Below are 144,179 nucleotides of genomic sequence, written 5' to 3' on the forward strand. Positions count from 1 at the left end.
GCCCATAACAGTGTCATCAACTGATGCCCATAACAGTGTCATCCACAGATGCCCATAACAGTCATCCACAGATGCCCCATAACAGTGTGTCATCCACATATGCCCCCATAACAGTGTGTCATCCACATATACCCCCATAACAGTGTGTCACCCACATATGCCCCCATAACAGTGTGTCATCCACATATGCCCCCATAACAGTGTGTCATCCACAGATGCCCCCATAACAGTGTGTTATCCACAGATGCCACCATAACAGTGTGTCATCCACAGATGCCCCCATAACAGTGTGTCATCCACAGATGCCCCCATAACAGTGTGTCATCCACAGATGCCCCCATAACAGTGTGTCATCCACAGATGCCCCATAACAGTGTGTCATCCAGATGACCCCATAATAGTGTCATCCACAGATGGCCCCATATCAGTGTCATTCACAGATGCCCCCATAACAGTGCGTCATCCACAGATTCCCCATAACAATGCGCCTGCGCACTGAGGAGAGACAGAAAGGAGGGGAAAGAATCTGCGGAAGCAAGCAGAGGACGGCACAGCATACGAATAAATAGCTTCTTTTGTAAGTAAATTGTTTTATTATATATTATATATCCCTGCATACCGCAATACTCTCGTATTTTGTAATCTTATTTATATAGACTTATTAAATTTTTTTCAGTAGTATAATTAAGTGGTGAAAGTGGTGAAATTATTAGTGCCCCCATTTTTGACTGTGGTATCTTATGTGCCCCCCTATATATTGTTCCTAGAGTCACCACTGGGGCTATGACATCACAGGAGATGGCTACCGTATCTGCTGATTGGCTAGCTGCACAGCATTATGGGTCCTGTTGCGTTCCTGGAATTCTTACTTTCACTTTGTAACATGTGTAGCAGTCATTTTTTAAAAAATCTGATTTGTTACCACGAAGTGCGAGGCAATTCAGTTTCCAAGCAAATCAAATTTTTACTAAATTTCGGATTGAATTCCACTTCAGATGCTTCGATTCGCTCAACAATAGTAGTCACAGTAGGTGTAAAGAAAGTGGCAGTAGGGAAATTAACAGCAGAGAGTAGCTGCTTTAGTGACAGCAGCAGCAGCCACATGGTATCAAACATGATGGTAGGCAGGCAGACAGCAGCAATGACATGATGAAGCAGCGTGAGGTGAGCAGAAAAGTGCTATAGAAGAAGCTGATTAGCAAATAGAAGAGCTGCATACAAAGCAAGGAGAGGAGGGGAGTGGTAGTGAAAGCAAAAATGGGAGTAGTAAATAATGTGCCTAATAGATACAGCGAAGCAGTGATTTGCACGAGCGAGTGAGTGTCTTCCTTGGCAGGCTGGATTTCTAAAAGTAGGTCACTGAATTCTTGAAATTTCTCTTTGTCCTGAATATTTTTGGAAAATCTTAGAGCTGTTGAACAGAGTGTTTTCTATAGACTGGCATAACTCTTTTATAGTCTCCTCCAAGCAGCGATGAGGTCCGCTGCTGGATTATTAATGTGGACAAATCGGAGTCTTTTGGCACGTTCTGTAGATTGTGAGCCCAGCCATCTGACCAGCAAGTCTATCTCCTCAGTAACTGAAATGCCAAGGTCACCAGGTTTAAACAACCTACAAGTTTGCAGGACATACAGAACCAGCTGCAACATCTGTGGATAAATATGCCGTAGGATACAATATGGAACCTGTATGTCTCCATGCCCAACAGTATCTCATCTTGTAACTGGGCTAGATAGGTGGCCCAACAGGGTATTAGAGCTTTCTTTCAGTTGGACAATTTTCCCCAATAAACTTATACTTTTGCTACAATATTGTAATCACTTAGGGGAGGAATGTCCTGATCTTGAACGGGTTAAAAATATGAGGGAGAATTCTGGAGGGAAGCCAGTCTAAACAGGCTCAGTGTATTTTATCTTTACTTTTGATTATGATTCATTTATTACTTTTTGCAGATAATGGCTGACATTTAATAGCGCACCTAGACCATGGCGTAAACTGTGGCATAATGTAGTATAAATTGGTATAGAACAATTCACCTAGCCTAGCCTGACATGGGAGTGTGGCATAATAGAAAGGATGCATGTTTTTGCAGGAAAGAGGGTATGGCCAAAGATGTGTCATTTTGATGCGCTGTTAATCAAAGTGTAGAAAGGACAGCAGTTGCAGAGAAAGCAGAGCCTCTAGGTGTAACAGCAACTCCCCGATTGCTCCTAGAGGATAATTTGCATATATTAAAACATAATTTTACATATTAACACGGGACCAACAAAGATTCTTTCAGCTGCCAAGCCTACATGCAACAAGTCAGCCAATATCATAGGTAAAAAACTGCTGACAGATGCTCTATAATGATTATTTTATGATACACCTGGTTTTGGCTTAAAAAACTGCATTGGGAAACCCGATCAAAACTTCAATGTGCACGGGCAGCGTATAGGCACGGCCAAATTGATGTGTCTTCTCCTTTATTTCAGGAGCCCCTTCTGGAGAGAGGAGCAGGCCACACTGAGGGACCCACACCTATCTGATATTGATTGCATATGTAATAAGAAAAGATACTACTAAATACTTTATTACATTTTTTTTTACTCTTGGCTTCTAAAACTGCATCAGGGAAGCTGAACATGTGGCCTTACCTTTACTGGAAAGAGACTGCACACTGTCTGGCACTAAATTTCTATATCAATTTCAGATGGCCTAACTGGCTAAATGATGATATTTTTTTCACTCTCTGCTTACCTGGCTGCAAACTAAATTCTTCAGTGTCTGGCCACTTTCACACAGACAGTAAGTGGTTGGTAATTTCCATCAGTATTGTAAGCTAATACAGGAGTGAAACCAAAACAAAGTACCAATCTTTCTTTGTGTAGGTTCCACTCCTCTCCTGGTTTTGGTTTTGGCTTACAGATACTGACGTAAAATACTGTCTGTAATGTAGTGCTCAACGGATTTACTGTATTTTTCACCCTATAAGACGCACCGGCCCATAAGACGCACCTAGGTTTTTGAGGAGGAAAATAAGAAAAAAAAATTTTGAACCAAAAGGTGTGCTTTGAACTAATGGTAGCCTGTGAATAACACTATTATGGGGGATCTGTGGCTAACGCACTGTTATGGGGGATCTGTGGCTGACACTGTTATGAGCGTCTGTGGCTGACACTGTTATGGGCGTCTGTGGATGGCACTGTGTATTGTGAATGACCCCCAATACAGGGGGTGCGGGCTGGCATCTACAGTAGTTTTGTAATGGCAGCGGGGCTGTCACAGCCACTATCTCTGGCTGTGACCTTCCGCCCTTGCTCGTTCGGCGCCCCTCGCTGAAGTTTTGTTTCTGTGTTATTTGTGGTTCTGTATGGGTTAACTCCCCTGTGTTCCTATTAGGAGTTAATCTTCTCTGTCTGCTCCATGGGTGTGGCCTCTCTGCTGCACCCATGGAACCTGTATATAAGGCCTCATGCACACGACCGTTGTGTGCAATCCGTGGCTGTTGTGCCGTTTTCCGTTTTTTTTCGCGGACCCATTGACTTTCAATGGGTCCGTGGAAAAATCGGAAAATGCACCATTTTGCAGCCGAGGCCGTGATCCGTGTATCCTGTCCGTCAAAAAAATAAGACCTGTCCTATTTTTTTGACGGACAACGGTTCACGGACCCATTCAAGTCAATGGGTCCGTGAAAGAACACGGATGCACACAAGATTGGCATCCGTGATCCATGGCCGTAGGTTGCTTTCATACAGACGGATCCGAAGATCCGTCTGCATAAAAGCTTTTTCAGATCTAAGTTTTCACTTCGTGAAAACTCATATCCGACAGTATATTCTAACTCAGAGGCGTTCCCATGGTGACGGGGACGCTTCTAGTTAGAATACACTACAAACTGTGTACAAGACTGCCCCCTGCTGCCTGGCAGCACCCGATCTCTTACAGGGGGCCGTGATCAGCACAATTAACCCCTTCAGGTGCGGCACCTGAAGGGGTTAATTGTACTATCATATCCCCCTGTAAGAGATCAGGGCTGCCAGGCAGCAGGGGGCAGACCCCCCCTCCCCAGTTTGAATATCATTGGTGGCCAGTGTGCCCCCCCCTCCCTCCCTCTATTGTAATAAATCGTTGGTGGCACAGTGTGCGCCCCCCATCCCTCCCTCTATTGTAATAAATCATTGGTGGCACAGTGTGCACCCCCCATTGCCCCCCCTCCCTCCCTCTATTGTAATAAATCGTTGGTGGCACAGTGTGCGCCCCCCATCGGCCCCCCTCCCTCCCTCTATTGTAATAAATCGTTGGTGGCACAGTGTGCGCCACCCATCGCCCCCCCTCCCTCCTTCTATTGTAATAAATCGTTGGTGGCACAGTGTGCGCCCCCCATCGGCCCCCCTCCCTCTATAGCAGTAACAACATTGGTGGCCAGTGTGCGGCCTCCCATCTCCCCCCCCCCGATCATTGGTGGCAGCGGAGTTCCGATCGGAGTCCCAGTTTAATCGCTGGGGCTCCGATCGGTAACCATGGCAACCAGGACTGCAGTAGCAGTCGCCATGGTTACTTAGCAATAGTACAATAGTAGAAGATTCATAGTTACCTGCTTGCTGCTGCGATGTTCGTGTCCGGCCGGGAGCTCCACCTACTGGTAAGTGACAGGTCTGTGCGGCGCATTGCTAAATGAACTGTCACTTACCAGTAGGAGGAGCTCCCAGCCGGTCACACACATCGCAGCAGCAAGCAGGTAAGTATGAATCTTCTACTATTGTACTATTGCTAAGTAACCATGGCAACCAGGGCTGCAGTAGCTTCCTGGTTGCCATGGTTACCGATCAGAGCCCCAGCGATTAAACTGGGACTCCGATCGAAACTACGCTGCCACCAATGATCGGGGGGGGGGGGAGATGGGAGGCCGCACACTGGCCACCAATGTTGTTACTGCTATAGAGGGAGGGGGGCCGATGGGGGGTGCACACTGTGCCACCAACGATTTATTACAATAGAGGGAGGGAGGGGGGGCGATGGGGGGCGCTCACTGTGCCACCAACGATTTATTACATTAGAGGGAGGGAGGGGGAGGGCCGATGGGGGGCGCACACTGTGCCACCAACGATTTATTACAATAGAGGGAGGGAGGGGGGGCGATGGGGGGTGCACACTGTGCCACCAATGATTTATTACAATAGAGGGAGGGAGGGGGGGCCGATGGGGGGCGCACACTGTGCCACCAACGATTTATTACAATAGAGGGAGGGAGCGGAGGCCGATGGGGGGTGCGCACTGTGCCACCAACGATTTATTACAATAGAGGGAGGGAGGGGGGGGCCGCACTGGCCACCAATGATATTCAAACTGGGGAGGGGGGGTCTGCCCCCTGCTGCCTGGCAGCCCTGATCTCTTACAGGGGGATATGATAGTACAATTAACCCCTTCAGGTGCGGCACCTGAGGAGTTAATTGTGCTGATCACGGCCCCCTGTAAGAGATCGGGTGCTGCCAGGCAGCAGGGGGCAGTCATGTACACAGTTTGTAGTATATTCTAACCTGAAGCGTCCCCATCACCATGGGAACGCCTCTGTGTTAGAATATACTGTCGGATCTGAGTTTCACGATGTAGCTCATATCCGACAGTATATTCTAACATAGAGGTGTTCCCATGGTGATTGGGACGCTTCAAGTTAAAATATACCATCGGATTGGAGAAAACTCCAATCCGATGGTATAAAAGAACTCCAGACTTTACATTGGAAGTCAATGGGGACGGATCCGTTTGAAATGGCACCATATTGTGTCAACGTCAAACGGATCCGTCCCCATTGACTTGCATTGTAATTCAGGACGGATCCGTTTGGCTCCGCACGGCCAGGCGGCCACCAAAACGACTTTGTTTTCATGTCCGTGGATCCTCCAAAAATCAAGGAAGACCCACGGACGAAAAAACGGTCACGGATCACGGACCTACGGACCCCGTTTTTTTGCGGACCGTGAAAATAAACTGTCGTGTGCATGAGGCCTTAGGCTGAGGTTTCCTCAGTTCTGTGTCAGCTCTCCTGGTGTGTGTTGTCTTGTCCTGCTCCTAGTTTGTACCCACTCTCCCATGCTGCTGACCCATGGGATCTGTGTCTGTCTGTGCTCTGTGGGTTTCCCTACTTGTTCATTGATGTCCTCTTTCCTGTGTTTCTGTATCTGTTCTGCCAGTTATGTTTGTTACCTTGTGTGTATTCATGTCTCTGTTCAGCAAGCCCTTGCTGCACCTTTCTTTGCAGCAGAGTGCCATGGGCAAGGCCATGCAGTTTACTACTGGTGTGTCACGGCCACGGTTAAGGCCGTGACTCCTTGGGAGCCGCATACAGTTGCCCGCGGTTTGGGTTGTTGTTTCAACCGCAGCTTGAGGCATGATGTTGTTTGCCTCAAGTGCGGTTGCCGCGGACAACAGTGATGTGTGGTGTGCACTGTGTTTTATGTTTGGTGCGCACGGACATCTTCCTGTCACTGTGGCTGCCCGTGGCAACGTTTGGTATGATGTACATGTGGTGGCAGTGTCCCGGCCTTCGGGCTGTCTCTCAGGACGGCTGCCACCCATGTCGTTGCCTGCGGCAACAGCCACAGTGTGATCTTTGTTTGGTCACTTCCTCTTTAATGTGTGTTTCCCTTCTCTGGTGCTGGAAGGGTTAACTCCCTTCCCAGTGTGTGTGTGTCACTGGGTGTGTCCGACTGTGGGGTGTGGCTTCTTTGGCCTATAAAGCCTCACTGTTTTCCCAGGTCTGGAGGTTGCTTCAGCCATGCTTTGCTGGAGCAGCCTCCTGTATTTTCTACCTGCCAGTGAGAGCCACCCCTGTGGTCATAACCATTATGTCACATTTAAGTTTATGTCCAGTTATGTGTGATGTCTATTTGATGTTTCCTTGTGATTTTATGCAGCTATGGATCAGGGTCCCTGTGTGTGGATGCGTTGTGATCTTCCCCTTGCCAGCACAGGGACCCAGTCAGCAAGGCTGTGGCAGGTAGGTGGAACTCCTTGTTTACCTGTCATATCCATAGAGCTGTTTATGTTCCCCCTTTTCCAGCAGCTTGGCCATTGAGACTCGCTAGGGACCGGATGGAGGGTAAGTCAGGGCTCCTAGGTTCCTGCGCATGGGTCCTCCTACCTTTAAGGTCGGCCCATGCATATAGGAGTTAGGGTCAGGTTAGGGACGCTGTAGGAGGTGACCTGCTCCCTATCCTGTTGTCCTGGCTGAGCAGCCATAACATCATCTGGCATCACACGGCTGAGGGTTTCCCCCATCCTCAGCCGTGACATGGTGGAGCAAGTCCTTCTCTGCTCATTGTCACTCCTGTTTCCTTGCTATGAACTCCTGCTTGTGTTATTAGTTGCCCTGTTTGTATTTGCCTGTCTATGTTATGTATACCTATGTACCGTCGGTACCTTCTGGTACCTGTTGTCCATTCGTTCCTGCTGTCACTGTCTAGTTCACGCTCCAGAGTGGACCCTGGCAATTTCCTGCTGCAAAGCCTAACCCTACCATCCGGGGCCCCAGTGAATACCAGGAGTTGCTTAGTCACGCCCCTCTGGAGTATTACTAGACAGTGGGGGTTTGTTCCCACTGTGCTGACGGTACATAGAGCTCATGTTTTGTCTGTGCTGCCTTCCCTGGTTTTTGTTTGTGCAATAAACTCTTGTGTGTCTGTACCTGATTTCCGTTTGTTTATTGCTTGACAACGCGGTGGTCTCTCCTGGGACCTCCAACTCGTGACAGGGGCCCAGTGCAGTCATTGTATTCTATTGCATCGGGCCCCGCTCACTGTACTAATCGTATCTAACTGCAGGCAATGTTTACCGGTAACTATAGAAAATCTTCAATCCAGCAGCCTGTACTTACGACCATAGCAGGCAGGAGGCTGGGCGGGCAGGCGGTCACTGCCAGCGTAACTCACTACGTCACGTGCCCGCGCCGCCTGCTTCATTCATAAAGTGGGCAGAGCAGGCACGTGACGTAGTGCGTTACGCTGCCAGTGCCCACCTGCCCGCCCAGCCTCCTGATTGCTATGGACGTAAGTACAGGCTGCTGGATGGAAGATATTCTATAGTTAAACATTGCATGCAGTTAGATATGATTAATACAGTGAGCGGGGCCTGGTGCAATAGAATACAGTGACTGCACCGGGCCCCTGCTGCCATTACAAAACAAGATGCTGGCCCCCAGCCCCTCCTCCCTCCTCGCTGATACACCTCCGACCGCGCTGTGCAGCATGCGGTAGGCGGTGTATCAGTGTAAATGGCAGCATTCGCCCCATTTCCCCCCACTTTTGGGGGGGTGCGTCTTATAGGGTGAAAAATAGGGTACTGCTTTCACTATGGTTTGTCTAGCTGGCTAACTATTGATTCATTGCTTACTATCTACCTCTATAGACTGGCTGGCTTACTATAATACATTCCACTAAATGCCTCTCTCAACCCTCAAACTGCTCTATCTGTTTCCCCACTATTTACTGCTATGACTCTTCAGGGGTTGTCTCTACACATTAAGTAATACAGCAATATGACAATGGTGCTCTCGGTTAGGAGAACATTTTGGCATGGTAGAGATGCAAGCAGGGGAAGTTAAAGGGGTGCGTAGGCTCTTAATTCACCTTCATGACCACAGATACAGGCACTAATCACTCGAAATCAGATACTGTACTGAGGCACATTTATCAAGCTCCCCTGTTTCTAGCCCAAAAATTTGACTAGCAGATTTCATTTGGCTGTCTTTCTTTTGCTAAGTATTTATTAAAAGTTGCACAGTCGTTGATTAATTAGACTAGGTACATTGCCATTAGTCTGACCTTTGGTGGTTGTTTTTCAGTTACACAGGGCCATATTCAGTTGCATCTTTGCGGTAAAAAGTCGAAATGCCTCCCAGAAAGTGTGAATTTTAACACAAAAATAGTCGCACTTCGCCACTGAAAATAGACAAAGAAAAAGGACACCAGCCCTGGAGTGGAGTAGAAATTAGACCGTTCTTGACAAATTAAAATGCAAAAAAGGCACACCTACATAAATAGGTGGGAAAAAACCCCACAAAATTTAGAAAACTTCAAATTAATCTAAAAAAAAAATCAAAACCATTCAAAGTAGGCAGCATTTCAGTAATAAATGCAACAAAAAAAATAAGACTGTCTAAAACAGCATTTTTAGATTAAAAATAGGTGCAATACTTTTGTAAATGTGCCCCATTATGTATCATCTTGACCACTGGGATAGGTCATTAATATACATAAATAAAGCAGCCAACCCCTTTAAAACAAGTCCAGGATAATAGCATTGGTTCTCACAGTAATATGCCCAGGATTGTGCCCCCCCCCCCCCCCCCCTCACAGAAATATTCCCAGGATTGTACCTCCTTCACAGAAAGAAAAAAATAAAAATAATAATAAACTTTACATACTCACCTCACGATCGGCCGAAAAATAAAAAAAATATGGCGTTCAGAAATTTGGAGATACAAAAAAAAATGCTTTATTATGTAAAACTGAATCAAACAAACAAAAAAGTTGACATATTTGATATTGTCGCATCTGTAACAACCTGTTCTATAAAATGGCACATGATGTAAACTGTCAGATGAACATTGTAAAAAACAAAAAATAAAAACTGTGCCAGAACAGCCATTTTTTGGTTACCTTGCCTCGCAAAAAACAATATAGAGCGATCAAAAATCAAATGTACCCCAAAATAATACCAACAAAACTCACCTATCCCATAGTTTCCAAAATGGGTTACTTTTTTGAGAGGGTGCATCAAATTTCTGTCAAATTGGACATGGTGTCTAAAAACCAGTCCATCAAAATCTGTCTCCCAAAAACCATACAGCGCTCCTTTTCTTCTGCTCCCTGCCATGTGCCCTAACATCAGTTTACCACCACATATGGGGTGTTAGAATTTCAGAATCAGGGTAATAGATATTGAGTTTTGTTTGGCTGTTAACCATTGATGTGTTGCAGAAAAAAATTGATTCAAATAGAAAATCTACCAAAAAAGTGAAATTTTGAAATTTGATCTCCATTTTGCTTTAATTCTTGTTGAATACCTAAAGGGTTAACAAAGTCTGTAAAATCAGTTTTGAATAACTTCAGGGGTGTAGGTTCTAAAATAGGGTCATTTATGAGTGGTTTCTACTATGTAAGCCCAATAAAGTGACTTCATAACTGAACTGGTCCTTAAAAAGTGTGGAGGTGTGGACATACTGTACCAGCAACACATAGACAAATTAAAACCAAAAGAGGCTGTCAGATCACTCACATGCAGCCAGTCGTTCAGATCTTCTACCCCCCGTTCTACGTGTGGCCTCTGGTCACCCATGACCCACTTTATCTGGATGAGCTCTGGGAAAAGCTTTCACCAGACACTTATAATTTCGGCCTCTGGGACCCAAATCCTCTCCTCTGGTCCGTAACCCTTCCAGTGCACCAGATACTGGAGGGATCTACGGAGAACTCGGGAGTCAATTATCCTGGCTATTTGAAATTCCAAATTACCGTACACCATAACAGGTGCAAGGTGGATGGTTCAACGTTAAAAAGCTCTTCAACAATGACTTATGTAACACATTATGAATTTTCAACGCTCACGACGAAAGGCTGCCAGGTTAACAATGGTCAGGTGGTTGTTTTTCAGTTACACAGGGCCATATTCACTTGCATTCAGTTGCATCTTTGCGGTGAAAAGTCGAAATGCCTCCCCGCACTGACACAAACAAAATGGCGGTTTTGGGCGGTTGAAAATGTCACGGCGTGGTGTGGCAGGGGAACTCCACAGCAAACACAAGAGGGAGGGAGAAGGTACCAGGCCTGCAAACTAGGGAAAGGGGAAAGGTCACCACCTAATAAAATCCCAACCCGAGCCCTGACTGCTAACAGAATGAACAGACCCCGATGGTAGGACTGTTCATCTGCAGGAACCTAAAGCCTGGCTCACCCTAGAAGGCCCTGAAGATAGTGACTGGACGACAGATGACCTGTTCCTTCCCAGCTGAAGGAACAGAAGTCTGCCTCAGGTCTGGTGACAAGAGACAGGGAAATAAACACAATGGAAAAAGGAAAAACACTTACTGTAACTCCGGGTAAATGGAAAGCAGGAACTCAGCCGAGATCCAGACACCAAACGATCCACAACCAGAATGAGCTATCAACCGCAAGGAGTGATGGGTAAAGCCAGACTAAGTAGGGAGTAGTAATGGTCACATGATCTACACCTGAAAAGGAGGTGTGGACATACCAGCAACACATAGAAAAAGTGAAACCAAAAGAGGCTTTCAGATCACTCATATGCAGCCAGTCTTTCAGATTTTCTACCACCTGTCACGGGTGTGACACTACAGTGCAGGAGAAGGACCTTTGAAACAGCGCTGTGCAGCACTCCCTGCAGAAACACAGCTGATTCTGCGATCAGCTGTGTTTCTGCCCAGCAGAACTGGGGCTGCAAACCATTTCCAAACATAACAACAAAGCTAAACCACACAGTCACAAGGTCAGTCTGTCTGGTTTTGGTGGTAAACAACGTTTGGCTTTTTCCCTCCAAAACATGCTCTTCTTTAAAGCCTATGGCAGTTGTGGAAAATTACCAGCTTCTTATTTAAAGTCCAAAAAGTCTCTCAGTATTTATTAACCCTTTCCACAGAGCTCGCAAATACTGTGCAAATGAACAGGATATATATCACAACATGCATATAAAATGGAGTTACACAGAATTAAACAGTGCAAGTTAACCCTTTCAAGTGAAATAAAGTAAAGAGTTGATGAATTTTCTTAGGGAAAATAGGCAAATGTCCACAAATATCCAAGCGTCAAAGTAGTGCTCCAGGGCACTACATCAGTCACTTATAGTTGTACACGGGGAAGGTGTTATCAGTGATTGATAGCATTCTCTGTGAAAGTGTGTACAGAGAGATAGCTGTCAGTCACTGATAGTTGTACACAGGTAGGTGTTATCAGTAATTAATAGCATTCTGTGTGTAACTGTGTATAGCTTGATAGCTGTCAGTCACTGATAGTTGTACACAGGGGAGGTGTAATCATTAATTGATAGCATTCTCTGTGTAAGTGTGTAATAATAGATAGCTGTCAGTCACTGATAGTTGTACACAGGGGAGGTATAGTCAGTGATTGATAGCATTCTCTGTGTAAGTGTGTACAGAGAGATAGCTGACAGTCACTGATAGCTGTACACAGGGAGGTGTTATCGTGATTGATAGCATTCTGTGTGTAAGTGTGTATAGATAGATAGATGTCAGTCATAGATAGTTGTACACGGGGGATGTGTAATCAGTAATTGATAGCATTCTCTGTGTAAGTGTGTATACAGAGATAGCTGTCAGTCACTTATAGTTGTATACGGGGAGGCATCCGTGTGACGTCCGTGTTGCATCCGTTTCTTTTGCACATCTATTGCAACAATGACTATACTTGTCTGCAAAACAGACAAGAATAGGACATAGGTTCTGTCTTTTATGGGGCTACAGAATGGACATACAGATGTGGACAGCACACAGTGTGGTGTCTGCATTTTTTGCATACCCATTGAGATGAATAGGTCTGAATCCTATCCACAAAGAATGCGGATCGGATGCGGACTAAAAGTATGGTCATGTGAATGAGCCTAATAGTGATCAAAAAGTTGTATGTACCCCAAAAATGGTACAAAAAAACTACTGTTTGTCCCGCAAAAAAATAAGCCTTTATACATCTCTCTCATTTTTTCAAAGTTTATTTTTTTAAGTAATAAAACTAAATATAAAATATACAAATTTGGTATCGCTGTAATCGAATTGACCCACAGAATAAGGACGTCATGTAATTTTCTGTGCACAGTGAATGTCGTAATATCAAAAAATCTTGGTGGAATTTTACTAAAATTTTTTATTTTACCCCACAAAGATTTTTTATTCCGTTTTCCAACACAAGACATGGTATATTAAATGGTGCCATTTTGTCCCTCAAAAATAAGCCCTCAAATGGTGTGAACGGGAAATTTAAAAACTTATGGCTATTGGAATGTGGGGAGAAAAATAAAAAATGCAAAAAAGAAAAAAGGCCCAGTTCTTAAGGGGCTAAATTGGATTAAAGGTCTCTGTTATAAGTAGAAGCTTAAAAGATTAGGCTTGTTCAGCTTGAAAATAAGATACCTTAGAGATAAACGTATTTACATGTATAAATGCTTGTGTGGCCAGTATAAAGGACTGGGACATGATTTATTTATTCCAACTTTCATTACACCTGGGGGAAAGGCAATTCAGACATCGATTTACAGTTAGAATAGTCAAACTAAGAAATATGCTACCCCATGAGAGAGTAATCATTTCAGGAAAGGATCAAACTGTGGAAGGCCCTACTCCAAGAAATAGCAGATTTTTGTTTAGCATTTGAAAAAATGGCTAGATGCAAATGGAATTGAGGGTTATAATTAATCCAATAATGAATGTCATATAATTGATCTGAGAGAGGTTGAAGGGGTTTTCTAGTTTGCATCAGCATCCTTTAAAATAACCATTATTATAGATAGCTGTAATTTTGTAAAGTATTTATTTTACCTTTATTGCTTATGTCACTGCAATTTAGGACAAGTCCCAAATGTCATGGATCAGCGGGTGTAAACCCACTGTGCCTCTGACTGGCTATACTCTGGAGGGGCGTGTCTAAGCAACTACCTGGTTTTCACTACAGCCTCAGATGGTGAGGATAGACTTGAGCCATTAGGGAAATTGCCAGGAGCTACTCCAGAGCAATCCCCGAGTCAGTGACAGCTGACCCAGGTGGACCAGGACATACCTGGGTAGGTACCAGAAGTACATGCGTAGGCAGGCAGGCAGGCGGGGTCATTACCAGGAGCAACAGTGCAGTACCGAAGGATGAGGCAGAGGCGTAGTCAGACAGGCAAAAGGTCAGGGCAGGCAACACAGGAACAGGTCAGGCAATCCGAGTCGGCAACAGGAGAGACAAAGCAAGCAGGCAGAGATCAGACAATAAGCAGATCCAAAAACAAAGTATAGATCAGGAGCACACGAGAGTATTAGGAACTAGCAAACTCAAGGACCTTGACACTGAGGCATCTGGGAAGAGGTCTGAGACACTTAAATACCTGCAGGAGAGCCAGGGTTAGTCAGCAAGGTCACCTGACCTAACCCCCACAGCCCAGGGAGTGATGCGCTCCGCCTTTATAGCAGTGTAACCCGAAACCAGCTGAACTAAAGCTGTGTCCAGGGCTGAGTGGAAGCTGTGAAGCAGAATCCTCAAAAGCAATATACCTACAGAAACAGAGTCCAGGACCACAGCGGTGAAATGGGAAGCACCGACCACAGGTCACCGCTGAGTGCGGGGCCCGGGACCGTGGCGATAAGCGGGGGAACAGCGGCGTACAGCAGGCCACTGTTACTCCCCCTTTTCTTGAGTTCATGACGGGACAAGAACCCTTTTATCAGGTCCGGAGCATGGATATTCTTCTCTGGCTCCCAAGACCTCTCTTCTGGACCGAAGCCCTTCCAATCCACCAGGTAGTAGGTTTTCTTGCCAAGTTTCCTGAAGTCAAAGATGTCCTTGACCTCGAATATCTCTCTGAGTCTTCAGAAACCGGAGTCGCTGTAGACGGAGCTGTAGAGAAGCGGTTAAGGACTACCTGTTTGAGCAAAGATACATGGAAGGCATTGGGAGCACGAAGAGAGAGAGGTAGCCGTAACTTATAGGTCACTTCATTGATCTTCTTCACGACTACGAAGGGTCCCAGGAACCTAGGGGCAAACTTGAAACTAGGAATCCTTAAACGGATGTTTCTGGAGGAGAGCCATACGTTATCTCCCGGCGAGAACTGAGGCGGTTTTCTTCTTTTCTTGTTCACATTAGTCTTCATGCTGGTCACTATTTTATCGATGCAAATTTTGGTATCCTGCCAGATCTTCAAAAAATCCCTAAGAGAGGAATCCGCCGCTGGTACCCCAGAAGATATAGGAACAGGGAGAGGAGTATGAGGATGCTGTCCAAAAATGACAAAGAAAGGAGATGACCCCGTAGACTCACTAGTATGGTTATTGTATAAGAACTCTGCCCAAGGTAATAATTGTACACAGTTGTCGTGTTGAGCTGAAACAAAATGCCAAAGGTAATTCTCCAATATCTGATTGACTCGTTCTACTTGCCCGTTGGTTTGGGGGTGATAACCGGAGGAGAAGTCCAGGTCAACTTCTAGCAGTCGGCAAAGAGCTCTCCAGAGCTTGGAGGTAAACTGAACTCCCCGATCAGAAACAATGTGCCCCGGTAAACCATGTGGACAAAATATATGTTTCACGAATAGTATAGCAAGTTCTGCAGCCGAGGGCAATCCTGTCAAAGGAACGAAGTGCGCCATCTTGGAGAAGCGGTCCACGACCACCCAAATCACGGTACATCTGGCTGAAGAGGGCAGATCTGTAATAAAGTCCATGGCAATGTGTTGCCATGGAGCATCAGTAACAACAGACCAGGCGGTTTGCTCCTGGAGATTTTATTTTGATGGTGCAGGCAGAGACATAATCACGCACATACTTGGATAATGTGGGTCACTAGTAGTGGTGAGACACCAGTTCTGTGGTCTTGCGAATACCTGGGTGACCGGCCAGTTTGGAGTTGTGGCCCCACATTAGGATACGTTTCCTTTTGGCAGATGGCACACATGTTCTTCTGGGAGGAATGTCTCTTGACAGGAGCCACTGTGATTAAGCGAGCAGGATCTACAATGAATTTGGGCTCCTCCTGCTGGTCTGTGAGGTCAAATGACCTAGACAGAGCATCTGCCTTGATGTTTTTCTCAGCCAGGCGAGAAAATTAAGTGCAACTCAAAATTAAAACGAGAGAAGAAGATAGCCCATCTGGCTTGGCGAGGGTTCAGACGCTGGGCTGTCTGCAGATATGTGAGGTTCTTGTGATCCGTATATATTATTACCAGATGCTGGGCCCCCTCCAACAGATAACGTCACTCTGCCAAGGCAAGTTTCATGGCTAGAAGTTCTCTGTCTCCTATACAGTAATTCCTCTCAGCCGGTGAGAACAGTTTGGAGGAGAACCCACAGGTAAACATCTTGCCCTTGGAACCTCTCTGTAGAAGAACAGCACCGGCTCCTATGGAGGAGACATCCACTTATTGAAATAATTGGCGGGAGACATCACCCCTTTCCTAGTAAGAGCGGGATTCGGAGATGTAAGGGATGAAAATTCTTAAATGAGTCGCTAATAGAAATTAGCGAATCTCAGGAAGCGCTGTATAGCCCGAATACCCTGTGGGCGGGGCCAGTCCATTACTGCCTTTATTTTTTCAGGATCCATATGCAACCTGGCATCCGAGATGATGTATCCGAGAAACAGTACAGTAGATTTTTTGATAAGGCATTTCTCGAGTTTGGCGTAAAGACAATTTTCTCTCAACCTGCTGTAATACTAAACGTACATGCTTCTGGTGAGTGGTTAAATCCAGGGAATAGATCAGTATATCGTCCAGATACACTATTACGCAAACATAAAACAGATCCTGGACAGCTGTCATTCACCAACTCCTGGAGTACCGGGATCATTGCACAGACATGCATGACGAGATACTCGTAGTGTCCGTCACAAGTGTTAAAAGCAGTCTTCCACTCATCGCCCTTTCGAATGCGGATAAAATTATATGCGCCATGCAGGTCGAATTTAGTGAAGACCTTAGCTCCCCGGATCCTGTTGAAGAGTTCCGAGATTAGCGGTAGAGGGTATTGGTCCTTGATTGTGACCGTATTCAGACCACTATAGTCTATACAGGGTCGTAAGGATCCATCTTTTTTTTTTGCACAAAGAAGAACCCGGCACCGGCTGGTGAAGTATATTTCCAGATAAACTCCCTCTCGAGATTTTCCTTAATGTACCCAGACATCGCTTGGGTCTCGGGAAGTGAGAGGGGGTAGACTCGACCACAAGGAGGAGTAGCACCAGGCAGAAGGTCAATCGGACAATCATACAACATCTGCAAAACTGGCGTACTGCTGCGGGAGTCCAGGCAGGTCTACAGGTACAGGAGGCGAGGAAGCAGGTCGGACCTCCGATAGACAGGTGGAATGACAGGATGATCCCCAACCTAGAATCTGACCCGAGTTCCAGTCCAGAACTGGAGAGTGCTGACGCAGCCAGGGAAGACTGAGGATAACCGGATTCATGGATGCTGGCAGCAGGTAGAAGAAAATCATCTCAGAATGCAGAACCCCAATTTGCAGCTTGAGGGGCATAGTCATGGAGATCACTGGTTCAGGGAGTGGCAGTCCATTAACGGAGACCACTGACAGAGGCCTTTTTAAGACGGATGGTAGGAAGCTGGAACTGATGGACCAGAGCTTGCTGAATGAAATTACCAGCTGACCTATAGTCCAGGAATGCAGGCACAGACAGCGTGACTCCCTTGTGCGAGAGAGTCACCGGAACAGAAAGTTTCAGAGAAGAGTTCTCTTTGTCTAGGACCACCTCTCCAACGGAATCTAGACATTGGCATTTCCTGGCTTCTGGGGACAATTATGGACAAAGTGGGCCTTGCCACCACAATACAAACACAAGTTTTCTGCTTTGCAGCGTAAACATTCCTAGTCAGACAATCGAAGGCGCTCTATTTGCATGGGCTCTTCAGCGGCCTCTGGAGGGATGGAGCCAACCGAGGTGGCCCTTTGGTGCACGCAACCTCATTAGCACATTCCTTGAAGCACATATCTATCCTTGTAGCCAAGGTGATCAGGTCATTCAGAGTAGCAGGACGGTCGTGACCAGCTAATTCATCCTTAACCACTTCCCATCTGGGCCATTTGCCCCCTTCCTGACCAGGCCTAATTTTGCAAAACTGACATATCTCACTTTATGTGGTAATAACTTTGGAACGCCTTTATTTATCCAAGTCATTCAGAGATTGTTTTCTCGTGACACATTGTACTTCATGATAGTCATAAATTTGAGTCAAAATATTTCACCTTTATTTATGAAAAAATCCCAAATTTACCCCAAAATTTGAAAAATTCGCAATTTTCTAAATTTCAATTTCTCTGCTTTTAAAACAGAAAGTGATACCTCATAAAATATTTATTACTTAACATTCCCCATATGTCTACTTTATGTTGGCATCATTTTGGAATTGTCATTTTATTTTTTTAGAACGTTAGAAGGCTTAGAAGTTTAGAAGAAATTCTTCAAATTTTTAAGAAAATTGCCAAAACCCACTTTATAAGGACCAGTTCAGGTCTGAAGTCACTTTGTGGGGCCTACATAGTGGATACCCCCATAAATGACCCCATTGTAGAAACTACACCCCTCAAGGTATTCAAAACCGATTTTACAAACTTTGTTAACCCTTTAGGCGTTCCACAAGAATTAAAGGAAAATGGAGATTACATTTTTAAATTTCACTTTTTTGGCAGATTTTCCATTTTAATCCAATTTTTTCTTTAACACATCGATGGTTAACAGCCAAATAAAACTCAATATTTATTACCCAGATTCTGCAGCTTACAGAAACACCCCACATGTGGTCATAAACTGCTGTATGGGCACACGGCAGGGCGCAGAAGAAAAGGAACTCCACATCGTTTTTAGATGCCATGTCCCATTTGAAGCCCCCTGATGCACCCTTACAGTAGAAACTCCCAAGAAGTGACCCCATTTTGGAAACTAGAGGATAAGGTGCCAGTTTTATTAGTACTATTTTTGGGTACATATGATTTTTTGATCATTCATTATAACACTTTATGGGGCAAGGTGACCCAAAAATTGGTTGTTTTAGCACAGTTTCTATTTATTTATTTTTACAGCGTTCACCTGAGGGGTTCAGTTAAGTGACATTTTTATAGAGCAGATTGTTACGGACGTGGCGATACCTAATATGTATACTTTTTCTCATTTATTAAAGTTTTACACAATAATAGCATTTTTGAAACAAAAAAATTATGTTTTAATGTGTCCATGTTCTGAGAGCTATAGTTTTTTTATTTTTTGAGACATTTTCTTATGTAGGGGCTCATTTTTTGCGGGATGAGGTGACGGTTTTATTGGTACCATTTTGTGGGACATACGCGTTTTTGATCACTTGGTGTTGCACCTTTTGTGATGCAAGGTGACAAAAATTGCTTGTTTTGACACAGTTTTTTTTTTTTATGGTGTTCATCTGAGGGGTTAGCTCATGTGATATTTTTATAGAGCTGGTTTTTACGGACGCGGCAATACCTAATATGTATACTTTTTTTATTTGTTTCACTTTAACACAATAATAGCATTTTTGAAACCAAAAAATGATGTTTTAGTGTCTCCATGTTCTAAGAGCTATAGTTTTTTTTATTTTTTGAGAGATTTTCTTATGATGGGGCTCATTTTTTGCGGGATGAGGTGACGGTTTTATTGGTACCATTTTGTGGGACATACGCATTTTTGATCACTTGGTGTTGCACCTTTTGTGATGCAAGGTGACAAAAATTGCTTGTTTTGACACATTTTTTTTTTAAGGTGTTCACCCGAGGGGTTAGGTCATGTGATATTTTTATAGAGCTGGTTTTTACGGACGCAGCAATACCAAATATGTCTATTTTATTTTATTTTTTTCTATTTTTACATTTTTTTTTTTAATTCCTTACTTGGGGACCTTTTTTTTTTTACATGTGAAACTTTATTTTATTTTATTTTTTCAACCCTTTATTTTTATTTTTATTTTTTTACACTTTTCGTCCCCCATAAGGTCATACAAGACCTCTGGGGGACATTTGCTTCACGTTTTCATTTTTTTTTCACTGTTGATTTCTCCTATAACTGGGGCTGACATAGTAGCCCCAGTTACAGAAGAAATGCACCCCCCAGAGAGGCTGTACAGCGTGATTCTGCGCTGTACAGCCTCAGAGCAGGGCTGATCGAGGTCTCTGAAAGACCTCACACAGCTCCTGCACGCTCCGGTCCCGGCGGTCACATGACCGCCGGGCCGGAACAGGAAGCGCATAGCGCTTTCTGCTCTGCAGACACAGCGCTTGGTGAGCGCTGTGTCTGCAGCGATCCGGAAGGCAGGGACACCTGGGAACTGTCCCTGCCTTATCTCTGGGTTGCCCTGCTGTCACTGACAGCGGGCAACCCGATCAGCAGCTGCACGATTAGCGTGCAACTGCTGTTTCTGAAAGGACGTTTTTAAACATGCTTTCAGAAATAGAGGTCCACCCATAGGACGTTTATATCCTATGGGCGGACGTAAAGTGGTTAAACTGAGCCTCATTGTTCCATGCCAGTTCGGCAGCCAGGGTATGAAACTGGATGGCATACTGACCCACAGACGAGGAAACCCTGTTGTAGACGCAGCAGAGCTGATGCAGCAGAGGACGTGCGGCCAGGATCCTCAACGACCAGCCGGAAGGTAGCCAGGAAAGACTGCAGATTAGTGGTCTCTGGACCTCCATGTTCCCAAATACGATTTGCCCATGCAAGTGCCTCATCAGACAGCAGGGACACATTGAAGGCAACCTTGGACCGCTCAGTGGGAAACTTCTGCCCATACAACTCAAAGTGGATCAGGCACTGGTTCAGTAATCCACGACAGGTTTTTGGATCTCCACCATAGCGTGATGGCAGCGGGAGTTGCACATCGGCGGCACACAAATCTGGATTCACAAATGTAGGAATGGCAGAAGTAGCAGTGACTGACGACCATGCAGTAGATGAAGAGATGGCATCCAGACGAGCAGCAACATTTTGCATGAACTGCATCATGACATCCTAACGTTTGCTCTGGCGCCTCACTTCATGTAATAATTCCTGAACGACTGTAAGGCGCCGAACTGTTTTGTGAGGATCTCAACTGCGGAAACGTGTTGCATTAACTAGTGCACAAGACCAAGAAGGAAGGTGAGGTTAGATCAGGTTCAGTAACGGATTCCCAGGCGGCTCTCTCAAACTACTGAGAGTTAGGGACCCTAACATCATACACCTGCTCCCTGCTCTGATTATATTATTAACGGCTATCTCTATACGCCCTGCACGTGGATGCAGTTATACATATGGTGCAGGCAACAGTTATAGTCCATGAGTCATATTTTGGACTACACACGCCCCCCTTGCAAGCATTACACAGAGAACAGAGTGCCTTGAATATTATCGCCACTGATGTAAGGTATTGGTAGTCCAGATTAAAGTCAGCCACTAAATAGCTCTACTTGCAGTTTGGTAGAATCCTTAAGTAGCGTCCCGGATTGCCATGGGAGGTTAGCGGAGTCTTGGAGAAGGTTCCCAGGTGTTCTGAAGTCCGGATCCAATGTCAGTGGGGAGAGCTTCAGTAGCAGTGTGCACAGGCGCACACTCCAAATTAGTGGAACACTGTGCATAGCTGCCACGGGGCTTATATGGGGTAGCTCCGCCCAGTGGGAGGAGTCGCTGTGCTGCAGATGGAACCACCCTGCCGATCGTTACAGTACCCCCCTCCCAAGGGAACCCCTCCGGGGTACCCTAGAAGGGGAGGGCCGGTCGGGGAACCTGCGGTGAAACTCCCTTTGCAATTTTGGAGCGTGGACATCATCGGCCTCCTCCCAAGAATCATCTTGGGGACCATAACCCTTCCATCGTATGAGGTACTGGAGTCTCCCCCTCCTCCTTCTGGAATCCAAGAGCTCCTCAACCTCGAACTCTTCATCACCTTGGACAATGACCGGAGGTGACGGGGCAGGGTTCCTGCCCGGGAAAGGGTTAGGACGAAAAGGCTTCAGCAAAGATACGTGAAAGGTGGGGTGTACCTGAAAACGAGGAGGTAGAATAAGTTTCATCGTGTTGGGGTTGACGACCTTCTCGATACGGAATGGTCCCAGGAACTGTTTCCCCAATTTTTTAGAGGGAGTACCCAAGCGGAGGTTTTTGGTGGAGAGCCAGACGGAGTCCCCTGCTTGATAAGGGGGACTCGGCCTTCTGCGTCGATCATAATACATTTTTTGTCGATCTCTAGCTCGGATAAGGTTTTCTTTAAGCTCCTTGAGGGTCTTCTGTAATGTGGAGATGTAATCTTCAGTAGCTGGTACGTTAGTAGGGATACTCATCGGAGTGATAGGAGAAGGGTGAAAACCGTAGTTCGAGAAGAATGGAGAGTGAAGAGTGGAGGCACTTTTGGAATTGTTATAGGAGAATTCCGCAAGAGGGAGCAGGCGCTCCCAGTCGTCCTGGAGATATGAGCAGTGACAGCGAAGGTACTGCTCGAGGCATTGGTTTACTCTCTCAGTTTGTCCGTTTGTCTGCGGGTGGTATGCACTGGACATCCGATGGTCTATCTGGAGTCTCGCACAAAGAGCCTTCCAGAACTTGGAGATAAATTGTGAGCCTCTGTCCGATATGAGTTTAGTAGGCACTCCATGTAGACGGACGATGTTAGTCACAAAAACCTCAGCAGTCTCCTTCGAAGATGGTAATTTTTTCAGGGCCACAAAATGTGCCATTTTTGTTAGTAGATCAACAACAACAAGTACGGTATTATGACCATGTGAAGAAGGAAGGTCAACTATAAAATCCAGTGAAACCCACTCCCAGGGTCTGGAGGGTATCGGGAGATTCATTAGTAGGCCGTAAGGTTGCTTACGATCATGTTTGCAGGTGGCACAAATCTCACATGAGGCGACGTAGTCCTCAATTTCCTGTAACATGTTGGGCCACCAGTAATATCTGCGGACTAACTCCATGGTTTTGGAGATGCCCGGATGACCCGACAGGGGAGTATCATGGCATAGTTGAATTACTTGTGTTGTAACGTTTGGTGGTATGTATAGATGATTTCCCTTATAACAGAACCCTTCATCATCCCTACGGAGTCCTGGAGGTAGATCGTTTTCATTTAAGGTTAAACAGTCCTTGAGCCTTTGTCGTAGAGCAACAGTGGCGATAATTTTTTTGGGTGGAATTACCCACGAAGGGAATTCTGCCCCTGGATGGGGATCATTCAAACGAGATAGCGCGTCTGCCTTTCCGTTTTTTGAGCCGGGTCTGTATGTGATTTGGAAATCGAAGCGGTCGAAGAAGAAACTCCATCTCACTTGGCGAGAGGATAATGTTTTACCGGTCTTTAGGTATTGGAGGTTGCGGTGGTCTGAGTATATGGTGATTGGGTGTGTCGAGCCTTCTAATATATGTCTCCAATTTTCCAAGGCGTTTTTTATTGCCAGAAGTTCCTTTTCCCCTATGGGGTAGTTAACCTCGGCCGGATTAAGGGTCCGGGAGAAAAACCCTACCGGATGTAGGGGCGTCATTAATGATGAACGTTGAGATAAGACGGCTCCTACAGCATTTTGGGAAGCATCCACTTCGAGGACGTACAAGTTGTTAGGGTCAGGTATGGTGAGGATGGGAGCGGATGTAAACCTGTCCTTCAGTAGTTGGAATGCTTCCTGAGCATCTCCATTCCATATGAACCTCGTGTTGATGCTTGTAAGTCTGGTGAGCGGTTTTGTAGTCGCAGAGTAATTCTTGATGAATTTCCTGTAGAAATTAGCGAACCCCAAAAACCTTTGGAGTGCCTTCCTGGATTTTGGAGTGGGCCAATTTTGTATACATTCAATCTTTGTCTGGTCCATCTGAATCCCCTCGGGGGAGATGATGTAACCCAGGAACGGTAGTGTAGTCGTATCAAATACGCATTTCTCGAATTTTACGTACAGGCAATGGGCTCTCAAACGTGCTAATACCCAACGCACATGTCTTCTATGGTCTTGGATGTTGTCTGAATAGACCAATATGTCATCGAGGTAGACAATGACACAAACATCCAGTAGGTCTCGAAAAATATCATTTATAAAATTTTGGAATGTTGCAGGTGCATTGCACAGTCCGAACGGCATCACTTGGTACTCGAAGAGTCCGTAACGAGTTCGGAAAGCGGTTTTCCACTCGTCTCCTTTTCTGATCCTTATCAAGTTATAAGCTCCTCTAAGGTCTAGTTTGGTGTAGACAGTAGCAGTGCTGAGGCGTTCAATCAGTTCATTAATGAGAGGTAGTGGGTACCTGTTCTTTACCGTCACTTTATTTAGGGCTCTATAGTCGATGATAGGACGAAGGCTGGAATCCTTGTTCCGAACAAAGAACATTCCCAATCCTGCGGGTGAAGTAGAGGGCCTAATGAATCCCTTCTTCAGATTTTCCTCTAGATACTGTTTGAGGTGGTCTAGCTCAGGTTTCGCCAATGGATAGATTCTCCCCGTAGGTATTTCACTTCCTGGAAGTAGATCTATGGGACAGTCGTATGTCCTGTGAGGCGGAAGCATCTCCGCATTCTTTGAACTGAACACGTCGGCGAAGTCCAGGTAGTGGTCTGGTATCTGGGTGCCGCCAACCAGTAATATGGAATTTGTAGGATAACAGGTTTCCTGGCAATACCCCGAATCTAAGGCTACCCTCCCTTGATCCCATAGTAGTGTTGGTCTATGTAGTTTTAACCAAGGTAGTCCTAGTATGATAGGGAATAAAGGGGAGGGTATAATGTCGAAGGACATAAATTCGGTGTGGTTGTTTTCACACGTCACCAGTATAGGTAGGGTTTGATTTTGAACTGGGCCTGAGGCCGAAGTAGTGCCGTCAATAAAACTCACGGACAACGGGGAATTCTTTTTGATCAATGGAATTTTATTTCGCTTAATCAACAGCGTATCGATAAAATTTCCGCAGGATCCTGTATCCACCATTGCGTCAACGGTAAGTCGATTTTGGTCCCACTGTAGAGTAAGAGAGGTGTATAAGTAACCCGGGGTTCTAATCTGGGGATCAACGATTTTACATAGGGAGTATCGCTTACCTTCGGACTTCTTCCGTATTGCCGGGCAATCTTCTACCCCATGGCCTTCGGAAGAGCAATATAGGCAGAGATTCAAGTTGCGTCTTCTCGTTTTCTCTCTTTCAGTGAGAGGGCCCCTGAGGGCAGCAATCTCCATCTTTTCTTCAGGGGGGTGCATATCGGTTTGTCCACTGGGAGGTACATATCCATAGGACCGCTCTGCTCTGCGTTCACGGAGACGCCGGTCGAGGGTGGTGACACGTTGCATAAGATCTTCAAGGGTGAGGGGCATGTCACCTCTTGCCAACTCATCCTTCAGTGCTTCGGAAAGACCCAGACGGAACTGGTTCCTAAGACTGAGATCGTTCCACTCAGTCTCCCGAGCCCACCGCGTATATTGTGCAATAAAATCCTCAACAGGCCGTCTGCCTTGTTTAATGCTCCTGATGGCGGATTCCGCCGTCAGCTGCTTGCTATGGTCTTCATACAAGAGGGCCATGATTGTAAGAAATTGGTGGTAGTTGTCTAGGACGGGGTCCTCCCTCTCCAAATAGGTATTTGCCCAGGCTCTGGGCTCCCCCCTAAGAAAGGAGATCATAGTGAGAACTTTTATCCGGTCAGTAGGGTAGGTCCTAGGACGAAGCTCAAACATTAATTTGGAAGCATTAATGAAATCTCGGAACTGTTTACGATCGCCTGAGAATAGTTCCGGAGGACTGACCAATGGCTCAGGTCCCTCCCGTGGGAGGTTTGTGTTCTGTGCGACAAGATCTCGCAATGTCTGATTCTCGAGTTGCAGGTTCTGAACATCCTCAGATAGATTCTCAACCTTCTGTGAGAGGATGACGATGTGTCCTGCTAATTCCGCTGGATCCATTTGGGTTCCACTAATATGTAAGGCGCCGAACTGTTTTGTGAGGATCTCAACTGCGGAAACGTGTTGCATTAACTAGTGCACAAGACCAAGAAGGAAGGTGAGGTTAGATCAGGTTCAGTAACGGATTCCCAGGCGGCTCTCTCAAACTACTGAGAGTTAGGGACCCTAACATCATACACCTGCTCCCTGCTCTGATTATATTATTAACGGCTATCTCTATACGCCCTGCACGTGGATGCAGTTATACATATGGTGCAGGCAACAGTTATAGTCCATGAGTCATATTTTGGACTACACACGCCCCCCTTGCAAGCATTACACAGAGAACAGAGTGCCTTGAATATTATCGCCACTGATGTAAGGTATTGGTAGTCCAGATTAAAGTCAGCCACTAAATAGCTCTACTTGCAGTTTGGTAGAATCCTTAAGTAGCGTCCCGGATTGCCATGGGAGGTTAGCGGAGTCTTGGAGAAGGTTCCCAGGTGTTCTGAAGTCCGGATCCAATGTCAGTGGGGAGAGCTTCAGTAGCAGTGTGCACAGGCGCACACTCCAAATTAGTGGAACACTGTGCATAGCTGCCACGGGGCTTATATGGGGTAGCTCCGCCCAGTGGGAGGAGTCGCTGTGCTGCAGATGGAACCACCCTGCCGATCGTTACAACGACAGGCTTGGAGTGACCAGCCGGGTCTATGGCCTCAGTGTACTGTCACGGATCAGCAGGTGTAAACCCACTGTGCCACTGACTGGCTATACTCTAGAGGGGCATGTCTAAGCAACTACCTGGTTTTCACTAGAGCAGGGGTGCACAACCTTTTTTGGTCTGGGGGCCACATTGTCACATTGCTCTATTTCAAGGGGCCTCAAAAAGAAAAAAAAAAGTTAATCAGCTCTTGTTTCTATCAGCCTATTACACAGGCTGATGCAAAGTGAATGGGAAGGAATGATCGCTATCACAGTCATTGCTCCCTAAGTTCTGTTAGTTATTGGCAGCACATTCCTCATTACATGAGGAGATGTGCTGACAATAATTGTACATCTTTCATCCTGATAAAATATGCAAATCAGCCGACAAACGAGTGATAGCTTGTTTATCAGCTGATCAGCGGCACGATTATACCGGCCAGATATCAGGAATGAGCGTTACTATGAAGACTTGTTCCCAGTAATTGTCCCGAATATCGTGCAGTGTAATGATTTTTAACACATTCCTGCAGCATGGCCTTGAAACAGAAGATTCACACTTTCCTGCTCCCTGCCGCTCCCGCTGTCTCCATTTTCCGGTCCCTGCTCTGTTTACATCCGGCTGGCTATGGATATAGTCACATGCTCCACTCCTTCAGTGGTGATGTGGCCACAAGCAGCGTTTCACCGCTGAAGTCAGTCATTTGATAGAGAGATGCTCCGGGAGATGGAGACAGTGAGACAATAACCAGTAAGCACTTTCTTTCACTGCAGAGGACAGCACTCACTGGTTATTACCTTCTCCTGCCCCCAGTTATAGTGGTCCTACAATAACCAGTAAACACTTTCCTTCACTGCAGAGGACAGCGCTCACTGGTTATTACCTCCTCCTGGCCCAGTTATAGTGGTCCTACAATAACCAGTAAACACTTTCCTTCACCGCAGAGGACGGCGCTCACTGGCTATTACCTCCTCCTGCCCCCAGATATAGGGGTCCTACAATAACCAGTAAACACATTCCTTCACCACCAGGGCCGTCTTTGCCGCAGGGCAAAAGGGGCAGCTGCCCTGGGCCCAGTTGCTCCTGGGGGCCCATGGGAGCTCCGTTTCCCGACTCCCATTCACTAGTGACTAGGTTGGGGCGTCGCTAGGTTAAAACATTCGGGGCCTAGGCCCCGGATGTTTTGTCCCAGGCCCCAAATGTCCTGCCTGCCTGCTAGATACAACTGTATTGCCGTACACAGAACGGCAATACAATTGAATCTAATACACTGGGAAGAGGTGAAGGACCTGTGGTGACATCACAGGTCATGTGATCAGCAAAACAGGCTGTGATAGGATGACCTGGATGATGTCACCATCATGTGACCAGTGCAGGATTGGACCAGAGTGAAGAGGTGGAGCCTAATGCAGGACTGGAGAGGTAAGTGAAGGGAGAGGCAGAGCAATGCTGGGAGTTGTAGTTATTTAACTGGGATGTATGTTAGAGCTGAAGGGAGGGATGTTATTGACATGGGACTGTATGTTGAAAGTGGATGGTGGGGGGGAATAATGTTTATGTACATGGGTTTAGGCTACGTTCACACTTGCATTTGGGGATCCGCTTGTGAGATCCGTTTCAGGTCTCTCACAAGCAGCCCCAAATGCATTCGTTCGGCTCCGTACAGCCCCACTGTTCCGTTTTGGAGACAGACCCCAAAATGCTGCAAGCAGCGTTTTTGTGTCCGCATGTCCTTGCGGAGCTAAACGGATCCGTCCTGACTTACAATGTAAGTAAATTGGTACGGATCCCTTTGCATTGACACAAAATGGTGCAATTGTAAACGGATCCGTCCCCCCATTGACTTTCAATGTAAGTCAGGACGGATCCGTATTGGGACTTAGAAATTCAAATCTAATACAAACGGATCGGTCCTGAACGGATGCATTCATTTGTATTATCGGTGAGGATCCGTCCTGTACAAGTACAGGACAGATCCGCATGAACGCAAGTGTGAAAGTAGCCTTAGGGGGTGATGTTTACATGGGATTGTGTGTTGGAGGTGGCTGGGGAGGAGATGATGTTATTTACATGGGACTGTATGGTGGAGGGAGGAGTATGACTGCAGGGGGCACTGCAGATCCAGGGGACATTATAGGCGGTCTTATTAATACTGGGGGCTCTATAGGAGGGTCTTATAGATCCGCCTTATTTCTACTAAGCGCACTATGGGGGCCTTATTACTACTGAGGGGTCTGTAGGAAGCCTTATTCCCACTGGGGGAACAATAGGGGGCCTTATTTCTACTAGGGACTCTGTGAGGGTATTATTAATATGGGAGGGCTCTTCTAATAATGGGGGGCATTGTTGAGGAGCATTATCACGGTTGGGGCAGTGTTACTAATGAGGGCATTCTAGAAGGAAATTACTATTGGTGGGACTATGAGGAGCACTATTACTATGGGGGGCAGTAATGTTTCTTCAGGATAGTATTTGGGGGTATTGGGGGGGGGGGGCAGGGGCGTAACTAAAGGCTCATGGGCTCTGGTGCAAGAGTTCATCTTGGGACCCCCTTCCCTCAGTGCTTTGTGTGTCTTCTTATGCGGCACAAGTGTCTTTGGGCCCCTTCATGCTCCTGGGCCCGGTAGCGACTGCTAACTCTGCACCCCCTATAGCTACACCCCTGGGGGGGGGGGGGGGGGCACAGCAAGCAGCAGGATAAGACTGTGAGGACTCCAGTTGGGGGATAATGATAGAATGTGAGGAAGCTAAGATGTCTGTGTGTCACACTCTGCAGAGACAAGGCGGCTGAGAGAAGTTGTCCAGACCGAGTGGAGAAGATGATGAGAGAGAACATCTACAGAGAAGATGATGACAGAGAGGAGACGTCACCTGGAGGCCCTGGATGTGACAGGTAAGTGCTGCTGTATAGCAAGTACAGCAAAGTGCAGGGGGGGGGGATCGTTATCCAGGGGGCCCAAGTAAATTCTTGCCCAGGGTCCAATCAATATTAAAGACGGCCCTGTTCACCGCAGAGGACGGCACTCACTGTTTTTTTTTTTTGCGGCTCGGATGTGGACCCGTTCACTACAATGGCCCTCAAAAGATGCACTCTGTGTGCTGTCCGCATCCATTGCTCCGTTCCACAGTTCTGTACAACACACAAGGCTGGTATCAGTGTTTTGCAGAGCAGAAAACACAGTGGCCCAGATTCAGGTAGATTTGCCCATTACTTACACCTGAGCCGCTCAGCTGAATTTCTCTGCGCTGGAGCAATTTTGCCAAATTGCCACCTGATTCAGGAATCGTTTGTTCATTTAATTTGCTCCTGTTTAAGGCAAAGCTGAGGGCGCAAGGCCGTGCAAGTCAAAGTGGGTGTGCCCCTATGTAAATGAGGAATTTTCGGCTCAGCAGAGGTTTGCTAGCATAATTTCAGGGCAAATCCTGCTCAGCTGCTTGCACTGAGCAAATAAATAGGAGCAGACTTGTGCAGGTTCTTTGCTGAATTTCATCCTGCTTTTTCCTACCCCCCCCCTGAGCAAGGAAATTCAGCCCTTTTGCAAGACATGGCACCTCCCAAAGGGACCAAAATAAGGAAGGCCAACTTTGTGGCTGCAGAGATGGACATCCTGATTGCTGCACTCCAGCAGCATAAGGAAGTCCTATATGGTGCCCAGCGGGCAAACACCACCATTGCCCAAAGGAGGGCTATATATGAAGCCATTGCCCTGGACATCAATGCCCTGGGTAATGAAGTGCGTACCTGGGATGACATCCAGAAGAAATTAAATGATATGAGGCGCAGGGTCCGTGAAAAACTGGCTCTTATCAGGAAGCATACCGGTGGCACGGGAGGTGGTCCGCGATGTATGATCCGGCTCAATCAGGAGGAGCAGCTTATTGCACAAACGTTCGTGCAGGAGCAGGTGGAGGGACTTGAAGGGTACGACTCCACTGTTGGGAACTTGGGGACTGGTAAGTTATTTTTCTTTCATATCTGCTGTGCATCATGGGAGGGGGTACAAGTGAACATATGAGAAGTGTGTTGCACCAGCAAAATATGTCGTTTTGGTGTCATCCACAGGTGGTGATGAGGAAGAAGAAGCTGGGCCGTCTTCGGCTGCGGCTCGACCCAGCCCATCCAGACCAGAGCCAGGGGTCCAGTCAGGCCCCATGGACATTCTGGCTATGCTGGTCCAGGAGGAGATCATACCGGGGCCAAGTATGGAGGAGCAAGTGGTATTGGAGGAGGATTCCTTTTTCCTCATCCAGGAGGACTCTGGCTCCCTCCAGGAGGATACCACCATCCCTGTGCAACCCACCACCCCCCCGCCCAGCACGTCATCCCCCTCCAGGGCAAGCCCCTCCAGGGCAAGCCCCTCCCTTGTGGACCCCTCCCCTTCTCCCTCTGTCCGTGGCCGAGCCTCTCCTCCCAGGAAGGCTCTGTCCAAAACGAGGCGGTCTGCTGGAGGAGCAGGCCCTGCAGACCCGCCATATAGGGGCCATGGTGGGAGAGGTGCGTCGTCTGGCGGACAGCATGGCATCCACCTCCACCTCTATGCAGCATGCCCTCACCCTGCATGAGGACCGGGACAAACATGTGGCACAGAGCCTGGGGGAAATTAGTGGCAACTCTAAGGCCATAGTCACCTGCTTGGTGGCTCTGGAGACCACACCAGCTTTGTTAAGCAGGATGACAGCTGCGGTGGAGGCCAATACCGCTGCTGTGCAGGCCAACACCGCTGCAGTGCAGGAGGAGGCGAGAGTTACCCGCCGGCATCAGCGGGATACCACCACCCGCCAAATGCGGATGTTGGCCCAGACCAACACCATCCTTGCCCGCCTGGCCAACGCCATGGAGGGCATGCAGCCACCACCTGCAAGGAGTGTGGAAGTAGGGGTTGATGCTCCTCCCCCCCCTCCTCCCCCCACCCCATGCCTCCTCCGCACCACGGAGATTGAGGAGCCAGAGCCGGGGCACCCTTGGCCCAAAGAAAAAAACAAAAAAATAATTTTATGTCTACATTTTTTTGCTCAACACAATATGATTTTTTTATTATTTTTCGATATGCTCAGGGTATGAGATTATTTTTTTTTTATATGCTCAGGATATGAGTTTTTAGATTTATTTGTAGTCCCTACACACGGTGAGGAGTGTATACTACAGTGTGACTGGTGTGTGAATGGGGGGGGGGGGGGGGGGGTGGCACTCCTGCTGGAAAAGGGGTGTCACCCTCTGCCATGTGAAAGGTGTATGAATGGACAGCAACATAATTGGAGCCTTGACGCGGCGTTGCTGCTCCCTAATACCATGGGGTATTGTTGGGTCTAATCCAATTGGGGGTGCATGTGTCGGGTGTGTGCTAGGGACTACAGTGGTGTACATACATGCATTATACTTGTGACAAGATCAGGGTGTGTTTAATGTGCAAAGAGACGTTCCACAAGACCATTCCGGATTGCTCTTCCCTCAGAAGATCCGGTAGTGTTTCTTGGGGGGGGGGGGGGGGTTGCGTGGTTCGGGGGTAAGGTCATTGCGTAGCTCAATGTGCATGCCCCTTCTTTGAGCTAAATTGTGGAGAATACTACATGCCCCTACGATTTGGCATACAAAGTTGGGTGAATACAATAGGGTCCCCCCTGATTTATCCAGACATCTGAATCGAGATTTAAGGATGCCAAATGTGCGCTCCACCACCGCACGGGTACGTGCATGGGCTTCGTTATATCTTTCCTCTCCTGGTGTTTGAGGGTTACGAAATGGGGTCATCATGTGAGGTCCCAGGGCATAGGCAGAGTCACCTGGAAGGGAAAAGACAGGAGGATGTTAGTCGTGCATGTGCCCCTTGTGATGTGTGCATCATGGGGGGGGGGGGGGGGCAGTCATACCTGACACCCATGTCACTCACCAATCAGCCAGCTGTCTCCATACATGTTCTGGTCAAACTCGGTTGGGATGGGGCTGTGTCGGTAAATAAAACTGTCATGGCTTGACCCTGGGTGTTTGGCACGGACATGCCATATGAGGCCATGTGCATCCACAATCATCTGCACATTTATCGAATGCCAATGTTTCCTGTTGCAGTAGATATGCTCGAGGTGCCTGGGGGGGGGGGGGGGCGTAGTTCCACATGGGTACAATCTATTGCACCCACAGTGTGTGGAAATCTGGCTAATAAATAAAAATCACTGATTGCCTTCTGCCGCACGTCAGCCGTGGTTGGTTTGATAAATTGTGTGCCCATTCGTCTGAGTATTGCAGGGATCACTTGGTGCACACACCTGCTCATGCTGGATTGGGACATCCCCGCCACCACTCCACCTGTGCGCTGAAATGAGCCAGTTGCCAAAAAATGAAGGGTTGCCACTACCTTCACCAGTGGCTGCACTGCCTGTCCCCGATGGGTCGGGCTGCTGATGTCATCCTGCAGGATTGTTACCAACTCAAGGATGACTTCAGGGCTAAAGCGAAACATGCGATACACCTCAGTATCAGTCATCTGAAAAAGGTTGTAGCGCCCTCTGTAAATCCTCTCCCGTGCCCTCCTACGAGTCGGCTCAGTCAATAGAATATCAAGAACCATAGCTGCCCCTGGCATGTTGGTGCACAGATGTGAGGTCCCGAAAATGTGGGTGCTCTGCTTGTTCAGATCGTCTGTCTAGGTGCTGCTGAAGTTGCGCGCTCCTTCAGATGACATTTGGCCATCTTTTGCTAACTTGCCCCTGCTTTTAACAGGAGCAAGTTTGCCCAGGGAAAAAAGCTTGCACGCTTCCAGCGCAAGATGCGCATCACACGCGCATGTTTCTGAATCATCGGCAGTACCTAATTTGCATATTCGCTGAGGGAATTCCATGAAGGCGCAACTTACACCCCGCGCAAAATTGCACGAAAATTGCGCAGGAACAGCTAGGCTGCGTGCGCGGGAAAATGGCCGCATTTCAGGCTTAACTGGTTTACAGAATCAGCCGCAAATTTGCATAGGAGCAAATCAGTACTTGCGCGGCGCAAATCACACTTGTTCCCGCGCAAGTGCTTCTTGAATCTGGGCCAGTATGTTCATGTGCATGAGGCCTTACTAGTAGGGAAAGCACTTATTGCTTAAACCTTTAATGACAAGGCCTTAAAAAGGCCTTAATGACCAGTCACTTTTTTGTGATTTAGCGCACAGGGTTCAAACACTTATTTTTTGGACTACCAAAATAACTTGCAGCTTTTTATTATATGACACAGGGCTTTTTAATATATTTTAGTTTTATATTAGTTCATTTTATATTTTTTGTACAGGAAATTGTACAAAATTATTTTTCAAAGTCATTTTTATTCAAACTATAGCTCATTCTTTAAATAAGCAAATGGTTATAATTAGTTCCCTATTTTGTTTTGGATCGTTTTATTATATAATATGTATAGTTTCATGTGAATGGGGTGATAATAGTGTGATGGTTTTAGTTGATGTGGCCATTTATTTATTTTTTATATTGATAATTTTTTCTTTTTTTAACTTATTTTTAAATAGATTTCTGTTACAAAAAGACCTTCAGGGGACACAGACTTTTTTATTTTGCACATTTTCCATTTTTTCCCTTTTATTTGTATTTTTTTTAATAATCTTTACTACTTATTTTTCAAATATAATTTTGTCACATATATTCCTTTCCCTTTTTATTGTATTTTTTTTACATTATTTGGTAAAAATCTTTTTTTTTTTTATATATTTTTGTAACAATGTATGTATTTTTGTAACAAAGTATGTATGTTAAAAAAAAACTCTGGCACACTCATTTTTATTTTCCTTTTATTTTTTTTATTTTATTGTGTTTTAAATATATATTTTTTTGAACATATATATAGCTAAGGCTGACTTGTCAGCCTGTATTTGTGGGAGGGGCGAAGGGCCTTTAAGTTTTAAAAAATAAAATAAAAAAACACTTAAAAAAATAAAATCCATATTTTAGGCCAGGGGCTTTTGGTTCCTATCTTTTCCTATGGCCCTTGAATCACACAATCAATTCTTAACGGTAGTCCATTCCATTTCTAGTAGTATCTTTTCAAAATTATGGTTCAAATATTGACATCTATTAAACCTGTTATTATTTGTTGCTGGTGATGTTTCACGTTATTGACGTAGTCAATTCTGTTGCCTATTAAGTCGTATTCTACACTTTAAATTCATTCATGTTGCCTGTCACGTTTGTTCAAGTGTGCACTCATAATCCATAATTTCTGTTGCCTCATACGATTATCACGCTCACGTTTCATTTCATTTATGTTGCCTGTCACATACGGGCTTACATTTTTAATTCATAATTTCTGTTGCATGTTACGTTATTCATGCTTACGTTTCATTTAATTTATGTTGCCTGTCACGTATGGGCTTACGTTTTTAATCCATAAGGTCCATGCCTGACACGTTGTCCAGGCTTACGTTTTAAGCCATAAGGTCCATGCCTGACACGTTATCCAGGCTTACGTTTTTGAGTCATAAGGTCTGGCATAGACCTTATGACTTAAAAACGTAAGCCTGGATAACGTGTCAGGCATGGACCTTATGGCTTAAAACTAGAGATGACACGTTATCCAGGCTTACGTTTTTAACTCATAAGGTCCATACCTGACACGTTATCCAAGCTTACGTTTTTAATTCATAAGGTCCATGCCTGACACGTTATCCAGGCTTACGTTTATAAATTCATCATTTCTGTTGCCTGCTATGTTATTTATGCTCACGTTGTCATTAGTCTCCGTTGCCTGTCACCTCAGTCAGGCTCATGTTCTCAAATTATGTTCATAAATCATGTAACGTTTGCTGCTCGTTATGTTTTTCAGGTTTATGTTATTGTTATTCTATACCGGTCATGTCATCCGGTCTTACGCTTCTAGTTCATTTCCGTTGTCTGGTACGTTACTCAGTCCATGTTCATTCGGGCTGCCAGCCTGTCATTCCAGGCTCATGCGAATTAACCTTTATTTCCCTGTACGTTTTCTAGGTCTGATCCCAGGTGTTTCTCATCTTCATTTTTTCCTAGTCTGTTCTTCAGGTACCATCAACAGACACCTTCACATGGGTGTATACGTTTTGATCATAGTTCCCCCCTTCCATTCAGTTCACTTTTATCCCCTTTGTTGTTTTTCCCCAGGTTCCTCACAGGTAAGCTTCACGCGATAGTTCCAATAGTCACCAACACCATCTCTAGTCTCATTTTCTTCTCCCTTCACGGTCTCGGGTCTCTCTCCTACACTCCAGGGCCTTTAGTCCAGCCGTTAATTCTCATCATTATTATCCCACAGCCGAGGTATGTCGCATATATCAAATATTGAAGAAACCTCATCGGTTGCTGAATCTTCTGCTTCCGGGCATGCCAGCATCATGTCTCTAAGAAGTTGGACAGTACCCAAGCTGATCACGGAACTTAACAAAAGAGGGATCCATTATCCAGCTTCCGCCCGGAAGGCAGAGTTATATAGACTTTTGATGTCTGAGCCAACAGCCCCTCCGGTGGAGCAAGTCCCCATGTCCACTATCCAACTGTCGTTAGCACAACTGCATTTCATGATCAATAACATTTCCACCTCAGTTTCAGATATGCAGGCTAGGCTGATTGCGGTAGAATCCAGGGAACTGGCATCCACTTCCTCTGCTCCCCTCGTCCCAATTGCCTCTACTTCACGTTTCCCCAGGTAGGGTCCCAAGCACGCCTGAGGTAGCCCCGTCCCATTTTGTTCCTGACAACATCAAAAAAGATATCCTGGGGGGTAAAGACGCTAATCTAGCTTCCATCCTCATAGCCACACACGACACAATAGACAACAAGACCATCGCTTGTGGCAACGTTTCTATCGTCCTCAAAGCCAGGGACGCCTGTCTCAACAAAAAGCTGTCCATACCAGAATTCGTGTTGGCCTTTAGCTTATACCAGGAAATAATCTGTTCAGCCCAACCTGAGAGGCGGGAGGAATTGGACACATATCTGTACAGGGTCACAGATCTGGGACTCAAGTACGGTGGGCATGCTTTTTATGACTATCACCGCTCGTTCTCTGCTAAGGCTGCCGCCACCCTTGCTCAGTTCCAGTATGTCACCAACTGGGCTTCCATGGATATAGAGCTGTTTTGTCGGCATTTTGCAGGCCTCAAGGCCCCAGCATGTGCCTCATGCCAGTCCATCCTCTACTCCTCAGATTGCTGCCCTAATTCAGTTCCTTCTGTCTCAGGGCAGATTTCTCCCTAGCGTTCCCAGTTTTCAGCAAAGACCTACTTCATCCACAGACAAACTGGGCCGCGCTATAGACTTTCTGGGTAATAGCCAAGTGTGCAACAACTACAACCTATCAGTCTGCAATTACAACAAATGTAGAGCCCTTCATGTATGTTCCATTTGTTTCAGAGTTCACCCCTTAACAGCTTGCCCCCAAAGATCATCCAGAACCACATGACTAGTCGGGGTTAACGTGGACCTGTTAGCAACATTTCTCTGACACCACCATGATCCACAGTTCATCCAGTTCCTGATATCTGGGTTCACTGAAGGGTTCCACACGGGTTTAGTCACCCTTCCCTAGTCCACTTGGGAGGGACCCAATCTCCTCTCAGCTGCCGGGGATCCCGACTCAGTAGGGGCCATAATTCAGTCAGAGTTAGATAAGGGGTTTCTCATAGGGCCATTTTCCTCTGTCCCCTTTGATTATTGGAGGGTCAACCCCATTGGTGTCATTACGAACAAAAAAAAAAATTCCAATAAAAAAAAGTTTGATTTACGACCTCTCCGCACCTCATGGTTCCAGCATTCCTAAGACTTGTAGGGTAAACCAGCTCACCTGCCACATATATTGCAGTCCTTGGGTGCACAGGAAACCATGGTGAGACCTCTTGAGACAAGGAAAAAGGAGAAAAGTAATCCAGCACTCCCAAATTTTTTTGAGCCGTCGGTTCCTTTATTGCGATGATAAAAATTTGTACAGTGATACAGCCTCAATTAGTGCAATTTGCAGTCTACGTGTTTTGAACTAAACAGTTCTTAAGTCTCTCAAGACTCCATGTGGAATTTAAATCCATGTAAAATATATATAGACTCTTGAGGAAAAAGGGTTCCTCCTCTAAAAGGAAGCAGGCCAATCAGGTGTCTTAATTATCAAGCTGGATCAGAAGTCCACATGGTGACTGAAAACCTTTTCACATGTGATTAATTAAAACAGTGGTTCCCAACAGTGAAAATACAAAAAACACAGAAAAAAGTGAAGGAAATTTCATATAGATATTCACAATAAAATACAATTACATCGGAGAGCTGAATCTAAGCCATATGCTTGTCCAGTAGTCCAAAAATCTGTCATGTACACTGAATTTGATGTAAGGCAATTTAAAATTTCATGACATAGAGCTGTAAACAGGAAAGAAACAACTAAAGATAATGTCATCGATTTAATTCTATAGTACCAGAGAACAAAAAAAAAGAAAAGAAAAAGGGGGGTGGGGAGAGGATTCAATAGAAGTGCATCAATTCCTTCTTGTAATTCAGGCCCTTGGGATACCTGGTTTCTAGTCTAAATATCCAATATGCTTCTCTCTGTAGAAGTATTCTTTTAATGCTAAAACCTCTTAAAGGAGACAACACTTTTTCTATTCCAAAGGCACTGAAGGTATGAGCATTTCTATTGTGTCTCTCTACAAAATGTTTGGCAGCTCCTGAAATGTTCACATAAGATGCGTTACTTATATAATTAAGATGCTCCAGTATTCTGTTCTTCAATTTGCGCGTGCTGCTTCCCACATCTAACAGATCACACTGGGTACATCTAATAACATAAATAACATTTGAACTGTTGCAGATGATGTAAGATTTTATCGCAAAATCTGAACTGTGTTCTCAGTCACTAAAGGTTTTGTGGGTGCGGTGTACCTACATGTATTGCATGAATGTCCTCTACGGCGTGCAAAACCTATGAATCTCAACCAAGTGTGAACATTGGTCTTGGAGTTGGAGGAAAAGAAAGAAGTTGACAAAATAGAAGTTACCGTGGAGGAGCGTCTTGGGACCACTCTGCAGTCCCCTGCAAGGAGACCGTACAGGGCATCATCCTCTTAAAGGATAGAAATACTGCCCTGAACAATGCTCTTGATGGCTTCAAATTGCCTGCATTATGTTAAAGGGGTTGGCCACTCTTTAAATACTCTCCACTACAGTGTGGCAGGCAGGGAAAAAATGAAGTCCCTAATATACTTGATTAAACACACCTGCCTGCTTCTCTGTCAGTTATAAGCCACGCCCCCTTAGTCCTGCTCTACCTTGCAGCTGAGTTCACCCATGGCTGCACGCGACATGGAGGAGCTTGAGAGGAAGCTCGTCCATGCGCATGTGCAGTCTGCTCCTGTCAGTGGTCGGCTCCCTGCTGCCCGCTCCAACTCCGACAGGAATCAGCTGCTTGTTCCCTCTCTACACACAGCTGATTCCTGTCAGAAGCTGGCTGTGATAAAGACCTTCAGAGTCCCTACTGCAGAAGCTACTTCTACAATCCCCATCCCCCCCTGCACTATCACCACACAGCCAACCTGCTAAGCCACACCCACCGGTTCCATTAGGCCACGCCCCCTGCAACCAACAGGGAAAACAGGACATCTAGCCAAGAACTGTGATTTTGTGTGTGTGTGTATATATACATACACCTTTACCTTGGAGTGCTGCCTGCTTTTTGGATTTTATATATATATATATATATATATATATATATAGACCAAAGAAGTAGGACTGCACTCCGGAGTAGTGATGAAAACAAAGGATTTTAATCACCCATAATGTGGCAAATCTTGCGACGTTTCGGCTCTCAAGAGCCTTCCTCAAGCAAAGAGACAGTGAAAATGGAGACATATATAGGCATATCAAAAGTGTCCAACCAATCAGAGTGTGATTACAATCAAATTAAATGACATACATCTGATACAAATAAATAGACAAAGTGCATGTGCATAAAGTGACAGGTGCCGTATAATCTCCAACTTCAGGATGATATCCCTTTGTGTAGAATAAAATATATACAAAACTCTGTTTCATCATATGAGTCACAGTGCAGAGGTTGAACGCATGCGTTCTGTCGAGCCAAACTAAAACCGCCATTTTACTTAAGGGCAACTTGCCCTATAGTTCCATTCATATTCATTGCGTAAATGTTGGCTGAACAGAATGTTTACTGACCGATGTATAGGACCTCCTACATACGTCAGCATCTGGACCGGGGTCCCAACCCACCGGGAGGGACACCAGACCATAGGGCCGCAAGTGTCAGAGGGGGACACCTCCATGAACCCCGCCGACAACCACAGCCCGATTGCTGGCAATAACGCAGTCGTAGAGGGATTATCCCTCAACGTTACAGAAACAGCATCACACTAAGGGGTAATAACATGTCTGGAGTGGCGCATAAAAGAGAGAATGCTGATGTCGACACCGGGCCGTATCGCTCCCAAATGATCAAAGTTCAAGGATCCGCATCCAATGATGTGTAGATTAAAATTTCTAAAAGGCAAAGAGAAATACATGCTTTAGTTTCTAAATATATATTATATTGTAATTACACATTGTTCTTTCACAGTTCTCCTGCACTATTATACAAGTATGAGAGAGGTAAACCGCACACATACAGAGGAAAATGGAGTAAACCACAGATCCAGTGGCTCTCACCTAAACTCCACATTAAGGCCTCTAGGGTGCAAGCTATCAAGATCAGATATCCAGCGTAATTCTCTTTTCTCCAAGATTGTTAGGCGATCACCGCCTCTTCTAGGAAGTGCAACTTGGTCAATGATCCAGCATCGTAGATCCCGTTCAGAATGCTCAAGGGATCTAAAATGTCTGGAAACTGGTAAGATAAAAAACAGAAAAAAAATGGAAGTTAATTCAGACCCGTAGGGATCACAATGTATCCCAAAGGAATGAAAGATTAGGGCGCCAACAGGGGTGGTATTGAAATGGCAGAAAGGGGAGGTGAGGCAGCTCAAAAAGTGTTTGTGACTCCGGCCCCTAACAGGATAGTGAATAGGTGTATAGGGTGATAATCTACAGTGTTGAGAAGTCAATCACTTGTAGTTTAGACCCCCAAAAAATGATAAAGGAAAGAGAGCGCCAAACCTCGTATCAGGTAGGAGTAAAGAATACCACTAGACAGTGATAAATACTATATTACACAGAGACGTGTTATGGAGCAATAGTGTGAAATCAAGATGGTGGGTGCTCCGGGTGGAAGACCCTAAGTATACCCTGCTCCGCAAAAAAGACCGTCTACAACCCAATAGTCATATGGTGATGTGGTTGATAAAGATGGAAACTGATAAAAATTGATGGAAATTAATAGAAATTAATAAAAAAAATTAATAAAAAGATAAATTATGAATTATATATTATAAATTAAAAGGTAAGTAGTAAAGGTGAGAGATGCCCAAGACAGGACAATATCACACTATTAAATAACACTCACTTCACTGGGGGGTAGTCACCAGGATAAGCATAAAACACCTGTGACTTGAACCCCCCTGGCCAGGATCGCATGTAGAATCGTAGTGATGAAGGCAGCAGGAGGTCCAGTGCTTCTAATCAGTCACCTTTATTGTATATCTGTGGCTCGACGCGTTTCGGGGACAGTAGATCCCCTTCTTCAGGAGCATTACATAGTCAAATGGCAGTAAAACAAACAATTTATACCTTAATAGCCCTCAAAAAGGCGCGTTTTTCAGAGAACCGGAAGTGGTAAGGCCGTACTTCCGGTGTTTGGAACGCATATGCGTTCCACAATGTGATTATAAACAAATAGATAAAAAATATATATATATGTATAAATATAAATAAATATATCATCTTAAATAGTCACAACGAGTGATGCAGGCTAGATATATGCATATATGTATAATTGTGCAGCAGGGGAGTCGGATCGGATATATCAGACCGGATATGGTCTCACTTCCGCTCCGTGGAACGCACGATAATGCGTCTTACCACGGGCGGGAGTGAGGGTGGTCTGCTGGGTGGTGATGACTTACAAAAAGCTAAGACAATTGTCCGGCTGGGCTCCTTGAGGTGCCGCTGGTAATTCCACCATCCTGCGACGTCCCGGACCGGAAGTGGGGTCGACGTCCGCCCAGTGGAGCGCATCTCATGCGTTCCAACTGAGACAGGAGCTGGGGTTTCCGGTTTCACGGCATCGAGGCCCTGGTGGAACGCACAGTGCGGGTCAGTAGGAGCCTGTGGTGGTCTGCAAATTAGAAAACCAGTGTTGCGGGCACAAAACTGGTTATTAAAAAATGTAATATGCTAAGAATGAACATAGAAAAAATATATATATATATATATATATATATATATATAAGAAAAAAAGGCAGCAAAAATATATATACATGTGTGCTCACAGAAATTGATGCACACATATATACATATATACGAATAAAATGCATATATAAAAAACAGAAGCAGTAGGAATACTACTAACAATAATTAAATACAATATAATTCATATTTCTATAAAAAATTATTAATAGTGGATAAATAATAAATAGTAAATGATAAATGGATGCATAAATACATTAGATTGGGTAATGAAGAGGAAAATATAAAAAATATAAATAATAATATAAAAATACGGGGACTGCATATAGAAATTGTCAAAAGGGTTGTAGACGGTCTTTTTTGCGGAGCAGGGTATACTTAGGGTCTTCCACCCGGAACAGCCACCATCTTGACTTCACACTATCGCTCCATAACACTTCTCTGTGTAATATAGTATTTATCACTGTCTAGTGGTATTCTTTACTCCTACCTGATACGAGGTTTGGCGCTCTCTTTCCTTTATAATTTTTTGGAAACTGGTAAATCAGTACGCTTTTTCCTTATTGAGTTTCTATGATTATTCAACCTCAGTTTCAATTCTGTGGACGTTTCACCAATATATATTAGATTGCAAGGGCATACAAGCAAATAAATTACATATGATGAAGAGCAGCTCAGATGAAATTTAATGGGATATTCTTTGTTTGTGGATGGATGTATAAAGGACCTAGATTTACAGATGTAGCGACAATTGACGCAGTTGAGGCACGGGTAACATCCAAGTCCCGAGTGCGTCAATGTTCGCTGTACACTGATTTTTTGGGGGCCTACATCCGCTCTAACTAGATGGTCTTTAATGTTTTTATTTTTACGGTATGATAGAAGGGGAGGAAGTTTGATCTCCGGTACATCTTTAATGGATCTACTTAAGATACTCCAATTATCTTTTAGGATACGTCCTATCTCCATACTACAATCAGAGTATGTAGACATGAATGGTATCGTTTGGATTTTTTGAGGAGTAGTTGGTACTATTTCTGTATTAGTATGTATAATTTTACTCTTTTGTTCATCTAACAATCTACGAGGATAACCCCGTTCCCTAAATTTACCTGCCATCATTTTTAATGTAGTCACTAGCTCAGTCTGATCCGATACAATGCGCTTCGTTCGTAGGAATTGTGAATGAGGGAGATGTTTAACTAAGCTACGAGGTTACTTTCAAACCGTAAAATCATGTTCCTGTCTGTGGACTTAACATACAGACCTGTACTAATTGAACCATCAACCAGTTTAACATTAGTATACAAGAATGACAGTTGTGTTTTAGAATGGGATACTGTATATTGAAGATCAGAATCGATACCATTAGGGTATGTATGAAACTCACTCAATTGTGATTCCGTACCTGACCACAGGAGGAAGACGTCATCTATGTATCGCCACCACCTAATCACATATTGAAGGTGGTGGGATACATAGATAAAGTCCTCCTCCATGTGACGCTTATATATATTTGCGTACGTTGGGGCTACATTGGACCCCATCGCAACACCACGTTTTTGATTTAAAAAAGTGTCTTGAAACAGAAAGTAATTATTCTCAAGGATCAATCTCAGCAGGGTATTTAGAAAAAACTTTGCATTCTGCGTTATAGGCGAATCATCCAAATATTTATTAACTGCAGCGATGCCCTTCTCATGCCCTATTGACGTGTATAAAGATACAACATCAAAGGACACGAGAGTGACAGTCTGCAAGTTGCTGACATCAACTGCTCTCAATTGTTGCAGAAAGTCCCCTGTGTCTTTAATATATGACTTTCCAGCTGTCGAAAAACCTCTTAGTATCCTGTCAAGGAAAATAGCTATTCTGCTGAAAACAGAGTCAGTGCCAGATACGATGGGGCGGCCGGGGGGGTCCACAAGACTTTTGTGGACCTTAGGTAGAATATATATATAACTGGAGTGATGGGAGATACTACCATCAGATACTCCCTTATCTATAATACCCCCGGCCACCGCATCGGACAGACTCTTTTTAATGATGTTCATAATGTAACATTTTGTATCACTATGTAACGCACCATACACATTTGTATCACTCAATTGGCGTTCAATTTCTCTCACAAGTGTATTAAGTACAACCACCTGTCACGGAATGTGTACAGGTAACAAGGCAAAGCAACATGTATAAACGACTCGCTGGATCCAAAAACTAAGGAACCAAGGGAGACCCCTGCAGAAGACCTGGCACTTTCCCTGGCTGCTCAGCCTATGCAAAGATCCGAATGGTGGAGGTTTGCATATCCACGAACCTTGACTATAAAGCCCTGAGCACCCTACAATAGTGAGGGGACACGACCACCGGCTCCCTACACAAGATACGGAGGGAGTCAGGGTCACCTGGGATCCAGCAAACAGATATTAACAGATAAAGGTACACTTAGCTTTGAAGCAAACAGGAGGACAGATCAGCGTGCATACACACTCCAGGAAGTAATATAAGCCGCCCAGAAAAGCATTCTGGGGAGGCATTTAAAGGGAAGCAATTAACACATGACAGCTGAGAGAGGCTGACGAGAGGAGGAGCTGAATACCACAACACAGAAATTCAAGGAGGAGGTTCTGAAAGGCCTCTGTCAGAGCTTCTCAGCTGTCTGGTTGTGACAGTACCCCTCCCTCTACGAGTGGACTCCGGACACTCAGAACCCACCTTCTCAGGATGGGACCTATGGAAAGCCCTGATGAGACGAGAGGCCTTAATGTCCGTCACTGGGACCCACATCCTCTCCTCAGGACCATACCCCTCCCACTGAACAAGGTACTGAAGAGAACCGCGGACAAGACGAGAATCCACAATCCTAGATACCTGAAATTCAAGATTCCCATCAACCATAATCGGAGGAGGAGGCAAAGGCGAGGGTACAATGGGTTGAACATAAGGTTTCAATAAGGACTTATGAAAAACATTATGGATCTTCCAAGTCTGAGGAAGATCAAGACGGTATGCAACAGGATTGATGACAGACAGGATTTTGTAAGGCCCAATAAACCTAGGACCCAACTTCCAGGAGGGAACCTTCAATTTGATATTCTTGGTAGACAACCACACCAGATCACCAACATTCAGGTCCGGACCAAGCACACGTCTCTTATCAGCCACACGCTTATATCTCTCACTCATGCTCTTTAAATTATCTTGAATCTTTTGCCAAATAGATGACAAAGACGAGGAGAATCTGTCCTCATCAGGTAAACCAGAAGACCCCTCTCCCGAGAAAGTCCCAAACTGTGGATGAAACCCATATGCACCAAAAAATGGTGACTTATCAGAGGACTCCTGACGACGGTTATTTAAAGCAAACTCAGCAAGAGACAAAAAAGAACACCAATCCTCTTGATTCTCCGCCACAAAACAACGCAGATATGTCTCCAGATTCTGATTGACGCGCTCTGTCTGGCCATTCGACTGCGGGTGGAAAGCAGAAGAGAATGACAACCGAACCCCCAAGCGAGAACAGAAAGCCTTCCAGAATCTGGAAACAAACTGCGTGCCCCTATCAGAGACTATGTCTGAAGGAATACCGTGCAATTTGACAATGTGATCAACAAATGCCTGCGCCAGCGTCTTAGCATTGGGCAAACCAGGAAAAGGGATGAAATGCACCATTTTGCTAAAACGGTCCACCACCACCAGAATCACAGTCTTCCCCGAGGAACGAGGCAGGTCCGTGATAAAGTCCATGGACAGATGTGTCCAAGGACGGGAAGGAATGGGTAAGGGAAGGAGAGGACCTGATGGCCGTGAATGAGGGACTTTGGCACGAGCGCAAGTCTCGCAGGCTGCCACAAAACCCTCAACCGACTTACGAAGCGCAGGCCACCAGAATCTCCGAGCGATGAGATCCAGTGTGGCTCTTACCCCCGGGTGCCCAGCAAGGACCGTATCGTGGTGTTCTTTAAAAATCTTGTGTCTTAAAGCGAGAGGCACAAACAACCTCCCAGGAGGACAAAGATCAGGAGCCTCTGACTGGGCTGCCTGCACCTCTGCCTCCAATTCAGGAAAAAGAGCAGAGACCACCACACCTTCAGCCAAAATGGGACCCGGGTCTTCAAAATTCCCGCCTCCCGGAAAACAACGTGACAGGGCATCTGCCTTCACATTCTTAACTCCAGGGCGGAACGTGACAACAAAATTAAACCTAGAAAAGAACAACGACCATCTGGCCTGTCTCGGGTTCAGACGCTTGGCTGACTCCAAGTAGGCCAGATTTTTATGGTCAGTAAATACGGTAATAGGGTGTCTGGCTCCCTCTAGCCAATGGCGCCATTCCTCAAAAGCCAACTTGATGGCCAACAATTCCCTATCTCCCACATCGTAATTTCTCTCTGCGGAGGAGAGTTTTCTTGAGAAAAAGGCACACGGTCGCCAATTGGCAGGAGAGGAACCCTGAGACAAGACCGCCCCCACACCCACCTCAGAAGCATCAACCTCAACTATGAAGGGTAACGAAACATCAGGTTGCACCAAGATGGGAGCGGAAGCAAAACTCTCCTTGATATCAGAAAAAGCCTTACGCGCCTCTACTGACCAAGAAGAAAAATCTACCCCCTTTCTGGTCATATCAGTGAGTGGTTTAACAATAGAAGAATAATTCAAAATGAACTTCCTGTAATAATTGGCAAAGCCCAAAAAACGCATCAGCGCCTTTTGATTCTCAGGAAGCTCCCACTCAAGCACAGCGCGGACCTTCTCGGGGTCCATGCGAAAACCAGAAGCGGAGAGAAGAAACCCCAGAAATTGAATTTCTGGAACCGCAAACACACATTTTTCCAGTTTCGCATATAATTTATTCTCCCGCAGGATGAGCAAGACCTGACGTAAATGTTCCTTATGAGTTTTGAAATCGGGAGAAAAAATCAAAATGTCATCCAAATACACCAATACAAATTTTCCCATCAAATGATAAAAAATGCTGTTCACGAAATGCTGAAAAACGGCTGGGGCATTCATCAAACCAAAAGGCATAACCAAATTCTCAAAATGGCCCTCAGGGGTATTGAAGGCCGTCTTCCATTCGTCCCCTTCTCTGACCCTGACCAGGTTGTATGCCCCTCTTAAATCTAATTTGGAAAAGACTTTAGCCCCAACAACCTGGTTAAATAGGTCCGGGATCAGAGGAAGCGGATAAGGGTCACGAATTGTGATATTGTTCAGCTCCCTGAAATCCAGACAAGGTCTTAAAGAACCATCTTTTTTCTTAACAAAGAAAAAACCAGCGGCAACAGGTGACTTTGAGGGTCGTATGTGTCCCTTTCTCAGACTCTCAGAGATATAAGCACGCATAGCGATCCTCTCAGGTTGGGAAAGATTGTATAAACGAGATTTAGGCAGCTTGGCGTCTGGGATGAGATTAATAGGGCAATCGTACTCCCTGTGCGGGGGCAAATCCTGAACTCCACTCTCAGAGAAGACATCCGAAAATTCAGAGAGAAAAGATGGTACAGTCTTAGTAGCAACCTCAGAAACAGATGTCGTGAGGCAATTCTCTCTGCAAAAGTCACTCCAACCATTTATTTGCCTTGCTTGCCAATCAATGGTGGGGTTATGTTTAGTGAGCCAGGGTAGCCCCAACACTAGAGGAGTCGGCAAACCGCTAAGGACGAAACATGACACATCCTCAACATGAGCATCACTCACAATTAAACGGATATTGTGAACTATGCCCTTTAATGACTTCTGAGAAAGTGGAGCGGAATCGATAGCAAACACAGGAATATCCTTTCTCAAAGCGCACACCTGGAAACCATGAGTTATCGCAAAGTGATTATCAATGAGATTGACCGCTGCTCCACTATCCACAAAAATCTCACAAAAAATGTTCTTGCTCTCTAGCGCCACCCTAGCCGGCAGGACAAAACGGGAACTACAAGCAAACGGAAAATCTTCAATCTCCGCCTCAATCCTGCCAATAGTAACAGACGGAACATTTTTAAAAGATTTTTTCCTCTTTGTTTCTTTATTATACCCAGAGAACTGCCTGAATCTCCTAGAGGGACAAATATTTGCCAAATGATTAATACCTCCACAACAAAAACAAACCCTCCCATGCGGGCTGAATCTTCTATTGTCAGAAGCAATCAACCCCAGCTGCATGGGCTCCTGCTCAGAAGGGGCTGACAGCGACTGAGACCCCTGCGCACAGAATGGGACCGCTGCACTGTCCTGGGACCGAGTATGACATGAAGGAGACATCTCTCCTCTCTCTCTAAGACGCCTGTCAATACGAACGGCCTGAGACATAGCAGAGTCCAAAGAAATAGGCCTTTCATGAAAGGCAAATGCATCTTTCAATCCCTCTGAAAGACCATGGCAAAATTGACTTCGGAGTGCAGCATCATTCCAACCAGTATCAGCTGCCCAACTCCGAAATTCTGAGCAGTATATTTCTGCGGATTGTTTACCCTGGCATAGGAGACGTAGTCTAGACTCCGCCAGAGCAATACGATCCGGATCATCATATATCTGACCCAGGGCTAAAAAGAATTCATCCACTGAACGGAGGGGCCGTGCCCCCTCCGGCAGCGAAAAGGCCCAGGACTGAGCGTTACCCCTGAGCAGCGATATAATGATCCCCACCCTCCGTTCCTCATCACCAGAAGAATGGGGAAGAAGGCGAAAATGGAGTTTGCAAGCCTCTCTAAAACGCACAAAATTCTCACTACCCCCGGAGAACGTATCCGGGAGGGAGATCTTAGGCTCAGAACAAGCTCCATGAACGCAAGCTGAACCGGTCACTTGAAGCTGAGAAAAAGTCTTACGGAGGTCAGCTACCTCCAATGAAAGACCCTGAAAGCGTTCAGCCAAAAGTGAAACCGGATCCATGCTTAAGACGGTTTTGGCGGCTTATAATGTCACGGAATGTGTACAGGTAACAAGGCAAAGCAACATGTATAAACGACTCGCTGGATCCAAAAACTAAGGAACCAAGGGAGACCCCTGCAGAAGACCTGGCACTTTCCCTGGCTGCTCAGCCTATGCAAAGATCCGAATGGTGGAGGTTTGCATATCCACGAACCTTGACTATAAAGCCCTGAGCACCCTACAATAGTGAGGGGACACGACCACCGGCTCCCTACACAAGATACGGAGGGAGTCAGGGTCACCTGGGATCCAGCAAACAGATATTAACAGATAAAGGTACACTTAGCTTTGAAGCAAACAGGAGGACAGATCAGCGTGCATACACACTCCAGGAAGTAATATAAGCCGCCCAGAAAAGCATTCTGGGGAGGCATTTAAAGGGAAGCAATTAACACATGACAGCTGAGAGAGGCTGACGAGAGGAGGAGCTGAATACCACAACACAGAAATTCAAGGAGGAGGTTCTGAAAGGCCTCTGTCAGAGCTTCTCAGCTGTCTGGTTGTGACACCACCCCTCCGCCCTTATCGGCAGGCTTAATCGTTAAATGGGGGTTATTCTTGAGTTGAGATAGCGCCTCGATTTCTGCAGTTGTCAAATTGGGATTACTTAATCTAACTATATCCCCAGAAAGGGATTTTAATTCTCTGACATCTCTTTTAACTGCAGAAATGTAGGCCTCTATCGCAGGCTCATCCACAATAGGAAAGAAAGCACTTTTATTAGTCAAGCCAAATTTTTTACATTAAAGACCATCTAGTTAGAGCGGATGTAGGCCCCCAAAAAAATCAGTGTACAGCGAACATTGACGCACTCGGGACTTGGATGTTACCCGTGCCTCAACTGCGTCAATTGTCGCTACATCTGTAAATCTAGGTCCTTTATACATCCATCCACAAACAAAGAATATCCCATTAAATTTCATCTGAGCTGCTCTTCATCATATGTAATTTATGTGCTTGTATGCCCTTGCAATCTAATATATATTGGTGAAACGTCCACAGAATTGAAACTGAGGTTGAATAATCATAGAAACTCAATAAGGAAAAAGTGTACTGATTTACCAGTTTCCACACATTTTAGATCCCTTGAGCATTCTGAACGGGATCTACGATGCTGGATCATTGACCAGGTTGCACTTCCTAGAAGAGGCGGTGATCGCCTAACAATCTTGAAGAAAAGAGAATTACGCTGGATATCTGATCTTGATAGCTTGCACCCTAGAGGCCTTAATGTGGAGTTTAGGTGAGAGCCACTGGATCTGTGGTTTACTCTGATTTCCTCTGTATGTGTGCGGTTTACCTCTCTCATACTTGTATAATAGTGCAGGAGAACTGTGAAAGAACAACGTGTAATTACAATATAATATATATTTAGAAACTAAAGCATGTATTTCTCTTTGCCTTTTAGAAATTTTAATCTACACATCATTGGATGCGGATCCTTGAACTTTGATCATTTGGGAGCGATACGGCCCGGTGTCGACATCAGCGTTCTCTCTTTTATGCGCCACTCCAGACATGTTATTACCCCTTAGTGTGATGCTGTTTCTGTAACGTTGAGGGATAATCACTCTACGACTGCGTTATTGCCAGCAATCGGGCTGTGGTTGTCGGCGGGGTTCATGGAGGTGTCCCCCTCTGACACTTGCGGCCCTATGGTCTGGTGTCCCTCCCGGTAGGTTGGGACCCCGGTCCAGATGCTGACGTATGTAGAAGATCCCTACCGCGGTCCTATACATCGGTCAGTAAACATTCTGTTCAGCCAACATTTACGCAATGAATATGAATGGAACTATAGGGCAAGTTGCCCTTAAGTAAAATGGCGGTTTTAGTTTGGCTCGACAGAACGCATGCGTTCAACCTCTGCACTGTGTTTCATATGATGATGCTAGTCTGGACATGCGCAACGAAGAGATTGAGACGCTCAATGAACGTGATGGTATATGCGGGCCCCATGGCTACCTAAGGTCGAATTTCTATGATCCCCATTCATCACATTATCACAGTTTTTATTGTGATTCTAATTGAAACAGAGTTTTGTATATATTTTATTCTACACAAAGGGATATCATCCTGAAGTTGTAGATTATACGGCACCTGTCACTTTATGCACATGCACTTTGTCTATTTATTTGTATCAGATGTATGTAATTTAATTTGATTGTAATCACACTCTGATTGGTTGGACACTTTTGATATGCCTTTATATGTCTCCATTTTCACTGTCTCTTTGCTTGAGGAAGGCTCTTGAGAGCCGAAACGTCACAAGATTTGCCACATTATGGGTGATTAAAATCCTTTGTTTTCATCACTACTCCGGAGTGCAGTCCTACTTATTTGGTCTATATTATTGGGGATTGCCGTTACCCCACGTTGCACTCTGCACCCACATCCTGGTTGGTGCTTCCGCTGGACTTTCTTTTCTCTCTCTCTCTCTCTCTCTATATATATATATATATATACACAAACATCGCGTCCACATGGGTGAATAATTCTTTTTCTATTTTCATCTAATGAGAGTGCTGTTGTTTTGCTTATATATATATATACACTCACCTAAAGAATTATTAGGAACACCATACTAATACGGTGTTGGACCCCCTTTTGCCTTCAGAACTGCCTTAATTCTACGTGGCATTGATTCAACAAGGTGCTGATAGCATTCTTTAGAAAGTTGGCCCATATTGATAGGATAGCATCTTGCAGTTGATGGAGATTTGAGGGATGCACATCCAGGGCACGAAGCTCCCGTTCCACCACATCCCAAAGATGCTCTATTGGGTTGAGATCTGGTGACTGTGGGGCCATTTTAGGACAGTGAACTCATTGTCGTGTTCAAGAAACCAATTGGAAATGATTCGAGCTTTGTGACATGGTGCATTATCCTGCTGGAGGTAGCCATCAGAAGATGGGTACATGGTGGTCATGAAGGGATGGACATGGTCAGAAACAATGCTCAGGTAGCCCGTGGCATTTAAACGATGGCCAATTGGCACTAAGGGGCCTAAAGTGTGCCCAGAAAACATCTCCCACACCATTACACCACCACCACCAGCCTGCACAGTGGTAACAAGGCATGATGGATACATGTTCTCATTCTGTTTACGCCAAATTCGGACTCTACCATTTGAATGTCTCAACAGAAATTGAGACTCATCAGACCAGGCAACATTTTTCCAGTCTTCAACAGTCCAATTTTGCTGAGCTCGTGCAAATTGTAGCCTCTTTTCCCTATTTGTAGTGGAGATAAGTGGTACCCGGTGGGGTCTTCTGCTGTTGCAGCCCATCCGCCTCAAGGTTGTGCATGCTGTGGCTTTACAAATGCTTTGCTGCATACCTCGGTTGTAACGAGTGGTTATTTCAGTCAAATGTTGCTCTTCTATCAGCTTGAATCAGTGGGCCCATTCCCCTCTGACCTCTAGCATCAACAAGGCATTTTCGCCCACAGGACTGCTGAATACTGGATGTTTTTCCCTTTTCACACCATTCTTTGTAAACCCTAGAAATAGTTGTGCGTGAAAATCCCAGTAACTGAGCAGATTGTGAAATACTCAGACCGGCCTGTCTGGCACCAACAACCATGCCACGCTCAAAATTGCTTAAATCCCCTTTCTTTCCCATTCTGACATTCAGTTTGGAGTTCAGGAGATTGTCTTGACCAGGACCACAACCCTACATGCATTGAAGCAACTGCCATGTGATTGGTTGACTAGATAATCGCATTAATGAGAAATAGAACAGGTGTTCCTAATAATTCTTTAGGTGAGTGTAAATATATATACAGTACAGACCAAAAGTTTGGACACACCTTCTCATTCAAAGAGTTTTCTTTATTTTCATGACTATGAAAATTGTAGATTCACACTGAAGGCATCAAAACTATGAATTAACACATGTGGAATTATATACATAACAAAAATGTGTGAAACAACTGAAAATATGTCATATTCTAGTTTCTTCCAAGTAGCCACCTTTTGCTTTGATTACTGCTCTGCACATGGCATTCTCTTGATGAGCTTCAAGAGGTAGTCACCTGAAATCATCTTCCAACAGTCTTGAAAGAGTTCCCAGAGATGCTTAGCACTTGTTGGCCCTTTTGCCTTCACTCTGCGGTCCAGCTCACCCCAAACCATCTTGATTGGGTTCAGGTCCGGTGACTGTGGAGGCCAGGTCATCTGGCGCAGCACCCCATCACTCTCCTTCATGGTCAAATAGCCCTTACACAGCCTGGAGGTGTGTTTGGGGTCATTGTCCTGTTGAAAAATAAATGATGGTCCAACTAAACACAAACCGGATGGAATAGCATGCCGCTGCAAGATGCAGTGGTAGCCATGCTGGTTCAGTATGCCTTCAATTTTGAATAAATTCCCAACAGTGTCACCAGCAAAGCACCCCCACACCATCACACCTCCTCCTCCATGCTTCACGGTGGGAACCAGGCATGTAGAGTCCATCCGTTCACCTTTTCTGCGTCGCACAAAGACACGGTGGTTGGAACCAAAGATCTCAAATTTGGACTCATCAGACCAAAGCACAGATTTCCACTGGTCTAATGTCCATTCCTTGTGTTCTTTAGCCCAAACAAGTCTCTTCTGCTTGTTGCCTGTCCTTAGCAGTGGTTTTCTAGCAGATATTCTACCATGAAGGCCTGATTCACACAGTCTCCTCTTAACAGTTGTTGTAGAGATGTGTCTGCTGCTAGAACTTTGTGTGGCATTGACCTGTTCTCTAATCTGAGCTGCTGTTAACCTGCGATTTCTGAGGCTGGTGACTCGGATGAACTTATCCTCCGCAGCAGAGGTGACTCTTGGTCTTCCTTTCCTGGGGCGGTCCGCATGTGAGCCAGTTTCTTTGTAGTGCTTGATGGTTTTTGTGACTGCACTTGGGGACACTTTCAAAGTTTTCCCAATTTTTCGGACTGACTGACTGACCTTCATTTCTTAAAGTAATGATGGCCACTCGTTTTTCTTTACTTAGCTGCTTTTTTCTTGCCATAATACAAATTCTAACAGTCTATTCAGTAGGACTATCAGCTGTGTATCCACCTGACTTCTCCTCAACGCAACTGATGGTCCCAACCCCATTTATAAGGCAAGAAATCCCACTAATTAAACCTGACAGGGCACACCTGTGAAGTGAAAACCATTTCAGGTGACTACCTCTTGAAGCTCATCAAGAGAATGGCAAGAGTGTGCAAACAGTAATCAAAGCAAAAGGTGGCTACTTTGTAGAACCTAGAATATGACATATTTTCAGTTGTTTCACACTTTTTTGTTATGTATATAATTCCTACATGTGTTAATTCATAGTTTTGATGCCTTCAGTGTGAATCTACAATTTTAATAGTCATGAAAATAAAGAAAACTCTTTGAATGAGAAGGTGTGTCCAAACTTTTGGTCTGTACTGTATATATATATATCATATCATTTTGTCCCCAAAAGGTCCATGAAAGACCTTGGGGGACATAGACACTTTTTTGTACTATTTCCAATGTAACTGGAGCATCCAAAAGAGCCCCAGTTACAGGTGAAACCAGGCTGCTGGGTGGGGAAGGGGGGCTTTGTACAGGGCAGAGCTGATCATGGTACTGACCCTGCAGCTCTACGCTCCTTTGCCCCCAAGACACCCGGCGATCATGTGATCGCTGGATTTAAACTGCAGAGCGCTCCTTGAGGAGAAGACAGAAGTGCTGATAAACTGCACCATCCTTCTCCTTGGCTCCCCCACTCTCACTAATAGCTGGGGACCCATCCTGCTCCAATCTCCTGCTACAGTGCAGGGGCTGTCATTCTTCACTGTGGGGCGCTCCAGGAAGAAACACAGCTGATCGCACAATCAGCTGTGTTTCTGTCCAGCAGGATGGGGTCCCCAAACCATGGCTCTGGGGGCTGCAGGTTGTGCACCCCTGCACTACAGCCTCAGATGGTGAGGATAGACTTGAGCCATTAGGGTAGTTGCCAGGGGCTACTCCAGAGCAATCACTGAGTCAGTGGCAGCTGGTCCAGGTGGACCAGGAGATACCTGGGTAGGTACCAGAAGTACACACGTAATCAGGCAGGCGGGGTCGTTACCAGTGTAGTACCGAAGGATGAGGCAGAGGCGTAGTCAGACAGGCAAAAGGTCAGGGCAGGTGGCACAGGAACAGGTCAGGCAATCTGAGTCGGCAGCAAGAGAGATAAAGCAAGTAGGCAGGGATCAGACGATAAGCAGAGTGAGTCCAAGAACGAAGTATAGATCAGGAGCAAACGATAACTAGTAAACTCAAGGACCTTGACACTGAGGCATCTGGGAAGAGGTCTAAGACACTTAAATACCTGCATGAAAGCCAGTGTTGGTCAGCGAGGTCACTTGACCTAACCCCCACAGCCCAGGGAGTGATGCACTCCGCCCTAAGAGCAGTGTAACCCGAAACCAGCCAAACTAATGCTGTGTTCAGGGTTGAGTGGAAGCTGTGGAGTGGACTCCTCAAAAGCAATACACCTCCAGAAACAGAGCCTAGGACTCCAGCGGTGAAATGGGAAGCACTAACTACAGACCGCGGCGATAAGCGGGGGAACAGCGGCATACAGCAGCTGCTGTTACACCAACCTAGGGGACTACACCTCGCTTGTCTGTGGGATTCAAATAGGTTAATAAGTTCTCCCCATGTGCCCAGGGATGCAGTCGACCTAAGAATCAAAGACTCATACACTTTGCTGGTTAAAAGATTCTCTGCCCGTAGATTCAATTTTGGCCGAAAATAGCCGAGCGTTTGCTCGGCTATTGCCCGACAGAAATTAATGGGAGCGTGGGTCGTGCATGCGCGGTGCACTCCCATTTACTTCCATGGGAGCAGTGCTTGGTGGTGGATGGACCCCGGGAAATCCGAGGGCTTCCAGCCACAGCGCTCCCCCCTTCGTTCTTGTTGTAGGTGCAGGTCCCACCGCTGGGACCCGCACCTATCAGACAATGGGGGCATATCCTAGCGATATGCCCCCATTGTCTGAGATGGGAATACCCCTTTAAGCATAAAACTTAAAAAATTAAGAATACAGTACTTGATAATTAGGTACAAATAGCACAATTCATATTCATTAACCACTTAATTTTTTATATTTTTTCACTATCTTCTGTTCTGGGCTGTCTATGTCTATGCAGCAGCAGGGGCAATGATATGGAGTGCTGGAGCTGTGGCAGAGAAAGGAAAAATGCATCATGGGTTTGGCTGGATACAGCAACAGGAGGTGCTACATACAGGACGGAAATAAACCAAGGCAAATTTTTTATATGGTGAAAACAGGTCAGGACAGTCCAAAAAGGAAAGCAAAACATAGGGAAGATGTACAGTACATGAGGTAAGCAACTACATGGGCATGTCAGTTAAAAACCATAATCGTAATCCCAGAAGACCCCTTTAATGGACTTGTGTCTTTTTTTAAGTGTATGACTTCAAAATGTATTACAGTTCAAAAAAACAATATTTGTCTGAAAGCACTTCCCATTTACAGAAATAAATCCCATAAGTGGGCATGTTCCAGCAGATGGGATGTGGTCCCAGAACATCATAATTTAGCATTTAGTGTCTATAGAAGGCATCTCTTCAGTTGCAATTGGATAAAATTACTCATTGGGGAAATTGACAAATGCCTATTGCTCTTCTTGTGCCCAGAATAATTGGCTGTGTATCACTAATAATGAGAACATTTACTGTCCTGGTGAATTGCCATTTACTAAGCTATATAAGAAAAGTTGCATTTGATACTGTTTTAGAATAACACAATTTCATGCTTCATGCATCACTGCCCATCATTACTAAAATGAGAGAAATTTAGATGGGTCACCCCAACATTAAATATATTTATTATATTTGTGATATATTTGTGAAACTACTGTACAAAAAAACAGCTTTTGATAAATGACTTCCAATATGTTGGAGTTATGACATTCACTTGCATAGTATTTGGGGGGGTACTATCACTCCTTACAGAGAGTGCCTTAGCCTTAGTAAGGCGGCGTATAGGTAGTGTTGATCGAAGTTTAAAAAAAATTTGATTCAGCTGCTTTGCTGAATTTTACAAAGAGGTTGCTGTGGCCATCTTGATTGAAATCTTGTGCACTGCATGATAACGGCATCACGCTGGGCAGCGTGGTAACGCCATATGTCACAGCGCACGACATTTTGCCTGGGATCTTCAATCAGGATAGCCGCGGTAACTTCTTCTCGCTCAAATGGATGAGGTGAGTATGTTTTTTTTTTTTTACCGCCATTTCAGGGAAAATGTATTAATGAACACAAAGCACAAGGAAATTCAGCATTGCAGAGAATTGAATTTTTCCTGAAATTTGGACCGAAGTCCACTTCGGATACTTTAATTTGCTCAACACTACTTATAGGCCATGCATGTACCTTGAATTCTGGGAAGAAAGTATGCAAATGAACTCTTAGCAAGCTCTGTCTCTGATGCCACCCTATAAATAAAGGTTTTCCCTAAATAAAGTATATTAGACAAATGTTCCCTATCACTGTCCCTACCCATTAGCAAAAAATTTAAATAAAAAATATGGCAGTTACACTTTAAATATATAGAACCAATTTTTGCCCCAACTGCAGGAATCTATGTTTATTAACTAGTCACTATCATAAGTATCATGTGATAAGGTCAAGTGATCGCCTCTGCGAGCACGTGATGATGATGTTGGTATAGGATAGCGCTAGAAAGTATCAGAAGTTACATTGCGCATGTCAAGCCTGATAGCTTTCAAAATCCACCGCATAATGTGAGGACTACTCTTTGAGGAATTTCTGCCGCTTTAATGTGAATTTGAATATTTGAGAATAAATAGACTTACACAGGCTGTAATAAAAATATTTGGTAAGTGAGAATAAATATATAAAACAGACAAATCACATACAGAAAGGTAACTATTAATCACCTGGCCTTGCAACACAATGGGGGAGCTCCTGTTGTCATGCTACCCATGTAGCACGTGGCTGACACCCCATGGTAATACAAGAGAGATAGTGACCTACAACATCCTACCTGGATGATCTTTTCACTGGAGTGGAATTCTTTATCTTTGTGCACAATAGTGTATACCTCTCAGCCCCTCTTTCTAAGGATGTCCAGTGTGAAGTATGCATGTCCTATGAGTTAACCACTCTGGATTGTGGCCTGGTGATCATCTGACACAGAACAATGGCTTTTTATATGTTAACTAGCTATCCCTATCTCACTACATTACAAAGAATATAGACGGCAATATAATAATTAAAGGGGGAAAAACAGTACTGGATGTGAAACGCCAATTACTTCTTGTAAAATATCCTTAAAGGGAATCTGTCACTAGCAATTTACCAATTTTTTTTTTTTCATGAATCCATGTTTCACAAAGTACCTTTTTTCCACCTGTCTTGTTCTTTTGATTGTGAGTCTTGTCATTTCTTAAAAAAATGGAATCTTATGATATGTAAATGACGCCGTAAGGAACCCAGAGGGGCGTTATTCTTTCTCCACGGTGCCCAGGAACGCCCCTCTGAAGTGCCGTGCCCGGCTAAATTTGAAAAGTAATAACGCCTCCAAGTTCATCTAAATCGCCTCCTAGAGGCGCGGCTAAGTGCTCAACACCACACACGCCCTCCGGCAAACACCCCGATCCTCCTCTCGCCGGCATCCCAAATCCCGCGCAGGCGCAGTGTCGTCAGTCATCTTATCATAGCGCAGGCAATCGCCGGCACTGCGCATGCGCGGGATTTGGGATGCCGGCGAGAGGAGGATCGGCGTGTTTGCCGCAGAGCGCGGCGCTGAGGAGGGGGGGTGTTGAGCACTTAGCCGCGCCTCTGGGAGGCGATTTAGATGAACTTGGAGGCGTTATTACTCTTCAAATTTAGCCGGGCACGGCACTTCAGGGGGGCGTTCCTGGGCACTGTGGAGAAAGAATAACACCCCTCTGGGCTCCTTACAGCGTCATTTACATATCATAAGATTCGATTTTTTGAAGAAATGACAAGACTCACAATCAAAAGAACAAGACAGGTGGAAAAAAGGTACTCTGTGAAACATGGATTCATGGGGAAAAAAAATTGGTAAATTGCTAGTGACAGATTCCCTTTAAAATACATCTGGCCATATAGTGTGTTTTAGCAACTAGCATTGGTAAAAAAAATGGGATGCAAAAGTGCCATTAAAAATGCCCACATTACACATACACATTACATATTTTTATTTATTTTTTAAATAAACCATTGGAGGTCTATGGGAGAAGTCAACAAGGAAGAGAACTTCAGACCTATGACATGCTGCAATTTGAAAAAAATATGGCATTGAGCAAAAAATACACCTCAAGGTTAATATAAAATTTCACTACAAAAAAAAGTAATGCTTGCTAGTCCTGCCTTTCTGCATTTAATATTTCCCATAGACTTGCATGTAACATCTGGAGCTATTGGCGAGTCACGGTGCTGGAAACTATGCAGTGTATGAAGCTGGAAGGCCACACCTCTCTACACTGTCTCATGGTCGTGCCTGGGTTCTGTAACTTAGATCTGAATGGGATCTGACCTGCAGTAGGCCGCCGCGGAATCTACATATATGGAGCTTTCGGCTTCCATCCGTACACTACATCGTTTCTGGGCTGCCTGAAACAGCTTATCTGTGGGGGTGCTAGGGGTTGGACCTCCACTGATTTGATATTGATGGCCTATTCTGAACATAGGTCATCCATATCTGTAGTCTTGACAACTGAAATCTGTATATGACAACGAGCATCCCAGTGAGGGAAGAGTGGGTACTATGAAACATAGATGGCAAAAAGGATAAAGATTTTAGTAAACAACCTAAAGTCAAAAAGGCATAAATAAAAAATTTAGAGAAAATGTGTGCAAGGGAAAATTTTAAGGAAAACACAATTAAGTTAAACTATTGTTCAATTTAATAGGGTTTTCCACAAAACCCCATGCAAATGCTGTTCATGTCTAGATGAAGAATGTTGTGTATTATTAGTTTCAGCTTTATAGTAAATGTTTAGTGCTTAAATGTTAATATCCAGTAGCAAAAGCCCACTAAGGTTTGAAATATTAGCTGTTATTGCTTTCTTCCTTCAGGGCTTGAGAGTCTAAGGGATTCTAATACCCATAATTCACTGTATCCCACACACTCACAGGGAATTAACAACACGAGCAAAGAGTTTCAATTAGATTCTGAAAATGAGTTCTGTTCACAGCTTTTAAAAATGTTTTCATTTTATTTTCTTAAAGAAAACCCGTCAAGTACAAAAATTGTGCCTTCGTTTGGAGAATACAAACAGTACAACATGGCACAAAGGTTCTTATTTTGACAAATCCAAAAGTCTGTGATTTGTCCCGCACAAATAGTTGAAAATGGCAGCCTGCATTTTACGGATCAGAAGACAAAGAGAAAGGTATATGTCCCCAAAAAGAAATTATTTTTGGAATGTTTTGAAAAAAATAAAATAAAAAGTCAGATGGTGCAGTGTGTTATTAAACATGCTATTTGTTACCACTTTTGCCATCTGTTTATCCACAGACATATATGTCACTGTCACATGGACATTACTAATGCTGTCTTGGCATTAAAGGGACTCTGTCACCAGGTTTGGGGCTTGCACGGCTTAATCGCCGCTAGCATGTCCGCAATATATGTGTCCTATAGGGCTTCAATTTCTTTAAAAAAGGATTTTATAGATATGTAAATGAGTGTTGAATGTGTCCAAGGGGCTATACGAACCTTACTTGTGCCCAGCCACGTCCGCCTGTGAAGGAGCCCAGCACCGCCTATGTCTCCTCCTTTCATCAACGATAGATTGCCGTAATCTTGCGATGCGCGAGCTCGCAGATGCGCAGTGCCGGTATAGTGTTCCTTCCCTGTGCTGGCATCAGCCTCAGGGAAAGAACTGCGCATGCGCGAGCTCGCGCATCGTGAGATTACGGCTATCTATCGTTGATGAAAGGAGGAGACATAGGCGTGCTGAGCTCCTTCACAGGCGGGCGTGGCTGGGCACGGCTGGGCACAAGTAAGGTTCGTATAGCCCCTTGGACACATTCAACACTCATTTACATATCTATAAAATCCTTTTTTAAAGAAATTAAAACCACACAGCCCTATAGGGCAGATATATTGCAGACATGCTAGCGCCGATCAAGCCGTGCATGTCCGCAGCTCTATAGCCCCAAACCTGGTGACAGAATCCCTTTAAAGAGCTTGATAGGGGTTGGATACAGTCTTAGGAAACCGCTGAGTGTCATACACTACTTTTTTAGGCAATTTTGTTTCAGGTTATTTGGATGAAATTGAATCTGACGACTGAATTGGACCCAAAACTAATTTAGAGAAATTCCCTAGTTTCTAGTAGTATTACAATATAGACATTTTTTTGACTGGGTCTACCAGAGCAAAAGCTATTATCTACTCTGGAGAATGGTGGAGAATTTTTCAAGTGCAGGATAACAGGCCGAACTGGATGGACAAATGTCCTTTTTCGGCCTTATATACTATGTTACTATGGAAGTGTGGGACCCCTTCTATGACATCTGCAGCTTGCAGAGCAGTGGTACACTGCAAATGGATTAAAATGTACTTTTGTGTGGTACATACATTTACTGTATTAATTGTATGTAAGCTGTTAAAAGGCCATATTTACATCCACCCCTAGATGTGGCTGGTGTTACCATCTCTATATAGAGAGCAGAGGTTACAGGAGAGCAGTCTAGTGTCCAGTCCTGTGTCAGTTAGTGGGTAAGTCTAAGAGAAGAGAGTAGTAAGCATATACTAAGTGCAGTACCTGAAACAAAAGCCAGCCCTGGATTAGGTACCGACTAGAGAAAGACCAGAAAATAACTTTATATGCTGGGAAAGCATCCCAGATGTACAAAAGGGGGTGTAGAGAGAATATTTTTGGACAATTATTGTCTGAAAAGGAAAATTGAGTCTCCATAGCCATGTGTCTAAGAGTTTAAAGTCTTAATGTACCTAGACATATCCTTGGAGAAGATTGGCTATCTGCATAAGATAATAGCCACATTCCGCAGAGGACATTGTGGAAGAGTATGGTACTGTACATTGTAAATATGGCAACCTGTAAAAAAGGTGCAGAGCATAGTCTGACATTGGGGTCTGTGGTTACATTGCAGAAAGAAAAGCGTTATACCCCATTCTTGGATGATTCAGCTACAGAAGTGCAGTGTGAGGAAAATTGCTTTAAAAAGACATCTTGGTCTAGTAACTACCTTTGCAGCCATGTAACCTGTAAGATCTATGGAAAGTGCATTTGTGTAACATCTGCCAGTCCATGCATGTTGAGAACTGTGACTGATGTACCATATATTTCGCTGTATAAGACACACCTGCACATCTAGGTTTTAGAGGAGGAAAATAAGAAAAAAATATTTTTCATCAGAGCTCAACTCAAACTATTAATCAGACCCCCAATGTTAATCAGACCTCAACTCAGAGTCCAAATCAGACCCCCAATGTTAGACCTCAGAACAGACCCCCAATGTAAAAAAACAAAAAAAAAAAAACAGACCTCAGATCAGTCTCCCAATGTTAATTAGACCCCCAATCATACCTCAGATTAGACCTCCCAACGTTAAAAATGCTCCTATTCAGACCTCCATGTGAATAAGCCTTCATATTAATTAGACCTCGTGACCTATAGGGCAAAAAATGCGGTACTTGAACTTGAATCTTCAGTAAAGAATTGTCTACTGCAAATCTGCCTTATCACTGCCTCCTCCAATGTTGCAGGGGACGTGCCTTGCACCTCAGAATTGGTTGCCACCAAGGGCACCCCGAACTGGCATCAGGCAGGAGAACCACGAGACCAGGGTGTACCCCAAAGGGAAGAAAGGTGCACCCTTCCCATCACTGCATGGCCGAGGGGAGCGTCAGAGTGAGTTACAACTACATTTATTCTTGCTACTATCACTCCAATCCTCTTCTCTGCTCTCCTCCCCTGCAGCTTGCTGCAAATCCATATGCCATAACAAGACATATGGCAAGGATGTATCTTAGTGAGACAACCCTCTAACCTGTTAAAGCAAAAAGAAGTGCATTTACGTCAGGGGATGTGGCGCCTTCGTGGATCCCAGTGTACATGGATGCAATTCTGTTAAACTGTTACTGCGCTAAATTGCTCAATGACATAAACTGTTTATCTCATAATGGAGATGTCCTACTAGCTGACTATAATGTGAGTCCTTCAGGGTAACAACTGTTAAGAAAAATAAATTAACCCTCTCCTTACCACACATTTCTTTCCCCAGTGTCACCAACAGAGCTGTCATTGTATTGTCATATCATCAGCAGCAATGTGCCTGTGACAGGGTTGTAAGGTGGTCACTGAACCAGTGACACATACTGTACAGCTCCACCTTGTTTTTTGTAGATTTCTTTTTTTATTCTATTTAAATAAATAAACATATAACTAACCCTCTGCACCAGCACAGCATATGTGCATTTATGACAGTTAAATAAAAGCTTAAAGGGGTTCTGCAATTTCATTTAACTGATGATCTAGCCTCTGGATAGATCATCAGCTTCTGATCGGCGGGGGTCCGACACCCGGGCCCCCGCCGATCAGCTGTTTGAGAAGGCAGCGGCGCTCCAGCAGCTCCGTGGCCTTCTCACTGTTTACCGCCGGGCCACCCGCCCACTGACGTCACGACTTGTATCAACTAGAGTGGGCGAGGCTAAGCTCTGTTCACTTGAATGGAGCTTAGCCGCGCCTACTCTAGTTGATACAAGTCGTGACGTCAGTGGGCGGGCGGCCCGGCGGTAAACAGTGAGAAGGCCGCGGCGCTGCTGGAGCGCCGCTGCCTTCTCAAACAGCTGATCGACGGGGGCCCGGGTGTCGGACCCCCGCCGATCAGAAGCTGATGATCTATCCAGAGGCTAGATCATCAGTTAAATGAAATTGCAGAACCCCTTTAAGCTTTTATTTAACTGTCATAAATGCACATATGCTGTGCTGGTGCAGAGGGTTAGTTATATGTTTATTTATTTAAATAGAATAAAAAAAGAAATCTACAAAAAACAAGGTGGAGCTGTACAGTATGTGTCACTGGTTCAGTGACCACCTTACAACCCTGTCACAGGCACATTGCTGCTGATGATATGACAATACAATGACAGCTCTGTTGGTGACACTGGGGAAAGAAATGTGTGGTAAGGAGAGGGTTAATTTATTTTTTCTTAACAGTTGTTACCCTGAAGGACTCACATTATAGTCAGCTAGTAGGACATCTCCATTATGAGATAAACAGTTTATGTCATTGAGCAATTTAGCGCAGTAACAGTTTAACAGAATTGCATCCATGTACACACAGGACCCCCGCCGATCAGAAGCTGATGATCTATCCAGAGGATAGATCATCAGTTAAATGAAAGTGCAGAACCCCTTTAAGATACTGAAATTATATTCTGGGTTTAAAAAAAAATCACCAATTTTTGGCAAGACCCTAAATCTGTGGCCTTTGCAGCATTTGTCATTGTTAAATACAAGCTTGAAATACTGCACTAATTTTCTGGGTTTGAAAGAGCACCCATTTTTGGCAATACCCTACATCTGTGGCCTTTGCAGCATTTGTCTGTGTGCAATTTAAGCTTGAAATACTGCAATAATTTTCTGGGTTTTAAAAAACACAAATTTTTGTCAATACCCTCCATCTGGGGCCTATGCCACATTTTTCAGTGTGCAATTTAAGCTTGAAATACAGCAATCATTTTCTGGGTTTTAAAAAACACCCTTTTTGGGCAAAATACTAAATTTTACAGCCATTGCTGCATCTGTCAGTGTGAAATACAAGCATTATATATTGCTGTCATATTCTGTTATTAAAAAAAAACACCCATTAAGGGCAAAATCCTAATTTTGCAGCGTTTGCTGCATCTGTCATTGTTAAATACAAGCTTGAAATACAGCAATAATTTTCTGGGTTTAAAAAAAGCACCCATTTTTGGCAATACCCTCCATCTGGGGCCTATGCAGGTTTTGTCAGTGTGCAATTTAAGCTTGAAATACTGCAATAATTATCTGGGTTTTAAAAAACACCAATTTTTGGCAATACCTTCTTTCCTGGGCCTATGCCGCATTTGTCAGTGTGCAATTTAACCCTTTCATGACCAAAGGTATTGATGCCCCAGTGTCCAGGTCAAAATTTACAAATCTGACATGCGTCACTTTAAGTGGTAATAGCTTTGGAACACTTTTACTTATCCACGCCATTCTGAGATTGCTTTCTCGTGACACATTGTACTTCATGAAAGTCATAAATTTGAGTCAATATATATCACCTTTATTTATGAAAAAATCCCAAATTTACCAAAAAATTGTAAAAATTTGCAATTTTCTAAATTTCAATTTCTCTGCTTCTAAAACAGAAAGTGATACCTCATAAAATATTTATTACATAACATTCCCCATATGTCTACTTTATGTTGGCATCATTTCGGAAATGTTATTATTATTTTTTTTTAGGACATTACAAGGCTTAGAAGTTTAGAAGCAATTCTTAAAAGTTTTAAGAAAATTTCCAAAACCCACTTTTTAAGGACTAGTTCAGGTCTGAAGTCACTTTGTGGGGCTTACATAGTGGAAACCCCCCATAAATGACCCCATTGTAGAAACTACACCCCTCAAGTTACCTAAAACCAATTTTACAAACGTTATTAACCCTTTAGGTGTTCCACAAGAATTAAAGGAAAATGGAGATGAAATTTCTAAATTTCACTTTTTTAGCAGATTTTCTATTTTATTAAAAAATTTTTTTAACACATTAAGAGTTAACAGCCAAACAAAACTCAATATTTATTACTCTGATTATGCGGTTTACAGAAACACCCCACATGTGGTCGTAAATTGATGTAAGGGCGCACGGCAGGGCGCAGAAGGAAAGGAACACCGTATGGTTTTTGGAAGGCAGATTTTGCTGGATTGGTTTTCTGAACGCCATATGTTTTTTATTTTTCTACCGATCGTCTTGTGCAGGGGCTCATTTTTTGCAGAAAGAGTTGAGGTTTTTATTGGTACCATTTTTGGGTACATAGGATTTTTTGATCATTCATTATTACACTTTATGGGAGAGGTGGCCCAAAAATTGGCTGTTTTGGAACAGTTTTTTTTTTTTTTTCAGCGTTCATTTGAGGGGTTAGGTCATGGGACAGTTTTATAGAGCAGATCGTTACGGACGTCGCAATACCCAATATGTATACTTTTTCTTATTTATTTAAGTTTTACACAATAATAGCCTTTCTGAAACCAAAAAAATTATGTTTTAGTGTCTCCATAGTCTGAGAGCCATAGCTTTTTTAATTTTTGGGCGATTGTCTTAAATATGGGCTTATATTTTGCAGGATGAGGTAACGGTTTGATTGGTAATATTTTGGGGTATATTCGCCTTTTTTGATCGCTTGGTGTTGCACTTTTTGTGATGTAAGGTGACAAAAATGGCTTAATTTTTTACACCGTTTTTATTTTTTATTTTTTATGGTGTTTATTGGACGGGGTTGATGATGTGATATATTTATATAGATGGTCGTTACGGACGCGGTGACACCTAATATGTGTGGTTTTTGTTTGTTTTTTTTGATTTTTTTTATAGGAAAAGGAAATTTATTTTTTACATTTTTATTTATTTATTTTTACTTTTATTATTTTCACATTTTTGAAGATCCAGTGGGGCTGATGGTTGTACTATACTTTGCAATGCTCTTGCATTGCAAAGTATAATACAATCAGATGCCTGTAGGTGGCAGCACTGGACGCCTATACCATGGCAACCGGATGCCTTTACAAAGCGTCCGGTTGCCATGGCAACCATCGGGCGCTGTGATCGCAGCAGCCCTGATGGTTGAGAGAGAGGGAGCCCCCTCCCTCTATTAACCCCATGGATGCCACTACTGTGGCATCTATGGGGTTACAGCAGTGTCAGCATAGAGCTGACACACGCTGCTTATGGCGGCGGCTCAGGAATGGAGGGCACAGGGGACAGGAGGCAGCGGACTGGGGGCAGCATTTTACTTACAGATCGGGGCAGGAGGGGGCGGACCGCATCGGGGGGGGGGCAGGATAAGAATATGGACAAGAAGGGGGCACAGATCGGGGAAGGAGGGGGCGGACCGCATCGCTGTCACGACAAGAACAAGGAGGGGGCACAGATCGGGGGCTTCAGGACACATTACCGATTTCAGGCTCTGATCCGCAGAGCGCAGATCAGAGCCTGAAACCGGCATTTTAACACTGCCGCGATCCGATTGGTTAGTCTGCACAGACTAACCAATCGGATCGATTGCCGGCAAGGGGCCACTCTTATTGGTCCATTGCCGGCATTACTGTCCGTGACAGCATACAGAGCAGGGGCAGAAGCTTTAATCCAAGCGCTTTTGGGCAAAATACTAAATTTGTAGTGTTTGCTGCATCTGTCATTGTTACGTACAAGCTTGAAATACTGCAATAATTTCCTGGGTTTTAAAAAACACCCTTTTTGGGCAAAAGACTACATTTTACAGCCCTTGCTGCATCTGTCAGTGTGAAATACAAGCGTTAGATACTACTGTCATATTCTGTTATTAAAAAAAACACCCATTTTGGGCAAAATACTAAATTTGTGGTGTTTGCTGCATCTGTCATTGTTGCATACAAGCTTGAAATACGGCAATAATTTTCTGTGTTTAAAAAAGCACAGATACACGCGTTAGATACTGCTGTTATCTTCTGTTATTAAAAAAACACAAATTTTTAGCAAAATACTAAATTTGCAGCCTTTGCTGCATCTGTCAGTGTGAAATACACGTGCTAGATACTGCTGTTATCTTCTGTTATTAAAAAAACACCAATTTTGAGCAAAATACTAAATTGAAACCTTTGCTGCTTCTGTCAGTGTGAATTACACGCGTTAGATACTGCTGTTATCTTCTGTTATAAAAAAAACACCCATTTTGGGCCAAATACTAAATTTGCAGCCTTTGCTGCATCTGTCAGTGTGAATTACACGCGTTAGATACTGCTGTTATCTTCTGTTATAAAAAAACACCCAATTTAGGGCCAAATAATAAATTTGCGGCCTTTGCTGCTTCTGTCAGTGTGAAATACATGCGTTAGATACTGCAGCCCATGAATTCCAAGGTCAAGGCGGGGAACACTGTCATGAAGAGTCAAGCTTTTCTTCAGCTTGGTGGGCTTCTACATGAGGTTCATAAACAACTTTTCCAAAGTAACAGCACCACTATATGCTTTACTAATTGAATGCAGGCCAGAGGGGACCAAGAGTAATATTTTGAAAAGGGGCATTCCTGGAGCACAAAAGGTTGCTGACCTGTGCTCCAATCTTGGCTTATGTAGACTTCACCAAGCCATTTATACTGCAAATGGATAAGAACTTAAAGTGATTGAGGCCAGACTGGGCTCAGGGTCAGAATAGAAGAGAGAGTAGGACACTTAGGGATGTCAGTAGGACACTTACCCTAAGTTCACACCTGGGCATTTTACAGAGCGTTCCTACGTGCTGTAAAACGCTCAACAAGGAGAAACCAATGCTTCCCTATGGGAATGGTTCTCACCTTGGCGTTTAACAGCGCGTACGATCGCAATGTAAAACGCCCGACGCTCAAACAAGTTCTTGAGCTTTTTTGGGGCGTTTTGTCGCGCGTTCCCGTACATAGATATTCGGGAACGTGCGACAATGTGTGTTCGCCTGTCTCTGTATGCGCGATTGTAAACGCCGGCCTAGGGTTAGGGAAGGTGAGAAGAATCCCAGAAAGTGCAGCTTGTTAAAGCTAGAGCTACTGCTAGTTCTGCGGGTGGTCACTGAAAGTTCTGTACAGTTCCTCATGGGAATAGATTTCAAGCTGTGAGAACTGATAACAATCCCCTTGCCTATTTGGATACTTCGCATACCTAGATCAGGGATGCTCAACCTGCGGCCCTCCAGCTCTGGTGAAACTACAACTCCCACAATGCCCTTCTGTAGGATGATAGCTGTAGGCTGTCAGGGAATGATGGGAGTTGTAGTTTTGCAACACTGGAGTGAAATTGTGCATTTTGTTGCGACTTTTTTGAGACTTTTTAAATGGTCCCAATAGTAAATCTGTCTAGAGATTCATTTAAATAAGAAAACACGCCCACTTTCAGAAAACTGGTGAGCATAGTGCAGAGCAGAAAAAAGTCGCAAATTTTTGCTCAGTTTTAGTGACTGCGCAAAAATTTGCGACTTTTTCAATCCATTATTCTTACTTGAGCTAATGATAAATCTGGCCCCATATACAGGTCCTTCTCAGAAAATTAGCATATTGTGAATAAAGTTCATTATTTTCTGTAATGTACTGATAAACATTAGACTTTCATATATTTTAGATTCATTACACACAACTGAAGTAGTTCAAGCCTTTTATTGTTTTAATATTGATGATTTTGGCATACAGCTCATGAAAACCCCAAATTCCTATCTCAAACAATTAGCATATCATGAAAAGGTTCTCTAAACGAGCTATTAACCTAATCATCTGAATCAACTAATTAACTCTAAACACCTGCAAAAGATTGTAGGCGTCTGTGTCATTACTCAAAACCGCAATCATGGGTAAGACTGCCGACCTGACTGCTGTCCAGAAGGCCATCATTGACACCCTCAAGCAAGAGGGTAATACACAGAAAGAAATTTCTGAACGAATAGGTTCTTCCCAGAGTGCTGTATCAAGGCACCTCAGTGGGAAGTCTGTGGGAAGGAAAAAGTGTGGCAGAAAACGCTGCACAACGAGAAGAGGTGACCGGACCCTGAGGAAGATTGTGGAGAAGGACCGATTCCAGACCTTGGGGGACCTGCGGAAGCAGTGGACTGAGTCTGGAGTAGAAACATCCAGAGCCACCGTGTACAGGCGTGTGCAGGAAATGGGCTACAGGTGCCGCATTCCCCAGGTCAAGCCACTTTTGAACCAGAAACAGCGGCAGAAGCGCCTGACCTGGGCTACAGAGAAGCAGCACTGGACTGTTGCTCAGTGGTCCAAAGTACTTTTTTCAGATGAAAGCAAATTTTGCATGCCATTCGGAAATCAAGGTGCCAGAGTCTGGAGGAAGACTGGGGAGAGGGAAAAGCCAAAATGCCTGAAGTCCAGTGTCAAGTACCCACAGTCAGTGATGGTCTGGGGTGCCATGTCAGCTGCTGGTGTTGGTCCACTGTGTTTTACCAAGGGCAGGGTCAATGCAGCTAGCTATCAGGAGATTTTGGAGCACTTCATGCTTCCATCTGCTGAAAAGCTTTATGGAGATGAAGATTTCATTTTTCAGCACGACCTGGCACCTGCTCACAGTGCCAAAACCACTGGTAAATGGTTTACTGACCATGGTATTTTTGTGCTCAATTGGCCTGCCAACTCTTCTGACCTGAACCCCATAGAGAATCTGTGGGATATTGGGAAGAGAAAGTTGAGAGACGCAAGACCCAACACTCTGGATGAGCTTAAGGCTGCTATCGAAGCATCCTGGGCCTCCATAACACCTCAGCAGTGCCACAGGCTGATTGCCTCCATGCCACGCCGCATTGAAGCAGTCATTTCTGCAAAAGGATTCCCGACCAAGTATTGAGTGCATAACTGAACATAATTATTTGAAGGTTGACTTTTTTGTATTAAAAACACTTTTCTTTTATTGGTCGGATGAAATATGCTCATTTTTTTTTAGATAGGAATTTTGGGTTTTCATGAGCTGTATACCAAAATCATCAATATTAAAACAATAAAAGGCTTGAACTACTTCAGTTGTGTGTAATGAATCTAAAATATATGAAAGTCTAATGTTTATCAGAACATTACAGAAAATAATGAACTTTATCACAATATGCTAATCTTTTGAGAAGGACCTGTATCTAAGTGCTTGGTGAGCTTAAGAGATGGAAGAGCAATTCCAACTGATCCTGCCCATTGCCAGCATCCAGTAGCAGACAGTGGTGAAGGAGGCCAGAATATTGGACAAAAAGGAAAGGGCTTTTTTTCCGCCATACATAACAGAACAAAATGGAACTGTGATTTGTGCCCATAGAAATGTATTAGGATGGAGCAAAACTGAATGCCTCTAAAGGGTTCAGTTTTGCATTCCGTCCTTAAATTCCATTATATTTTATTATAACCCTGTTATAAGGGAACAGTATAATGGAATTGCGGACGCATATGTGAACCCACCCTTAAAGAGTCTTAGTGGAGCTGAACTACAGACAGATGTGTGAGTTCCTGTTAAGTAGGCCCAAAAAGAAGCCAGGAAACACCATTACCAGGGACTGAAAAGCTGCCAGAGAACAACTTAAAGGGGTTTTCTGAGAATAATTTAAAATGGCCACATGCAAGCTGTCCTAGAATATGAGCAGGACTTGTTGCCTTCACTTGTAGAACTGCCTTGGGATGCAAAGGGAGAAAGCTTTACTATACACTACACTCTGGGACTTTCATATATTACACATTGGTGTGCTTTCCTGTCAGGCTACTCAGGCATGATGGCATATTGTAGGCAGGGTCACATCGTTATCAACTATTGTAGCGCAGTGTAGTGTGTAGTGAGGCTCCAACTCCTCAACCCCTAGCCATCTCTAGAAGTGGTAGCAACCAGTCCTGCTCACATTCTAGAATAGGCTGTTTGAGGCCATTTTTATATCATTCCCCTTTAATTGAGAGACTACCCCTGAGGAAAAGAGAGCAAACATGTATAAAAGGTTGAAAACCATTAAGACCATGCATTGGATTCCGACAGTAAGGTACATCTAATTTATGGAATAAAGACTTTACTGCTTGTGGAAGAAGTTAATTGTCTTTGGCAACCACCAAACTTTGAAAATCTAAGATTTGCACTCTTTAAAGTGGGAATTGCAACCAAACAGGCCTTGTCATTGACTCTATTAACATTTCACTGATTCTGCACATGCCCTCCTGCTTTGCACTCTGCCAACTGATCACCATCAAAGAGTGTCCCCCAAGGGAAGAAAGGGTGCACCTTCCAATCACTGCAAGAGAATGTTGGAGTAAGAACAGCCACTCTGAACCACAACCACTCCCATCAGTGCCACAACTACCCCTCCTCCAGGCTCTCCTCCCTGCAGGCTTTCTGCTTAGAGGAAAGAATTTGGCTCCCAAAGACAGCAACATTGTAGGCGTCTGTGTCAAACATAAAGTTATAGAATAGTAAAAATTCAATAACCATAATAAATTGTTAAGATCTTGGCTGTAGTAGGAATATTTATTTAAATTTGATGAACCAGCTTGTAAGACAGTTGACATGAAGTGCACCCCCACACACAAGAAAATAATAATAGTTTAGTTCTGTTTTGTTGCTATGGTTACTGTTGACCCTGTTATGGTGACAACCCATTTTGAACTGTTTAAATATATAACTGAATTTACATACTGCAGGGCAAGCTTGTATGTACCTGAAATGCGATAATCGCTGTGACCTTTCCTTGACAAATGAAAGAAGATGCATGCAACGTGCCAGTTCACAGGGGTAGAACACGTGAGGTGCACGGTGGGCCAGACTGTACATACAGTTCATTGGTTACTCACGGTTTAGCAGACGCCTCCCTGGGCCAGCAGTGTAGTGAAGGGGAGAACATCACTGGATTCTCCGGGGCACACTCGGTTGCAGGGGACACCAGCCAGGTGGTGATTGAGGTGCCCTTGATGAAGGATGGTTGCTGAGTGCTTGTGTGGCTGGGCCCCTGGTTTAGAGAATGTCGTGACGCCAGCACCTTTATGGTCCAAGAGGTTGAGGGTAATAGTAGAGTGGAGTTGGAAGAATAAGGCAGGTTTAAATCCAACGGTAAACTTTACTTTAACCAGGTTCTTGGTAACAGTTTACATCCAGCAATAAAACAGTCTCTGATACACATGCAATTAGGATGTGATAAATCCTAGTAACAGGCTGTGCCGATGTTACTGTGTCAGGCTAGCGTGGTAAGTTAGGTACTCACTGGGAAAACAGCTCTTGACCTTGCTTCAGTCTTAGTTGAGGTAGTCCCAAGCTTGCTCTTCTACACAAGTGATATGACAGAATCCTTATCTGTCTTAAGAATAACTGTGAGGCTGCCTGAAGCTATTAAGTCCTTCACCAAATTACAAAGGCGCCTAGAGCCTATAACAATGGCTTTGTCCTTCCTTTGTCTTGAACCACTAAATATAAAAAATTCACTTGTTCCTTTTGTAGAATAAAGGTAGACTTCCCTCCGCCTGTGTTCCTGGCTTAGATCCTTGAGGCGTATGATGGCTTCTCTGGGCCGTGAAGCTCCAGAGAGCTGGGAGGAGAGGGAACCTCTCCTTCCCCCTGTAGCTTTTGCAGGTCCCACATAAGCTAGTGGGATGCTGCATGCCCATTGGGGTGTGTTGTGTCAGGATAAGGTTTGCATTAGGCGCTGTATCATCCTTTATTCACCACGTTTGTGTCTAATTGCCGTTCTGAGTATGTTATGCTTGAATATACAGTTATACTTTATAACTCTATATGGAACCATTAACAATTATTTCATATATACTGATCATTGTTAATACTTATTGGCATTGCCTACATTTTATCCCTATGCTGTGTTGGGTGTTTGTTTGGCCACTGCTTTTGAATAATTTTAATTAAAGATTCGCAAAGTTTTGAAAAATTTGATTTGGCAACTTCGCCGAAGTTTGTCAAGAAATTTGATTTGGTCTGAATGAATTAATCACGAATTACTATAAATCAGGTATACCCAGGCCTCTCTGCCTTAGGGTACGGCCACATGGAGCATCTGTACTGTGTACGGGTTGCGGCCATGTTGTGACTGAAGAACCACACAGCCAATTAGCCTTCAGCTGCCTTTCATTTAAAGTAGAACTCCCGACAAAATGTTTATTCTCTGACCTGCTAGAAAGCAATGTCATGTCTGATCTCCAACAGACACAGAACAGGAAGTCAGTTACTTCTCTATTCATTCCTATGAGTCTGAGAATTAGGCTCCCATAGGAATAAATAGAGAAACTGACTTCCTGTCCACACATAAGATTCTACAGTTGGAGAGTCTGATTGCTGGTCACATGACACAGGTGAGAAGCATAAGGGAGATATAACTCACAAATACAGCCACTGATAAGAAAATTACATTCACTACAGATTACATCAAGTACCACTCTAACAGGTCAGAGAATACATTTTTTGGCAGGAGTTCTTCTTTAATAATGAAGACTGCACTGTATAGTCGATCTTTATTGTTAATGGCCACGCGGCACCTTTAAACAGGGGCTGTTGCTGGTATGCGGTTTGGCTAGTTAGCTGGTTGTACAATATATATATTACTATTGTTCTTGACTGCAATATCCTTCAGGTTGACAGTAAACACAGAATATTAATCAGCTCTATCATACCCACTTCTCCAACCCCAGTGCTCTCCTTCTCTACAGGTAGGAGCCCTTCTTCTGCCATCTGCTTTTCCACAGAATCTAATATCGATGAGAATATGTCATCAGGAACATCCAGCTCCTCCTCTCTCTCTGCATCTTGATGACTTTTCTAAGACATGGAGACTTTGAAGGATGATTTGGAAGAAGTAAAGCCAGCAAAAGATGAGGATGATCATCATTAAGATATGGCCCCCCTAAGGAGTGCATTCTGGATGATATAAGTTGGCACGCTGGCAGTGAACCGCACGGGATGAGGGTTTCACAAAGCTGTGACATCACAGGGGATGGCTATCTGCGGGTTAAGTGGCTGCACGGCATTATGGGTGGTCTTGCGTTCCTGGGCTCCTTACTTTCACTTTGTAACATGTGCAGCCGCCATTTTAGGGAAAACTGATTTGTGACTACGAAGCATGAGGAAATTCGGATTTGTTTCCCTAAACTTCAGACCGAATTCTGCTTTGAATGCTTCACTCAACACCAATATGTGTATTACAGTACCGTGTACTGTAGTGTTAATAGTTTATTTTTATAAATTAGAAAAATGAATGAACAAAAGAGAGATGTAAATCAAATCAATATTTGGTGTTACCACCCTTTGCTTTCAAAACAACATTCAGTGGCGTTGCTAGGGCTGGTGTCACCTGGTGCGGTAGAAAATGGTGTCAGCCCCCCCCCCCCAAGCACCCCCCTCGAAGCAATAATTTTTTTGCCATATATGGGGGCTATGGAGGTGCATCCGTTAGGTCAGCAGACCCCCCCCCCCCCGATCGCCAACGGGGGGTGCTAGCAGTCAGATTGCTTACCGGGCAGTGGCGGATCCAGAGTCAGGTCTCGGGAGGGGCACTTCCAGATTATTTTCTGTCCGCCACCACAAAACAATGGTGCATATAGAACAGACTACACAGTGTAGAGGTATACTGTATATTGTGTGGCACAGTGTATGCTATATGTGTATACCAAAAACATTTTTCACATGAAAACTTACAATTACTTAGCTTGACCCTTAGGGATCTCGGACGCCACTTCCACACTTTGGCCGGGGGCTCGGTGGAGCTGATATAGTGTTTTATCCTAATGAGAAAGATTTCATAATAAGGATTTGGAGAAGGGGCAGAGGAATAGCAGAGCAGGGAGAGGCTGGTGCTGCTACTAGTGAGCTCATGCCATGGGGGAGTAATAAAGCCCACCATAATTCCCCCCAGTAGTAATAATTCTCCTTATAATGTGACAGTGCAAAAAATACCCCCTTGTAATGCCCCCAGTTGAGCTAATGTCCCCATAGTGTCCCCATAATGTGACAGTATAAAATACCCCTATATAGTGCCCCCCAGTAAATGCCCCCATAGTGCTCCTCTACCCCCTTCCTCCTAGTGCCCCCCATAATGTACCAGTATAAAATGCCCCATATATAGTGCCCCAGTAGATGCCCTCAGTGTCCCCCATAATTTGCAAGTATAAAATACCCCTTCTTAGTGCCCCCCGTAGATGACCCCATAGTACTTCTCTCCCCCCTTTCCCATAGTACCCACCATAATGTGTCCCAGTATAAAATGCTACTGTACAGAGCCCCCCATATAAAATACCCCTTCTTTGTGGCCTCAGTAGATGCTTCAATAGTGCCCACCAATAATGTGCCAGTAATAAGTGCCACCAATAATGTGCCAGTAAAAAGTGCCCCCATAGTTGCCCCCCAATAATATGCCAGTAAAATGTGCTCCTATAGATGCCCCCCAATCATGTGCCAGCAACAAAAGCATCCCCCCATTATGTGCCAGTAATAAGAGCACCCCCATCATGTGCCAGTAACAAGAGCCCCCCAATCATGTGCCAGTAACAAGAGCACACCCCATCATGTGTCAGTAACAAGAGCCCCGCAATCATGTGCCAGTAACAAGAGCACACCCCATCATGTGCCACTAACAAGAGCCCCCCTTCATGTGCCAGTAATAAGAACCCCCCCATCATGTGCCAGTAACAAGAGCCCCCCCTTCATGTGCCAGTAATAAGGGCCCCCCCATCATGTGCCAGTAACAAGAGCCCCCCCATCATGTGCCAGTAACAAGAGCCCCCCCATCATGTGCCAGTAACAAGAGCCCCCCTCATGTGCCAGTAAAAGTATTGTACATATATATGAAAAAAAAAAATTATACTTACCTCCATGTCAGCAATGCGATGTCCCACGCTGTACGGCTCAGGCGGCGCGATGACGTCATTGCGCCGCCTGCACCGGCCTCTGATAGGTTGCCGGCTTAATACCGGCAGCCTATCAGAGGAACAGCGAAGGGACACGCCTCTCCCTCCCCTGCTCCGCCGCAGCATCCATCTGTATCGCTGTCCTGAGGATGGTGATACAGATGACTAAGGAGATGAGCGCTTCCACAATGGAAGCGCTCATCATCCTGTGCCCTTCCAATGCCATCAGAGTCACTGGTGTCACCCATCAGTGGTGTCACCCGGTGCAGCCCGCACCCGCCACACATCCCTCGCAACGCCACTGACAGCATTCATTCTTCTAGGTACACTTGCACAGTTTTTTTAAGAATCTGGCAGGGAGGTTGTTCCAGGCATCTTGGAGGATTAAGAACAAATCTTCTGTGGATGTTGGTTTGCTCAAATCCTCCTGTCTATTCAGGTAATACCAGACAGACTTGACGATCTTGAGATCAGAGCCATACTTTCATGAATTCCAGGACTACTTGTTCTTCTTTACGCTGAAGATAGTTCTTAAAGAGCCTCTGTCACCTGGTTATTCTATACATGTGCGACTGTTGGCTAAGGCTAACAGTCTTTGTCCCTTCTTTTCTATGTGCCTCCGTTTTTGTGAAAAATTAACTTTTATATTATGCAAATGAGCCTCTAGGAGCAATGGGGGTGTTGCCCCTACTCCTAGAGGCCCTGTTCTCCCTCCTCTGGCCATGCCCTCATCATGTTCATTGACAGGGTCAGGCAGGATTATGTGAACACTCAATATATAGTTGTAAACAAAATGACTCCGTATAAAAACAATTAATAACACATTTAATGATAAACAACATTACTGAATAAAACCAAACATTGGTATGAAACAAAGAAATCTAATATATTTCCACAACATATGCAGTCATGGTCCCTTTAAGATGCCAAACTGCGGAGCTCACATATATACCGGCTAGTAGTAAACATTAGTCATTATGTGAGTGGTCAGTCTGTGTGGTCTGCTGTGCGCTGCAGTTCGCCAGTGCTCTATCTCACACTGTTAGCCTTCGCGCAAGCGCACTTTGCTTGCCTTGATGCTGTGCTCCTTTTTCCCTCACTGCTAAAGTGCAATATAATATTGAGCCAGCTGCTGCAGTACAGTGGCTATTAATGGGATCGCTCGATCTGCTCTCTTCAAATCTACCCAATAACTGGAGCTTCATTACCTAGAGTTTTCCAAGGTCTGGTGATCCTAGGAGGTAATTGTGCTGCAGGGTCATCACAAATGTGTTCCTCACTCAGTCGCTAAGTACTTTTCTACCAAGTTGACAAGTGGGTGCCTTGGCTCTGTCTTTGACCGAGCTGCTCACAAGATCTCTGCACACAAATGCATTGACTGGAACTGCATCAACTGCCCATTTCCTGTATAAGCAGAATCTCCTTCCCTGACCATCCAGACTACGGAATGGGCACAAGCACTGATCTGGTGAATTGAGCAGTCTCTCTGAGTATTACGTCTATAGCACAAATCAAAAGATTCACGTATTCAAGTAAGAATAAAAAGAAGCTGAATTATGATCTGCTGCAACTTACAGACATAACAAACCCCATACGTCACAATTCTTCTGAGAATAGATAGCATTTTTCAATCTGTGACATCTACAAGTGGAATCTGACCCTAATGAGACTATCATAATGAAACTCCCAACTAGACATAAGTGAATCGATTCATACAATCTTGCGCTTGAGCCGCCGATTCAAGTAGCAGCTCAAGTACAGAGGCTACTCAGAGCAGTGGTGCAGGCATGAGATTCACAGTGCCGAATGAGATGCCTGGTTCTGCCAATCCAGCAAGAGGGCGAGAGCCTCTTGAGCAGCAGGAACAGGCCTTTGCTGCTCAAGAACTCTGTTTGATTCATTATTGGCTTCATATGAATCAATTTGCTTATCTCTACTTCCAACCATTCTCCTTCAAATCCATAATTTTATCCAGTGCATGTCTAGCTTGATATTGGACAAGTTCCAGCAGTCTGGGACCAATCTGATGATCAACATTTTAGCTGAGTACAGTACTTCTAATATGAAACAGTGAGTGAGTGATATATACATTAAATTTAAATAAAAACTAGTTTCTTGATAAGACCTCCCACCATTTTTGAAGCCTGTCTTTAAACCCATTCCATTATCGTATGTCTTTTTTGTAGGTGATGTCTCCAGAACTTGACACCGTACTCTAGATTTGGTCTCACCGGATATCTATACAACAAGGTCTTTCACTGGTTATACTGTACATCTGTCTATACAACCTAGCATCCTTCTTGCTTTCCCTACTGCCTGCTCACGTTGTTGACCCATTTTGAAGCCATCAGAAACCCTAAATCCTTTTCTGAAGTCCTGTATAACACAGTACGTCCGGAACAGATTTGAATTATACAGATTTTGCATAATTTTACATTTTGAAACATTGAACTGCAGTTTCTATTTGACCATTTATCCTATAAAGTTTAAATATTTTCCATGTTACAGATACCTCCAAGAATGTCCACTCTGGTGCAGACTTTTGCATCGTCAGCAAATTGGTAAATCTTACCTACCAAACCTTTTTCTTTGTCACATACAAATATCTTAATAAGGAAATGGACCCAGACCAGACCCTTGTAGTACACGCTATTCATTAATCTGTCATCAGAACTTACACCATTGCCAGCAATACTCTGATATCTATCCTTTAAACCAACCGCAAATCCATTGAACTATGCAGGGATGAGTCCAATTTCGAATTACTTATCTATCAAGTTTTTATGTGGCACTGTATCAAAGGCTTTTGATACAGTGCCACATAAAAACTTGATAGATTGCCATGTAGGCAATATCAAATGAACCACCTTCATCCAACACTTTGGTGACACAGTCAAAAATGTCAATCAGATTGAATTGATATAATCTGCTCTCAGTAAAGCCATGCCATTTTGGTCCAACAAATTATTGGTTTTTAGATGGTAGTCTAGCTGACCTGTAGTTACCAGCTTCTTCTCTAGTAACCTTCCTGTGAATATAACATTGGTCTTCTCCAATCATATGGAACAGCAATAAGAATGGATTGGATAAACAAATCAGTAAGAGGTGCAGTAATCACAGATTGGTGGTCTTTAAAAGCTATGTACACCTTTGTGGACAATTTTATTTATTGTTACTGTTACATTGAAACAATGAAGAAAGATAACTCAATAGGTATCCAAACTTAGTATAATTCACTGCCTAAAAAGGATACTAAAGCAAAATAATAACTTTTTTATAAATGTATTAATAAATCATATTAAAACCATCAGGTTAAACATCATACAGGCACAACCTCAAGGAATTAAACCCTAGGTCTAGGGGTGAGGTGGGGTAAAGAGCAGAAATCACCCCTAGTCTATCACACATTCAGGGAGTGAATCAAACTACTAGTGATCTGTGTTATTAGCAAGTATAGAACTAGAGTTGAGCGGACACCTGGATGTTCGGGTTCGACGGGTTCGGCCGAACTTCACAAAAAAGTTTGAGTTCGGGACCCGAACTTTTGAGCACTGAAATGGCTCTAAAAATCTCATGGAAAGGGCTAGAGGGCTGCAAATGCCAGCAAAATGTGGTTAAGAGCATGACAAGTGCTCTGCAAACAAATGTGGATAGGGAAATGACTTCAAATAACATTAAATACGTAAAAAAAAAATTATCTAGGAGGACGAGGTCCATATGGAGTAGGAGGTTGAGGAGGCAGTAGATGTGGCGCTGTAGGTAGAAGCGGCGGCGGTGGAGGAGGAGGTAGCCTACACTGTTTTTTAGTTTTCATTTTTTAATTTTAAATTGGGTATACCCTAAAACATTGGGAAATATAACCTGTGATAACCCCCTCCAGCCGTGCTAAACAAACGTTCAGACAATACACTGGCTGCAGGGCAGGCCAGCAGCTATAAGGAGTAAAGGGCAAGCTCAGGCCATGTGCCCAATTTGGAGACCCAGAAGTTAAAGGGGGCAGACCCCTCATTCAGTACGTGTAGGCGTGTGCACACATACTGCTCCACCATGTCGCACGTCCCCGTGATGTCCACGATCCAATTGGATATCTGCTCTATCAACTTTTGATGTTCTTTTCTGCGCCTACCATGTTGGTCATGGTTAGCGGCGAATCAGGGTTCCATGCCAGAGAGGGAGTGTGAGAAAGAGAGACCACATCCAAGGGAGGTTAATTGTTTGAAATTAAATATGATCGAGCGGAGAAGTGGGACAAATTATTGAAGCACAAATGTGGGACAGGTTGTTAAAGTTTAAGCATTGAATGAAAGGAGGGGGCTCACATCAATTAAATAATTTTAGAAATTTCATTCCCTGTCACCTATGCAGAGCAGGGGTTTGCATACGACAAAATTGGTCAAATGTCACCCAACAATGTAACAGACAAACTTGTGAAATGTTTTTTACCTGTCTACTAGATACAGCAGGGGTATATCACACCCAAAAATTGGTTAATTTCATTCGAATATGTAACAGACAAATAAATGATTTTTTTTTACTTGTCTACTAGGTATAGCAGTGGTATATCACACCCAAAAGTTGATAAATTTCAGACGAATATGTAACAGAAAAATTAATGATTTTCTTTTATTACCTGTCTACTAGGTATAGCAGTGGTATATCACACCCAAAAATTGGTTAATTTAACTAGAAAATGTAACAGAAAAATTTGTGAAATGTTTTTACCTGTCTAGTAGGTATAGCAGTGGAATATCACACCCAAAAATTGGTGAATTTCACCCGAAAATGTAACAGACAAATTTGTGAAATGACATAAAATAAAATATGTACAAATAAAAAATAAATAAACTTGATTTATGAGGTGGAGGTCCATATGGAGTAGGAGTTTGAGGAGGCGGTGGACGTAGCAGTATAGGTGGAAGCGGCGGTGGAGGAGGAGGAGGTAGCCAACACTGGTTTTTGTTTTTAATATTTTTTTATTAGGGTACACTCCAAAATAGTGGGAAATATCCAAAATACAATGAGCAATTGCGCTGTAGTATAACAATGGCTGGTTAAGGCCGGTATACATGTCTATTCTGCACAAGGTACGGACAAGTCCTGTGGGATCCATGAGCTTGTCCACATTGGCTGTGGACAGGCGGCTGCGCTTGTCTGTGATAACGCTCCCTGTCATGCTAAACACACGTTCAGACAATGCACTGGCTGCAGGGCAGGCAAGCAGCTCCAAGGCGTAAAGGGCAAACTCAGTCCATGTGCCCAATTTGGAGACCCAGAAGTTGAGAGGGGCAGACCCATCATTCAGTACGTGTAGGCGTGTGCACACATACTGCTCCACCATGTTGCTGAAATGCTGCCTCCTGGTAAGACGTTCCTTATAAGCTGGTGATGCTGGTTGTTGTGACATGCTGACAAAGGTTTTCCACATATCGGCCATACTAACCCTGCCTTCTGAGGTGCTGGTGGTGCCCCAGCTGCGTTGGCAACCTTTTCCTCCTTCCTTCGCATTGTGCTTCCACTGTGCACCCACTGTCAGGTGGGAAGGCCACCAACAGCGCGTCTACCAGCGCGCGCTTGTACTCGCGCATCTTACGATCACGCTCCAGTGACGGAATTAAGGACGGTACGTTGTCCTTGTAACGGGGATCCAGCAGCGTGGGCAACTTGGTGGTCGTTGCGGAGACACTGCAGCATGTAATCGCTCATGTGTGCCAGGCTGCCAAGAGGCAACGAAAAGCTGTCCTCTGTGCGAGGTGTATCATCTGTGTCCTCTGTATTTCCCCAGCCACGCACCAGTTATGGCCAGGAGCTGGTTTTGGTGCCACTCTGCTGTGAACACGGTTCCTCCTCCTCCATCTCCTCCTCCTCATCCTCCACCTCGTCATCCTCCAGAACTGTGAGGAAACCCGGAAACCCTATGAAACGATCCCTCTTCCTCCTCCTGTGCCACATCCTCTTCCATCATCACCAGCAGCGTTTTTTCAAGGAGGCATAGAAGTGGGATAGTAACGCTGAGAACAGTGTTATCGGCACTGACCATGTTGGTGGAGTATTCAAACAGCGCAACAAGGAACACAGGTCTGTTATGGAGGCCCAGTCATTGGTTGTGAAAGGGTGCTGTTCTGCAGAGTGACTCACCCATGCTTGCTGCAGCTAAAACTCCACTATCGCCTGCTGCTGCTCGCAGTCTGGCCAGCATGTGCAAGGTGGAGTTCCACCTTGTGGGCACGTCACATATGAGGCGGTGAGCGGGAAGGCCGAAGTGACGCTGCAGCGCTGACAGGCGAGCAGCAGCAGGGTGAGAACGCCGAAAGCGTGCACAGATGGCCCGCACTTTATGCAGCAGCTCTGACATATCGGGGTAATTTTTAAGGAACCTCTGCACCACCAAATTCAGCACATGCGCCAGGCAAGGGATGTGCGTCAAACCGGCTAGTCCCAGAGCTGCTATGAGATTTCGCCCATTATCGCACACCACCAGGCCGGGCTTGAGGCTCACTGGCACCAACCACTTATCGGTCTGTTGTTCAAGGGCCGTCCACAGCTCCTGCGCGGTGTGGGGTTTGTCCCCCAAACAGATACGTTTTAAAACTGCCTGCTGTCGTTTACCCCTGGCTGTGCTAAAGTTGGTGGTGAAGGTGTTACGCTGACCGGATGAAGAGCCGGTAGAGGATGAGGAAGCGGAGAAGGAGGAGGAAGCAACAGGAGGAAAACTGAAGCGTCCTGCAATCCTCGTGGTGGAAGAACATGTGCCAAACTGCTATCTGCCTCAGGCCCAGCCGACCACTGCATTTACCCAGTGTGCTGTTATGGAGATATAATGTCCCTGACCGTGCTTACTGGTCCACGTATCCATAGTTAGGTGGACCTTGCCACAGATGGCGTTGCGCAGTGCACACCTGATTTTGTCCCCCACTTGGTTGTGCAGGGAAGGGATGGCACGCCTGGAAAAGTAGTGGTGGCTGGGCACAACGAGCTGTGGGACAGCCACCTCCATAAGGCTTTTAAAACTCTCTGTCTCCACCTGACCGAATGACAGCATTTCAAAGGACAGTCATTTTGAAATGCTGGCATTCAGGGCCAGGGATCGCGGGTGGGTAGGGGGTACTTCCTCTTCCGCTCCAGTGTTTTGGAGATGGAGAGCTGAACGCTTCCGTGGGACATTGTGGAGATGCTTGGTGACCCAGGTGGTGGTGTTGCTGGCAGATCCTCTGTTTGCAGGGTGGCAGGTGCCACTGTCACTTCAGAGGTGGATGAAGAGGCCAAGACTGCAGCAGGAGGAGCCAGAGACCTTTCTTTGTTTTTGAGGTGTCTACTCCACTGCAGCTCATGCTTTGCAGAAAACCACAGAAATAAGATAATAATGCACTTATTAAAGCAGATGCAAGCACTATATATGGACTAAGTCCTCACTCTGATATGATAATGTCTGAGACACTTAGTCAATATATTTTGATCAAAACACATCTAAGCCCGCCTACCGAACGCCAAGGTGGTCTCAGGTCAGGCGGGTCCTACGCTAAACCTCCCTAAGCCGTTGGGCTTCTATGTTCAGGAGCGCAGACGCCGCACATATGGTGTGCTGCTCCTAGTAACCTCCATGTGCATCAAGCAACCAATGGGAGGAGGAGCAAGCACAGCCATATGTACCACCTAATTAAGGCGCTCATTGGATGGGGGAGGGGGGGCAAAAGTGCAGAGGAATGCTACTCCCAAGATACTAGGTGCGCATTCACACTTGAAGGTGCCACTCCCTCAAGCAAACACTACATAAACAAAAAAATCACAGAAAAAACTAAGATAAAAACATCCTGCACGATATGATACAAATTTGCGGATGTCCCTGGCCATATTATTGAAGAAAACCACAGAAATAAGATAATAATGCACTTATTAAAGCAGATGCAAGCACTATATATGGACTAAGTCCTCACTCTGATATGATAATGTCTGAGACACTTAGTCAATATATTTTGATCAAAACACATCTAAGCCCGCCTACCGAACGCCAAGGTGGTCTCAGGTCAGGCGGGTCCTACGCTAAACCTCCCTAAGCCGTTGGGCTTCTATGTTCAGGAGCGCAGACGCCGCACATATGGTGTGCTGCTCCTAGTAACCTCCATGTGCATCAAGCAACCAATGGGAGGAGGAGCAAGCACAGCCATATGTACCACCTAATTAAGGCGCTCATTGGATGGGGGAGGGGGGCAAAAGTGCAGAGGAATGCTACTCCCAAGATACTAGGTGCGCATTCACACTTGAAGGTGCCACTCCCTCAAGCAAACACTACATAAACAAAAAAATCACAGAAAAAACTAAGATAAAAACATCCTGCACAATATGATACAAATTTGCGGATGTCCCTGGCCATATTATTGAAGAAAACCACAGAAATAAGATAATAATGCACTTATTAAAGCAGATGCAAGCACTATATATGGACTAAGTCCTCACTCTGATATGATAATGTCTGAGACACTTAGTCAATATATTTTGATCAAAACACATCTAAGCCCGCCTACCGGTGGTCTCAGGTCAGGCGGGTCCTACGCTAAACCTCCCTAAGCCGTTGGGCTTCTATGTTCAGGAGCGCAGACGCCGCACATATGGTGTGCTGCTCCTAGTAACCTCCATGTGCATCAAGCAACCAATGGGAGGAGGAGCAAGCACAGCCATATGTACCACCTAATTAAGGCGCTCATTTTTCTGTGATTTTTTTGTTTATGTAGTGTTTGCTTGAGGGAGTGGCACCTTCAAGTGTGAATGCGCACCTAGTATCTTGGGAGTAGCATTCCTCTGCACTTTTGCCCCCCTCCCCCATCCAATGAGCGCCTTAATTAGGTGGTACATATGGCTGTGCTTGCTCCTCCTCCCATTGGTTGCTTGATGCACATGGAGGTTACTAGGAGCAGCACACCATATGTGCGGCGTCTGCGCTCCTGAACATAGAAGCCCAACGGCTTAGGGAGGTTTAGCGTAGGACCCGCCTGACCTGAGACCACCTTGGCGTTCGGTAGGCGGGCTTAGATGTGTTTTGATCAAAATATATTGACTAAGTGTCTCAGACATTATCATATCAGAGTAAGGGCTTAGTCCATATATAGTGCTTGCATCTGCTTTAATAAGTGCATTATTATCTTATTTCTGTGGTTTTCTTCAATAATATGGCCAGGGACATCCGCAAATTTGTATCATATCGTGCAGGATGTTTTTATCTTAGTTTTTTCTGTGATTTTTTTGTTTATGTAGTGTTTGCTTGAGGGAGTGGCACCTTCAAGTGTGAATGCGCACCTAGTATCTTGGGAGTAGCATTCCTCTGCACTTTTGCCCCCCTCCCCCATCCAATGAGCGCCTTAATTAGGTGGTACATATGGCTGTGCTTGCTCCTCCTCCCATTGGTTGCTTGATGCACATGGAGGTTACTAGGAGCAGCACACCATATGTGCGGCGTCTGCGCTCCTGAACATAGAAGCCCAACGGCTTAGGGAGGTTTAGCGTAGGACCCGCCTGACCTGAGACCACCTTGGCGTTCGGTAGGCGGGCTTAGATGTGTTTTGATCAAAATATATTGACTAAGTGTCTCAGACATTATCATATCAGAGTGAGGACTTAGTCCATATATAGTGCTTGCATCTGCTTTAATAAGTGCATTATTATCTTATTTCTGTGGTTTTCTTCAATAATATGGCCAGGGACATCCGCAAATTTGTATCATATCGTGCAGGATGTTTTTATCTTAGTTTTTTCTGTGATTTTTTTGTTTATGTAGTGTTTGCTTGAGGGAGTGGCACCTTCAAGTGTGAATGCGCACCTAGTATCTTGGGAGTAGCATTCCTCTGCACTTTTGCCCCCCTCCCCCATCCAATGAGCGCCTTAATTAGGTGGTACATATGGCTGTGCTTGCTCCTCCTCTCATTGGTTGCTTGATGCACATGGAGGTTACTAGGAGCAGCACACCATATGTGCGGCGTCTGCACTCCTGAACATAGAAGCCCAACGGCTTAGGGAGGTTTAGCGTAGGACCCGCCTGACCTGAGACCACCTTGGCGTTCGGTAGGCGGGCTTAGATGTGTTTTGATCAAAATATATTGACTAAGTGTCTCAGACATTATCATATCAGAGTCAGGACTTAGTCCATATATAGTGCTTGCATCTGCTTTAATAAGTGCATTATTATCTTATTTCTGTGGTTTTCTTCAATAATATGGCCAGGGACATCCGCAAATTTGTATCATATCGTGCAGGATGTTTTTATCTTAGTTTTTTCTGTGATTTTTTTGTTTATGTAGTGTTTTCTTGAGGGAGTGGCACCTTCAAGTGTGAATGCGCACCTAGTATCTTGGGAGTAGCATTCCTCTGCACTTTTGCCCCCCTCCCCCATCCAATGAGCGCCTTAATTAGGTGGTACATATGGCTGTGCTTGCTCCTCCTCCCATTGGTTGCTTGATGCACATGGAGGTTACTAGGAGCAGCACACCATATGTGCGGCGTCTGCGCTCCTGAACATAGAAGCCCAACGGCTTAGGGAGGTTTAGCGTAGGACCCGCCTGACCTGCGCTCATGCTTTGCACTTAGATGCCTGGTCATGCAGGTTGTGCTCAGGTAGAGAACATTTATGCCTCGCTTCAGGCTCTGATTGCACAGCGTGCAAACCACTCTTGTCTTGTCGTCAGCAAATTGTCTGAAGAACTGCCACGCCAGGGAACTCCTTGGAGCTGACTTTGGTGTGCTCGGTCCCTTGCTGCAGTAGGCAGTAGCAGGTGTACTGTCTAGGGGACGGCCACTCAGCTTTTGCACCCTGCTCTCTCTTCTGCTGTGCTGGTGGCTCTGTGCGACCACTGCCTCTTCCTCCGAACTACACAGGTCACTCGCATGACCTTGATTCCATGTGGGGTCTAGGACCTCATCGTCCTCCACATCATCTTCCACCCAGTCTTCACTCCTGCCCTCCTTGTCGGTCTGCACACTTTCGAAAGCCACAGCAGTTGGCACCTGTGTTTCGTCATTATCCGAGATGTGCTGCGGTGGTCCTCCCATGTACTCATCTTGAAACATAAGTGGTTGGGCATCGGTGCACTCAATCTCTTCCACTTTTGGGGAAGGGCTAGGTGGATGGCCCTGGGAAAGCCTGCTAGCAGAGTCATCAAAAAGCAGAAGAGACTGCTGCATGACTTGGGGCTCAGACTGCTTGGCTGATTTGCAAGGGGGTGAGGTGAAAGACTGATGGACATCGACTGCAGGTGCCAACTCTGATCTTTCAGCAGGAGGCTGGGTGGGAGACAATGTAAAGAAACTGGAGGCACTGTCAGCAACCCAATCTACTATCGCCTGTACTTGTTCTGGCCTCACCATTCGTAGAGCAGCATTAGGCCCGACCAAATACCGCTGAAGTTTCTGTCACCTACTCGCACCTGAGGAAGGTGTTTCACTTGTGCGTGTAGCTGGCACAGATCGACCACGTCCTCTCCCTGCAACAGGAGCTCCACCAGCAGCACGACAACTGGGGCCACGTCCCTTATTTGACACTCTCCTCCTTTTTAATAACAGAATAGAACAACAGTATCTAACGCGTGTATCTCACAATGACAGATGCAGCAAAGGCTGCAAAATTACGTTTTCTTACCCAAAATAGGTGTTTTTTTAATAACAAAATAGAACAGCAGTATCTAATGCATGTATCTCACACTTACAGATGCAGCAAAGGCTGCAAAATTCAGTATTTTGCCCAAAATACGTGTTTCTTTAATAACAAAATAGAACAGCAGTATCTAACGCATGTATCTCACACTGACAGATGCAGCAAAGGCTGCAAATTTAGTTTTTTTCCCAAGATGTTTTTTTTTTTATAACAGAATAGAACACCAGTATCTAACGCGTGCATCTCACAATGACAGATGCAGCAAAGGCTGCAAAATTCAGTATTTTGCCCAAAATGAGTGTTTTTTTAATTAAAGAATATGACAGCAGTATTTAACGCTTGTGTTTCACACTGACAGATGCAACCAGGGCTGTAAAATTTAGTATTTTGCCCAAAAAAAAAACATTGCTGTATTTCTAGCTTAAATTGCACACTGACTAATGCGGCATAGGGCCCAGATGGAGGGTATTTCCAAAAATGGATGTTTTTTAAAACCCAAAATATTAATAAAGTATTTCAGGCTTGTTTTTAACAATGACAGATGCAGCAAACGCCGCAAAATTAGGATTTTGCCTTAAATTGGTGTTTTTTTGATAACAGTAGTATATACCGACAGTAGTATATACCGCTTGAATTTCACACTGACAGATGCAGCAAGGGCTGTAAAATTTTGTATTTTGCCCCAAAAGGGTGTTTTTTAAAACCCAGAAAATGATTTCTGTATTTCAAGCTTAAATTGCACACTGACTAATGCGGCATAGGCCCCAGATGGAGGGTATTCCAAAAATTTGTGTTTTTTTAATAACATAATATGACAACAGTATAGAACGCTTGAATTTCACACTGACAGATGCAGCAAGGGCTGTAAAATTTAATATTTTGCCTCAAAAGGGTGTTTTTTAAAACCCAGAAAATTATTGCTGTATTTCTAGCATAAATTGCACACTGACTAATGTGGCATAGGCCTCAGATGGGAGCTATTGACAAAAATGGGTGTTTTTTAAAGCCCAGAAAATTATTGCAGTATTTCAAGCTTAAATTGCACACAGACAAATGCCGCAAAGGCCACAGATATAGGGTCTTGCCAAAAATTGGTGATTTTTTTAAACCCAGAATATAATTGCAGTATTTCAAGCTTCTATTTGACTGTCAAAAATACAGATTGCTGTGCTGGTGCACAGAACTTGCATAAAATGGGCGCCGCCCACTTAACTAACAGATTTAGGCAGCTTGGCGCCTGGGATGAGATTAATAGGGCAATCATACTCCCTGTGAGGGGACAGCTCCGGAACACCACTCTCAGAAAACACATCTGAAAATTCAGAGAGAAAAGATGGTACAGTCTTAGTAGAAACCTCTGAAACAGATGTCGAGAGGCAATTCTCTCTGCAAAAGTCACTCCAACCATTTATTTGCCTCGCTTGCCAATCAATGGTGGGGTTATGTTTAGTGAGCCAGGGTAGCCCCAATACTAGAGGAGTAGGTAACCCGCTTAGGACGAAACATGACACATCCTCAACATGAGTATCACTCACAATCAAACGGATATTGTTAACTATGCCCTTTAACGATTTCTGAGAAAGTGGAGCGGAAGCAATAGCAAAAACAGGTATATCCTTTCCCAAAGTGCATACCTGGAAACCATGTGTTATAGCAAATTGATTATCAATGAGATTGACAGCTGCTCCACTATCTACAAAAATCTCACAAAGAATGTTCTTGCTCTCTAGCGCCACCCTGGCAGGTAGGACAAAACGGGAACTACAAGCCAACGGAAAACCTTCAATTTTCGCATCAACCTTGCCAATGGTAACAGATGGAACATTTTTAGAGGATTTTTTTTCTTTTTGTTTCTTTATTACTCTAAAAAAACTGCCTGAATCTCCTAGAGGGACAAACATTTGCCAAATGATTTATACCTCCACAACAGAAACAAACCCCCCTCTGAGAGCTGAATCCTCTATTGTCACAGGCAAGCAAACCCAGCTGCATGGGCTCCTGCTCAGAGGGGATTGAGAAAGACTGAGACTCCTGCACACTGAATGAGACAGCCGCACTGTCCTTGGACTGAGTATGACAGGAAGGAGTGATCTCTCCTCTCTCTCTAAGACGCCTGTCAATACGAACGGCCCAAGACATGGCAGAGTCCAAGGAGGTAGGTCTCTCATGAAAGGCAAATGCATCTTTCAATCCCTCTGAAAGACCATGGCAAAATTGACTTCGGAGTGCAGCATCATTCCAAACAGTATCAGCTGCCCATCTCCGAAATTCTGAACAGTATATCTCTGGACTGTTTACTCTGGCATAAAAGACGTAGTCTAGACTCAGCCAAAGCAATACGATCCGGATCATCATATATCTGACCCAGGGCAAAAAAAAAATCATCCACTGAACAGAGGGGCCGTGCCCCCACCGGCAGCGAAAAGGCCCAAGACTGAGCGTTATCCCTGAGCAGCGAGATGATGATCCCCACCTTCCGCTCCTCATCACCAGAGGAATAGGGAAGTAGGCGAAAATGGAGTTTGCAAGCCTCTCTAAAACGAACAAAATTCTCACTACCCCCGGAGAACGTATCCGGAAGCGAGATCTTAGGCTCAGAACAAACTCCATGAACGCAAGCTGAACCGATCACCTGAAACTGAGATACAGTTTTACGGAGATCTGCTACCTCCAATGAAAGACCCTGCATGTGTTCAGTCAAAAGTGAAACCGGAACCATGCTTGAGACGGTATTGGCGGTTTATAATGTCACGGATGGTGTAACAGAAAACAAGAAGTTGCAAATAAGGATCCGACTGGCTTGATCCGAAACTAAGGAACAAAAGGGTGACCCCTATTTAAGCCCTGAAACTCTCCCTGTCTTCTCAGCCCATGCAAAGATCTCTATGATAGAAAATTGCATGCCCTCGTGCCTCGACTGTATGACATCTGAACACCCTGTAATAGTGAGGGGACACGACCACCGGCTCCCTACACTTAATATGGAGGGAGTTAGGGTCACCTAGGATCAAGCAAACAGGAAAACACAAATCAATGATTATCTGTAAAAGCCTCAGTTGTAGCATCCAGCATGTACACACTCCAGGAAGTTGTATAAACCAGAAAGTGATGCAGTATGGGAGGGGATTTAAAGGGATGCAATCAGTGCAACTAGATGACAGCTGAGAGAGGGAAACGAGATGACAAAACAAAAGCAAAACAAAAGAACCTCAAGCAGGAGGTTCTGAAGAATGTCTGTCAGAGCTTCTCAGATGTCTAGCGGTGACAGCAGGAGGTACTGAAGAACGTCTATCAGAACTTCTCAAAGATCTGGTGGTGACAGGCACAGTAAATTTGGATTGAACTGAACTTTATCGAAAAATTCAGCGAACCAGCCGAATGGAATTTTTTAGAAATTCGCTCATCTCTAAGGCTGGTTTCACACGGGCATTGCGGGAAAAGGTGCGGGTGCATTGCAGGAACATGCACGATTTTTCTGCACGAGTGCAAAACATTGTAATGTGTTTTGCACGCGCTTGAGAAAAATCGGCATGTTTGGTACCCAAACCCAAACTTCTTCACAGAAGTTCAGGTTTGGGATCGGGGTTCTGTAGATTGTATTATATTCTGAATACAGAATGCATAGTACAATAGCGCTGGAGGGGTTAAAAAAAATGAAAAAATTTAAATCACCTTAATCCACTTGCTCGCGTAGCCGGCATCTCTTCTGTCTCTTTCTTTGCTGATTGCAGTCAAAGGACCTGTGGTGACGTCACTCCGGTCATCACATGGTCCGTCACATGATCTTTTACCATGGTGATAGATCATGTGATGGATCATGTGATGACTGCAATCAGCAAAGGATTAAGGTGAGTTAAATTATTATTATTTTTTTTTAACCCCTCCATTCTGTATTCAGAATGCTATTATTTTCCCTTTTAACCATGTTATAAGGGAAAATAATAAAATGATCGGGTCTCCATCCTGATCGTCTCCTAGCAACCGTGCGTGAAAATCGCACCGCCTCCGCACTTGCTTGCGGATGCTTGGGATTTTCACGCAGCCCCATTCACTTCTATGTAGCCTGCGTTGCGTGAAAATCACCGCTCATGTACAAAGCACCATAGAAATAAATTGGTCAAGATTCAGTGCGGGTGCAATGCGTTCACGTCACGCATTGCACCCGCGCGGAAATCACGCTCGTGTAAAAGGGACCTAATTATCATGATGGAAGTTTGTTTGTGATCCATGATGGATCCAGCAAAAACAATGGAAGTAGCCTAAAAAGGAAAATCTGCTATTTTGCATTGACATAAGTATTCTGACCCTTTGCCATTAAACTTGAAATTTAGCACTGGAGGCTTCCCATTTCTCTCGATCATCTTTGAGATGTTTCTACACCTTCACTGGAGTCCAGATGTGGTAAATTTAGTTGATTGGATATAATTTGAAAAGACAAAACCCTATCTACTGTATAAGGTCTCACAGCTGATAATGCATATCAGAGCAAAACCAAGCAATAAGGAAGAAAGAACTGCCTGTACAGATCTGAGACAGAATTGTGTGGAGTAGAGTTTTTGGATTTTGTTTCAATACCAAGAAAAAGTATTGCGATACTCAATACCATTCGATAACACGCACAAAAAAATCATAAAAAGTACCCACACATTAACCTCATGTTGCCAGCGCAATACAAATACGTTGATACCAAAGTTGTATAGTTTTCATTTTGTTTTATTACTTTTAATAAAGTAAAAACCTTTGAAAAAAAAGCCATAACTTTTTTATTTTGATTTACAGAGCTATATGAGGGCTTGTTTTTTTTGTGGGACTAATTAAATTTTTTATTGGTATCACTTTTGGGGTACATACAACTTTTTCATTACTGTTATAATTTTTTTTTTGGGGGGGGAGGGGGACAAGGTGACAAAAAATGCCAAATTGCATGTTTTAATATTTTTGTGTTTTTTTAACTTAATTTTTTTTTTAAAATAACTTTTAGTCCCCTTAGGGGATTAGAACCTGGGATCTTTAGATCTCTTGTCCCATTTACTCTAATAGAGATCTATCATAGTGAAAAGTATTCTGATCGACTCCTTGCTGGGCTATGCCTCATGCACGGTTTAGCAGGCAGCTTACCATGGCTGTCATGGTAACCGGTTAATTGACTGGTTTTGGCATGATCGCCATTCCCCGCCATTGTGGCCGGTGGCCTGCTGTATTACACAGCCGGCACTGGCCGCGTATGAAGCGGGCTAAGCGGAGCAGTCTGCTTCATACAATTTCCATTATGCGTTAAAGAGTTAATAGGAGGCACATGGTGCTATTAATTTTAAACCTCCATGTGCCTCATATTAACCCTTTCTACCCTGGAGTTTTTTCCTTTTTGCATTTTCGTTTTGCGCTCCCTGCATTCCCAGAGCCATAATATGTGTTTTTGATCCCAGCTTGCCTTATGACCACTATCTGTCACATGTTTTGGTACTGCACAGCTTGTCTGGTTTTGACTCATTTCTGTTGACTGCTTTTGTGTGTGTTCTGTTCGTGTGTTTGTCTCTGCACCTATTTAGCGTAGGGACTGTCTGTCACGGAAGGTGTACAGGAAACAAGACAACACAAAATGAATATATGACTCACTGGATCCAAAACTAAGGAACAAAAAGGGAGACCCCTGCATCAGACCTGGCACTCTCCCTGACTGCTCAGCCTATGCGAAAATCCCAATGGTAGATGATCGCATATCCTCGTACCTCGACTGTATAACACCTGAACACCCTATAATAGTGAGGGGACACGACCACCGGCTCCCTACACTAGACACGGAATGAATGTACAACACTTACTTGTAGAAGACTGGGAAATAGGATCAGCATGCACACACACACCAGGAAGTTGTATAAACCGCACACTAATGCATTATGGGGAGGAATTTAAAGGGATGCAATCAGTCCAACTACATGACAGCTGAGAGAGGCTAACGAGATGAGGAACTGAAAACCAAAACAAAGGAAGCTCAAGGAGGAGGTTCTGAAAGGCATCTGTCAGAGCTTCTCAGATGTCTGGTGGTGACACTGTCGTCCAGTTGCAGGTCAGCCATTTAGGATAGGTAGGAAGGGACGGTGGGGTGTTCTCAGTTCAGCTCCTGAATGTCCTTGTCCATACCTCCGCTATATACGTGACATGTCCGGTGTGTCTACAAAAAATTGGTGGGAAAGTTGTAGAAAATATTAAAAGACATTGTAATTATCTGTTAAACGGTACATCGCTGAGGCCAGTGATTGGCTGCTGTGTCATGTGTTGCCAAAGTGATGCCACCATTCAGTCTACTAAACAGACAGCAGCAGGGAGCACCAAAGTGGCAGTGCTGAAGCTATACAGCATTTAACAGGTAAATACTGCTTCTCCTAATATTTTATACAATTTCTTCCCCTTAGCCAATCTTTTTGGAAAGTGGAAAACACTTTTAATATAGTCTTATCCTTACCTTATCGTAAATATTAATGTTCTCATCATTTGCAGAACATCATCCTTTGCTGTATTATCTTTTCATTTACGATGACTTCTCACAAAGAAAGAGCGTTTAGAAAATACAACAAAATGAATGCTAGGAGATGAGCAGGTTATTATAGAGTAATATGAAGAAATAACTCGCCTCTGCATTCAATTTATGACTATTGCACAGGAGCAGAAAGCCAGATAGATGCATTAAAGCTGCTACATTGTAGAGTGTTTGACAGAGTTCAAAAGCAAATACAAGAGTGAATTGCATATGAATAGAAGGCACCTAAACCTTTGCAGAATGTGAAAAGAATTCTAATATAAATATGGTACTTTTTTAAATATGAAGCATCAAAGTATAAATGTTTGTTTTTAGATGCATTCAAAAATTTCCACTTTTTAGATATTGATGAGTGTGGCAATGTGAACATTGAAGTGTTGTTTCCCCAGGTTCCAGTCCGGGACTTACCCTGGGTTCAGACCTGAGCGCTCTGTATGCGCGATTGTACTGGCGTTTACAATCGCGCATACAGAGACAAGCGAACACACATTGTCGCACGTTCCCGAATATCTATGTACGGGAACGCGCGACAAAACGCCCCAAAAAAGCTCAAGAACTTGTTTGAGCGTCGGGTGTTTTACAGCGCGATCGTACGCGCTGTAAAACGCCCAGGTGAGAACCATTCCCATAGGGAAGCATTGGTTTCTCCTTGTTGAGCGTTTTACAGCGCGTAGGATTGCGCTGTAAAACGCTCAGGTGTGAACTTAGGGTTAGGGCATGCACATGTCCAGAGATCCTATTTAATGCTGCTACTGGATCTTGGGTGTGTCTCACTCTGGGGAGTGTGCAGAGAGAGGCCTGGTGAGGCTCTGTCGGTGTGGTCTCAGCTAGGCAAGGCTGAGGGACCACGAGGCTAGGCAATAGCCTGGACTTTGGGGGACTTGCACACAGAAGGCTGGAGTGGCTCTGTGTGGTCTGAGCCGGGAGGGCTGAGAGACCACTATCCCACAAGAGACCCTGGTGTGGGAGCAGCCTGGAGGCTGCTGGAGGTTGGGCTGGGAAAGCCGCATCTCATCACGGGTGTGAACTGTGGTACACTTTAGGTGAGTCAGGGAAACCTATGTGTTTAGATAGGGCCCAGACGGGCAAGGTATTTTATTTTGGCTTTGTGTGTTTTTCTTTATGCCGTGTGCCACAATAAAGCACAGTTTGGCCCCTAAATCCTGGTGTCTGTGAAGAAGTGTGTGATTGCAACCACCGGAAAAGAGCTAATCCCCCACATGAGCTATCTACTTGAATGGGAGCTGAGCTGCAAGTTTAACATTATTTTGTGGAATTTATTTAAGGCATTCACTGTGTGGTAAAAATAACATGATTTTATTATGTGGGTCACTACAATGATGATAATTCTAAATCTATATATTTGTGTACTATTTTTCCTTTCTTCCTACAGTCTGTCAGCCGTGCAACTGCTCTCTCTCCTCCTCCAGACCGAAGGGGATGGGGGGGGGGGGGGGCTGCTTTAGCTGCTCATATCTCTGGTTTGGTAGCATCTAGAGAGAGGAGCTTTGTTTGAAAGCTGGAATTCCAATGTTTCAAACTATACTAGAATGACAGTATTATCTTCACTACATGGGAAAATATAACTGTTAGAAATTGGGATGCAGTAAATGTAGCTGAAAGTTATAGTAAAAGCAGGTTTTATTGCCATTATTTTCGACTCGATTTCTAACAGTAATATCTCCTGCTCATCTTGGGCTAATGCTGTCGTGAATGCCAGCTTTCAAACCAGGCTAAAGACCAGGCCCATACGGCTATCAATGAGGAGATATCAGCAGCTAAAGAAGCCCCCTCTTACACTTCTGCCTCAGCTAGACTGGAGAAAAACTGTTTAAGGGATTATCCCACAATTAATGTAAAGAATGAAAATCAGACATCATATAGTACATGGCAACCTCTTCCCAACAAAGCTAGAACCATCCCTGTTCCTCATATGGATCCAGAGATCTCCCCATTTATTGCTCTGCTAGATTTATATCAAACTGGCAGCTCCAGGGGAGTGTCTGTTCTGCTACAGCTCAGGGGGCATGTCTTTTCTGCTGGAGCTCTCTTCCTATCACAGCTCAGGAGGCAGTTGAAGGATGAAACTGAGCATGTGCAGCCTTCTTAGTGAGCAGGACAAAGAACTAAGAAAAAGAACAAAGAGCAAGTGGCGCTATACAGATACATTTTATTGAATAACTCACTGGCTATACAAAATTTTAATTACATGCAATTACAAAAGTATTCAGATCCAGGTGCTGGTTTGAAAACTATAGAATTTTTTTTGTAGGCCAATGCCTTTAAAGGGGTTTTCCTATTACATACAATGGCGGCATATCACTAGGATATGCCCCCATTGTCCAATAGGTGCATGTCCCAAATCTAAGACACGCACCTACAAGGAGAACGGAGCGGGGAGAGCTGTGGCTGGAGGACAACGGGTTTCCCGGGGTCCATCCACCACCAAGCACTGCTCCTCATGCGCAACCCCTGCTTCTATTAATTTCTATGGGGCAGATGGAAATAGCCGAGCCAGCACTCGGCTATTTTCAGCGCCCCCATTGAAATGAATGGAGGGAGGCTGCGCATGCGCAGTTCGCCCTCCATTCATTTCCCCGCTTCGTTCTAGTTGTAGGTGCGGGTCCCAGAGGTGGGACCCACACCCTTTCAGAAAATGGGGGCATATCCTAGGGATATGCCCCCATTGTATGTGATGGGAAAATCCCTTTAAGTACTGTACTTTTCCCACAGCCCAAGCTACAGCAAAACAGTTAGGTGGTTAAAGCTCATTAACCTGTTACGGACACAGTGCGTACAGGTACGCCCTGATGTCCTGGTACTTAAGGACACAGGCATGTGTATTTTCGATCACCGCCGCACAGCGGCACCCGGGGCCAATGCGCCGGAGGGTCCTGTGACCCCCCTGTGTAGGCGATCGCAGCAAACCCCAGGTCAATTCAGACCTGCGGTTTGCTGCGTTTCTGGGTTATTCGGGTCTCTGAGGACCCGATAACCCAGAACAGGATGGTAATCGGTGGTGTGATATTACACCACCAATCACCATCCTGTAATCCTGAGAGGTGATGTGACATCACCTCTCAGGATCGGCTCTGATTGGTAGGTGGGCAGGCGGCGGGAGGTTCAAATCATAGCAGCGCTCCTCTCCTCCTCCATTTGAGGTCCGGGGAGCAGAGGAGAGAGGAGCGCTGCACGTCGTGGGATCTCAGCACCCCCATCTGTCCAGGCATCACCCCATCTGTGCCCATCACCCCATCACTGCCCCAGCACCCCCATCTGTTCAATCAGGTACTTAGGGAACAGCTAGGGAAAGGTTGGGTTAGGCAGGGATATAAGAAAGGAAAGTTAGTGGAAGTAACTGTGTGACCCTAGACCCCGCAGGGGTGCTGCAGCTTGCCCCTCTCCCCCTACAACTTTTTTGGGGCACAGGCAGTTTTTCTTTGGTGTGTACACTGACTGTGGCCGGCACTCTTAGCGTCCGGCCACTGTTGGCGCATTGCACACCCCACTACTGATCAACTTCGGACGGTTGATCAGCGGTTTTTAATTTTACATTTTTTTTTTCTTCAAATTTTTTACCCTTTTCTTAGTTAGTAATTTTTTTTTTGTCTGTTAGGTTTAGGGTGAGTTCGCGAACACCCATGCCCCCACACACACACACACACTGAATAAAGATTTACACGCACGCACACTTACACACGCAGACACACACTCCCCTATGGCCCACCGGATGTTCTCGGCCGAGGAGGCATACGCCGAGCTTGCCTCCGAGTCTGAGAGCCCCAGTGAGGACGAGGATGACCCCACTTTCCTTTTGTCATCCGCGTCCTCCTCATCATCTAGCGATGATGATGAGCCCCCAAGGCGGTGGAGACGCCACCAGGCGGAGCAAGGGGACCGCCATGCTAGGGACCCTGTGGCCCACCCTAGTACGAGCAGCTCTGGGGCTCTTACTAGTTTTCCGGCCCACCAGATAAGTCCACCGGAGTCTCCTGCTGGTGAACATGTCTGGTGTACCCCAGAGCGCTTTGAGACCGTGATTCCTGATTTTGTAGGCCAACCAGGAATCCAGATTTCCACAGTGGGCTTGACTGAATACGACTACTTTAGCCTTTTTTCAGTGACCACTTTGTAAATCTAATGGTGGAGCAAACAAACCTGTACGCCCAACAGTTTGCTGCTCAACACCTGGGCTCCTTTTTGGCTAGGCCCAGTGGCTGGACCCCGGTCAGTGCAGCCGAGATGAGAACATTTTGGGGCATTATGCTGCACATGGGCCTAGTCAAGAAACCTAGTGTCAGGCATTACTGGAGTGGGGACGTCCTCTACCAGACCCCACTTTACAGTACGGCCATGACACGCTCCCGGTTTGAGGCCACCCCCCCCCCAAGGTGATCCTGCCTGCCTTTGACCGCCTGTACAAAATCAGGTCGGTCATCGATCACTTTGGGGCCAAATTTGTACAGGTGATCAGGGGGAGAAACAGAACTGGATCGCACATCCACAATGCTATGCTTTGATCTAACTCGCTTCTCAGCGCTATAATAAAGTGTACAGCCCCCCATACTGCATGCTGTACAAGAGTCATTAGTGTACATTTTGATCAAAAGGCATAAGCCCACTCTCCACGTCAAGGTCGCCTCTTTGAGTGGGACCTACTCTGAAAAAAAGGCGCAGCAACCATGCGGTGACGATGCGGCACTGCCCTAGTAGGCGGTGGGACCCAGGGGTCAAACAGCACCTCTGCTGTCTGATTATGCCACCCATGGCACTGGGTCCCACCAACCCACCAGCACAGCGCCACAAAAACAAAGGCCACCACGCAGTACCGCACCATGTGAACAGTTGTCTAACACAACATGTCCATTACACGGATAGTGACACCAGTAAAATAGAAAAAAGTGCTTGGTTGTGACATAAAGGCACATTTAAATGTGGCCACAGCATTTGTACGTGTTGCAATTACATTAAAACAGGTTCAGCAGTTGTTTCAACAGCAACTCACAATTCCTTTAATAACAAACAATATGTAAATTGCAACACGAACTATGTGGTGTATTGCATTACCTGCTCTATATGCAGTCTGCAATATATTGGATGCACAACCAATAGTTTAAAAGTCAGAATCTGTAAACATCTTTCAGACATCCCATATACCAGAGTAAGAAATGTTTCAGCAGCCAGTCTACACTTCGCGGTCTCTCATCAGGGAGATACCGCAGGTTTTCAAGTGCAGGCCTTAGAAAGGGTTAATCCTCCTGCAAGAGGTGGTGACTACAAGTAAAAACTCCTTAAGGCCTATTGCACACGGCCGTTTTTTTTTTCCCGTTTACTGGCCGTTTTTTGCGTTCCGTATACGGTCCGTATACGGAACCATTCATTTCAATGGTTCCGCAAAAAAAAACGGAATGTACTCCGTATGCATTCCGTTTCCGTATTTCCGTTTTTCCGTTCCGTTTTAACATAGAACATGTCCTATTATTGCCCGCAAATCACAGTCCGTGGCTCCATTCAAGTCAATGCAAAAAAAACGGAACACATACGGAAATGCATCCGTATGTCTTCCGTTTCCATTCCGTTTTTTCCTGAACCATCTATTGAAAATGTTATGGCCAACCCAATTTTATCTATGTAATTACTGTATACTGTATATGCCATACGGAAAAACGGAACGGAAAAACGGAACAGAAACGGAAACACAACGGAAACAAAAAACGAAACAGCGGATCCATGAAAAACGGACCGCAAAACACTGAAAAAGCCATACGGTCGTGTGCAATAGGCCTAACAAGGAGTCCTATTGGATTTTTCGCATGGGTTCCCGAATCCCAGCAGGGTTAAATCGCAAACATGATTTAATCCTGCATTACTGATCTTTGCTCATATACACTTTTAAAACAGTTTGTGTTTTTGGACATATCCAACTTTTTATTTCTATATATATCCTTGCCCTCATACTCACATGGCATTTGGATAGTAGGCGGAACCCAATTTGTGTGGCCTCTCCTGCTAATCCAAACCACCTGCGAGTACTAGGAAGTTCAGCTATTTAAGTATGTAGCCATTCAGCAACCAATGTGTCATGAATAAGGATCAGTTTTAGAGCATCAGAAACATGTAGACCTGCTTGCCGTGTTGGATTGTTTTTATCCTGTGCCATTTTGGACTAAAGAACAACGTCTTTTTTGGAAGCTGGACATCCCGTCTTGTTTTTATATGGTTTACAACATGTCCATTACTATCAGGAGGTACAGGTCAATGACCACTTATATGCAGACCTATGTGATTAAAACCACCTATGCCGAATGGGAGGAGTGCTGATACCAGTAATAAATTTGTACAGGCCTATGTACCTGGAAGGGAGGTCGCGGTTGATGAGTCTCTCTTTGCTTTCAAGGGGAGACTCATTTTCCGCCATTATGTTCCCTCAAAGCGGGCGAGGTATGGCGTGAAGCTGTAGAAACTTTGTGAGGGTACCTCAGGGTACACGTACAAGTTTCGTGTGTACGAGGGACGAGATTCCCGTATTCATCCCCCAGAATGTCCCCGCACTCCGGGTGTTAGCGGGAAAATTGTGTGGGACCTTATGCACCCACTGCTAGATAAAAGTTACCACCTGTACGTGGATAACTTTTATACCAGTATCCCCTTGTTTGAGTCCCTCGCCGCCAGATCCACGTCCGCTTGTGGGACTGTGCGGAAAAATCAACGCGACCTCCCTGCCCATCCCCTCCAGGTACCTATCTCCAGGGGTGAGACCCTTGCCCTTACCAGTGAAAACCTGTTGCTGGTCAGATATAAGGACAAGAGGGCTGTCCTTGTACTGTCCACAATTCATGGTAACGGCATCACCCCTGTCAATCCACATCATCCACTACAATCGGGAGGAGTTGATCTCTCTGATATGGGAGGAATTGATCTCTCTGATCAAGTCCTCAAGCCATATAATGCCATGCGCAAAACCCGGGCATGGTACAAAAAAGTTGCGGTCTACTTGGAGCAGGTTGCTTTGTACAACTCTTTTGTACTGTCCCGGAACGCTGGCAACACAGGGACATTCCTTCAGTTCTATGAGGCAGTCCTCAAGGACCTGATCTTTTCTGACCGGGAAAGAGCAGGCCGGAGTGCTTCGTGAACTGGAGGCGCCCGGATCATCCCTTGCCAACACTTTCCAGGTGTGGTCTCCCATAAAGTGCAGAGTGTGTCGCAGGAGGGGGATACGGAAGGACACCACTACTCAGTGTGACAGGTGCCCCAATCATCCGGGCCTCTGCATTGACGGTTGCTTCAGGGAGTACCACACTTCCATGGAGTACTAAATTTATATCCCAATTTAGCCACTGACAATCAGATAAAAAACTGGTTCTCAGACTTGAGACACTAAAACAACAAAAAAATGTTTTCAAAAATATAATTTAGTAAAACGAAAATAAAAATAAAAAGTAGACATATTAGGTATTGCCGTGTCCGTAATAATCTTCTCTATAAACAATACCTCCCCTAACCCCTCAGATGAACACGGTCAAATTTTTAAAATAAAAACAATGCAAAAAATAGTTTTTTTTTGTCACCTTACATCACAAAAATTGGAATAGCAAGCGATCAAAAAGTCATATGCCCCCCAAAATAGTGCCAATAAAACCGTCCTCTCATCCCACAAAAAATGAGCCCCTACCTAAGATAATCGGCTAAAAACTAAAAAAAAAATGACTCTTAGGCCTAGTTCACACGAACGTATGGCTTTTATAGTTTTTTGCGGTCCGTTTTTCACGGATCCGTTGTTCCGTTTTTGAGTTCCGTTGTGTTTCCGTTTCCGTTCCGTTGTTCCGTTCCGTTTTTCCGTATGCCATGTACAGTTTACAGTAATTACATAGGAAAAATTGGGCTGGCCATAACATTTTCAATAGATGGTTCAGAAAAAACGGAACGGAAACGGAAGACATACGGATGCATTTCCGTATGTGTTCCGTTTTTTTTGCGGATCCATTGACTTGAATGGAGCCACGACCCGTGATTTACAGCCAAATATAGGACAAGCTCTATCTTTCAACGGAACGGAAAAACGGAAAAACGGAAACGGAAGGCATACGGAACACATTCCGTTTTTTTTGCGGAACCATTGAAATGAATGGTTCCGTATACGGACCGTATACGGAACACAAAAAAACGGCCCGTACACCCGCAAAAAAAACGTTCGTGTGAACTAGGCCTTAGACTATGGAGATACTAAAATGCTTTTTTTTGTTTATAAAAAGATAACATAGTGTAAAACATAAATAAATAAAAAGTAGGCATATTAGGTATCGCCGCCACTGTAAGAATCTGCTCTATAAAAATACCCCCCTAACCCCTCAGATGAACACGGTGAAAAAAAAAAAAACTGTGCCAAAAAAGCAATTTTGGGGCAAATTTTCCATTTTAATTCGTTTTTTTCCGATAGCAAAGTAAGCGTTAACAGCCAAACAAAAATTTATATTTATTTCCCTCATACCGCAGTTTACAGAAACACCTCATATGTGGTCGTAAACTGCTGTATGACCAAACGGCAGGGCGCAGAAGGAAAGGAACGCCGTATGGTTTCTGGAAGGCAGATTTTGATGGCCTTTTTTTTTTGGCACCATAAATTTAGATGAAATTTCAGAATTTCTATTTCTGGTAACCTTGCCTCACAAAAATGTAATATAGATAAAACAAAAATCATATATACCCTAAAAATAATCCCAAAAAAACTGCCACCTTAGCCCCTAGTTTCCAAAACGGGGTCACTTTTATGGAGTTTCTACTCTAGGGGTGCATCAGGGCGGCTTCAAATGGGACATGGTGTAAATAAACTAGTTCAGCAAAATCTGCCTTCCAAAAACCACACGGCACACCTTTCCCTCTACGCCCTACCGTGTGCCCTTACAGTAGTTTACGGCCACATATGGGGTGTTCCTGCTAACTACAGAATCGGGGCAATAAATATAGCATTTTGTTTGGCTGTTAACCCTTGCTTTGTTACTGGAAAAAATTGATTAAAATGAAATTTGAGAATTAAAATTTTTTGCCAAATTTTCCATCTCCATTTGCCAATAACTCTTGTGCAACACCTAAAGGGTTAACAAAGTTTGTAAAATCAGTTTTGAATACTTTGAGGGGTGTAGTTTCTTAGATGGGGTCACTTTTATGGAGTTTCTACTCTAGGGGTGCATCAGGGGGGCTTTAAATGGGACATGGTGTAAATAAACCAGTCCAGCAAAATCTGCCTTCCAAAAACCATACGGCGCATCTTTCCCTCTACGCCCTACTGTGTGCCCGTACAGTAGTTTACGGACACATATGGGGTGTTTCTGCAAACTAAAGAATCAGGGCAATAAATATAGCATTTTGTTTGGCTGTTAACCCTTGCTTTTCATTCCTATTTGCCAATAACTCTTGTGCAGCACCTAAAGGGTTAACAACATTTGTGAAATCAGTTTAGAATACCTTGAGGGGTGTGGTTTCTAGAATGGGGTCATTTTTGGGTGGTTTCTATTATGTAAGCCTCGCAAAGTGACTTATGACCTGAACTGGTCCCTAAAAATTGGGTTTTTGAAAATTTCTGAAAAATTTCAAGATTTGCTTCTAAACTTCTAAGCCTTGTAACATCCCCAAAAACTAAAATATCATTCCCAAAATTATCCAAACATGAAGTAGACATATGGGGAATGTAAAGTAATAACTATTTTTGTAGGTCTTACTATGTATTATAGAAGTAGAGAAATTGAAACTTGGAAATTTGCAATTTTGTTTTCAGAATTTTGGGTAAATTTGGTATTATTTTATAAATAAAAATGATTTGTTTTTACTTCATTTTACCACTGTCATGAAGTACAATATGTGACGAAAAAAATAATCTCAGAATGGCCTGGATAGGTAAAAGCGTTTTAAAGTTATCACCACTTAAAGTGACACTGGTCAGATTTGCAATAAATGGCCTGGTCCTTAAGGTGAAATAAGGCTGTGTCCTTAAGGGGTTAAACCCCTTCAGGACCGTGCAATTTTCAGTTTTTATATCCCTGCCTTCCCTGAGCCATAACTTTTCCATTCACATAGTCATATAAGGGGTGGGGGAGGGGGTTGTTGTACTTCTTAATGGCACCATTATACCATTATACTGTTTCATACAATGTAGTGAAAAGCTGGGAAAATGTCAAAATGTGGTAGAATTGGAAAAATGCTATTCTGCCACAGTTCATGGGTATTGTTTTTAAGGCATTCTCTATGCATTAAAACTGACCTGTGCCTTTCATTCTCTGGGTCAGTATGATTACTGCAATACCAATTTTTTTCCTTACCAGCAGTACAAATAATGGGGTATTTCTGACCCTGTGTACTAGTAGGAAAGATGAAAATTTTTATTTAATCAAATGAATCACTAATTAATTCGAGTTTCCTGAGCCTATATGAGAATACCAAGCCCCTCTTACGTGTTTTTTCTGTCTAGTTAACTTGGACAGATGGTTTGCTTTGCATGTGAATTTCTTGTCATGTTTTTGTTTTTATTCTTTATGCTGTTTCTGGCAGGTGTATAAGGGGTTGCATTAAAGTGGTATTCCCATCACATACAATGGGGGCATATCACTAGGATATGCCCCCATTGTCTGATAGGTGCGGGTCCCACCTCTGGGAACCGCACCTACAAGGAGAATTGAGAGGGGAGAGCTGTGGCTGGAGGACCTTGGATTTCCCGGGGTCCGTCCACCACCAAGTGCTGTGCCCTGGTGCTCCCATAGAAGTGAATGGGAGAGCACCGCGCACAGGCGGCCCCTGCTCCCATTCATTTCTATGGGGCCACCACGCATGTGCAGTGTGCCCTCCGTTCATTTCCTCGCTCCATTATCATTGTAGGTGCAAGTCCCAGAGGTGGGACCTGCACCTATCAGACAATGGGGGCATATCCTAGCGATATGCCCCCATTGTCTGAGATGGCAAAACCCCTTTAACCTTGTATTGTTTCTTGAACCTTGAAGCTGCTGCAGTTCCTGCTATCGAGTGTTTAGGCTGGGTTCACACTTGAGCGTTGCGCAAACGCGCGTTTTACGCGCGTTTTTGACGCGCATTTTTATGCGCGTTTTTGTAATAGTAAACGCGCGTTTGACGCGCGTTTGTGTGATTCACTACAGTGTCCTATGGCCACAAACGCCCCAAAAGTCGCTCATGTACTTTTTGGAGCGTCGGGCGTTTTACAGCGCGATCGTACGCGCTGTAAAACGCCCAAGTGTGAACCCAGCCTAAGTTTGCACTGATGGACCTACTTTTCCTCCCTTCTAGGCAGCCTGACTTAGCTATCCTTGGGACTTTTCACATGTTGGGGAGAAAGCACCCTTAATTTTCAGCATTTCTCAGATAAGTATTTCTGAATTTCTGAGAAGATCAAAGGCTGTATTGTTTAAAATGCCCGTGAACTCTGTTCTTCAATCTGAGAACTCTGTTTATAGTGAGTGTATTACAGGTAAAGCTTCACTATTCTGGCTCCATTCACAATATCTAATCTGAACATAGGGCTGCACTGCTTTTTTGAGAGCAGTTTATACTTATTTGCATACTTTTATATGTATTTTTTTCTTTTCTTGGTATACATTTTTAATTAGCGTATTGTCGTCAGCAGCTCCTGACAACAGAGGTTTAGAATAGTGTTGATCACGAATATTCGAATTGCAAATTTTTATTGCGAATATAGGTTATTTGAAAATTCGTGAATATTCAGAATATAGTGATATACATTCATAATTTCGAATATTTGAGATTTTTTTTATTGCGAGTTTTCGTAATGCGAATTTTTATTGCAAATTTTTCAATTTCCAAGTAAAAACACGATTCCTCCTTGCTTCTTGCTTGTGGGCCAATGACTCATTGGCCCACAAGCTAGAAGCGGGGAGGAATCTTGACTTTAAATGGGAAAAATGATGAATATTCTAAAAAACTAATATATAGCACTATATCGAGTATATAAGTTTTTTCGAATATTCGCAATATTCTAAAACAAGAATATATAGCAATATAGCGAATATTCGAAAAAAATAAATATTGAGCAATTTAGCTAATAGTGCTATAAACTTCTTTGTCTAATAGTTGTAATTTTTTTTCAAGTTCAGATTAGAAAAAAACTATTTAAAAAAAAGATTATAGCACTATATTAGCTAAATTGCTCTATATATTTTTTTTTTTTATATTCGCTGTATTGCTATATAGTCTTGTTTTAGAATATTACGAATATTTGAAAAAACTAATATATTCGATATAGTGCTATGACTCATTGGACCACAAGCAAGAAGCAGGGAGGAATCAGGTTTTTACTCGGCAGTTGAAAAATTTGCGATAAAAATTCAAATTTACGTGATCATTATGTGCCGATTTTTCAAATAAAAAAATCGTTAAATATAACGAATATTCGTCTTTGCAAATATTTGACGAATATTCTACAAAATATTCGCAAAATATCGCAAATTGAAATATGACCCCTGCCACTCATCACTAGTTTAGAGGGAAGGAAAGCAACTTCCAAATGAAAACACCTTGTAATGATTATGATTAGAGTTGAGCGAACCTGCCAAAAGGGTTCGGGGTTTAAGTGAATTATGTAATAAAGGCATTCCGTTTTGCATGCTGTCATAATACAATGTATGGGTAGCAGAACAGAGCCCTTGGAGGTGGCCACACAGTTGTATTATGCGGCATGCCAGCACTGAATTACGTGATGGATTCTGTGAGAACAGAATTTATTACGTAATTAACTTAAACCCTGAACCCATACCTTCCAAAAGGCAGGTTCGCTCAACTCTAATTATGATATAGGTCCTTGTCTGATAGCTATGAATTACTAGGGTGCCAGAATATTGCCTTTGTGACCTTGCTGTGAATCATCTATGCATTTTTGACTAATTTGAAGTTAATACCGAGAAATGAGGATATAAAACGTTGACAGTCAATCAGGATGGTTGCTGTCACGGCTGAGGATGGGGGAAAATCCTCAGCCATGCGATGCCAGATGATGTTATGGCTGCTCGGCCAGGACAACAGGATAGGGAGCAGGTCACCTCCTACAACGTCCCTAAAAATGGGGTAGACAGCCATTGGTTATAGCTAGGATTGAGCGAACCCGAACTGTAAAGTTCGGGTTCGTACCAAACTTTAGGATTTTTGGACCCTGGACCCGAACCAGAACATTTCCATAAAAGTTCGGGTTCGGCGCTTTCTTGGCGCTTTTTGAAAGGCTGCACAGCAGCCAATCAACAAACGTCATACTACTTGCCCCAAGAGACCATCACAGCCATGCCTACTAATGGCATGGCTGTGATTGGCCAGAGCAGCATGTGACCCAGGCTCTATATAAGCTGGAGTCACGTAGCGCTGCACGTCACTCTGCTGTTACAAGTGTAGGGAGAGGATGCTGCGGGACTTGTGATTTCAGGGAGAGAATAAGAGAGAATCTAACTCAGCAATCTACCTAGAAATAGTTGTGTGGGTGCAGGACACAATCATTTTACCATGCCCTGAGACCATTGACCAAAAAAATAATTTTAAATTCTGTTAGTTAGGTGGGTGGCGGCGGCGGCCATTTTATTTAAGCTCAGTGCACCAGCACTGCATCTGAGCTTTTGGGACATTGCAAATCACCATTTTTTTGGGGCAAACTACAACATCTGGATTAGTCAGTGTGCAATTTAAGGTAGAAATACACCCATAATTTTCTGGGGTTTTTAAAAAACACTTTAACCCCTTCAAGACACAGCCTTATTTCACCTTAAAGGGGTTGTCCGGGATCAAGATTTTTTTTAAAAACCAGTTAAATCACTATTAATAGCGGTTTGAAGGTCCCCCCAGATGTTTTTAGGTATTTTTACACTTTAGCAGGGCTCCTACAGTCCCCCACTGATTGTTTACCTTTCTGTTTATGTGCAGCAACTTCCTGCCTCAATGCTTTCTGGGTCCCAGCGCAGCTAAACGCCTCCTTCCTTACTAAGAATGCGCCTTGCTCGGCGAGAAGCGTGGCTTAGCGCTGCGATGGGCGTGGCTTCGCGGCATGAGGGGGCGTGGCTTAGCGCTTCTGTTGCCGCATAGTTACTGCCCCTCCATGCGCTTGGAATAATTAGAGGCTGACGGTGACGTCACCGGGCTCCTTGTGAAGCGGAAGGAGAGGCTTCACTATGCAGAAAGGGACCCGGTACGTCACTGACTGTGATAGAAACTGCACTTCCGGCTGAAAATTTGTCAAGTGAAAAAGGGCCATCAGAAATGTCTGGTAAGGGAAGGACAGGCATGAATGTAATATTTAGGGGACCATTGTACATGTAGACCCATGTCCCCAATCCCGGACAACCCCTTTAAGGACCAGGTCATTTTTTGCAAATCTGACCAGTGTCACTTTAAGTGCTGATAACTTTAAAACGCTTTGACTTATCCAGGCCGTTCTGAGATTGTTTTTTCGTCACATATTGTACCTTATGACACTGGAAAAATTAAGTCCCAAAATTATTATTTTTTGCATAAAAAATACCAAATTTACCCACAATTGGGAAAAATTAACAAATTTCAAAGTTTCAGTTTCTCTACTTCTGTAATACATAGTAATACCCCCAAAAATTGTGATGACTTTACATTCCCCATATGTGTACTTCATGTTTGAATTATTTTGGGAATGATATTTTATTTTTTAGGGATGTTACAAGGCTTAGAAGTTTAGAAGCAAATCTTGAAATTTTTCAGAAATCCAATTTTTAGGGACCACTACAGGTCTGAAGTCACTTTGCGAGGCTTACATAATAGAAACCACCCAAAAATGACCCTATTCTATAAACTACACCCCTCAAGGTATTCAAAACTGATTTTACAAACTTTGTTAACCCTTTAGGTGTTGCACAAGAGTTATTGGCAAATGGGGATGAAATTTGAGAATTTCATTTTTTTGCCTAATTTTCCATTTTAACCAATTTTTTCCACTAACAAAGCAAGGGTTAACAGCCAAACAAGACTGTATCTTTATTGCCCTGACTCTGCCGTTTACAGAAACACCCCATATGTGGCCGTAAACTACTGTACGGCCACACAGCGGGGCGTAGAGTGAAAGGTGCGCCGTATGGTTTTTGGAAGGCAGGTTTTGCTGGACTGGTTTATTTACACCATGTGCCATTTGAAGCCCCCTGATGCACCCCTAGAGTAGAAACTCCCTAAAAGTGACCCCATCTAAGAAAGTACACCCCTCAAGGTATTCAATACTGATTTTACAAACTTCGTTAACCCTTTAGGTGTTGCACAAGAGTTATTGACATATGGGGATGAAATTTGAGAATTTCATTTTTTTGCCTAATTTTCCATTTTAACCAATTTTTTCCACTAACAAAGCAAGGGTTAACAGCCAAACAAGACTGTATCTTTATTGCCCTGACTCTGCCGTTTACAGAAACACCCTATATGTGGCCGTAAACTACTGTACGGCCACACAGCGGGGCGTAGAGTGAAAGGTGCGCCGTATGGTTTTTGGAAGGCAGATTTTGCTGGACTGGTTTTTTGACACCATGTCCCATTTGAAGCCCCCCTGATGCACCCCTAGAGTAGAAACTCCAAAAAAGTGACCCCATTTTAGAAACTACGGGATAGGGTGGCAGTTTTATTGGTACTAGTTTAGGGTACATATGATTTTTGGTTGCTCTATATTACACTTTTTGTGCGGCAAGGTAACAAGAAATAGCTTTTTTGGCATCGTTTTTTTTAAATTGTTATTTACAACATTCATGTGACAGGTTAGATCATGTGGTAATTTTATAGAGCAGGTTGTCACGGACGCGGCGATACCTAATATGTATACAATTTTTTTTATTTATGTAAGTTTTACTCAATGATTTCATTTTTAAAACAAAAAAAATGTTTTAGTTTCTCCATAGTCTAAGAGCCATCGTTTTTACAGTTTTGGGGCGATTATCTTAGGTAGGGTCTCTTTTTTTGCGAGATGAGATGACGGTTTGATTGGCACTATGTTGGGGTGCATATGACTTTTTGATCGCTTGCTATTACACTTTTTGTGACGTAAGATGACAAAAAATTGCTTTTTCTACACCGTTTTTATTTTTATTTTTTTACGGTGGTCACCTGAGGGGTTAGGTCATGTGATATTTTTATAGAGCCGGTCGATACGGACGCGGCAATACCTAATATGTATACTTTTTTTTTATTTATATAAGTTTTACACAATGATTTCATTTTTAAAACAAAAAAAATGATGTTTTAGTGTTTCCATAGTCTAAGAGCCATAGTTTTTTCAGTTTTTGGGCGATTATCTTAAGTAGGGTCTCATTTTTTGCGGGATGAGATGACGGTTTGATTGTTACAATTTTGGCGTACATGCGACTTTTTTGATCACTTTTATTACCTTTTTGGGGAAGTAAGGTGGGCAAAATTTCAATTTCATCATAGTTTTTTATTTTTTATTTTTATGGCGTTCACCGTTCGGGAAAAGTAACATGACTGTTTTATAGATCAGGTCGTTACGGACGCGGCGATACCAAACATGTGTAGGGAATTTTATTTTTAATCAGTGATAAATTTGTTTTTTGATTTTTACTTTTTTTTTAACTTTTTTTACTTTTTTTTGGACCCAGACCCACTTGGTCCTTGAAGATCCAGTGGGTCTGATGTCTGTATAATACAGTACAGTACAATATATATTGCACTGTACTATATTTTACTTACACTGAACAGATCTATGCTTTCAGCACAGATCTGTTCAGCACCATGGACAGCAGGACGCCTGAGAAGGCGTCCTGTTGCCATGGGAACCTTCCCCGTCTGCTCAGTTATGGTCAGAACTGCGCAGACGGGGAAGGGTAAGGACGGGGCTCTCGGGGGGCTGTCTTGGGGCTCTCTCCCTCTCCATCGGGGGGCTGCAAAGGTACAGCAGCCCTCCGATGGGAGAGGGAGGGAGCTCCCTGAGCTGTTAACCTTTTCCATACTGCGGTCCGTACGGACCACGGTATGGAAAGGGTTAAACGGCTGACATCGCATCACCGATGTCAGACGTTTATGCCAGGGTGTCAGCAATGTGCTGGCACCCTGGTATACCCACTGTACACCAACGATTATTATAATGGGAGGCGGGCGGGGGATCGCGATCCCGCAACTGCCGCACCGCCCCGCACCGCTCACAAACTGCCCCCCTGCACCCCGCCACATAAATGAATTCAGGGGTGCAGGGGGGGTTAAAAAAGAATTCGATCTTTGGCAATTTTTAGGTTTCTGATCCCTGCGGTCAGGGACCACAGGGATCAGAAACTACATAAAGCGCTGCAAACCGCAGGTCTGAATTGACCTGTGATTTTCAGCGATCGCCGATACGGGGGGGTCACAGGACCCCCCTCGGCATTGACCCAAGGTGCCTGGCTGTGTGTAACAGCCGGCACTCAGCGCTGTCGCCATGTCTGCAGACATGGTGACAGTTAAATGCGATGACGAGTATACTAGTCATGGAGCGCTAAGTAGCAGTGCTCCATGACTAGTATACTCGTCATAGGTCGGGAAGGTACATCAGCTTTTCACACTCTCTCCTTCTCTGATCGCTTCCCTGACAGGAATTGGGACGATCAGAGAAGGAGAAGCACACAGTCCCTCCCTAACCCCCCCTTACCTGCCTCGATGCGCTGCTATTGGTCCCTCTGCAGTATTGGACCAATCACAGCGATCGTGGGCGGGTCAGGGGTCCAATACAGCTCCTTCCGGCTTCTCTGGTTGCCTAGCAACCCCAGCACGCCGGCTTCACTGAACCTTCAGCGCTTCGGTCCCTGCGCTGACAGTGAAAGCCGATCACGCACATGCACGTGGGGATGCGGTGAGGCACCACATTCCCCCACGTACATGTACGTGATGTTGCGTGAAGGGGTTAAAAAAAAAACAAAAAACTGTATTTTCCAGATCTGCAAGTGTTAAATTCAAGTTTAATATATACATCTTTCATATTTCTGTTACCAAAAAAACACAATTTTGCCAATCTACAACATCTTGATTAGTCAGTGTGCAATTTAAGCTAGAAATACACCCATCATTTTTCTGGGGTTTGAAAAACACACTTTTTTCACAAAAAACACTATTTTCAGGCGTTGCAGCATCAGCATGTGTGAAATTACAGGCTTATATACTGCTGTCAAATTCAGTTGTTAAACAAACACTCGTTTGGGCACAAAAAATTTAGTTGGCAGCCTTTGATGCAGATGTCATTGTGAGATACACCCTTAATACATTTGGGTTACATTTAGAGATTTTAAATACTGCCATTTGGTACACCAATATTGAATTCCGGCCTATACTGGTTCAGGCCCTGTGAAATACACCCTCTACATATAGGGGTTTGAATCAGGGATTTGAAATACAGCCATTTTGTGCAAAGAAATATTTACTTCAGGCCTACACTGGTTCAGACCGTGTGAGATCCCACCTCTACATACAGGAGTTTGATTCAGGGATTTTAAATACAGCCATTTTAAATACAGCCAATTTGTGCAAAGATATATGTACTTCAGGCCTACACTGTTTCAGGCCCTGTGAAATACTCCCTCTACATACAGGGGTTTGATTCAGGGATTTGAAATACAGCAATTTGAAATACAGCTATTTTGGGCAAAGAAATATTTAATTTAGGCCTACACTGGTTCAGACCGTGTGAAATACACCCTTTACATACTATTCTACTATTAATTTAACACCCATTTAGGGCAAGATCCTAAATTTGAAAAATATGAGGAGAGCGTCAAATAAGGGACGTGGTCCAGGTCGTGGTGCTGCTGGTGGAGCTCCTGTTGCAGGGAGAGGACGTGGTCGATCTGTGCCAGCTACACGCACAAGTGAAACACCTTCCTCAGGTGCGAGTAGGTGACAGAAACTTCAGCGGTATTTGGTCGGGCCTAATGCAGCTCTACGAATGGTGAGGCCAGAACAAGTACAGGCGATAGTAGATTGGGTTGCTGACAGTGCCTCCAGTTTCTTTACATTGTCTCCCACCCAGCCTCCTGCTGAAAGATCAGAGTTGGCACCTGCAGCCGATGTCCATCAGTCTTTCACCTCACCCCCTTGCAAATCAGCCAAGCAGTCTGAGCCCCAAGTCATGCAGCAGTCTCTTCTGCTTTTTGATGACTCTGCTAGCAGGCTTTCCCAGGGCCATCCACCTAGCCCTTCCCCAAAAGTGGAAGAGATTGAGTGCACCGATGCCCAACCACTTATGTTTCAAGATGAGTACATGGGAGGACCATCGCAGCACGTCTCGGATGATGAAGAAACACAGGTGCCAACTGCTGGGGCTTTTGAAAGTGTGCAGACCGACAAGGAAGTCAGGGGTGAAGACTGGGTGGAAGATGATGTGGAGGACGATGAGGTCTTCGACCCCACATGGAATCAAGGTCATGCGAGTGACCGATGTAGTTTGGAGGAAGAGGAGGTGGTCGCACAGAGCCACCAGCGCAGCAGAAGAGGGAGCAGGGTGCAAAAGCGGAGCGGCCGTCCTCTAGACAGTATGCCTCCTACTGCCCACAGCAGCAAGGGACCAAGCACACCAAAGCCAGCACACCAAAGGAGTTCCCTGGCGTGGCAGTTCTTCAGACAATGTGCTGACGACAAGACACGAGTGGTTTGCACGCTGTGCAATCAGAGCCTGAAGCCAGGCATAAACTTTCTCAACCTGAGCACAACCTGCATGACCAGGCATTTAAGTGCAAAGCACGAGCTGCAGTGGAGTAGACACCTCAAAAACCAAGAAAGGTCTCTGGCTCCTCCTGCTTCCTCTTCTGCTGCAGTCGTGGCCTCTTCGTCCACCTCTGGAGTGACAGTGCCACCTGGTACCCCACAAACAGAGGATCTGCCAGCAACACCAACACCTGGGTGACCAAGCATCTCCACAATGCCCCACGGAAGCGTTCAGCTCTCCATATCCCATATCCCACCCGCGATCCCTAGCCCTGAATGACAGCATTTCTAAATTACAGGCCTTTGAAATGCTGTCATTCCGTCTGGTGGAGACGGATAGTTTTAAAGGCCTTATGGCGGTGACTGTCCCACAGTACGTCGTGCCCAGCCGCCACTACTTTTCAAGGCGAGCCATCCCTTCCAAGTAGGGGACAAAATCAGGTGTTCACTGCGCAACGCCATCTGTGGCAAGGTGCACCTGACTACGGATATGTGGACCAGTAAGCACGGTCAGGGCTATTATATCTCCATAACAGCACACTGGGTAAATGCAGTGGCGGCTGGGTGTCATGACCATGGTCACGGTCGTGACTCAGGATCCGCATGCAGTTGCCTGCGTTTTTTTTTTTTGTCAACCACATGGTGAGGGCTGCTGGTATGTTGCCTCACGTGTGGTTGCCGCTGGTAACATGATTGTACTTGGCAGTATAGCAGCCTGAGCTGTTGCTAGGTAGCTTGCTGTCAAGTGCATGCGGTTACACCTGGTTGGGTGTGTGTGTATGTATGCACTTTGTATGTCTGGTGTGCACAAGGTTTATGTAGGTGTGCACTGTGACACTTCCCTTCACTGTGGCTGCCCGTGGTAATGTTTGGTTTTGTGTACATGTGGTGGCAGTGTCTCGGCCTTCTGGCTGACTCCCAGGACATGGTTGCCACGCATGTCGTTGCCTGCGGTAACAGCTGCAGTGTGTTGTTCATTTGGACACTTCCCATTTAAGTGGCTTCCATCCCTTGCCTGGTGTAGGAAGGGTTAACTCCCTCTTTGTGTGAACACTGGGTGTGTCTGCGTGGGTGTGGCGACATGGGCTATTTAACCTCAGTTTAGACCTGAGTTCTGAGGGGGTACTCCAGCCTTGTAGTAAGCTGGAGGAACTCTCCTGGTCCCATATACCATCTGCCAGTGAGGGTCACCCTTGTGGTCATAAATTGTGATACAATATGTTTATGTGATGTTAAGTTTATGTCTATGTGGTGTCTGTTATTATTGCAGCTATGGTTCTGGGTCCCTGTGTGTTTATGTGTGCTGTGTCCTTTTATGTTTGTGTGTGGACAGCCAGCACTTGTGTCCAGGGATCCAGTCAGTGTGTCTGTGGCAGGTAGAGGTGAAAGTCTTTCACTCTCCTGCCATATCCATAGTCTGTTTATGGTTACATCCCATTGCAGCTCGGCCAGTTTTAGACTCCTGTTTCTCCGCATCCAGGAGGAACAGGTGGTCTACCCAGCTCCTAGTTCAGGGATCGGCGGAGAGTGAGTAGGGATACAAGGTTCCTGAGCATGGGCCCTCCTACCTTCAAGGTTGACTCATGCAGCTAGGAGTTAGGGCCGGATTAGGGATGCGTTAGGAGGTGACCTGCTCCCTTATTCTGTTGTCCTGGCCGAGCAGCGACTAACATCTCATGGCATCACACGGCTGAGGGTTTTCCCCATCCTCAGCCGTGACACTGGGCCTGAGGCAGATAGCAGTTTGGCGCATGTCCTTCCACCACCGAGGATTGCAGGGCACTTCAGTTTGCCTCCTGTTGCTTCCTCCTCCTACTCTGCTTCCTCATCCTCTACCAGCTCCTCATCCGGTCAGCATAACACCTTCACAACCAACTTCTGCACAGCCAGGGGTAAATCACAGTAGGCAGTTTTAAAACGTATCTCTTTGGGGGAAAAACCCCACACTGCGCAGGAGCTGTGGACGGGCCTTGAACAACAGACCGATGAGTGGTTTGTGCCAGTCAGCCTCAAGCCCGGCCTGGTGGTGTGCGATAATGGGCGAAATCTCATAGCAGCTCTGGGACTAGCCGGTTTGACCCACATCCCTTGCCTGGCGCATGTGCTGAATTTGGTGGTGCATTCCTTAAAAATTACCCCGACATGTCAGAGCTGCTGCATAAAGTGCAGGCCATCTGTGCGCGCTTTCGGCGTTCTCACCCTGCTGCTGCTCGCCTGTCAGTGCTGCAGCGTCACTTCCAGCTCACCGCCTCATATACGACGTGCCCACAAGGTGGAACTCCACCTTGCACATGCTGGCCAGACTGTGCGAGCAGCAGCAGCCGATAGTGGAGTTTGAGCTGCAGCATGCACGGTTGAGTCGCTCGGCGGAACGGCACCACTTCACCACCAATGACTGGGCCTCCATGCAAGACCTGTGTTCCTTGTTGCGCTGTTTCGAGTACTCCACCAACATGGCCAGTGCCGATAATGCCGTTCTCAGCGTTACTATCCCACTTCTATGCCTCCTTGAAAAAACGCTCCTGGGGATGATGGAAGAGGATGTGGCACAGGAGGAGGAGGAGGAAGAGGGATCATTTCGTAGAGTTTCCGGCCAGTCATTCCCAACTGGCTCCAAAGGTGGGTTCCTGCACCCACAAACCCAAGGTACACAATTGTCCAGCCAGGCCACAGTTCTGGAGGATGACGAGGTGGAGGATGAGGAGGAGGAGATGGAGGAGGAGGAACCATGTTCACAGCAGGGTGGCACCCAGACCAGCTCATGGCCATCATTGGTGCGTGGATGGGTGGGATACAGAGGACACAGACGATACTCCTCCCACAGAGGACAGCTTTTCGTTGCCTCTGGGCAGCCTGGCACACATGAGCGATTACATGCTGCAGTGTCTCCGCAACGACCGCTGAGTTGCCCACATTCTAACTTGTGCTGATTACTGGGTGGCCACGCTGCTGGATCCTCGTTACAAGGACAACGTACCGTCCTTAATTCCCTCACTGGAGCGTGATCGTAAGATGCGCGAGTACAAGTGCACGCTGGTAGACGCGCTGCTGGTGGCATTCCCACCTGACAGCGGGGGCACAGTGGAAGCACAAGGCGAAGGCAGAGGAAGAGGTTGCCAATGCAGCTGGGCCACCACCAGCACCTCAGAAGGCAGGGTTAGCATGGCCGACATGTGGAAAAGCTTTGTCAGCACGCCACAACAACCAGCACCACCAGCTGATATGGAACGTCTTAGCAGGAGGCAGCATTTCACCAACATTGTGGAGCAGTATGTGTGCACACGCCTACACATACTGAATGACGGGTCTGCCCCCTTCAACTTCTGGGTCTCCAAATTGGGCACATGGCCTGAGCTTGCCATTTACGCCTTGGAGGTGCGTCATCACAGACAAGCGCAGCCGCCTGTCCACAGCCAATGTGGACAAGCTTACGTTCATTAAAATGAACCAGGCATGGATCCCTCAGGACTTGTCTGTACCTTGTGCAGAATAGACATGTATACCGGCACTAAGTAGTCATTGTTATACTGCAGCGCAATTGCTCATGTTTGTATTTTGGATATTTCACTCTCTTTTGGAGTGTACCTTAATTTTACAAAATTAAATTAAAACCAAAAACCTCCACCTGCCGCTTCCACCTACTCCGCTACGTCCACCGCCTCCTCAAACTCCTACTCCATATGGAACTCCTAAATCACAGAAGAAATGCACCAAACGGATATGCCACTGACTATACTGGCTAGTCATAAATGCAGATATTAAAAGCTGAGACTTTTGCCAATATATTCCTGTCAGGAAGATATCGGAGCCCAATCATGCACCACATCTCAGCTTTTAATATCTGCATTTATGACTAGCCAGTATAGTCAGTGGCATATCCGTTTGGTGCATTTCTTCTGTGATTTATGATTATATTTTCATCCGCACAATGCTCCGTTTTGTGTAGGATGCCTTTGTGGTGCATGTGGACCGCGCCGACATCCTCCACCGTATGCAATTTTTTTTGCTGGGGATAGTCGTTTGCTGCGGTCCACATGCGGTGGGGCTGCTCCCCCAATGAAAAACACTCCACAGTGTTAGGGGTTGAGCAGCTCCCCCAGATTTGCCACTATATTTCTGTGTTTTTGTCTTGTTTTATATGTAGTGTATGTGCCTTTACCTGGCATTCAAACACTCTCCTTTGCACCTGGTAACCTCCATCACATGGTCTGATATGGGTGTGGCTTACAGTCTGGCTTTGTTCACATTGCACTAGTTGTCCTGCTGGGCGGTTGTGTGGAAGCTTGGCTGTGAGCTGGATTACATTACCTTCAGACCGTGTTCACACCATAGGTAGCTTAGTGGTAGGACCCCTTGCCATGCTGAGAACCGTGACGTGGTGCATGATTGGGCTCCGATATCTTCCTGACAGGAATATATTGGCAAAAGTCTCAGCTTTTAATATCTGCATTTATGACTAGCCAGTATAGTCAGTGGCATATCCATTTGGTGCATTTCTTCTGTGATTTATGATTATATTTTCATCCGCACAATGCTCCGTTTTGTGTAGGATGCCTTTGTGGTGCATGTGGACCGCGCCGACATCCTCCACCGTATGCAATTTTTTTTGCTGGGGATAGTCGTTTGCTGCGGTCCACATGCGGTGGGGCTGCTCCCCCAATGAAAAACACGCCACAGTGTTAGGGGTTGAGCAGCTCCCACAGATTTGCCACTATATTTCTGTGGTTTTGTCCATATGGAACTCCACCTCATAAATCCATTTTTTTTTGTACGTGTTTTATTTTATATCATTTCACTACTTTGTCATTTACATTTTCGGGTGAAATTCACAAATTTTTGGGTGTATAGTACCACTGCTATACCTAGTAGGCCGCGTAAAAAATAAATAAATTGTCATTTACATTTTAGGGTGAAATTCACCAATTTTGGTGTGTATAGTACCACTGCTATACCTAGTGGAACGGTAAAAAAATAAATAAAAATTGTCAGTTAAATTTTCTGGCGAAATAAACACATTTTTGGGTGTATAGTACCACTGCTATACCTAGTAGACAGGATAAAAAAAAATTGTCAGTTATATATTCTGGTGAAATTCACCAATTTTTGGGTGTGATGTACCACTCCTATACCTAGTAGACCGGAAAAAAATAAAAATGATTGTCAGTTACATTTTTTGGTGAAATTCACCAATTTTTGGGTGTAATATACCCCTCCTCTACCTAGTTGACAGCTTAATAAATTTCAATAATTTTTCTGTTACATTCTTGGGTTGACATCATACAATTTTAGATGTGAATAAACACCTGCTATGCATAGGTGACAGGGAATAAAATGTTATAAATTATTCAGTAATTAATGCGCACCACATCCTTTCATTCAATGCTTAAACTTTGAAAAGTTGTCACACTTTTATGCTTTAATAATTTCTCCCATATTTCAACTCTAATTTGAAATTAGAAAAAATGAATCCTCCCTTGGATGTGGTCTCTCTTTCTCATGCTCCCTCTCTGGCCTGGAACCCTGATTCCCCACCACCCGTGATCACCATGGTAGGCGCATAAAAGAACATCGAAAGTTGATAGAGCAGATTTCAAATTGGATCGCGAACATCACGGGGACGTGCGACATGGTGGGGCAGTAAGTGTGCACACGCCTACACGAACTGACTGACAGGGGTCAGCCCCTGCAACTTCTGGGTCTCCAAATTGGGCACATGGCCTAAGCTTGCCCTTTACCCCTTGGAGGTGCTGGCCTGCCCTGCAGCCAGTGTATTGTCTGAACGTGTGTTTAGCATGACTGGAGGGGGTTATCACAGGTTATATTTCCCAATGTTTTGGGGTGTACCCTAATTTTAAAAATAAAATTTAAAACCAAAAACCAGTGTAGGCTTCCTCCTCCTCCACCGCCGATTCTACCGATATCGCCACATCCACCGTCTCCTCAACCTCCTACTCCATATGGACCTGGTCCTCCTAGATCAAGATTATTATTTTTTATTTTTACGTATTTTATGTTATTTAAAGTCATTTCTCTATCCACATTTGTTTGCAGAGCAATTGCCATGCTCCTAACCACATTTTGACACCATTTGCAGCCCTCTAGCCCTTTCCACAACATTTTTACAGCCATTTTAGTGCTCAAAAGTTCAATGACTTCAATGGGGTTCGAGTTCGGGGTCAAGTTTGGGTCCCGAACTCGAACTTTTTTCCGAAGTTCGGCCTAACCTGTCGAACCCGAACATCCAGGTGTCCGCTCAACTCTAGTCTTGACCAATATAGGAGAGGCGAATAGATGTGTGGCAAGAAAACAGTAATTGGTGTATTGATGAATGTTGGCACATGTTGAAGTGGTCTGAGTGGAGATATTGGAGAGCAGCGCGGTTTCAATATTGTGAAAAATATAGTTGTGTAAAAGTTGTGTAGCTATATGACCATAGTATACCTACATAGGTCGCAGTATGTAGTATTTGCAGGTATTTGCCCCCAGAAGTTCTTTCAGCTTTTTACTATGTAACTGCAGCCTCTCTGCCATATTGTGCTTCTGCGGTTCTGTGCTATGTGGGCACATCCCATGTGCTGCTGTACGGTGCATTGGTAGTTCATAGTATTACAGAGCTAAATCATTATCATTAATAAATCATACCAGATTTTATTTTACTATTAAATTTCACGTCCATGTATATGAAATCCGAGGCACCTTGAGGTACAGGAGGGCTCCCTAGATTTGGATACCATATTACAGCAGTGGGTTGTTTTAGGTTATAAACTCTTCTAGTATAAAATGAGATACAAAACAATGGAGCTGCACTGTTAAGAAATCTTACATGAGGCAATGATTTCTGACATTTCATCCATCCAAGGTCTACAGAAGAATTACAAAACAATAGCAAAGACAGGTGCACTCTGCAGTCTCACTAAACCCTCAAACTGATTTTAAAATTGAGAGATTAGTCAACATGTCCTAGAACATGTCTAAGCCCGGGCACCACGCCAAGGTTTCTCAAGTAGCCCGGGACCTAACACTCTCCTATCTGAGCCGTATGGGCAATACCAGGAGCCAGTGGGCAAATTACAGGAGCATGAGGCCGACTCGCAAACAGCTTACCAGTTACCTCCAGCATGTAGCCATGCTTGCAATGGGAGGAGGGAGGAGTCTGCGAGTCCCACTCAAGACTGACTGATATGGCCCAGGCCTCGCAGGTGCACCTAAATGTGGCCTGTAGATGGAAAACAGCCATATTTAAATTGGAGTTTATACACCTCCAGGAATCTATATATACAAACTAAAAAGACAGGGTGGCATTAGCAGGAGGTGCTCAAACCCACATGCAGTCGTGCATATATACAGGGGAGCAAATCCTGCACTTGTGGCCCATTGCTAATGGCGATCCTCAGCAAAATGCCCGCGGCGAACTAGAAGTACCACAATAGACATCTCACACAAGGTAGCAAGTGCGGATGTCATAATCAATATAACAATATAACAAAACAATAGCAAAGACAGGTGCACTCTGCAGTCTCACTAAACCCTTATGACATCCGCACTTGCTACCTTGTGTGAGATGTCTATTGTGGCACTTGTGGTTCGCCGCGGGCATCCTCCACCGTATGCATTTTGCTGGGGATCGCCATTAGCAACGGGCCACAAGTGCAGGATTTGCTCCCCTGTATATATGCACGACTGCATGTGGGTTTGAGCACCTCCTGCTAATTACCTAAGAATTACCAGTCCAGTTCAAAGTGCTCAGAATCATTGTTGTAAATGCATACATTTTCATGGGTGGGAATTCTTCTGATACTGCAAATTCAATACGGTCGTGCTGTACTTTTGATTTGCTGCCACGCTGTTCAATATTGCAGCTTTTCTGTTACTTTTAAACGTTTTAATGCTGTAAGCCATTAAGAAAAAAAGACATTATTCAAATCCCATTAGAAATCTAGAAACACAAGAGACCAGATAAAGAGAATCAAAAAGAGAAACTGGCAAATGCCAATGTGGGCTAAAAATGAATATTTTATTAATGTCAGAAATTGGTAAATTTTTAATGACTTCTCTACAGGGACCAGTCTTTACAGTGGCAAGAAGGCTTACTAATATCCAGTATGTGCAGTCCGTCTGTCTATCTATCTATTGTAATAAAGAAAACTGCAGCACTCCATCTCTTCCTTTGGTTTATTCACAAAGGCAAATGCAACGTTTTGACTACAGTCTTTTTCAAGCGAAAAATAAGTGAAAAGGACTGTCTGTAGTTGAAATGTTGCATTTGAGTAAATAAACCATCACTAATGGAAGACACGGAGTGCTGCTCTTTTCTTTATTACATTATCTGCCAGGGCCTCCAGACTAATGCCCAACACTGCTTGCACCATCACCTTTTGGACCTCATAATAAATCTAATCAGCCAGTAGTGCTGCTGGTACCTTTATTTTCTAGATATGTATGGATCTATTTATGTCTCTATCTATGGTGTTGTCTATCACCTTTATTTTTGGTACTGTTAACAACACTTTAAATTGTGATTTGATTCTGAGTACCAGAATACCCTCTTCCATTCCAGGTTTGCTATTTTAGCTGCAAGTTCGAGCATATGTCAATCTGCAGTACCCCAGAATAGGGTACTTGCAAATCCTAGCTCAGTGAGTAGTGTCATGTGTTAGGGGAGGAAGTGAGTAGAAGCTACATGTGTTCCCTCCTTAGAGAACTAGGCCTTCATCTCAGAGAATCACTACCTCTGAGAAATTTACTGACAGAAAACCATCTCTACTACACAATGTCCCAGAAAGAACGCAAAAGAAAAATATAAAAAATGGAAGTTCTGGAATCTGAATGGCCAAGCACTGGAGTCAGTCAGTAAGGCTGAAACTTTACTGCAGTGAGAGGGACACTGCTAAAACACCTTTCACTCTTGGACATGGTCTGGCCTACCTTATCTTGATCCTGTAGTTCTCAGCTTGGAATTACAGAATAATATTGCCAACCCTAGATTCTGCAGAGAGAGAGATAGAGGAAATAGTATTACAATCCCCATCCTGGCCTATATCTATACATTTTTATCTGGGAGGATTTACACTGAGATTTGTTTGGGACTGTATTGTGATACCATTGGATATACTACACCTTCCATTCTGCACTTTAACAAGTCAGGATATGCACAACACAAAGGACACCCCAAACACCATCAGGCAGGCGCCCCAACATTAGGGTGTGACACAAGGGAAAAAATTGTGTCCTCCTATTATTGCCCTGACTCTAGGGAGCATTTGTGCTAGGATTGCCACTGTGAATGATTATTGCAGCCAGATTCACTAGCACTTCCATCTGGGGGCTTTTGGCAAATCTTATCAGACAATTTCTCAGCAATAATGTTGGAGTACAGATCTTAGGATAAGAGTGGTCTTCGTGTTGGTGGTAGTAGTTGTTGTGGTACTCACGGTGGCTGGGTCCTCCTCCTGCACTCCCAGAGCTGGCACAGTGATTGGGAGGGGTCTGCAGAATAATTGGAGTAGGTGGCTTCTCCTGGGGCACACTCTGATTGGAGTCTACTGGCAGATGGAAGGTGGGTTGCCTTTGATGGTGAGGTATGGAATGACAGACAGGAGACTGGAGTGGAGCTAAACAAGGTTAACTTACAGTCTTTACTTGAAGAATAGATCCAAAACACTTCCACACAAGTTGGAGGTACAAAGTTTAGTGCAACAGTTCCAACACATTCTGGTTGAACCATGGGTTAGCTCCAAAGTCCCTCTGAGATACAAATTCTAACATAGATTTTCCTTATATATGGTGCCAGTTGAGGGGTGCACATAAATCCCAAATTTCTCTGCAGTTCCTGACAGCAGTGTGCAGATCCACAAAGCAGCACTGCAAGCTGTAAAGTTATATGAATCAGAGCCGGGAGCTTTTAAATCCAGTCAAATTCTATGAGGTCTATTAGCCTCAGATGTACATTACCCTTACAGACAAAACCTTGTACTCTTTTTTTCAGCTCTTGAACAATCTCAGAGGTTCTTCAACTGTGCACAGTCTTAGCTGTCACGGTGCGGGTCACTGTGACAGTTTTGCCATGAAGGCTGGCTGCAGGCTGACACCTGTGTATGCTGGTTGCTTAGGACTGCATGCTGGCTGTGGTGTAGTGTGTGAACTGTGGCCTGTGTTTGTGGATTCCGTGTCTGCATCTCTGTGGTTCCTGTCACCGGTGCCGTGCAGGCTGGTTCTGCAATGCGTGCTGGCCGCGGCCTCAGGGCCGCCTTTAACGCGGGGCAAAAGGGGCAACTGCCCCGGCCCAGTTGCTCCTGGGGGGCACAAGGCAGCTGCCTCTTGAGCCCCGCTGGCCCCTGGTGACGTGAGGGGCAGCAGCAGGGCACAGGGAGATGAGCGCTTCCATTGTGGAAGCGCTCATCTCTATAGTCATCTGTATCACCGTCCTCAGGACAGCGATACAGATAGAAGTACTGCGGCGGGGCAGGGGAGGGAGAGGCATCTCCCTTCCCCATTCCTCTGATAAGCTGCAGGCACTAGGCTTGCAGCCTATCAGAGGCCAGTGCAGGCGGCGCGATGGCGTCAGCGCGCTGCCTGAGCCGTACAGCGTGGGACACAGGCCGGAAGAAGCCTGCATTGCATAGCTGCCGTATAAGTTTTTTTTTTTTTATATGGTACTACTACTGGCACATTATTGGGGGCATCTATAGGGGCACCTGTTACTGGCACATGATTGGGGGGGCATCTATGGGGGCACCTGTTACTGGCCCATTATTGGGGGGCATCTGTGGGGGCACTTGTTACTGGCACATAATTGGGGGGCATCTATAGGGGTACTTATTACTGGCACATTTTTGGGGGCATCTATGGGGGTATTTGCTACTGGCACATGATTGGGGGCCTCTATGGGGGCACATCTTACTGGCACATTATTGCGGGGCGCTGTGGGGGCATCTATGAAGGCACTTCTTACTGGCACATTATTGGTGGCACTTTTTACTGGCACATTATTGCGTGGCACTATCAGGGCATCTATGGAGGTACTTCTTACTGGCACATTATTTGGGGCACTATGGGCGCATCTACTGAGGCCACAAAGAAGGGGTATTTTATATGGGGGAAGGGGGAGACAAACACTATGGGGGCTTATACTGAGGCCACAAAGAAGGGGTATTTTATATTGGGTGCTCTGAAGAGGGGTATTTTATACTGGGGCACATTGTGAATACTATGGGGAAGGGGAGAGAACAGTACTATGGGCTCATCTATGGAGGGCACTAAGAAGGGTTACTATATACTTGCAAATTATGGGGGACACTGAGGGCATCTACTGGGGCACTATATATGGGGCATTATATACTGGGGGGCACTAGGAAGAAGGGGGGAGAGGAGCACTATAGGGCATTTACTGGGGGTACTATATAGGGGTATTTTATATTGGCACATTATTGGGGCACTATGGGGACATTAGCTTAACTGGGGGCATTTAAAGGGGGTATTTTTTGCAACAGCACGTTATAAGGAGAATTATTACAACTGGATCAGACAACAAGACTAACAGGAACCAGCACAGAAGCAGATGCCTGCACACAGACAAGAGATCCATCCCTCTGGAGAACCTAAGGACCCTCTCAAGAAAGCAGGACATACTCAGGAACAGAAGCAGTAAGGCACTGCAGGACAGACAAGGAACAGACTGGATCAGAAGCAGTAGGCACTGCCAGGCTGGACAAGGAACAGGCAGGATCAGAAGCAATGGAGCACTACCAGGCTATACATAGAACATACAGGATCAGTAGCAGTTTAGCACTGCCAGGTAATCAGACGCAGTTAGAGCACTGCTAGGCTAAACATGGACCAAAGTGGATCCAGACAGAGAACAGGTACAGAAGATCAGACAAGGCTATAACAACAACACAATGCTTTACCAGGCAACACCACATACAAGGGCAGTTGGCAAAACCCCCTGTGTGAGCAGCAAGGAGCTACACCCAGCAAGACAGAAGATAGACTGAACCCCTGGCCCCACAGCTCACAGGTAAATATAGCTGCATAATGAGGGCACCTGATAACCAGCTTGCAACGTGCATGCAATCACAATATGTGCCAAAAACCATATAAAACCATAAAATATGTCCACTTTACAAGCGATCAATGATCGAATATCGACTAGCTATTAGTGTTCCACTTGGTCAAAGTCCTTTTGCTGTATCAACAGACTCAGTGTTCATACAGTCGCAATGTGCCATAAAACCGCACCAAATGGTGACTCAGTATATGCGATCAATGTGGTCAATAATAAGATAGATAAATAACAGTGTGAATGTTGGTACTTTACCACTCTTGATACATGTTCGGTATTATTGTCTCAGAGGTATTTCCTGGCAGATCACAAGAAAGGAAATACCTCTGAGACAATAATACCGAACATGTATCAAGAGTGGTAAAGTACCAACATTCACACTGTTATTTATCTATCTTATTATTGACCACATTGATCTCATATACTGAGTCACCATTTGGTGCGGTTTTATGGCACATTGCGACTGGATGAACACTGAGTCAGTTGATACAGCAAAAGGGCTTTGACCAAGTGGAACACTAATAGCTGGTCGATATTCGATCATTGATCGCTTGTAAAGTGCACATATTTTATGGTTTTATATGGTTTTTGGCACATATTGTGATTGCATGCACGTTGCAAGCTGGTTATCACTGGATTTGCATTGTATCTGTGTTTTACTTGATCTTTTATTGTTAGGTTTTATGCCTTATTGTTGTGTTTATAATAAATGGTTATAGATATCCATATAGCCAGATATTGAGTGCCCTCCGTACGTATATTTTTAAGGAACCACAGAGATGCAGACACGGAAGCCACAAACACAGGCCACAGTTCACACACTACACCACAGCCAGCACGCAGTCCCAAGAAATCAGCATACATAGGTGTTTAGCCTACAGCCAGTACGCGAGGGAGCCTGCAGCCAGTCTACACGGCACCAGAGACAGGAACTGCACAGATATACAGACACAAGACACCGCAACCAGCACGCAGCCCCAAGCAACCAGCATACACAGGTGACAGCCTGCAGCCAGTATGCGGAGAGAGCCTGCAGCTTACTGTCACAGTGAACCGCACCGTGACATTAGTGGTTCACTGGAGTCCTTTGGGGTCAAAACTGACTGATGCAGACTAACAGAACTGGAGGATGCTCCTTTAGTAGCCTTGGTTCAATACACTCAAACTCTTACTCAGACCTCATGCACATGATCGTATTTTGTATCATTGTCTGATCCACATTTTTAAAGATTGCACACAGAGCCATTCAGGTCTATGGGTCTGCAAAAATATAAAAATAAAAAATGGGAGAACACGGATGTCATCCTTGTGCTGTCCATATCCATGTGTCTACTCTGCAAATTACAGAACATGTCCCGTTCTTGTCCGTATTGCAGAAAATATGAGTCCCAACCTTGTCAGCTTTTAGTTGTTTGAATTAAGGGAAAGATCTAAACAGCCAAAAGATGCAGAAAGTTCTTACATATAATGTATAATGTAATGTAATCAGAGCTGATCTTTACGTGCTCGCCAGCCCATTCCCTCATATATTTCTATTACCCACATCACTGCTTTTTTAAGCAAGAACATTGGTAATTATGATGGTGCCAAGGAAATATCCAAAATGAACTTGACTTACCATCAACCATTCTCCCCTATTATCCGAATAAGGGCTCATGCACACGAACGTATTTTCTTTCTGTGTCCGTTCCATTTTTTTGCGGACCGTATACGGAACCATTCACTTCAATGGGTCCGCAAGAAAAACGGAAGTTACTCCACGTGCATTCTGTTTCCGTATGTCCGTATTTCCGTTCTGCAACAAAAAAAAACAGCATGTCCTATCATTTTCCGCATTACGGACAAGGATAGAACTGTTCTATTAGGGGCTAGCTGTTCCGTTCTGCAAAATATAGAATGCACACAGATGTCATCCGTATTTTTTGCGGATCCGTTTTTTTGCGGACCGCAAAATACATACGGTCGTGTGCATGAGCCCTTACTCCTACTCATAAGGCTTGCACACTCCAATGTTCTCATATCTAAAGCCCAGGATATTCCCAGCTTTTAGAACACATCTATCAATGTTCTCCCCCAAATGTCTCAATTAGCGATTATTTCCACATGTAGCTGTGATGTCAGCTGTCATTTGAAGACATGTTCCTGTGCTTTGAAGGGTCATATAAAAAGAAACAAGACAAAAGAGTGCATTCTGGGGTCAGGAAAATCTCCTGAGAAATGAAGACAATCTGTAACAAACTTTTGATACTAAGAAACTTGTTATAAGAAGTTTATAGCCTTTCTGGGCCTTCTGTCAAGACAGCTGGGGAAAAAAAGAAAGAAAAAGCAGTTCTGTGAGATGTTTCCTGCTGAAAAGAGGCAGAAGCAAAAATATAAAAGCTGAAAAGAATATTTGCCAAAAGACATCTATCGCTAAACTCAGAAAATGTAACCCCTTGAATGAGTAACATTTACACCTGTATTCACAATGTTATCAATTATAAGGTCACTGATGCTAAAAGTTAACCAAAAAATTACTGAATATAGGTAAAATATTCACAACCAAATATACCAAGAGAATAATTAACCAGCTGGGTTAATATTGCATTATATTTTGCCCTAACCATGAACTTATGGATAGCCTGGCTGCTTCCTTTGTTGGCTTTCTGACCATACGCTATGCTGTGGTGCTTGTATATAATACACATTGGTAAGTTTTCCTTTTGAGCTGCTCAGCCATGATTAGTGATGAGCGGCAGGGGCAATATTCGAATTTGCGATATTTCGCGGATATTTGGGCGAATATTCGTCACATATTCGCAAATTCAAGAATACACGATTATTTTCTTGATTGTGAAAATTGGCAATGTAATATGCATGTATTGTGCGCGCAATACAGGCGTGGCTCACTGTTGCTAAATTTTTTTAGCTGCTAGAAGTTTCCTGAGACTGGAGAAAATGGTTGGCACGGCAGAACATATAAAAATGGCTTTATATGCAGATAGAGTGCTCCAATATATTCGTGATTGCGCAAATCGGCAATTCATGATGCGCATATTTTTGCGCAATACGTGCAACTTCACATTTTAGCAGGTCTGACTACATATTACTGATTGGTGCACTATGTATTGTTGTGAACTTGTGACATCACAGCACTATGTCTGTAGCATGTATGTATGGACAGCAGAACCTATCACACTACCTAACAACCTGCACTGGAACAGCTACAGCACAGCTACACTAGATCACGATCTAACCTACACTGACTATCTCCCACTAAGTATTTGTATTATATATATAAGTAGGGATGAGCGAACTCGAACTGTATAGTTCGGGTTCGTACCGAATTTTGGGGTGTCCGTGACACGGACCCGAACCCGGACATTTTCGTAAAAGTCCGGGTTCGGGTTCGGTGTTCGTCGCTTTCTTGGCGCTTTTGTGATGCTTTCTTGGCGCTTTTTGAAAGGCTGCAAAGCAGCCAATTAACAAGCGTCATACTACTTGCCCCAAGAGGCCGTCACAGCCATGCCTACTATTGGCATGGCTGTGATTGGCCAGAGCACCATGTGACCCAGCCTCTATTTAAGCTGGAGTCACATAGCGCCGCCCGTCACTCTGCTCTGATTAGCGTAGGGAGAGGTTGCGGATGCGACAGTAGGGCGAGATTAGGCAGATTAACTCCTCCAAAGGACTTCACTTGATTAATCGATCAATCTGCAGCTGTGAATCATTGAGCTGCTGAAATTCAAATGCTCACTCACTGTTTTTAGGCTGCCCAGACCGTTTGTCAGTCACTTTTTTCTGGGGTGATCGGCGGCCATTTTGTGTCTTGTGCGGTGCTGCGACCAAGTGCATCCAAGCTGCGACCAAGTGCATTTAACCCTCAATGGTGTGGTTGTTTTTTGGCTAAAGCCTACATCAGGGTGAAGCTGTCACACCAAGTGCATTTAACCAGCAATAGTCTGTTCATTTTTTGGCCATATACTAAATCAGGGGCAAGCTGCGCCTGTCACCAAGTGCATTTAACCCTCAATGGTGTGGTTGTTTTTTGGCTAAAGCCTACATCAGGGTGAAGCTGTCACACCAAGTGCATTTAACCAGCAATAGTCTGTTCATTTTTTGGCCATATACTAAATCAGGGGCAAGCTGCGCCTGTCACCAAGTGCATTTAACCCTCAATGGTGTGGTTGTTTTTTGGCTAAAGCCTACATCAGGGTGAAGCTGTCACACCAAGTGCATTTAACCAGCAATAGTCTGTTCATTTTTTGGCCATATACTAAATCAGGGGCAAGCTGCGCCTGTCACCAAGTGCATTTAACCCTCAATGGTGTGGTTGTTTTTTGGCTAAAGCCTACATCAGGGTGAAGCTGTCACACCAAGTGCATTTAACCAGCAATAGTCTGTTTATTTTTTGGCCATATACTACATCAGGGGCAAGCTGCGCCCGTCACCAAGTGCATTTAACCCTCAGTAGTGTGGTTGGTCAAGCTGTGACACCAAGTGCATTTAACCAGCAATAGTCTGTTCATTTTTTGGCCATATACTACATCAGGGGCAAGCTGCGCCCGTCACCAAGTGCATTTAACCAGCAATAGTGTGGTTATTTTTTGGCCATATCCCAGTCTAATTCTGTCACTAAATCCATACCGGTCACCCAGCGCCTAAATACTAGGCCTCAAATTTATATCCCGCTAAATCTCTCGTTACCGCTGTCCTGTTGTGGCTGGGAAAGTTATTTAGTGTCCGTCAAAGCACATTTTTTGTTCTGGGTTGAAGTACAATTCCCAATTTAGCAATTTCATAATTTAGTGGTTCCTGCTATATCAGAGCTATTTGAAATCTATCCCTAAAAGGGTATATAATATTCAAGGTGCACATAGGGTCATTCAGAATAACTTCACACACACCCGCTACTGTGCATTTCCAAGTCTAATTCTGTCACTAAACCCATACCTGTCACCCAGCGCCTAAATACTAGGCCTCAAATTTATATCCTGCTAAATCTCTCGTTACCGCTGTCCTGTTGTGGCTGGGAAAGTTATTTAGTGTCCGTCAAAGCACATTTTTTGTTCTGGGTTGAAATACAATTCCCAATTTAGCAATTTCATAATTTAGTGGTTTCTGCTATATCAGAGCTATTTGAAATCTATCCCTAAAAGGGTATATAATATTCAAGGTGCACATTGGGTCATTCAGAATAACTTCACACACACCCGCTACTGTGTATTTCCAAGTCTAATTCTGTCACTAAACCCATACCTGTCACCCAGCGCCTAAATACTAGGCCTCAAATTTATATCCTGCTAAATCTCTCGTTACCGCTGTCCTGTTGTGGCTGGGAAAGTTATTTAGTGTCCGTCAAAGCACATTTTTTGTTCTGGGTTGAAATACAATTCCCAATTTAGCAATTTCATAATTTAGTGGTTTCTGCTATATCAGAGCTATTTGAAATCTATCCCTAAAAGGGTATATAATATTCAAGGTGCACATTGGGTCATTCAGAATAACTTCACACACACCCGCTACTGTGTATTTCCAAGTCTAATTCTGTCACTAAACCCATACCTGTCACCCAGCGCCTAAATACTAGGCCTCAAATTTATATCCTGCTAAATCTCTCGTTACCGCTGTCCTGTTGTGGCTGGGAAAGTTATTTAGTGTCCGTCAAAGCACATTTTTTGTTCTGGGTTGAAATACAATTCCCAATTTAGCAATTTCATAATTTAGTGGTTTCTGCTATATCAGAGCTATTTGAAATCTATCCCTAAAAGGGTATATAATATTCAAGGTGCACATTGAACATTCAGAATAACTTCACACACACCCGCTACTGTGTATTTCCAAGTCTAATTCTGTCACTAAACCCATACCTGTCACCCAGCGCCTAAATACTAGGCCTCAAATTTATATCCTGCTAAATCTCTCGTTACCGCTGTCCTGTTGTGGCTGGGAAAGTTATTTAGTGTCCGTCAAAGCACATTTTTTGTTCTGGGTTGAAATACAATTCCCAATTTAGCAATTTCATAATTTAGTGGTTTCTGCTATATCAGAGCTATTTGAAATCTATTCCTAAAAGGGTATATAATATTCAAGGTGCACATTGGGTCATTCAGAATAACTTCACACACACCCGCTACTGTGTATTTCCAAGTCTAATTCTGTCACTAAACCCATACCTGTCACCCAGCGCCTAAATACTAGGCCTCAAATTTATATCCTGCTAAATCTCTCGTTACCGCTGTCCTGTTGTGGCTGGGAAAGTTATTTAGTGTCCGTCAAAGCACATTTTTAGTTCTGGGTTGAAATACAATTCCCAATTTAGCAATTTCATAATTTAGTGGTTTCTGCTGTATCAGAGCTATTTGAAATCTATCCCTAAAAGGGTATATAATATTCAAGGTGCACATAGGGTCATTCAGAATAACTTCACACACACGCTACTGTGCATTTCCAAGTCTAATTCTGTTAGTAAATCCATACCGGTCACCCAGCGCCTAAATACTAGGCCTCAAATTTATATCCCGCTGAATTTGAATACAATACATTGGGCCAAATAATATTTTTGTTGTTGTGGTGAACCATAACAATGAGAAAAACATCTAGTAAGGGACGCGGACGTGGACATGGTCGTGGTGGTGTTAGTGGACCCTCTGGTGCTGGGAGAGGACGTGGCCGTTCTGCCACATCCACACGTCCTAGTGTACCAACTACCTCAGGTCCCAGTAGCCGCCAGAATTTACAGCGATATATGGTGGGGCCCAATGCCGTTCTAAGGATGGTAAGGCCTGAGCAGGTACAGGCATTAGTCAATTGGGTGGCCGACAGTGGATCCAGCACGTTCACATTATCTCCCACCCAGTCTTCTGCAGAAAGCGCACAGATGGCGCCTGAAAACCAACCCCATCAGTCTGTCACATCACCCCCATGCATACCAGGGAAACTGTCTCAGCCTCAAGTTATGCAGCAGTCTCTTATGCTGTTTGAAGACTCCGCTGGCAGGGTTTCCCAAGGGCATCCGCCTAGCCCTTCCCCAGCGGTGAAAGATATAGAATGCACTGACGCACAACCACTTATGTTTCCTGATGATGAGGACATGGGAATACCACCTCAGCATGTCTCTGATGATGACGAAACACAGGTGCCAACTGCTGCGTCTTTCTGCAGTGTGCAGACTGAACAGGAGGTCAGGGATCAAGACTGGGTGGAAGACGATGCAGGGGATGATGAGGTCCTAGACCCCACATGGAATGAAGGTCGTGCCACTGACTTTCACAGTTCGGAGGAAGAGGCAGTGGTGAGACCGAGCCAACAGCGTAGCAAAAGAGGGAGCAGTGGGCAAAAGCAGAACACCCGCCGCCAAGAGACTCCGCCTGCTACTGCCCGCCGCCATCTGGGACCGAGCACCCCAAAGGCAGCTTCAAGGAGTTCCCTGGCATGGCACTTCTTCAAACAATGTGCTGACGACAAGACCCGAGTGGTTTGCACGCTGTGCCATCAGAGCCTTAAGCGAGGCATTAACGTTCTGAACCTGAGCACAACCTGCATGACCAGGCACCTGCATGCAAAGCATGAACTGCAGTGGAGTAAACACCTTAAAACCAAGGAAGTCACTCAGGCTCCCCCTGCTACCTCTTCTGCTGCTGCCGCCTCGGCCTCTTCTGCTGCTGCCGCCTCGGCCTCTTCTGCTGCTGCCGCCTCGGCCTCTTCCTCCGCCTCTGGAGGAACGTTGGGACCTGCCGCCCAGCAAACAGGGGATGTACCACCAACACCACCACCACCACCTCCGTCACCAAGCGTCTCAACCATGTCACACGGCAGCGTTCAGCTCTCCATCTCACAAACATTTGAGAGAAAGCGTAAATTCCCACCTAGCCACCCTCGATCCCTGGCCCTGAATGCCAGCATTTCTAAACTACTGGCCTATGAAATGCTGTCATTTAGGCTGGTGGACACAGACAGCTTCAAACAGCTCATGTCGCTTGCTGTCCCACAGTATGTTGTTCCCAGCCGCCACTACTTCTCCAAGAGAGCCGTGCCTTCCCTGCACAACCAAGTATCCGATAAAATCAAGTGTGCACTGCGCAACGCCATCTGTGGCAAGGTCCACCTAACCACAGATACGTGGACCAGTAAGCACGGCCAGGGACGCTATATCTCCCTAACTGCACACTGGGTAAATGTAGTGGCAGCTGGGCCCCAGGCGGAGAGCTGTTTGGCGCACGTCCTTCCGCCGCCAAGGATCGCAGGGCAACATTCTTTGCCTCCTGTTGCCACCTCCTCCTTCTCGGCTTCCTCCTCCTCTTCTTCCACCTGCTCATCCAGTCAGCCACACACCTTCACCACCAACTTCAGCACAGCCCGGGGTAAACGTCAGCAGGCCATTCTGAAACTCATATGTTTGGGGGACAGGCCCCACACCGCACAGGAGTTGTGGCGGGGTATAGAACAACAGACCGACGAGTGGTTGCTGCCGGTGAGCCTCAAGCCCGGCCTGGTGGTGTGCGATAATGGGCGAAATCTCGTTGCAGCTCTGGGACTAGCCAATTTGACGCACATCCCTTGCTTGGCGCATGTGCTGAATATGGTGGTGCAGAAGTTCATTCACAACTACCCCGACATGTCAGAGCTGCTGCATAAAGTGCGGGCCGTCTGTTCGCGCTTCCGGCGTTCACATCCTGCTGCTGCTCGCCTGTCTGCGCTACAGCGTAACTTCGGCCTTCCCGCTCACCGCCTCATATGCGACGTGCCCACCAGGTGGAACTCCACCTTGCACATGCTGGACAGACTGTGCGAGCAGCAGCAGGCCATAGTGGAGTTTCAGCTGCAGCACGCACGGGTCAGTCGCACTACAGAACAGCACCACTTCACCACCAATGACTGGGCCTCCATGCGAGACCTGTGTGCCCTGTTGCGCTGTTTCGAGTACTCCACCAACATGGCCAGTGGCGATGACGCGTTACAATACCACTTCTATGTCTCCTTGAGAAAACACTTAGGGCGATGATGCAAGAGGAGGTGGCCCAGGAGGAGGAGGAGGAGGAGGAGGAGGAGGAAGAGGGGTCATTTTTAGCACTTTCAGGCCAGTCTCTTCGAAGTGACTCAGAGGGAGGTTTTTGGCAACAGCAGAGGCCAGGTACAAATGTGGCCAGACAAGGCCCACTACTGGAGGACGAGGAGGACGAGGATGAGGAGGAGGTGGAGGAGGATGAGGATGAAGCATGGTCACAGCGGGGTGGCACCCAACGCAGCTCGGGTCCATCACTGGTGCGTGGCTGGGGGGAAAGGCAGGAAGATGACGATACACCTCCCACAGAGGACAGCTTGTCTGCGCAACGACAGCGGAGTTGCCCACATTTTAACCTGTGCGGACTACTGGGTTGCCACCCTGCTGGATCCACGCTACAAAGACAATGTGCCTACCTTACTTCCTGCACTGGAGCGTGATAGGAAGATGCGCGAGTACAAGCGCACGTTGGTAGACGCGCTACTGAGAGCATTCCCAAATGTCACAGGGGAACAAGTGGAAGCCCAAGGCCAAGGCAGAGGAGGAGCAAGAGGTCGCCAAGGCAGCTGTGTCAATGCCAGCTCCTTTGAGGGCAGGGTTAGCATGGCAGAGATGTGGAAAACTTTTGTCAACATGCCACAGCTAACTGCACCACCACCTGATACGCAACGTGTTAGCAGGAGGCAACATTTCACTAACATGGTGGAACAGTACGTGTGCACACCCCTCCACGTACTGACTGATGGTTCGGCCCCATTCAACTTCTGGGTCTCTAAATTGTCCACGTGGCCAGAGCTAGCCTTTTATGCCTTGGAGGTGCTGGCCTGCCCGGCGGCCAGCGTTTTGTCTGAACGTGTATTCAGCACGGCAGGGGGCGTCATTACAGACAAACGCAGCCGCCTGTCTACAGCCAATGTGGACAAGCTGACGTTCATAAAAATGAACCAGGCATGGATCCCACAGGATCTGTCCGTCCCTTGTCCAGATTAGACATTAACTACCTCCCCTTAACCATATATTATTGGACTCCAGGGCACTTCCTCATTCAATCCTATTTTTATTTTCATTTTACCATTATATTGCGAGGCTACCCAAAGTTGAATGAACCTCTCCTGTGTCTGGGTGCCGGGGCCTAAATATATGCCAATGGACTGTTCCAATGTTGGGTGACGTGAAGCCTGATTCTCTGCTATGACATGCAGAATGATTCTCTGCTGACATGAAGCCAGATTGTCTGTTACGGGACCTCTCTCCTCTGCCTGTGTGCTGGGCCTAAATATATGCCAATGGACTGTTGCAGTGGTGGCTGACGTGAAGCCTCATTCTCTGCTATGACATGCAGACTAATTCTCTGCTGACATGAAGACAGATTCTCTGTTACGGGACCTCTCTCCTCTGCCTGTGTGTGTGCTGGGCCTAAATATATGCCAATGGACTGTTGCAGTGGTGGCTGACGTGAAGCCTCATTCTCTGCTATGACATGCAGACCGATTCTCTGCTGACATGAAGCCAGATTCTCTGTTACGAGACCTCCCTCCTCTGCCTGGGTGCTGGGCCTAAATATATGCCAATGGACTGTTCCAATGTTGGGTGACGTGAAGCCTCATTCTCTGCTATGACATGCAGAATGATTCTCTGCTGACATGAAGCCAGATTCTCTGTTACGAGACCTCCCTCCTCTGCCTGGGTGCTGGGCCTAAATATATGCCAATGGACTGTTGCAGTGGTGGCTGACGTGAAGCCTCATTCTCTGCTATGACATGCAGACTGATTCTCTGCTGACATGAAGCCAGATTCTCTGTTACGGGACCTCTCTCCTCTGCCTGTGTGTGTGCTGGGCCTAAATATATGCCAATGGACTGTTGCAGTGGTGGCTGACGTGAAGCCTCATTCTCTGCTATGACATGCAGACTGATTCTCTGCTGACATGAAGCCAGATTCTCTGTTACGGGACCTCTCTCCTCTGCCTGTGTGTGTGCTGGGCCTAAATATATGCCAATGGACTGTTGCAGTGGTGGCTGACGTGAAGCCTCATTCTCTGCTATGACATGCAGACTAATTCTCTGCTGACATGAAGACAGATTCTCTGTTACGGGACCTCTCTCCTCTGCCTGTGTGTGTGCTGGGCCTAAATATATGCCAATGGACTGTTGCAGTGGTGGCTGACGTGAAGCCTCATTCTCTGCTATGACATGCAGACTGATTCTCTGCTGACATGAAGACAGATTCTCTGTTACGGGACCTCCCTCCTCTGCCTGGGTGCTGGGCCTAAATATATGCCAATGGACTGTTGCAGTGGTGGCTGACGTGAAGCCTCATTCTCTGCTATGACATGCAGACTAATTCTCTGCTGACATGAAGACAGATTCTCTGTTACGGGACCTCTCTCCTCTGCCTGTGTGTGTGCTGGGCCTAAATATATGCCAATGGACTGTTGCAGTGGTGGCTGACGTGAAGCCTCATTCTCTGCTATGACATGCAGACTGATTCTCTGCTGACATGAAGACAGAATCTCTGTTACGGGACCTCCCTCCTCTGCCTGGGTGCTGGGCCTAAATATATGCCAATGGACTGTTGCAGTGGTGGCTGACGTGAAGCCTCATTCTCTGCTATGACATGCAGACTAATTCTCTGCTGACATGAAGACAGATTCTCTGTTACGGGACCTCTCTCCTCTGCCTGTGTGTGTGCTGGGCCTAAATATATGCCAATGGACTGTTGCAGTGGTGGCTGACGTGAAGCCTCATTCTCTGCTATGACATGCAGACTGATTCTCTGCTGACATGAAGACAGATTCTCTGTTACGGGACCTCCCTCCTCTGCCTGGGTGCTGGGCCTAAATATATGCCAATGGACTGTTGCAGTGGTGGCTGACGTGAAGCCAGATTCTCTGCTATGGGACCTCTCTCCAATTGATTTTGGTTAATTTTTATTTATTTAATTTTTATTTTAATTCATTTCCCTATCCACATTTGTTTGCAGGGGATTTACCTACATGTTGCTGCCTTTTGCAGCCCTCTAGCTCTTTCCTGGGCTGTTTTACAGCCTTTTTAGTGCCAAAAAGTTCGGGTCCCCATTGACTTCAATGGGGTTCGGGTTCGGGACGAAGTTCGGATCGGGTTCGGATCCCGAACCCGAACATTTCCGGGATGTTCGGCCGAACTTCTCGAACCCGAACATCCAGGTGTTCGCTCAACTCTATATATAAGCTAACTAACTAATTAACTATCTAATGTAATTAAACAGTAAAGCACAGAGCACAGCAATGACACTGATGTCTCTCTCAGAACTCCATAAACGTATAAAAAATAGCTACTGGGGAGGTTCTTATATAGTAACAGGTTGTCAGCTTTCCTATTGGTTGCTAGGGATTTTGCTAAGCTCAGACAATGACATTGCAGCCTTCGCATTGGCCCACAAGCAAGAAGGGAGGTTACTGATGAAAAAAAAAATCTTGAATATTCGAGAATATAGCACTATATTCTAAATCTTTGTGAATTCTCAAAGTGGCAATATTCACAATTTAAATTTGCGATTCGAATATTCGTGCCCCACTAGCAATTATGGCATATCTGTAATATCCCAGAGTGGTATTACCATTCTACACCCGTCTACTGTCTTTAATTTCTAACCACAATGTCATCTGTGTATGGATTTCAGGTCCTTTTTGCACTGTGCATTGATAATGTTGCTCTGAAACTGTTTTGTACAGGTAATGTGCCTTGTTCACCAGCAGGTGGCAGCGTATATATGGCAGAGAGATTTTTAGATAGAATAGAACTCACCATACCATTCTCCCCCTTTTGGGCAGAAGTGGGCTAGTCCCGCTTCCTACCTAGTGAGGGCAGCAGGAAGTGTCTAGTCAGTCTTAGTTTTTTAGCAGGAGTCCATCCAGAGGGAAGCAGCTCATAGACCACCATAACTACTTATCAATTTACAGACAGAATATTGCGTGAGGGTCAACATCCAAAGGTAACCCACTCCAGAGGTACCAGAACAGTCCTAAAGTCCAGGTACCAGACTAAAGCCAGCGGAGAGAGAGAAAAAGCAGAATACTCACGTTTGCCTTCCAGTTTGTCAAAACCTGCTGGAACCAAGAAAAAGCCTTAATATTGACTGGATGCAAGTCTATTCAAGTAAAGCTGTTTAATGTTATAAAGTCTGGACTCGACTTATTCTCCATCTGCACCGTTATTTTCCCCTTTATTGCTTCGGAGCCAAACCCTGGTAATCGACGGTATCCAGGTAGGAGCACCGTGACACACACAGAGACTATTAAGGCCGCACCACACGGCACTTCTACAGACTTGGGACACGATCGGCCCTGGAGGGCGGCATGTTGCAATTGGCATCATGAACAGGATCTACTTTTGTGCCTTGTCCCTACTGAAGGCCTACAGTAATTGTAAAACCCTTGAAAAATGACTTTATTGTGGTTATTCCAGACAAACCAGTGCCTGAAAGTGCACACCAGCACAAGAGGGGTTAATCGGCTATCTTGGCCATGTCTGGCATATGTTATTTTCACCAAAACAGAGTGGGAAAAGAGAGATCCACCCAGCCCAAGCATGGGAAGCAAAGACTCTGCCCACCAGGATCCTTCCCCCTTACTAGCTGGTTCCAGCAAGACTGAGAAGAGCAAGATGGCACGTCAGCTGCAACCCAACTGGGGTGAGAGGATGTGGTGGCAATGAGGCCAAAGTTAAGAAGGCCATTGCAGATATACAGGCTGCTCTGGAGAAGCGGGCACCTGGAGAACCAGCAGTGTCCGATGTCTGTACCAGCCGGTGGGGCGGAGGCGACACGAGCATCCACTCCCCCACCCGGAGTTGCGGTACCCCCCACCCAACTGAATCCTGAAGTTTCGGCCTACGTAGTGACCCATGCCAAAGACAGCTGGGAGTACAAGAAGGCAATTGAGGAATGGGTCATTCAAGTACTGGACTATCTGTGGCAAGGGGATCTGAAGTTGGAGCGTAGTCTGGGGACAGTGTAGGTGAGATTCTATACTTGTCCACTAGGATTTTTCTCTTTATGGAACAGTTTATATTAAGATATTTTCCAGCTTGACATTTAGCTCATTAAGTAAACTGCAGTAAAACAATAGCCATTGAAAAGCATGGTGTTAATTATTGCAATGTTTATTTAATGCGCTACAGCCCCCTTCACATATATTAGTTGTCTGGCCAGCTGCTTCAGGCTAGTGGCCAGACACAACTGATATATATATATATGTGTATAGATTGGGCATCTATACACTGATAGCGCCAGACAGGAAAACACTACGTGTGGCGTTTTTCTGTCCACCTATGTTTGACATGATCAGTGATGCACTGGATTTACATGAAGGATCCAATAGAAAACTATGGGATCAGTTCCAGCTTCAGTTTCCCTCTGGCCTTTACTACTTCACGCCAGAGGGAACTGAGCCAGATATATGTGGAGCTGATCTAAGAGTCCACTAACGTTAAAGGGCTAGGTAAAGGGGAAAAATGTTATTATTTGTATACCGAATGGTTACACAATTTTCTAATACATTTTGTGTAGCAATTCCTCATGGTTTTCAAGATCTCTACTTGTAGTCATTGAACTGGAACCATCGTTGTTTCCTTCCAGAGAATGAAAACTTGTAACGAGCCCTGCACCACTTTAAGCATTACATCACCAGGAAAGATATTCATCCACTGGAAGTAATCAATGAAGAGTTCGATTCACAGACATCAAGAGATCCTAAGAACTGTGAGTAATTGAAACACAAAGTATATCAGCAAACATCAACTTTTTAATACAATAAATAAACTATATTTGATAAAATTTTAAATTTTATCTTCAAGTTACATTACGGATGTAGCAGAGTTAACTCCCACACCGCTACATCCATTATCACCGTGACTGTTAACTCTGCTGCACTGTGTCCATCTTTTGCATTTTATCCAGAGCTGATTTCATATTTTTGTAGGTTTCTGAGTTCACATTCTCCAGCACCACCTGCTAGTTTAGCATCTGTATAGGGGTCATTTAGGAAATCTCACTCAGTATTCCATTGTAGCAGTCAGTCATGCTACTAATTACATTTTTTACTAATTCTATTAGAAACCAGCAGAAATTTGAATGCAGCTCTCTAGCCTTAATATGACTTAAAATGTGCACCGAGAATGCAGACTGCTCATTCTAGAATTAGGAGTCCACTGGGCGGCCCTAACAATGATTACCAGCCTTTCCCATATGAATGTGCACACAGAGATAACTGTCACACTGCCCACTAGACTAAGGGTGGGTTTACATCTGCCACATGCTGATCAGGCTGTCTGATTCGGCACAAATGCCAGCTGTCGGCCACACCAAAAACCATTGCAAGGAAAAGTTTTTGTCCATCCAAAATTTGTCATTTATGTATGCCGGAAAAGCAGATCCCATAATAGTCAATGGGGATCTGGCAGTGCACGGTCATATCTGGCATGGCAGGATATAGTGAGCTCCGGTAGCCTGATCCTCTGACAGATCGTGTGAACGTAGCCTAAGCCCAGAATGAGCAAAAATTTTGCTAAATGAAATACATCCTATACGAAACCTATTCCCCCCAAACCATACATCAGTCTGCTCAGCTACTCCTGTGCTATAACATGATGTGCTGTATATTCAGCTAAGAAAGCGATATGCCGCTTCCTGTTCTGGCCCGGCGGTCATGTCACGCCCCCGGGGCCGGGAGACTGCAGGAGTTGAACAGTGCAGTATTATGCTGTACAACCTCTCTGGGGCTGTATTCCGCCTGTAACTGGGACTACTATATCAGCTGCAGTTACAGGAGAAATCGATAGTAAAAAAAAAAAAAAAATAAGAAATGTGATGTTAAATCTCCCCAAGAGGTCTTGTATGAACTTATGGGGGACACAAAGTGCAAAAAATAAAGTAACACACATAAAAAAAAAGTGTTTTATAAAAGTAAAAGTTTCACATGTAAAAATGCACCCTTTTCTTCAATTAAATCACTTTAAAATTGTTAAAAATAGAAAAAAAGAATAAAATAGACATATTTGGCATCACCGTGTCCATAACGACTGGCTCTATAAAAATATCACATGATCTATCCCATCAGGGAAACTGTGTAAAAAAAAAAAAAAAAAAAAAAAAAAATTCTGCCAAAATAGCTATTTTTTAGTCACTCTCCCCCAAAAACATCGTTAGCCAAAAAGTTGTATGTACTGTACCTCAAAATGGTACCAATAAAAACATCACCCCATCCCAGAAAAAAACAGGCCCTCAAACAAGACAATAGCAAAATTAAAATAATACTGCTCTAAGAAAATGGCAACACAAAAATATGATTTTTTTCTAAAAATGCTCTTATTGTATAAAGCAAAAAAAACAACATATGTACACGTTTATTATCCGTAATTACTGGATCTATAAAAATATCTCATGATCTACTCAATCAGGTGAACGCCATAAAAAAAAATTACATAAAAAACAGCTTCCCAAAAAACCTTGTCATCAAAAAAACTATATAAGTTTGTTATCACCATAATTTGGGTGTTTATGTAAATATGGGGTGTTTATGTAAACTGCAGAAGCAGGTTAATAAATATTAAGGTTTATTTTGTTACAGGAAAAATTGGATTAAAATGAAAAATCGCTTAAAAAAATTGGAAATTTTGAAATTTCACCTCCATTTTGCTTTAATTCCTATGAAATACTTAAGGGTTACTAACAATGAGTTTTGAATAGCTTGAGGGGGTGTAGTTTCTAAAATTGGGTAATTTATGGGTGGTTTATATTATACAATTCACTGCAAAAAATGCACCAAAATGATATGCAACTGACAATACTAGCCAATTCCTCAGGCCGATGTTAAAAGCTGAGAACTTTGCCAATATCTTCCAGTCAGGAACATATTGGAGCCCCTCATGCACCACGTCACGGTGTCTCAGCACGCATGGGGTCCTACCACTAACCTGCCCGTGGTGTGTGAACAGGGTCTATGTCAGTTGCATATCATTTTGGTGCATTTTTTGCAGTGAATTGTGTATGTATATTTTTTCATCTGCACAATGTATCATTTTGTGTAAGATGTTCTTGTGGTGCATGCGGTCCGCGCCAGCATCCTCCATTGTACGCATTTTTTGCTGGGGATTGCTATTGTCTGCGGACCGCATGCGGAGGAATTGCTCACCCAGTTATAAACACACTACAGTGTCTGGGTTTGGAGCATTTTCACCCGTTTAGGCCAGTTTTTGAGTTTTTGGTTTATATTATGCAAGTTCCTCATAGTGACTTCAGAACTGAATTGTTCCTTAAAAAATTGATTTTGATTTTGGAAATTTTCTTGAAAATTTCAAAAATTGCTTCTAAAATTCCAAACCTTTTAGTGTCCTAGAAAACTAAAAATGCATTACCTAAATGATGCCAACATAAAGTAGACATATGGTGAATGTTAATCAATAAGTATTTTTATGAGGGATAACTATCTGTCTTAAAAGCAGAGAGATTAAAATTTTAAAATAGTAACTTTTTCCAAATTTTCTGTAAATGTTAGATTTTTTTATAAATAAAGGTAAAACATATTGACTAGAGTTGAGCGAACACCTGGATGTTCGGGTTCGAGAAGTTCGGCCGAACATCCCGGAAATGTTCGGGTTCGGGATCCGAACCCGATCCGAACTTCGTCCCGAACCCGAACCCCATTGAAGTCAATGGGGACCCAAACTTTTCGGCACTAAAAAGGCTGTAAAACAGCCCAGGAAAGAGCTAGAGGGCTGCAAAAGGCAGCAACATGTAGGTAAATCCCCTGCAAACAAATGTGGATAGGGAAATGAATTAAAATAAAAATTAAATAAATAAAAATTAACCAAAATCAATTGGAGAGAGGTCCCATAGCAGAGAATCTGGCTTCACGTCACCCACCACTGTAAGAGTCCATTTTCATAAATTTAGGCCCAGCACCCAGGCAGAGGAGAGAGGTCCCGTAACAGAGAATCTGGCTTCATGTCAGCAGAGAATTAGTCTGCATGTCATAGCAGAGAATGAGGCTTCACGTCAGCCACCACTGCAACAGTCCATTGGCATATATTTAGGCCCAGCACCCAGGCAGAGGAGGGAGGTCCCGTAACAGAGAATCTGTCTTCATGTCAGCAGAGAATCAGTCTGCATGTCATAGCAGAGAATGAGGCTTC

The sequence above is a fragment of the Bufo gargarizans genome, chromosome 2 (genome assembly GCF_014858855.1).
Source record: "Bufo gargarizans isolate SCDJY-AF-19 chromosome 2, ASM1485885v1, whole genome shotgun sequence".
In the NCBI taxonomy this organism is placed as follows: Eukaryota; Metazoa; Chordata; class Amphibia; order Anura; family Bufonidae; genus Bufo; species Bufo gargarizans.